Here is a 130,196-nt window from a genome sequence, read left to right on the forward strand (position 1 = left end):
CATTTTTTTCTTGGTCAAAAGAAAAATTATAAAGCCTATATAACGGGGCCTATATGATAGATGTGAGAGTGAAAATGCTTCATTTCTGATCCAAAAGAAGTATTATAAAACCTTACCGAATGAATTGAAAATGTTGGTTAGTCATGATTCATCAAAACTTTCTAAATCTCATGAAAAAGTTGATTGGGGGTGTGTCGGTTCTGCATGCATGGCATGCGCATGTGAGTAATGCACAGATCGAGGGATTTAAACTTTGCGCCCTTCCTCTTCTCAAATCTCTTCTCACGAGCATTGACCTCATTGGTCGAATGTCAAGTTACTTCCGGTATATCCCATGCAATTACATTTACGAAGCGATAATTTATCCAGATTTTTTCCTTAATTTTATCCATATCTAATGATTATTAGCTTCCATTCATTGATAAAGTCCTGTCTGTATTTTCCATTGATTATTTTATCGACTAATGAATTCAATCAATCAATTATCTGACCAATCAAAATTTGCGATCTGACTCGGTATTTGCGAAAATCTGCTCTTACGCATGCGCAAATGGTACTCCATGTTGTTATTTACTAGATCGAGAGAGAGCGAGAGAGAACGTGCAGGTTTTCGCGAGAGGAAAAAAAAAGGTTATCGGGTTCAAGCTAGTTCTCTCAGCTCATCCGAGTTCTTCGGCCAAAATGTCGGCACAAGTTTCACGATGTTTACAAGTAAATTCTCACGAAACCGATTTTTACACTAACTAACAATCATTCCTGAAAACAAGATCATGGTGAGTAACGTTGAATTTCAATGGAGAAGACGATTTTACGTCAACTTTGAATTTGTTTCAGAAAACTGAAAAAATCGTAAGCGAATCATCTTCTCCATTTCTTGTCAAGAGACGCCAAGCTGTCATCTGTTCATTAACTTTTTCGTTTTTGCCCAAATGTTTATGATGATTATTATGAATAACGTTAGAGTAACTGAGAATTAAAGTCTGATCACACATTTATTATGTTATTTCATTTTTAGATAATCTATTAAATTGAAATGTTAAAATCTGAAATGTAAGTTGTGCTTGTGAAAATGTCATTTTTATCAGATATAAAATTATAATCATGTTTATTGGTGAATGGAATTAAGGTTAACCAGCATCAGCATTGCCATTGGCTAGACAAAGTTAACATTTTATTTTTATTTTCATCATTATTTCTCCCCATTGTGACCACAATCAACATGATCAAGATAGATTGATGTACTCGAGTCTTTTTTAGAGTAAAGAGTTGATTTATCAATTGTGATCGTGAAATAAGTCAGCAGTCCAAATTCACTGCTGTCTGAAATTTGTCGTCGGCAATGCTAATGACGAGTGGTGACATCTTTCCGAGTTGTAACGTTAGATCTTGTGACCAAAATTAACATGATCAAAGATAGATTGATGTACTTGAGAGTTAAGAGTTGATTTATCGATTGTGATCGTGAAATAAGTCAGCAGTCCAAATTCACTGCTGTCTGAAATTTGTCGTCGGCAATGACTAGTGGTGACAATCTTTCCGAGTTGTTATTGTAACGTTAGATCTATAAAAATATAAATGTTACACAGTGAGCACACACATGGGAGTAACTTTACAATCCAATGCTATAATCGATTGTGACAATTTGTGAGAGCATGGTTACTAACCAGTAACTAGTGTTGGAACGAGGCATCACACACACGATACATTATAGGATGGGGGTCGGGTGTCCGGACGCTTTATATTTTGAAGCCTTCTTTTTTGTCTTTGGATTACACTAAAACTATGAATTAAATAGTTGTAATCATCTATTTTGTTCTCTATAATATTTTTGAACATTTTGTAATAAAAATTGATGAAACTTTGCTTGTAAATTTTTCCAAATGACTTTCTAAAATTGATCGTCTGGACATTGCATAGTAAAGGTAAGCCCGAGCGGCCCACACATGGGTTATTTCAAGTTCGGTGCTAGTGTTTAGAGCATGAAAGTGATTCACGTTTGATCGTGTTATTGATGACTGACGATGGCGTCAGTCATTTCAACTTTACAAAAGAGAAATCGTGACGACACACTCAGTCAATACTCATCATACAGAATGCAAGGCGTTACAGTAGAATAAATCACTTCAGGAATCTGAAAGAGTAGATTGTCTAACATTAATGTTCAGCTCTCTTAAAGTCTAATGATATATGTACTCATCTTCATGATCTCAACTGGCAAAAGCTAATTCCACTGGACCGTTTCATCCGGTTTGCTGCCTGTTCATGAGATTGAGAGCGCCAACAGAAGTTGAAGTCACAATTTTTACAATCCCTGGGGTTAGGGGTTTGTCATGCATTGATAAATGGGAAATTACATGTAGATTGTCTACACCAGCTGTAATGCCACTAGCGCTCAACACGATTTTGTTGGAAATTTCACTTGTAAACGCAATTGTTAATGTACTGACGGTTAGGAATTTCCACCAGGCTGCTACTACGTCCACCTTGCTTCGTGGTCATCAGCTTAGGTTGCACGTCCCACATGCTTGCACTGTTACTTATCAGAAAACTTTTATTCCTTATGCCATTAGACTGTGGAATATACTCCCTGCCATTACAGTTAACTGCACTTCAGTAGACAGCTTCAAGGCTGAGGTGCAGAAAATCCAACTGCACTAAGACTGCGCTGATTCTTTTTAACCACACATAGAATAGTTCTTCCACAGCACTGTACAATTCTACAATTACGATGATACACCAAGCCGGTGGACTGTCTCAGATGATGATGTTGAAATATTTTGAGTAGTTAATCCCAACACCATCCTCATTTTATATTCATGATGGCTGGGGCTGGGGCTGGTGTCAGCATACCAATACCAGATTTCAACACTACTTGAGATCACCCAGTGACAAGAAGAGCGGTGAAAAATTTCATAAGGCCATTATTATCATCATTAAAAGAACTGGCAGTGTGTTGATCTTCAACTATGAAGGATACACTAGAACACAGGAAGAAGAAGAATAGGGCATTAGGTTTATTTTCCACCAGTCCATTTTCTGCCATTTATGATGGGGTGCTCAAACTTTGCCAGACATTTAAAAAGTATTCAGGCTGAAATTCATTCATAAAATATTCAAATTTTATGTAAAACCGATTCAAATGATAGCTACATGTACCTTTCAAAATTGAAGGCAAGATCATAAACTATAAAGTTATTGACAAAAAATGTGAAGTAGGTCATCGGTGTCGAGATTTCAAAAATCTATTCTGATCGACGAATGTGCACAGTGCTTGAAAACCATTCTGAAAAAGTGTGATCTAAGTTTGCTGACCAAGATTTTTTTTTGCTTTTCCTTTTGATGATGTCAGGGACCTGTCTTACAAAGTATTACGATTGATCCAATCAATCTCAACTGTATGGAAATCAAACCATACCATAATTTTTTCAACTGGAAATTGTCACAATCTCCTTAGTAAACAAAGAGAATCACACTGAAACTTCAAGAAAACGATGAATGTATGAATATACGTACAGCATATCTAATAAAAAATAAATTTTGAACAAACATGCATTTTATATGTTGACGTAGCTGGCCTTCGATAGTTGTGGTTGATCGGATCAGTCGCAACTCTTTGTAAGACGGGCCCCAGATTTTAATATTGAATATTTTTTTAGATAATGGACGTCCGCGAAGTTTGGACTCACTGCCATACTTTATTGATTTTTGGCAGTGGTGATGATAAGACAAAACTATTCATTCCAGGACTCTGCACAAAGCGAGTGCACTTACGCGATAAGAGAGGCAATAATTTCACTAAAAGGAAAAGAATCCAAATTTAATCGGTTTGAACTTCAGGTTCAAGATTTGCTTCAGTCCCAAGTTGCTCTGCCTTGCGGGTCAATGCAATCATCTGAGAAACAATTTTCTGGAGCATTTTCAGTGCTGCCAAATCTCATGAATGCAGGTCTACTCTCATCTTTATGTAGCCTGAACCAGACTTATCCTCCTTGATGTCAAGTATCATTTCTCTGCATTTTACCTAGTTACCCTGCAGTCTGTTAAATACATTTTTCATTGAAATTGACTTGTTGATCAGGGCCCCGTCTTACAAAGACTTACGATTTATCCGATCAATATCAAGTATATGGAAATCCATCAATGTCATAATTTTTCTTCAGGAAATTTGCTCAATATCCTTTGAAAACAAAGAGAAGCATACTAAACTGTCAAGAAAACAGTTAGTGTATTGAATATACATCATTTCTAGAAAATATTTTGAACAAACATGTAATTTTAGATGTTGACGTTGGTGGCTTTCCATAGTTGCGATTGATCAGATCAATCACAACTCTTTGTTAGACGGGGCCCTGGTGTACCGTGCACACCATTGTAAAAGTCAGTTTATCATGTGAGTTCTCTCTGCAACTTGAGGCTTCCAGTTTTTATAATGAATGGACAAATTCAACAGAGAAGAAGATTCACTTTGTGATCAATGTCAACATAGCTCTGTCAACTTTGCTGTATTGGTCAACTCGGTTTAAAACATTCTCACTCCCACCTCTCTAAAAGGATGCAATTGCCACCAACACCCATACGAAATAAGGATGTAATTGATAAAAGTACAACATTGGCACAATAAGACGTATTTGATTGATACCTAAAAAAACAAAAAATAGTCATTGATATTTTAGGTGTTTGGCTTGAGAGAATGAAACATTTTTTTAGCAACTGTATTTTGCAGGAGCCTTTTGGCATGCTGATGTCAGGGTGCTGTGAGATATTGCCAAAATAGTAGGTTACAAGACTCAACTTCTGCCCTATATGCAGCATTTGCCTTGGCATTTCAGACTCTGGTTGAACCTCATTGTTGCTGACTTTTTTTCATAAACTGAAGCTTAAAGCTACATACTGTATGATCAACACTGACCATTTTGGGCCGATAAACATGGCTGCATTTAAGCGACCTCATAAGCTAGAATCACGAACATGATTCAAGACACAACATTAAATCACAACATGACGTTACATTCTCAGGTCTGTGCAAAGCACAAGAATGCCTATTGCCGAAACCAGTCAAAATGAGTTTATGTTAAGTAAAATACTCAGCTGTCAAGCAGTGAATATATCATTGTTGTTCTATAGCTTATGTATTTTCCATTTGTCTATTTCACTTTTAGCTATGTTCTGGGTCTTTAAAAAATGTGATTCTAAATCATGATTCTAAAGTAAAAAAGTGGCAAATGATCGCCACCACAATGACAATCACAACCTTTGACCGATGTAAGGGTAATGAAGCAATCAACATATAGAAATACAATTGTTAGTGGTAATCACTCGGATAGCAGTCCAAAGAAGTAATCAACCAAATATAGAAAAAATATTGACTTTTTTATTGTATTATTTTTTGTTCAGTTCATGTTAAAAGAAAAAAAAAAGGGGGGGGGGGAGGGAACTGGCATGTTAGGTTCTAAAAAACATTGTCATATGTACAAATACATACATTAATTCATTATAAATGGGGCAAATAATAATTCAAAAAATTGATTGCTATATTTTGTGTTCATTTGTGAAGATTTTAAATGCTGGAGCAAGTTTATTTTTGTTTAATACTTTTAAGTCAATTCCAAATGGACATACATGTAAAAGGTTCTTTTATACGCCCGTCCTAGACAGGACGTATTATGGTATCAAGCTCGGTGTCTGTCTGTCCGTCCGTTAACTTTTCCTTGTAAACGCAGTAACTTCAGTTTGACTTAACCTTGGCTCATACAATTTGGTGTGTATGATACTAGCATGGATCCCAGGAAGCCAATGGATTTTTAGGTCAAAGATCAAATGTCAAGATCACAGTGACATGTTTTCATCTTACCCTTCTGAAGTCCTTGTTAACGCGATAACTTTAGTTGAACTTAACCTAGGCTCATATAATTTGGTGTGTATGATACTAGTATAGATCCCAGCAATTTTATTGATTTTGAATTCAGAAGATCAAAGGTGAAGTCGCCACCTTCCACTTTTCTTGCTTGACCAATAACTCCATTTTCCGTGTTACAGGCAGGCTTATTACAAAATGTATGTGCTCGCCTTAGCGACACTCTTGTTTTTAAATAGAGAAGTGGGATTACAATGATTCTAATAACATTAGTAACCCGCAATATGGAGACTGTTTTTCTTATTTGACTTAGAAAATTAGACTACACTATGCATGAGTACCATCAATGAAGTGGATATTTGTGCAATTGTGTCAATTATCCCACATTCTACCCCATACCAGTAGATTATGTATCATATATCATCATAATGTATGTTTTGTTTTATTTTGCCTTGAGTGTTTTTTTTTTCTGAGATTTTCAAGCTTCTCCATTATAGCCTGAATCTACATGCTATCTTTAGGGCGTAATTGCCCTATATTTTCATTCATAGTAATATTTCAGGTCAGAAGTTATTGGACTGATTATGCCATTGTGCCGTGTCAGTCATTGGAGCAATAATTCATTCTTTGTAATTGAATGACCTTATAAATCAGCTTTGCAAAATGGAGCACACTGTTATTTGTAAAATATAAGTCCTTTAAGTTGTGCTTTATCTGTACAGGAATTTGTTTAGTTTTATGGTGTAATATGCTTTGATTTTATGATATTTTATTTTTCTCTCTACAAATATGTTGAAATAAAAGCTAATTTCACGTACTGTACTGTACAAGTACAAGCAATGTTTTTTTTTGCTTTTTTTTTTTTTTAGGGGGGTTAACTCTTTTAAAATCAAGAAGAGTATTCTCATATCATCATGGAAAGCTGGAACTATGATCTTGTTTATGAATTTCTGGACAAAAATGTATGTAACTGCTTTTGATGAACTTTCAACATGTACAGTGTACATGTATGAGGTAGGTGACACTCACAGACAATTTAGCGGTAGGCCTACTTATTTTATAAACTATTGTTTTCCATTGTTTACATGGGGTTGAATTGAAATTGAAAATTACGATGTCTACAATGATGAAATTATTACGAGGCAGTGAATGATATACATTATTTTTTTATCTTGTTTATTTACAGAATTCCCTGGATTCTGAACCACCATATAGTGGTAAGTTTAGTGTTATTTGATTTTCAAATGATTTTCCAAACACCATTTTCAGCTCAGTTAAGGGGAATTTGTAAACTTCTAAGCTCTTTTCATGTCATTTTTGTAATGAAGAATATCATAATTAATAGGTCCTGCAAAATATTGTTTTTCAGTACATGTCTCACTACCCTTTCCGATTTAGAACATCTACATACATGTAGATCTGTAGGTTTCTTGTGTTTAGTCCCACTAATGCATTTCTGTGTAAAGTGCAGGCGACTATCAGTAGACGTGAGACAACTTCTTGTCATTTTGGCATCTCCAAAAGCTTACAGCATACATTCTTTGGCGCATTGTTTAATCTTCCAATCATTTTGAAGCAGCTTCTTCTCTAATTCATGACCAGAACATAATTTTTTTGTTAATGTGAAATACAGGCACATGTGTGTAGGGAGTATCATTCTGACATTAAAATCTTACTAAAAGTGAATTGTCAGATCTCTACAAATTTTCATTGTTTTATTATTATTTATGAAAATGTGAATTTGGTTGTATATAGATTAAACGTACATGTATGTAGCACCCACTTTGGGGATTGTGACAATATTTCTTGAAGAAGACATTTGGTTCATTTCATTTTCAAAGTTTATCTTAAAATATTCGTCCAATTCCATGTTTAAAGAAAAGTAAAAAGAAAAAAAAGGAGAAAATCTTTGATCTTACGTGTAGGCCTATATGAAGGGGAAAATGAAAAATTATATTTAATTTTTCAAACTGATTATGTGAATAGGAATGAATTTCTCTATTTTATGATAATCATGTTATTTATTTACATCACAAATGATGCAGAAATTATTGGTGTTATATCGATACTTCCACCCATAAGTACATATGTAGGTAAATGTATAGAAAGTAACTCTAAAAGACACAAGTGTATAAAGAATTTGAGGATGATGGACGATGTTGCCCTAATCAACCCTAAAATCCTCCATATTGAAAAATGCTTATTATTATTAATATTGTATTCTTTGATTCTATCCTCGACAGGTTTTGGATCAGAAGGAGGGGGCTTCTTACCGATGGGGGACTGCATGATGGGGGGAGCCGACCCCCTTCTCAGTCAAGACCCTCACAGCGTTCACAACACTTATAACAGCTTTGCAGATGAGGAAGTAGTAAGTATTACAAAACCATCAGCTGCCAAAAAGTTCTGAGATATATGAGTTTGTTGATATTAGTTTGAAATAACACAAAATACTGTACTGCGAATATTACAGATATGTGTAGATGCAGCCCGTAATGTGGAAATCCCGGTGCATGGGCACTGCCGTTCATTTTCTCTGTTTAGTTAGCAGAATAATTGAAAGTCCCCAACAGATGAAACAAAATGGCTGCACCTGTGCATGGGGGTTATACATGTAATGTACGGGCTGATAAATACAAAAAAATTAAGAAATCCTACTTGCTACAAATATTTCTAAAATTATGGGAAGCCAAGCATGTCAAATTTGTTCACCTAGTAGGTTTCTTACATTTATTGTGCTCTTTCCTAATTCTTTAATGATGAAGACAATTATCTTATTTATCCTTCCTAGACAGTTAAGATTGATTTGAGAGTCTAATGAGCTAATACTATGAACCTCTACTGTTAGAGATTAATAATAATAATATAGGGTATTTTTATTGCGCACATATCCACCTTGTGGATTAATGTTACAATTGGTTATCCATAGTTAAAGGTCAAGTCCTCCCAGAAGAATGTTGATTTGAATAAATAGATACAAATCAAGGAAGCATTATGCTGAAAATTTCATCAAAATCGGATGTAAAATAAGAAAGTTATGACATTTTAAATTTTCGCTTATTTTTCACAAAACAGTGATATGCACAACTCAGTGACATGCAAATGAGACAGTCGATGATGTCCCTCGCTCACTATTTGTTTTGTTTTTTATTGTTTGAATTATACAATCTTTCATTTTTTACAGATTTGACAGTAAGGACCAACTTGATTGAACCATATAGTATTAAACAATGCTAATTGCACATGTTCAGGGAGGAATAAATCGTTGTTTCACACGACAATAGGGAAAAAATTGGAATATTTCATATTTCACGGAATAAAATGCAAAAGAAATAGTGAGTGATGTCATCAGTCTCCTCATTTGCATACCGACAAGGATGTGAATATAACTGTTTTGTGAAATTTAGCGAAACTTTAAAATATCATAACTTTCTTATTTTACATCTGATTTTGATAAAATTTTCAGTGTTATGCTTGTTGGATTTTTTATTCGAATCATCTTTTTGTTGGGGTGGACTTGTCCTTTAACTTTAGACCAGTCTAAATCAAACCCAAATTCAGAATACAGGACATAGAGGCCAGTCAAAAGGATGGCCATGACCATTGATGGGCTTGGATTAATTTACCATGATATTGACAAATTCAATCCTTTTTTGTGTCTCCCAGAGCAATGATTTTCCTGAAGAAGAATTGATGCCTTCTAGCAGTCTGTACAGTCTTTACCTGTTGCATCCCAACTCGGACTCGAAGACGTCGCCCAATCAGAACCATGATTTCAACCAGTGCGGAAGCAAGGAAAGTGAGCTCAGGTGCAGTACCAACGGCAGGGCCAGCGATTCTGAGGAGAACATCGATGTGCTGTCTGTTGACAGTCAGAGTCAACCGACGCCAAACAGCAACGGTCTTGACCACGATGCCCTGTTTGAAGGAATGCCCTTCTATGAGCTCAAGGGGAGAGAAGTCGGTGAGTTGTTGGGTCATGTTGAGAACCGATCGGGCTGTTTTATAAAGTTGCTGGAAAGTCAGAGACTTTAGGCATAAGGGTGGTATTATAAATCTGTCGGAAAGTCATGAGGGGCTTTACGCATGAGGGCAGTTTTATAAAGCTGTTGGAAAGTCAAGAGAGACTTTACGCACAAGTAATGACTTGCTTGTGTGCTAAATAATCTACCTCAGATTTCTCGTCTTAACCTAGACTGGGTAAGGAGGGGAGCATCCAGCCCCCCCTTGAAGCTTTGGGAAATAAGTCCTAATCATTAAAAAGAGTTTTACCCCCCAAGTTTCCTGACTTTCGTTTTTCTCAAGTCATACATAATCTTGTAGCTGATCGTCAGGCCCAAAATTGTCTTGAAAACATTATTTTGTGTAGAATTTCAATACTATTTTTTCAGCCTGAATTCATAAATGTAGTTTGGCTATTCTTGCTAATTCTTCTCAAAATTAATAATTTTTTTTTGATCGTAGATGTGTAAGTATAAAAAATGAAAGAGAAAAATCAGAGATCAAAGGAATGCATAGAAAAATTATAAAGCACTAGAATATTAATTTATAGAGTACAGATTCTGTGTTGCATTTTCCTTTTCTGGTCATTAGTGACAAGAAGTAACAAGTCACAAGCCAGAGCATCTGCTGTTTAAATGAAATTAACTGCAGTTTGCGAAGACAAGATATTAAACTTTTGATTCAAATGAATAGATTAAAAAGGAAAAATTAAGTAACATCATGTACTTTTTGGTGTCACAAACTTAACTTCGGCAAATTATATTTTTGTGATTGCCTTGAAAGTGAATCACTAGACCTTTTGTTTTAGATTTTTTTTTAAAGTTTTCAATGATGCCATTCAAGGTAAATCCCAAATAATTGAAATGATTAACCTATTTATTTTTTAATTTGTTGAGATTTTCTTTGAATAACAAATATTTTGTTATCTGTTGATCAGGACCATGTGCCTACTGCACGATGTGGCGGGCGATTCGATTCCTCTCCTACTGTGGCAACTACCCCTTCTGCAGTGTGGCTTGCACCAAGAAATTTGCTGTTTACAAAAGAGAGAAGGGAGAGCTCCTGGAGAAGACTACTGGAGACCTTGGGACAAACCAACACCTCAATAAGGTCAGTTTTCATTGGCAAGGTGTTAATGCTGGGAGCTGGGCCGGGCTGGAACTTGGAGCCTGGCGAGTTGGGGGGCCAAGCTGTTCCGGGTTGAGAGCGAAATGAGCAAAGATCAGAAGCTGTAAATGTCTTGGAAAAATTCCAAATAATGTGAACCATTTACCTCCATGTGTGAGCTGCAGCTGGGTACATGTGGTGGCTCCGAGTTCCGGGCCTATCCACAACCCGGAAATTAATTTTGCTAAACCTTCCGGTCCGGGTCCAAGCTGGGTTTTCTTTCCGGGCCCCAATGTTACCAAAGTCTTAATGAACTAGCAAAGTCTTAATTAACACTTTGCCACTCTCTACCCAGGTGTTACATAGGTATCTGGTGGGATGCAAAATACCCATGTAGTATGCCTAGAAAGTGACAGGGAATAATTTTCCTGGTATCGCATCGCAATTTGCTCCACATTTTTGAAAGACTGCTCTGCATAAACTCTTTTGTATAGCATATCTTTACATAGGACTGTACATTACTTAGTTAAGAGCTTTTCTCTTTGTACCCAATATGCTATTCAAATTTGTAAAGCAAAATTATTCCCTGAGTGAGTTTGGAAACTTGCCGAAATGCTCCCCAAGGAGTGGAGAGCATACATTGTCTGAGGACAAGATCTGATGACCGGTGATAATATACCTGTGAAGTACTAAGAGATGTCGTTCAATGTATTATGGGCTACATGAAAGCAGCTACAATAAATAATCAGTTGATAAAGAAGATAGTTTTATATGGTGTATTTTGCCAGAGGATACAAACGACAAGCATTAAAGCATTTCTTCTATGTAATTTTCCTCTACATACCATTTCCCGTCAATCTACATGTATATCTTATTTAGCCAAAATTATTTTCAATTTGTGTCTACTTTATAGAGGAAACTATCTGAAAGTATCTTGAACCTGAATACATTTTTATTTCGTTTCGGCCATGCTTCAGGTACCAACACTTTTTGAAGAACACAAACCGCAACCGTTGTTTCCTCCGCGCTTCAACAACCACAAGCATTCCAAGTCATCTAGTGTCACTAACAGCATTCCCAATGGTCAGATGACCAACGGTCATAGCTCCGAGGTCTTTGATTGGTCAGATTATCTCCAAGCCCACGACACGGAAGCCGCTCCAGTCAAGTGTTTCTGTCACGTAAGTTACCATTTTCTTTTGATTAATGGGCAAACGGGGAATATGATTGAACAAATAACAATCAGCCATACATCCTTGAAATTCATCCTTTTTTAATTGTTTGTATTTCCATGAGTGATTCCACTTGCTTCTTTTGCCTTATACTGTTTTGTTGGTTACTGATCTATTTTTGTTTTTTTAATATTCAATTGTTTTTTTATGATGTCTGAGTGTGCTTCAGAATTTAAATTTCGCTGGGAGTGTAATTGTCATCTTTGACATGGGGAGTTCTCGCACAGCGATGCAGGGTGGATTCAATTCAAGAACATTGAAAATGTATTGTCAAATGCCCTTTCATGACAAAGAGCCGCCAAGAAATGTTTGTCAAAAATTGGTGAATCAAAACAGCAGGTTTTCTTACGACAAAATTGCTGTTCCGGTTCAACAAAGACCTTCCAGTTGTTCTTTGTATTTTGATGGAAATTTTAAATAGATATACTGTGTTGTTAAATCCATTCTACATTTCAGTGTGAAAACTCCCTAATATCACCGTCATTAAAGATAAATACCACTTGTAGTAACGATAAAAAATTAGTTTGAGCAGAATCCAATGAAATGACCACCCAAGTGTTGGTATGTATAAAATTAATAAAATATGTGCCAAATAGCCTTGGAAGAAAATTTGTAAGTGCTGAGAAATGAGCAAAATAAGCGTGGAATTCCATCATATGTCGGGTATTTTTCCAATGTTACACTGTCCCACATATTCTTTTCTGTGTTAGTGATCGTCAGATTTTATCGGTTTTGGAGCTAAGATTTCATGATTAAACAAAGATAAGTTTACATTAATGTACCAGATCTAGATATATGATAATATGGTGACAATTAACCTTGATTTTAAAGACTTTCTCATGAAATAATTGATTGCTGCAACTACTTTCTTTTAAAACTTTTAATGCAACCTTCCTTTCTGTTTGGCTCAGGCACCCATGTCACAAGAATGGAAAGGTAACCTGACTGGAACGATGATAGAAGTGCACAATCGAGATCCTGAGGAATCGCCCAACAGCTTCTGGGTAGCTAGGGTTATACAGATGGCAGGTCAGTAATCAACCAATCCCAGCACACCTTACAATTGATCTGCGACCCGATTTTGGAATAAAATGTAACATTTGTGCCAAATGTCTGGATATGGGACATCGTACTCTGCAATGTTCTAAATCATATGCATACCTGCGTTCAAATCCATGACAATAGTACACTTTTTAGTGGAATAAAAGTAAATTCAATATCTAATTGCAATGATGTCAAAGCAATATTACAATATGCTATGATTTGAAGCAAATTTAGACTTTATTATTATTTCTAGGTTGAAAGGTGTGGTTAAGATTTGAATGTTACTTCATTACATACAGACAAATGGAAATATTTCTTGTTATCCTAGGTTACAAGGTGAGGTTAAGATTTGAAGGTAATGTCATTGAATGAAAATGAGTGGATTTATTTCTTGATATCCTAGGTTACAAGGTGAGGTTAAGATTTGAAGGTAATGGCATTGAATGAAAATGAGTGGATTTATTTCTTGATATCCTAGGTTACAAGGTGAGGTTAAGATTTGAAGGTAATGTCATTGAATGAAAATGAGTGGATTTATTTCTTGATATCCTAGGTTACAAGGTGAGGTTAAGATTTGAAGGTAATGGCGTTAACTAAAAATGAATGGAAATATTTCTTGTTATCCTAGGTTGAAGGTAATGGCATTAACTAAAAATGAATGGATTTATTTCTTGATATCCTAGGTTACAAGGTGAGGTTAAGATTTGAAGGTAATGGCATTGAATGAAAATGAGTGGATTTATTTCTTGTTATCCTAGGTTACAAGGTGAGGTTAAGATTTGAAGGTAATGGCATTAACTAAAAATGAATGGAAATATTTCTTGTTATCCTAGGTTACAAGGTGAGGTTAAGATTTGAAGGTAATGGCATTAACTAAAAATGAATGGATTTATTTCTTGATATCCTAGGTTACAAGGTGAGGTTAAGATTTGAAGGATACGGCATGGACAACAGTCACGACTTCACCCTTCATCTACTTATGGCTGAATGTTACTCTGTCAATGGTGCTGTCAAAGCAGGTCACATCATGAAACCACCAAAAGGTAAGTCCCATATATGCCTTATTCTGCGGTGTGTTGGCCACAATTTCTTCTCTTTTTCCTTGTACTCTTCAGCATAGGAAATACATAAGGATGACGCGCGATTTGCCCTCATGACAGCCAAAATTTCGCCAAATGTATTGTAATTGGCGACCATGTTAAGTTTCGCCAGATGTCTGCCACAAACAATTTTCAAGAACCTTAAGAAAATCAATATTCTACATACATCAGAATAATGATATATGCTTTTACAGCATAATTGCTCATTGGGAAATAAAGAAGCCCTTGAAATTAAAAGAATCGCCCCTATTTGGAAAAAGATATAGCCCGTAGAAAAAAAATTATTTCTTACCTTGGTACTCTTGTTCTCATAGTCCAGCTTGTTGTAAGATCTTCTCTAATAAGAGCTGCAAGTGGTATGCTGTTATTTACATGTAATCACATTTCCTTGATTTATAAGAGATTTAGGTGCTGATTGGAATATATTAATCATCAGGGGGGGGGGGGTGTACAGGAGTTCAACCCCCCCCTTAAAATTTTTTGATACCCTACCCCCCCTAAATTTTTTTGAAGGCCTTGTTTTTTTGTTTTTTTGGTTGTCAACATTTCATTCAGCTTGAACCCGCCCCTCTAAAAAAAATCTTGTGTACGCTACGTTAGTTATATACATATGAGAGTGATTAGAATAGTCAGAAATGGTTTCGAGGCAAAACATGATAAGAATAGGTCCCATGATACACAAAAATGTACTTTGGGGACTGCATTCCTTAATCGTTTAAAACTTTCTCTTTGTTGGGAGGACTGTAAATCAATCAATGGAGAATGAACCCCCCCCTGGAAGAATTGTGTAAAACACAAAAATCAGAGAAGAAGATCAATGGAAGTTTAAGAAAAACTTGTCAGGATTTGAGGCATAGTTTCACAATCTCATTAATGTATTTGTTTTTGTCTTCATCTTCTCAAAATTATTGACGTGGCTCTTCTTAGGTGTCCTAGCTCGATTAGGTAACGGTTGGCAGGAGCATCTAGCTAGAGTTGCCCATGCTGGAAGTCCTACCATTGTGCTCCCCCAAAACAAGGTATTTACTCTTGCTTGATTTATTTTTATCAACTTCATGAACACTTGTGAATGTTTTTTTTTTTGGCCGAGAGTTAATAAGTCAGAGAAAATCATTGACAAACCTTTTCATGAAATTCTCCCTTGACTAGTATTTATGCCTTTTAAAAAGTGATATTGATATAATTATGATTTGATGTATTTCCTTATCGCAACATTGTAGCCGGTGATGATGTTTATATCATATAGCCCTGAAAAACTGAGTAGTGCAATGCATGTTAGACTGAAGATATCTTACTTTGCATATTCATGCATTTCTTGGTCTTATAATATAAAAGCCTGTGTCGTACAAATGACAGTGTCATGTACTATATGTCCCATTTTGGAAAATTACATGCTACATAAAATCATGAAATCAAAGGGGAAAGGAGTAACTGAAGAAGACAGGGAAGAATCAAGATGGTGGAGGAGTGTTGGGTTGAATGAGGAGGGTGGGGGTGAGTGTGATTTCTGTGAGTGCGGGGTGAACCTGGTCATCCGCGTAGTCAGGGACTAAACCAGACCTAAAACCTGGGGGGTGTTTCACAAAGATTTAAGTATGACTTAAGTCGCACTTAAATGTCGACGCGTAAATGAAATGCAACGCACAAACTTATTGATCAATACGCAGTATTGCGCATCCTTTTGGCATGATCTGACCAATGTGGTCATGTCTTTTATACCGTGCGCAACTAGGCATTCAAGGGCGACTCTAAGTCGTACTTAACTTTTTGTTAAGTACAGGACTACTACTATTATTCAGCACCTTGGCTTCTTTTCTTCTTTGGAACAATCTTCCTCCTTCACTGCTGAAGATTCTTGCAGATGTGCTTGTATGTGTGTTTGCGTGCTGAAATGAGGATGTCCAAGTGTCCAGGTACACTGTATGTATTTACATGGTGCAATTAAAATAAACTTCACTCTTTGTATTACAGTAAAATATAATGTTGCCACACTTGTATCTTTACTCTGTTATTATCCCTGGTTTGTTTGTCTTTATTATCTAGGACTACCTGAAATGTAAATTCAAAACAGGCATGCATCTCGAGGCTGTTTACAAACAGCAGATCTCCCATACCATTGTTGCCACAGTGACGGAGACGGTGGCGAATCGCATCCATGTGCAATATGATGACTGTAAAGACCTTAGCAAGGATTTCTGGTTCCATGAGACCTCCCCGTGGATCCATCCCGTCGGGTGGTCGCAACGGGTCGGTCATCCGATCATCTCTACTGCTGGTAAGGGATGGTAGTTGTGATGATTCGGAGGAAGGTGGTGCTGATTGATGATGGTTGTGGTGGTGGTGACAGAGGTTGTGGTGAAAATGGTGGTGGTTTAAGTGGCAGTGATAGTGGTGAACTGGTGATGATGGTAGCTGTGGTGGCAGTGGTGATAATGATGACGATGTAGATGTAGATTGTGAGGATGATGATGATGTAGATTGTGATTGTGATGATGATGATGATGAAGTTAATTTCAAGGGCGATGATGATGTGGAGGTGGTAGTGATGATGTGGTGGTGGTAGTGATGATGATGATGATGATGATCGTGATGATGATGACCACGATGAGGATGAAGATATTGGTGGTGGCTTTGAGGTATGGCAGGTGTTTATGATAATATGATTATGATGGTGATGATGATGATGATGACAGGATAATTTATATTGTATTTTATTTTGTTCTTATAGCATATAAATCTGAGGCATTGGATAAAGGAAGGAACCAGAAGGCTGGGGTGGATGATGCACCGTGGGATTTATTTAACATGGTAAGTTTTTTTTATGCTCTTCACCATTAACTGTACAAGCTGCTATGTTGTAAATATGTAAGCATGCCATATTCTTGAAATTTTATACTAAGGAGATTTACAGGATGACCACTAGGCTACATTTGCACTCTACAGCGGGAACTATACTGGAAGGACCCCCCCCCCCTTAGTTGCAGGATTAACTTAATGAGTCAAACATCTTGAGGGGCCAGACATGGTGTATAGGGCATAATTTTAAGAAAGCTACTAGCGAGCCAAATTTTTTCATTTTTTTTTGTTCATACCAAAATCTTATTTTGTGATAGATTTTGACATAATACTATGATGATTACATCATACTTTTCTTTTCCCCCCCTCTTTTTCCAGGTCATGATTTTTGTCTCGCCTGCATAGCAGAGCGAGACTATATGCGCCGCTTTTCCGACGGCGGCGGCGTCAACATCAAATCTTAACCTAAGGTTAAGTTTTTGAAATGACATCATAACTTAGAAAGTATATGGACCTAGTTCATGAAACTTGGACATAAGGTTAATCAAGTATTACTGAACATCCTGCCTGAGTTTCAGGTCACATGACCAAGGTCAAAGGTCATTTAGGGTCAATGAACTTAGACCATGTTGGGAAAATTATTTTCAAAATTTTAACCGAAGGTTAAGTTTTTGAAATGACATCATAACTTAGAAAGTATATGGACCTAGTTCATGAAACTTGGGCATAAGGTTAATCAAGTATTAGTGAACATCCTGCTCGAGTTTCAGGTCACGTGACCAAGGTCAAAGGTCATTTAGGGTCAATGAACTTTGGTCAAGTTGGGGGTATTTGTTGAATTACTATCATAACTTTGAAAATTTATGGATCTAGTCCATGAAACTTGGACATAAGGTTAATCAAGTATTAGCAAACATCCTGCCTGAGTTTCAGGTCACATGACTAAGGTCAAAGGTCATTTAGGGTCAATGAACTTTGGCCAAGTTGGGGGTATTTGTTGAATTACCATCATAACTTTGAAAATTTATGGATTTAGTTCATGAAATTTAGACATTAGGTTAATCAAGTACCACTGAATATCCTGTGCGAGTTTCAGGTCACATGACCATGGTCAATGGTCATTTAAGGTCAACGAACTTTGGCCATGTTGGGGGTATATGTTAAATTACCATCCTAACTCTGAAAGTTTATGGATCTAGTTCATAAAACTTGGACATAAGAGTAATCAAGTATCACTGAACATCCTGTACGAGTTTCAGGTCACATGACCATGGTCAAAGGTCATTTAGGGTCAATGAACTTTGGCCAAGTTGGGGGTATTTGTTGAATTACCATCATAACTGAAAATTTATGATTTAGTTCATGAAACTTGGACATTAGGTTAATCAAGTACCACTGAATATCCTGTGCGAGTTTCAGGTCACATGACCATGGTCAATGGTCATTTAAGGTCAATGAACTTTGGCCGTGTTGGGGGTATTTGTTGAATTACCATCCTAACTCTGAAAGTTTATGGATCTAGTTCATAAAACTTAGGATATAAGAGTAATCAAGCATCACTGAACATCCCCTGTGAGTTTCAGGTCACAAAACCAAGTCAAAGGTAAGTTAAGGTTAATAAACTTAGGCCATGTTGGGGTAATTGTTGAAGTGCCATCATAACTTTGAAAGTTTATGGATAGAGTGAATGAAATGTGGACGTGGGTGTAGTTGACAGTCTCAAGTCTCCGTTCAAATGTCATTTATGGTCAATGAACGTGGTATTATGTCATTATATGAATGATGTTTTTGTTAATGATTATTTTATAGTAGTTTTCAAAGTTAGCACTGCTGCTATATTAAATTGCGTAATGCAGGCGAGACTGCCAGAGGCGTTCCACTTGTTAATTTTAATTTTTTGGGGGGAGGGGGGGTTCATGGCCCCCTAAGACCCCCCCAACCGTGCACCAGTGGTGCAGAAATTACACTTATTATAATTTTCTATATGAATAAAGAAATGATTTCAACAATCATACCTGTGTTTCTTCTAACCAATAGCCATCGTCCAGAGAGGAGACTCAATTCCGCATCGGGATGAAGCTGGAGGTGGTTGACCCGCTCCGTCTCGGCACGGTGTGTGTTGCCACAGTGATGCAAGTCCTGAGGGAGGGCTACCTGATGATAGGTGTGGACGGGTGTCTGGAGGATACCAACAGCTGGTTCTGTTGCCACAGTACCTCCCCTGCCCTTCTCCCCATCGGATTCTGTGAATATCATAACATTGACCTGCAGCCTCCAAGAGGTAGGTACAGGGTTCCCACAGTCCTGGAAAATCCTGGTCATGGAAAGTCAGGGATTTAGAAAATTTGTGAAAAGTCATGGAAAGGGGATTTTGGTCATGGAAAAGTCATGAAATTGCATTTACCTCTTGGCTATGGCAGCTTTCCAGTTTGTTGTGTCTTTCAACTCTCGTACTATGTGATCATACTCTGCTATTATAATTGGTGTTCATGAGGGGAGGAGGAGGGTGGAGGCCATCTTAAACGTGTCTGATTTTGGAAACCGTGCCAGAAAGGAAGTCATGGAAAGCAGCAATTTAGTCATGGAAAAGTCATGGAATTCTGTTTTCGAATTTCTGTGGGATTAGGGTTAGGGTTAGCATCCAAGGAACTTGCTATCAATTGCAAGTCAATTTTAGGTCCTGATATCAACTATAAGTTTTTATTATCATAATTTATTATTACAAATCACTGGGTCCCATCTTACAAAGAGTTACGATTGATCCAATCAATCGTAAGTTTGAAACTCAATGGAAATCCATCAGTGTCATAATTTTTTCTACAGGTAATTTACACAATGTTCTTCGTAATCAAAGAGAATCACAATGAATTTTCAAAACATTGAATGCGTGATTATACAGAATAGTTTTGAACAAACATGCGTAACAGATGTTGACATTGCTGGCCGTCTCTTTGTAAGATGGGGCCCTGGTCTGCTCCTTGCATCAAAAAGAATAAATGTGTTTGCCTTATTTAAATCGTCTTATCACTTGTTGATTTGTTACTGAAATTTTGAATTGATTGCAACACTTTCTTGCTACTGCCCCTAAGAGTTGCCTAAATTCCCAGTTAAGTATGGTATAGAAGGCATCAATGCATTTGTCAAATTATGCTATGAGGATGCGTGCTGCTGAATATTCATCAATGATATTGGGTGTTAGATATGCTCGCATCAGCATTTGAGTATGACTTCTAAGTCACACTTAAATCTTTGTGAAACACCCCCCAGGGTGGTTTTTGTCTCACCTGCATAGCAGAGTGAGACTATAGGCGCCGCTTTTCCGACGGCGGCGGCGACGGCGACGTCAACACCAAATCTTAACCTGAGGTTAAGTTTTTGAAATGACAGCATAACTTAGAAAGTATATGGACCTAGTTCATGAAACTTGGCCATAAGGTTAATCAAGTATTACTGAACATCCTGCCTGAGTTTCATGTCACATGACCAAGGTCAAAGGTCATTTAGGGTCAATGAACTTAGACCATGTTGGGGGAATCAACATCAAAATCTTAACCTAAGGTTAAGTTTTTGAAATGTCATCATAAATTAGAAAATATATGGACCTAGTTCATGAAACTTATACATAAGGTTAATCAAGTATCACTGAACATCCTGCATGAGTTTCACGACACATGACCAAGGTCAAAGGTCATTTAGGGTCAATGAACTTTGGCCGAATTGGGGGTATCTGTTGAATTACCATCATAACTTTGAAAGTTTATGGATCTGATTCATGAAACTTGGACATAATAGTAATCAAGTATTACTGAACATCCTGTGCAAGTTTCAGGTCACATGATCAAGGTCAAAGGTCATTTAGGGTCAATGAACTTTGGCCAAATTGGGGTATTTGTTGAATTACAGCCATAAATTTGAAAGTGTGTTGGTCTAGTTCATAAAACTTGGACATAAGAGTAATCAAGTATCACTGAACATCCTGTGCGAGTTTCAGGTCACATGATCAAGGTCAAAGGTCATGTAAGGTCAAAGAACTTTGGCCACGTTGGGGGTATTTGTTGAATTGCCATCATATCTCTATAAGTGTATTGGTCTAATTCATAAAACGTGGAAATACGAGTAACCAAGTATCACTGAACATCTTGTGCGAGTTATAGTAGTTTTCAAAATCAGCACTGCTGCTATATTGAATCGCGTGATGCAGGTGAGACGGCCAGAGGCATTCCACTTGTTAAAGTTAGCACTGCTGCTATATTAAATTGCGTAATGCAGGCGAGACTGCCAGAGGCGTTCCACTTGTTCACAAAGCTGTCCTTGAAGTTCTTTATGACTTTATGCCCGACTAGAACATGTTGTTAGGTGCTAAGTCAGCTACGTAGGAATATATGATTTAGCACAAGAAAGGGTCACCAGTCGTACTTAAAGTAATTTTAAACTCGCAAACAGCTGTATGAAACACCCACCGGGGTAGACTTTCCACACAGAATTTATAGTGGCATTCGGTCATGCTTTGGCACCAATGAGCACGTGTTTTATAATAAGCAATCTTATTGATAATTACAAGGTAGTGTGCATCTTCTGAAATGATTTTACTAATGCGATGATGCCTTATTTACCTTATATGGTCATGATGGTGATGATGGTGATGATGGTGGTGATGGTGATGATGATGATGATGATGATGGTGGTGGTGGTGGTGGTGGTGGTGGTGATGATGATGATGATGATGATGATGATGATGATGATGATGATAGTGATGATGGTGATGGTGATGATGATGGTGATGATGGTGATGATGGTGCTGATGCTGATGATGGTGATGATGGTGGTGGTGATGATGATGGTGGTGGTGGTGGTGGTGGTGATGATGATGATGATGATGACGATGATGTTGATGATGGTGGTGGTGGTGGTGGTGGTGATGATGATGATGATGATGATGATGGTGATGATGATGATGATGATGATGGTGGTGGTGGTGGTGGTGATGATGATGATGATGATGACGATGATGTTGATGATTAAATGATGGCTGTAGTGTTGATTATTGTAGCATTGATGATGATGATGATGGTGATGAGGATTTTGATAATGTTGGTGGTGATTTAATGGGTTCATCTTGTTGTTCCTCTTTGTGAGTCATGAATTATAAACCAGTTTTTTATTCTTGTCTTTGTAGGTTCTGATAGCAATTTTGACTGGGTAGATTACTTACGGATGACAGAATCTGTATCAGCACCCATTGAAATATTTCATCAGGTAAGCATAAGAACTCTTTCACAAGCCAAATGTTGTTTTCTAAATTATGCTAAGTTATGCAAGAAATCTGATTTTTTTTTTTGGGGGGGGCTTAGTTTTAGACAAAAAGTCAGGAAAAGTCATGGCAAAAGCTTCTCATGTTACAACTTTATCACAAAAATGTATTTTAGGGTTAAACTAATTTTCTGATTATTGAGTACTTTAAAAATCCTGTTTCTCATATGTGTACGTAAGTGTTTAATAATGATAGGCATTGACATAGTGCTGTCTATATAGAAATTTTGTATTCCGAGGTGCACTATTATTATATTTTCTTATCAACACCACTATTATCTCTATCATCACCATCGTCATCTTCATTGTCTGTATCATCATCATCAATATCATAATCATTGCCATCATGATCATCACCATCATCATCATCATCGCTATCATCACCACCATTGTCATCATCATTGCCATCAAAATTATTATCATCACCATCTTCATTATTGTCATCATCGTCATCATCATCGTTATCATTATCATCTGCATCACCATCATCATCATCCCCACCATTATCGTCATTGTCATGGTGATCATGGTGATCACCATCACCAGAAGCTTCATCTCTCTCTTTGTCCTCTTTCTGCAGAAAACTGTTGACCGAGGTTTCAAGGTCGGTCACAAGCTGGAAGCAGTAGACCTGATTGAGTCCGGCTTCATCTGCGTTGCCACAGTAACCAAGGTGGCCGGGCCGTTGCTAAGGATTCACTTTGATGGATGGGATAGATCGTTTGATCAGTGGATGGACTGTGACTCGCCAGATATCTGCCCAGTAGGCTGGTGTGAAATGGTCTCATATCCTCTTCAACCTCCAAGAATACATGGTGAGTAATCAGACTTCTTTCTTGAAGTAATAATCCCTTCGGCAGCTCATACAGGAAGCTATACTGGGATGATGAATGAAGTGAGCCACTTGAAGGAGTGTCATGAAGTGCAGAAATGGTGATGGATAGACATAGCGATATGTAAAATATATAAATATGTAAAATACAGTAAAATATGTATGGATTACGAAATACATCAAGGATTTTTCTCTTGTACCCATTATATCAATGCAAAATACTTGAAAAGTTCTTTATATCTCTCTTGATGAACGCATCACACCAAGGATTATTCTCTTGTACCCATTATATCAATGCAAAGTAATTGAAAAGTTCTTTATATCTATCTTGACGAACGCATCACACCAAGGATTATTATCCTGTACCCATGATATCAATGCAAAATACTTGAAAAGTTCTTTATATCTCTCTTGATGAACGCATGACACCAAGGATTATTATCCTGTACCCATGATATCAATGCAAAATACTTGAAAAGTTCTTTACATCTCTCTTGATGAACGCATCACACCAAGGATTATTCTTTTGTACCCATGATATCAAAGCAAAATACTTGAAAAGTTCTTTATATCTCTCTTGATGAACGCATCACACCAAGGATTATTCTCTTGTACCCATTATATCAATGCAAAGTAATTGAAAAGTTCTTTATATCTCTCTTGATGAACGCATCACACCAAGGATTATTCTCTTGTACCCATTATATCAATGCAAAATACTTGAAAAGTTCTTTATATCTCTCTTGATGAACGCATCACACCAAGGATTATTCTCTTGTACCCATGATATCAATGCAAAGTAATTGAAAAGTTCTTTATATCTCTCTTGATGAACGCATCACACCAAGGATTATTCTCTTGTACCCATTATATCAATGCAAAATACTTGAAAAGTTCTTTACATCTCTCTTGATGAATGCATCACACCAAGGATTATTCTTTTGTACCCATGATATCAAAGCAAAATACTTGAAAAGTTCTTTATATCTCTCTTGATGAACGCATCACACCAAGGATTATTCTCTTGTACCCATTATATCAATGCAAAGTAATTGAAAAGTTCTTTATATCTCTCTTGATGAACGCATCACACCAAGGATTATTCTCTTGTACCCATTATATCAATGCAAAGTAATTGAAAAGTTCTTTATATCTATCTTGATGAACGCATCACACCAAGGATTATTCTTTTGTACCCATTATATCAATGCAAAGTAATTGAAAAGTTCTTTATATCTCTCTTGATGAACGCATCACACCAAGGATTATTCTCTTGTACCCATTATATCAATGCAAAGTAATTGAAAAGTTCTTTATATCTATCTTGATGAACAGAGTCCCAGGACTACATCAGCATCACACCGGTATGCAAACCAATCTCAAGGAGAAAGCACTATCCTAGCGGAGAAAAACGAAGTAAGTATGCACATACTTTAGAGTTGGGTAAAATGTTAGCAAGTGAGAGTACAGTAAGAGAGTCAGATATGAATTTGGATGAGGGAGTGTTTCACAAAGATTTGTGTCATGCTTAAACTTATGGAATACATAATCTGATTCAAAGATATGTGGTAGTGCACGTCTCTCAAGCATGATCTGACCATTGAGGTGTTGCGTTATATACATGTACTGCTCACAACTGAAATTTAAAAGTTATGGATTATTGAGAAATTAGATCATTTAATAAAATGTTTGAGAATATCAAACACCTTGAGGAGATGATCTTGAAAGAGTTGTAGAAAACTCAGGTATTTTATTCTTTTCTATTCTTAATTTGTGCTTTCACTCAAGCAGTAGTAAACTTCTTAAATTCACTTATATTCATTATTAAGATGAAGTAGAAGCGCCCTAACTGCACATTAAATTTAGGGGACTTAGACTATGACTAGAACAGACAAATGTGCATAAGTCACACTTCTGGGAACACCAAAAGTCTGTTAGTAATAGATGGAATTAATTATGAAGATATATGCTCTGCATAATCTGGTCCGAGAATTTTCTTTGATTTTGGCAATTATTCAACATATTGGGGATTAAACTATGTGGACCTAACTGTAATTCTCTTGATAGATTTCTTGTATTTCCTGGAGATTCCTTCAACATGGAAGAAGAAGAGTTGATGGTCATAAATTTTTTTTGTTTTGTTTATTTTCCCAGGAATGTTTCTAACCCCAGCCTTGGAGAAGATGAGTAGACACACAAGCGATGAGGCTCAGAAGATGATGCCATCGGTCTATTCCTTCTCTGATGAAGAGAGTAACCACGAGAGGACGATCATCCCGCCTCCTCCAAAGAAACAGCTGATCAAGAAACCACAGAACCGCACCAACCTCAAGTTAAAGATGTCCAAGACAACTTTGAAGCACAATGGGAAAGGCAGGCCTTACGAGGCAGCATCTCATCACAATTATGCATTGCCGTCGTCCCGAGAAGGTAACAGCAATGCTCCGGGTCAGCAGCCGCAGGACAACGCGCCAGAACATGAAAAGAGCGTGCCACCAGAACAGACACTCGGTGTGAAGACAGGGAGTATGCTGAATGGATTCTTAAAGTCCGAGAACATGGAAAAGGGGGAGTTCATTGTGGAAGTTGAGAAAGGAATTGTGGGGAACCATTCCAAAGCAGATGCATCTATATCCAGTCTTGATTCGCCTCCGCTGTCGGCAGATTCTTCGTCAGGCTCTATTGGGGCTGGTGCGTCTCATCAGTCGGAGCAGGCGGAATCTAGAGGTGATCCAGAAGGTCCTGGCAAGTTCACCATGAGGAACTGGTCCCACGTAGAACACAAACAGTGCACAAAGATGCTCTCTTCAAGGCCATTCAAAGACTTTGGCAAAGAGAAAAACGACGAGTTTGGCATTGAGACGTATGACTTTGAAGATGCATCTATGGCCCCACCTGTTCTTATACCTAGTGTCAACAAACATGAAAAGAAGAAAAAGAAGAAGAAAAAGAAGAAAAACAAAAAGAAGAAAGATAAGGAGAAAAGCAAAGATGAGGAGGAACCGGAAAAAGAGAAGCACAAGAAGGAAGGGAAGAAAAAGAAGTCAAAGTTGGATAAAGAGCGTAAGAAGGAGAGGAGGAAAGAAAAAGAAAAGGCCAAAGCGAAGGCGAGTCAGCTATCAACTCTGTTGAATTTGCCTACGGAACTGCCTTCCGTCATGCAAACCGACATGGCAAGTAATGAGGAAAATGTGCTTAATCATATTCTGAATGACAAAAGCACGCCCCCTGGCGGACTGGACTTGAACAGAATGTCAAAGGTGAAATTTAGTATGAACACTGGAAGCAATCCTGAAACAAGTAAAGATATGTCAGTCAGTGAGGACAATAGAACTGCATCAGACAAAGTCTCTACATTAGACAGGCTTTTGGCTAAGTCTGTGGATGAAAGTGTGGCAGGACGAGTAGCTCCTTATACTGTGTATAGCCAAACTCTGAATTCGGAAAATTCAGCATTGACAAGCTTGCCAGTTGTTTCCAGCACAAAACCTCTTGAATCACAGGCAAAGGACAGTAGTACCAGTAGAGAATCAAAGCCAAGTGTGGGATTTTCATCTTTTGCGAATAAGGATATTGGAAAGCCGAATGTGCCAAAGACAAATTCTTTCATCGACAAGACCAAGTCTAGAGACCTTACCCTCAAAGAGCGGCTTTCTAAAGAACTGCAAAGTCCCAGTGACGATCCATACAACTTTGAAGCTGAGCTGAATGAAGAAGTGCCTGTCAGACCTGTCAAAGAGAAAAAGGCTTCAGCATCTAACTTGCGGAAAGATACTGTGAAAGGTAGCTCTGCGAAGAATGGGATGGTATTGAAGTCTGGGCCAGACACCGCAGCACTCTTGGCTTCACAAGCCCAGGTCCAGAAAATAATCAAGGATATGAATACGTCACTGGCATCCCAAGAACATTCAAAGCCAGTGACTGTATCTAAAGAGCAGGTAGGAAAGAAAGGCCCCGCTTCTGCGCCAACATCGCGCGGTGGGAGAACGCAGATTTCGGAGGAAGATGAACTGAAATTGAAGCAGTTGCGTTCTCTCTTCCTGCAGCAGGAGAAGATTAGCGACATTCTGACAAAGCAGCAAGCCAAGAGGAAGAGGCGGGTTAGCAGCGAGGAGCAGTCTGGGATAGCTTTGATGAATGCTCAGGGTATTGCCCAGGTAGGGTTTGTGAACTCGTTGGATGGTAGTACCACTCCTAATCTCCCATCTCCTCAGCAACAGGAGCTGATCAGGATGATGATGCAAGGTCAAGCCCAGAGGTCGCATATTCCTCCATCCAGTTTGCCTCTTGGCCCTGATCTAGCAAGTCCTTCTCAGCTTAGCCCTTCATCCAACCCTGGTGTATTCACTGGATTCAGACCAACTGGTAGAGATCTGTGCAATATGGTCGCTCTGTCAAGACCACCAAAAGAATTTTGTATGCCAGTGAACGTCCGTTCCCCCTCCCCCACTGCCATGATGCAAGGCCTCACCCATCCCCCTCGCATGTCCCCAACAAGTATACCTCTATCCAGTCCAACATCCATGTCTCCTACGATAAGCAGACCGCCGCCAACCTACAGGGCCCACTTATCTCAGGCATTGCGAAATATGCCAAGATCCCCTGTAGACCCAAGATCAGACTTCTTGCCGTTCCCTCCGCAGCACCGCATGCCCATAGACTCCAGCTTTCCTATGCCTCACCCTCATGCCAACGCCCCTCAACGTCTACCCCCACTGCAATCGCTGCTGATGCAGCCACGGTACCCGCCCCCACCTCACCCTAAGAAGCCCCCCTACCCAGCCCAAGCCAATCATTCCCTGGGTTCGCCACAGATGTCCGGATTGCCCCCACCGACACATATCCTGGCACCTCCACCTCCGTCGGTTCCACCGCCGCCGTACAACCTTCACCAGGCCATGGTCAACCAGCAGTCGCCACTGCCGAGCCCTCTGGGTCTCCAGGCTCCGTCCTCCAGTACCAGCAGCCCACAGATGAGCCCTGCTACACCTGGTGAACCTGCCCTCACCACAGAACAGCCAACCACGCCGAACATCAAGTCACCCGGTGAGAAGATGCCGAATCCTTGGACGTGGGGGATTCCGGAGGTGGTTCAGTTCCTAGCTGAGACCGGGGAAGGCTCATGTGCAGAATGCTTTTGCAGACAGGTTAGCTATTAATTGTATAGGATAGAAACTACAGTTTGGGAAATAATTATGGTTGACATTTGCCCTGGCGACAATTAGTCCAATGAAAAATTTGCACGTTAAGCCAAACATAAAACTTAACCGCCAAAACTAAATAACCCTATTCCTTTTCTTTACATTCTTTACATTGTCTTGTCACCATAATTATAGGACCTTTTTCCTATTAAGCTCCCATACGGTATGACCAAATATTTGTTCCCAAGCTGTATATTGGACTAAATGAATTATTTAACTCTGTTGGTGAAGGAAATGGCGATTCAACATCATGAATTAACTTTCGGGCGAGGAAGAAAACAAGTTTATATTTATTTTGTAAATGAACAACTGCTTATAATTGCTGATGGCATCAATTTTAGGGTGAACAATACTTAGGTTACCTGCTTGAATGATGAATCAATGCCATTGCCTCCCAGTGGATTAAACCTTTGCTGAGATTAACATCTAACGGCTTATGCCCTGTATTTTTGGTTTATATACTTTTGGTCTACAAACAGCTGGTCTACTCAACTGGTCTAATACCACATGGGCTAAACCCATTTGGTCTAAATTGCTATTTGACCTACACCTCACTTGGTATAAGTCTCATTTAGTCTATTGCTCAGTAGGTTTAATTTCTACTTTGCTTACTTATTATATTGTACTCTATCAAATGAAAATTTGGTTCATAGTACAGCTAACTATAAAGACTAAGTGGAATTAGACCAAATAGCTGTAGCCTAACTGGAAATTAGACAATTTTGTAAATGGGCTTAATGGCAGTTAGACCAAATGACTAGTAGATGAACTGGTGCTTGATGAACTAGGATTAGACTATACAGAGTGAGACCAGGGGCCCGTCTTACAAAGAGTTGCGATTGATCTGATCAATCGCAAATATGGAAAGCCAGCAAAGTCCACATATAAAATGCATGGTTGTTCAAAATATTTTCTAGATATGAATGTATATCCATGAATTCATTGATTTGACAATTTCGTGTGTTCTCATTTGTTTACAAAGGACATTTTGCAAATTTCCTGTAGAAAAAATTATGGCACTGATGGATTTCCAGAGAGTTACGACTTTGTAAGACGGGCCTAGGGCCCCGTCTTACAAAGAGTTGCGACTGATCCAATCAACCACAACTATGGAAAGCCAGCAATGTCAACATCTTATATGCATGTTTGTTCAAAATATTTTCTAACTGATGTATATTCATGCATTCATTGTTTTCTTGAAAATTCAGTGTGTTTCTCTTTGTTTTCAAAGGACATTGTTCAAATTTCTTGTAGAAAATATTATGACAACGATGGATTTCCATAGAATCATGGTTGATCGGATTAATTGTAACTCTTTGTAAGACGGGACCCAGATGGAGAGTAGATGGCCGATATAGACCAACAATTTATCAATGATGATGTTGAAAATGTTTCTCTTTCCTCTCTCTCTGACTGCAGAATATCAACGGTCAAAAACTGATGTCTCTTACCAAGGAACAACTGGTCAAACTGACCGGAATGAAGGTGGCACCCTCGCTCAAGATCTACGAGCAAATTGTCAAGCTAAGGTCCAGATTTCCCATCGGTCCTTCCCCGCAGTCAGACTCCATGTCCAGATGATAGTAAAGTACTAGAGATCCTCGTATTGTCATACATGTACTCTCAGTTTTGATTTTAGGAAGTTTTCTGGAGTGTTTCATGAAGTATCTTGCTTTTGATTCACACTCACTAATTTGTCCTGAGCCAATCAGATGCAAGGATTTCAGTAGCTTATAACAGTTGTTAGTGAAAATCACTGAGAGTTTGTTTCATGAAATGCTCTTCAATAAGGTATTTCATGAAGCATCTTGCTATTGATTCACGCTTGATAATTTGTGCTTAGCCAATCAGATGCAAGGATTTCAGGAGCTAATAACAAAATCACTTAGAGTTTGTTTCATGAAATGCTCTTCAAGAAGATATTTCATGAAACAGCTTGTCAGTGGTTTTCACTGACTTAATTGTTTTGAGCCAATCAGATCCGAGGGTTTGGTAGCTTTTAACAGTTGGGTGGTTAAAATCACTGACTATCTGTTTCATGAAATGTTCCCTGGGCTGATGAACTATAATTGGTTATTATCATCACACGATCAACAATGGTCATTTCTCGACAGCGCATCTCAGATACTTGATTTTCTTTATGCTCTCTACATGTAGTTGCTTTTCATCTGTATGCTGATTGGAACCTTGCAGTGATGGCACAATAAAGAATGTTTAAATCTGAAACAAAAAAACAGGTTTTAACAACAAAAACAATTTCAGTACAGTGTGTCTCAACATCTCCTTACCTATGTCTATGCTTATTATCACTATGTTGATGAGCTCTTTGCAGATTTGGGACAAGAACACACATTTTAAAGCTGAAAAACTCTTTAATGAACAGCTTCTTTATATTCCACAACCCTGGTTGGTAGGGTGGGGCAATTTAGCTGTAATAGTTTGACCCTGCTATATGCCTCCTACTCCGGGGCTGCGTCTTACAAAGAGTTGCGCTTGATCCGATCAATCGCAACTATGGAAAGCCAGCAAAGTCAACATATAAAATGCATGTTTGTTCGAAATTTGTTCTAGATATGAATGTATAACCATAAATTCATTGATTTCTTGACAATTTGGTGTGTTCTCCTGAGGACATTTTACAAATTTCCTGTAGAAAAAATTATGACACTGATGGATTTCCATAGAGTAACGATTGATTGGATCAATCGTAACTCTTTGTAAGATGGGGCTCAGCTCAATATTGGTGCTGAAAATGAGTATGATGATGGGGCAGCTTGACAATCCACAGGCATAGCCAGCGTAACCTCTGATGTAGCTGTGGAGTCTGGTGCATGTTTGTTTATTCAAACTACACATTGTCTGACTAAGGGAGTGTCGCAAGAAAATATTGGCAATCGCGAATTTCTTATGCAAACTTGCAATTGATATACCCGTTGTTAATAAGATTGATTTTTACTTCTTATTGCAAGAAGCAGACCATCAATCAAATGCAAATTTGCTATTACATGTAAGTCCCAGAGTTATGATTGATTCTTTTGACCCCCAAATTCACCCGCAATTGATTGCAAGTTTATTGCAAGGCCTCATAATCAATCTCTCTTCTTCTTGCATACGTCTACACTCTATAAAATCATTGTTTAAAAACAAAAACTGGACATAAAGGCCAGGCTATTTTGCTGACCACCTCTCCTCGTCTTAATGGAAACTGTCGGATACACTTTTCCAATCATAAAAATGAAATTAGTTGATTTCACTTTAAAGGAAAATAATGATGAATCTAAGAATTTTTGCTTGAAACAGAATTAGCATTGGATTTGTACATGAAATTACAATTTCGAGCGATTTTGGGTCTGGTATGATCTTGAAAAATGCTACGTATCTCTGGAAACGTACCTGGGCTGGGGTATTGCAAATTTGGTTTCAAATGTTGCTGAGACTTGAAAAAAAAATCATGAAATCTTATTGCAATTTTAACTTATTGGGCGAAACATAAAGGGGGAGGGAGGGGGCTCTCAGTCTAGTCCCCCCAACCTCCTTGGCCTACTTCGGATTAACTTACACTCTGGCATGAACAAATCTTGTGCACAGAGCTAGACCGTTTCTTATCAAGGTTTCATAGGTGATGCTTATACCCCGTGGATCAAATAAACATGTATTTGTCTCATGAGATGATATATATGTCAAATGCGATGCCTTCAAGATATGAACTAAAGAGCTTACTTGGACAAAGAATATTTTGTTTGATCATATTGTTATTCAGATTTAGAGAGTGATTTGTAACCGTACTCATGAATTTGCCAGTTACTCTCTTGGACAAGTTTGTTTTCTTGCAATTTAAAGATGTTGAAAGCTAGATCAGTTTGATAGTTTATTTAAAAAAAAATGATTATGTGTTTTAACATATCAAAAACATTTCAATGCTGCGACTTTGAAGGTCTTCACAAGTTGCCAAAGTTGGTGTATATATTCTCATTTGCAAAGTTCTAGAGTGGAGTAGTTTGTGTCCTGGTGCATACTTGTATTCCAGCTGGTTATATTTGCAGTGTGGTTTTTATGCCCCTGCCCGCTGTAGGGACATTCTTGGTCACATGTGTGACTGAAATTATGACAAACCTCGACTTTACTTAGTTATAAATCTAAAAATATTGAGAGATTTATAACTAATTATGATGATTTTGAAAGTCTAATTTAATTTTGAAATTCACAGGAATTTCAAAATGAAAGTAAACTTTCAAAATCATGCTTCTCTGTGAAGTCTCACACGTGACCCACCTCTTTTGCCCTCTGACCTTGAACCTGCATATTGGAGATAGCAAATAAATTTCCAAATGATAGCTCATTAAACATGTTTAATAATGTTATATAACCTTTAAATAACTAAATCTCAAAATTCTTAGATTTATAACTAATTAAAGTCGAGATTTGTTATAATTTCCGTCACACATGTATGTGGTTGATGGCTGCATTTGTTTTTGGGTCGTCTGCCCGTCCGTGCATCACGCTTTGTTCTCTTGATAACAAAAGATATGTTCATCGGATCAGCTTCAAACTTGGTCCAACAGTGCCTATGGGAGTGACAATGATCTAGTGAAATATTGGGGTCACGAGGTCAAAAGTCACAGAGGTCGTCATATAATATCTCGTTCTCACAAAATCTGAAGTATCGTTTGAGAAATCAACTTTGGAATATGCTCATCTTTGTTCAGAGAGAAAATTTGATTTGGGGTCAAAAGTCAGTGGTCACGAAGGTCATTTTGAAATATTAGAGATTGAGTGTGTAACATATTCCTGATACGATAATGCTGGAGGCATACGTCTCTACATGTATATCTGCATTCGAGAATCCATCTAGCATAAACTGGTGGACACTTTCGACCTTGGGTTGGTCAGCGGTTCTAAATATACTTGATTATCAGTCGGATTGCAGTGGCTCTTTTATACAATGTTATACTTAATAGTATGTAGATCATTTTATATCCTACATAAATGAAATCTTCTATAGTGATTGGTTCAAACAGCATCATGTGACCAAACATATTCTAGCTATGCCATTGGAACAATATGCCCACTTAAGAAAATTTGCTATTCCGTGACATCAATGATTGAATAGTGCACTATTCCATCATGATGTCACAGATCATGCAATCTCTCGGATGCACCGGTCGGCGACCTTTCTCTTCCAATCAAGTTCTGTGAAATGACAGCGCAGACACTAATCCGCGTGGCTTCAGTAAAAATTAGGTCAGTCGGCGCAGCACGTTATCTATATTTTGATCAGATTAAAAAAAGGACGAATACAAGAACTAGATTACCAACATATATTGTTCTAACTTATTATAAGTAGGATATAAAACAAATATACCAGGCCTTTATTTCAAAAGTATCGAGGGAAGTATTCATCCTCGGTTGTAATGGCAAAATTACTTTTTTTTTTCCTCAGGGGCTTTGCCCCTCGGGGAAAAATAGAATGGCAGTCCAACCTCAGACAAACAATTCCCACTGTCCTTAATCAAAGCCTGGTATATTTGTATAATGTACACGTCTTAAGTCAGAATATGTGATTGGTAGAACATTTGGTCATGGTTTTACTATTTTACCAAAGTTAGTATACCATTTTTAGTTCAGGCCTTTTTAACTAAAATATCCCTTTTGTTGCAGAGATCATATTTATTTTATCCTTTCTTTCTTTTCTTATACCTGCACATTATTCAGGGCATTTGTACATTTTATTTTCTTTTGTATGTTGTTCCCATGTTCTTATTTAACTAGGTATGAAGTATTTTTAAACTTATTAATGTGCCACATGATTTTATCCGTTAATAAGTTAACCAAACGCCTAACCTATACACCAAATATTCATTCTTGTTGGCATACTATGCGTGCTAAGTATCCGACTTGAACTCATTTTCCCCGTACCTCTCATTTGAAAGTCCAAATTCTTGGCCACAGGTCAGCTAAACCAATCTTGCCAAAAACAATACCCTTGCATGTACATTGTTTTTTTTTATATCATTTTTTTGTCTATGCATATAATTTAAAAAAAACCTTTGATAAAAGTCCTGATTATGCACACCGTAGGAAAGCTTTAATTTCCCTTGCGTACAAACTATTGCGAAACACATTGTTTAGTTATGCTTAATACCCCATTGGTTGTATTGTACAGCAAAACTAATTTTATATTTGTTTTCCCAAAAGGTGATTGCTCTGGACATGTTTTGCATTTTGTGTTTAATTCAATGATAAGGTTGTCCTGACACAGTATTTTTAAAAGGATAAACACTTGAAATTTAAACCACTTTTAAAAATAGCATTTTGACCTGTTAGTGTTTGAAGCTTGTAACTGTCCACCCTTCAATTCAAGTGATCTTTTTGCCCTGAAAACATGTTCATTATATGAATCTCATACCTGTAGTATAAATGATATGTGGTATAAGTATTTTATAGAATATCCATACATTTCATGCTTGCATGTATTATTTCTAAAATATTGAGTGGATGTATAATTGAGGTGTCCAAGCTTTAGCTGTCTGACGAAGCTCTGGATATTGTAGTCTGAAAAGTTCCACCATAGCATCACTCTGAATGAGCTCATGAGGTACCGATTATCATTCTGCATTAGTTCCAAATACAAAGATCATTTAGTAAAGTCCTTAAAAACATCCACTAAATCATGTTTTTAATGTTCTATTTCCACATCATTACAGGTTATTAGAATGTACATGTTCATATAATATTATAAAGGATTGGAACAATGACAGACAATTATGACAGATTAACAAAAACTTGAATAGAGACATGCACATTTGACCTTCATTGGCCACACATTTGGCTTGACAAAGTCCACACATGTTAGCTTGTCATAGTCCTAGAGGTAATATTATAGCCCATTCACCTGAGCTGTTCAGATGTCTATAACTTAACTAGATTTACTAACACCCCCACGCCATGGGCACTAAAAGGTGGACCTGTGCGCTCAATAAATGGCCACTTTTATTGTTATTGATATTATTATTAATATGGGGATCTCTAGGGGAGTCAAAATTAAAATAATAAAATTGATCATGGACTTTAACACTATCATTCAATATGAGCACCGATTGGATACTCCTATTGTCTCTTTAGTGAGGCTTTGGCTATGCTTTGGTCATTGATCAGCATGCATTCACACACAAAAAAATACCATGTTATTCCTTTCTTTGGAACAATGTCTTTGAATGAGTCTACAGTGAATGTTGTTGATGGAATCATTTGCAGATTAGTATACTAGCACATTAACCTGATTTATGCATTGTAATTTCACTGCTTTATATTTTACATATACAGGTATATTGTATTTAAAATGGGTATTTTGCCAGCTGAAATGCAGAAACTGTATTATAATAAACTTGTAAAAAAAATCTATGCTGCCTGCATACTTTTCTATATGTGGGGCAGTTGTGTATCATATGCATATAATTAGTGTGGATCGAGGATAATGAAAAATCATGTACTTCTATATTTGAGTAGCACTACCTCATTAAATATATTACATAATTGTTTTCCTCATCCTTAAATATGAATTAATATAATTATAATGCATGAGGGAGAATGAGAGTGTAAACGTGTAGAATGGAAATGCTAAATTTCTTATGTATATTTTCAAATAATTCTCACATCTATATCTACAAAATTCTGCTATGCGCAGATAGGATTTAGCAATTACTTTGTTATCCTCAATTCGTACTTAAATTCAGAATCATTAAACTGGTTTTCCTGCCTAAAACATTAATTTGGGAAGATATCTGTATGGCATGTGTATGTGTAGGTAAAAATCACTTTTATTACCCAGTTTGGCATTTGATAATAGAAGTGTATAATGCCAACTTTGTATTGTTTGTTGGTTTTTTTTTTCTTTCAAATTCACATTTCAATAATATAACTTCAGTCAAACTGAATTCCCATTAATAAACTATTTAAATTTTTTTTTTTTGTTGTTAAGATTCATGTTTGTAATATTAATTTTATTTACCTTTATTTATAAAGCTGGGTCATTGTTTTTTTTATATAAATTGTTTTATTTACTAATTATTTTTTTTCAAATTCAAATCCACATTTTAGTATTACGAGGAGGATTGTCTATTGATAAACTATCTAAGGCTGCATGGTAAAATTTTCTCCCTGAAATTTCCCTCCATTTTTAGGTTGGTGGCTTGGTCTAGACATTCTATCACTTGCATTAAGTTGACCTCTGTAATACACATTTTTTAAATACATGTATGTTTTAATCAAGTGGTCCTTTAATGAAATGCCTCCCAGAATCTCTAGCCTGCAAACCTTTCAATTTTTTTAATGCTTTATTATTTGTCTATTTTTACATGTACTTGTACTGTATGATTTATTTGCCAATGGATGTATTTTACTGAACTTTAATCCAACATTTATTTTCTTTCAGAATTTCACCATATAAATCAGTTTAGATAATTTTTTTTTGGGGGGGGGGGATTTCAATGAAAATAAAAAAAAGGTTGTGAGAGAAAATATATTGTTTTGATTTCCGAATAGATATACATTGTGCATATGCATATTCGATAACTAGAGCCCCAAGATTTGCAGTTTCTTAAGAAAACCAATTATCCACAAGACAACTTTAATGAACTTTAATGAAATGGTATTTTAAAGATTTATCAAAATAAGAAGACAAAGTAATTTATCGGAACTTGGTTAATGAACAAATGAAGCTATTTTTATATCCCTTATTTCGCATAGGAAATTTATGATACATAGCATTTTTCATGTTTCTTGTATATTCAGCATTTCTGAAATAATTTCTCTCTCATGTGTACTAATAACATGGGTCTCTTTCGTATTGAAAATTTACAGAGTGTGTGTGTGTGTAAAGTGTTACATAAAAGATTTGAAATTGAACAATTTAGCTTGGATCAATATTCCTTCATATCTAGAACTGAATATATTATGTTTACTTAATATTCTTTCATTATCGTGAATCTTGCTTTATACTGTGTTAATAATAAATATTGATTTTATTTATTGTAAATTTGAATTTCTGTTGTACCAGTATTCTTTTTACGTTCGGAACGAAGCATATGCAATGTGTTATACTCTTCCAGTGTATTGTATTTCTATTATACGTGTATATAAAAAAAAGGTAAATAATATGTAGCAAATACAGTGTAAGTGGAAATATAATCTCATGTGTTTTCAATTGAAATGTATGCCTTTATTGGCCCCAACAGGATTTTTCTGTTTGTACATAATGAAGTAGATTTGTACAGTTTTGTGGATACTGTATCTAATTCTCTAGTGTCAAGTCGTGATATTTTTTTTCTTTGAATGCAACCACTATATAATATAGTGCAGGGCATATATGATTTCTGGTTGAATAAAATGAGAAATCATGTTGTGGAAAACAAAATAAGTTCTGAAGTAGGAGTCATTGATGGTGATGGTAATACTTTTGAGGGTCTGATGACGATGATGATGGTGGTGATGAAGATTATGATAATGGCAATGATGTAGATTGAAGGTGATGACAATGATGGAGATGATGATGGTGATGGTTGTAGTATTGAAGATTTTCATATTGGTGATTACGATGGTCATGGTGGTGGTGATGATGACACTGGTGATTAAATATTTGTAGTGTTGATTATTGTAGTATTGGTGATAATGGTGAAGATTTGATAATTTTTTTTCGTGACAGATGGTTTCATTGAAAATTAATGTAGTGGAGGTGGAGATGATGATGATGAGGCTGACAATCATTGTTATTAACATGATTACTTTTTTTAACAAAGTAGTTACATCTCATTCGGGCTCTGTAATACAAAGGTTTGCAATCAATCGCTAAATACCAATGACCAATCAAGATCATCGTTGCATGCGCACTTTGTTTAAAATACTGACCGGGAGCCAATCAGTGCGGCTCTTTCATATTTGCAATTCATCGCAAACCTTTGTGCTACGTAGCCCAGGCCTAAATAAGGAATGCGAGCACATAGCGAGAACTTATAGAAATTATATTCTGACCCGAAAATGGAACATTATAAGCCTGATCGTTTGTGTTCATGAAAAAGATGAGCAGCTTACATCAGAGATGAATGAGAGTGCAAAGCACGGTGTGAATATTTTGTATATTGAAAACATCACCGTTATCCCCGTTTCTTCTTCCCCCTCCTTTTATTTCTAAAAGTAATTCCTTGGGGGCATCGTGGTCACGACTTTCGTCTTTCAATCTTAGGGACGTGGGTTCGATTCCTAACCATGGCATGTTTTCCTTCAGCAAGAAATTTACCCACATTGTGCTACACTCGACCCAGGTGAGGTGAATAGTTACCCGCTAAGAAAAAATTATTTGAGTGCTTGAGCACCTATATGGCGGCTCAGCTATAGCCGTGGTAATAATATGAAACCACATGTTAAGCGCAGTACAGTATATTAATATAGTAGCTGCGCAATACAAATGGTCCATATTATTATATATTTACTATTCCTGATTTTTCATCATGTAACAAGATTTTACCTTTTATCATCATTATTATACATGTCATGGACCCCACTGAAAATAAGGTTTCAAGATTTTGTGGGTTATCCTGTTCAAGCTTACCGCTTTTACTGCTACTAAATATGTCCCTTTGTGAATAAAATAAATCAGGAACGCGTGTCACTTGAATAGTCGTCATGGATAAAGAATCTCATTTAGCGGTTTCAGTCTTCTTCTGGTGTATGTGTGTATACGCACCAAATTGCAGACTTGAGGCCAGCGTCGAAGGCGGCTTCAAAACCGACACATGTGTATCTCTGGCCTATGATTTTTGCCTTCACATACAACACACTCAGATAATATCCAATTAAAAAATATGAATCTTTATATATGAACATGTAATTTTATTTACATAATCTTCAAGTTTGAAACCCAATACAAATGTGTTACACAATAATGTTATTGATAGGTACTTGTAGAATCTTAGGTATCAACATTTGACATTATATTGTTCTGTTAACTGAAATTAATGAGAGTTTGAGAGCCCTTCTATTTGGATAATATATACTGTACCCCTACATGTATGTTTATACTGTAATTATAACAAATATTTGACATAATTCTATTTTTATAAATTTTGTATTTTGCAAAAAAAATGCATAAATGTGATGAAAGACCATCTATCTTTAAAAAAAAAAATAATGTCACTATCTTTAAAAAAAAAAAAATAATTTCACTGAATTAATCTAAAAGTTTATATAGCCAACATATCTATTTTCCATTACAAAGGGATACCAGTTGGTTTCACTTACTGTGTCTGAAGAGAAGACTGGACAGAGTAAAACCCTAATATCTGCTGTGCAAAATAAAGTATGAAATGGGAACTTGTCAGAGTCTGAATTCAGGCTAAAGCCTAGCATGACTGATCATATCAGCATAAGAAAAGTCCTGCTTCTATATAAAATTATTTGGAATGTGATAAACCTTTAAATAAAGAAAAATCCCCCTGACTCCGTTATTTAAAAAAGGTCTGGAAATACATTACATAACCATAATTCATTTTATTTTCTTTATTTTGAGTCCCTTTACATCATGCAAACCGATCGGGAAACATGTGGTTCTCAGAAGCACAATACATGCTATAGTTTGCGTTTCCTCCAACGAATAACATACACGTAACATCAACAAAAAAGAAAAACTAACACAAAGTACGGACACATCACCAATATTTGTGCAGAACAACATTACAATATTTCTTAAAGGAATATAGTTGGAATTTTCCTTCCAAAACATTCTTGATAACATATTCACAAAACAATATACATCTGTACATGCACCAAATACTCTGTGTATATACATTTCATTTACAAACAATTTAAGCATATTTCACTTTGCTGTAATTTGACAAATTGAATTTAATTCAAGATTTACTGTTATGTCGATAATCCATCTATTTGTATCATGCTTTCATAACAAGATACAAAGTCTAGTTTCTCTTTATAGAGGGCATATAAAGACATGGAAAAAGCTAGTTATCTGCTCATTTTAACAATAGACTTTCTGATCCAAACACATTTTTATGAAAGTATACAAGAGGTGTACTTATAAATAGAACACTTAATTTTGACAGAAAATAAAGGAGGTTTTATACCTGTACATTATTAGGGTGGAGAGGTATAACCTCTAAAATCATTATCTCAACAATTTTAATCTCTGTTTCGAAGGAGATAAAAATAGATTGTTTCATCTAAGAGTGGTCTTATACAAAGCATTGACTTTATAAACAATTGGGGATTTGGTGTTGAAAAAGAGATCTTTGGCATTCAGGGAAAACAAAATTATATCTAATGACATTACAATCATGTAATATTAAGGCATGGAAGGAATAGCTGGCTTGAATCAGAGGTTTAGTAAAATTCATTTTTGGATCCTGGATCAGCCAGGAACTCGGAGCCACCGTACAACACTGCTGCTGAAGCAGCACCTGGCTCTTACCTTCCCGCTTATTATTCCATTGTAAAATAGTTATGACAAGTACGTGTTCACAGTTGCTGTGCCATCGCAGGGGGGAGGGGGACGCACCCTTCAAAACTGAATGATTTTTTTTCTTGAGAACTAATGCCCATCATTCTTTAGTGATTAAATTTGGGGGGGGGGGGGGGTGTTATAATTATGCAAAGCCAGTGTAATAATGCTTCATTTAATGGTGAGTGCTTGGAGACTTTTAAAGTAAACTATAAGTATTATAATATTTTTTATGAATACAAGGGAATGCTTCTAGTTTCTTTGACTGAGGGGCTGGGCCTGGTTCTCCTTGCCATGCCGGAAAGCGGTGCTGACGTCAAATTTCTTCTTTCCCTCCATCTTCTCCACCTTATCCTTCATCTGCTTCAAGTTTCGGCTCTGTCTGGTGTTCTCATCTCGTAGTTTGGAAACCTCCTGAAAAGGGGAAAAATATACAAACAATACTTTAATAATCTTAAGAACAGTAATAGGTTGGACATACATATCTTTGCATCCCCCCCACCACAAAATAATATCAATAATTATAACAATGGTCCATTTATATAGCACCTGATATTTGGTTTTATATTATTACTCTAGCTGTAGCTCAGCAGCCATATAGGCGCTTAAGCATTCAAGGAATAAATCCCACCGGGTTCCCATTCACCTCACCTGGGCTGAGTGCAGCACAATGTGGGTAAATTGTTTGCTGAAGGAACACACGCCATGGCTGGGATTCAAACCCATGTCCATCTGATTGAAAGGCACGAGTCGTAACCACTAGACCGAGATGCCCCCAAACACAAAATTTTATAACAAGAATGAAACATTGATCGTGTAGTCTAATAATGTATCCTCTGGAAATACTGATTTTTGTTGATTGATTGATCAATCATATATTTATTCAATAGCCTGAATCAACATACCTTCTTGAGCTGAGCGTTTTCATCTTTGATCTTCATGATATGATGGATCTTCTGTTTCTGGTTCTGATGGCCGAGAAGTTTCGCATAATCGGTACTGAGCTTATTGACCTCACTCTGTGCTGCGTCGTTCTGACTTAGCAGCATTCGCCTCTCCATTTCAAATTGGTTTAGCTGATCCTAACAAAAAACAAACAAACAAAGGTAAACAAAACAGTCATGCCAAAAATTATTGTTAGTTTTCAAATTCTGTAACGATATTTAGAAAGTGACAAATAGACTGCTGCTAAAGGATTGCTATTCAAACGCCATCACATTGAAAAAAATGAAAATAACTAAAATTTTCATTAAGAGTTACTGTATGGATACACCTTTCTGAGAAGTCTAACGGGCTCTTGTGTTGTATGGAAAATACTTGAGATTCTTCAATGTTCTCTGCATCCAGATTTCATTGCAAGTCTTTGAATTATGAATAAAGGATTCAGTAAATAAAAAAAACAAGCATTATTTTATTTCTTTTCAATACCGTAACAGACTTATTTCAATTAGGGTGATATGCCAATGTTTGAAGAAGTTTTGAGATTCATATCAACAGACAGTTTCTTTTTTTCGATATACTAGTAGTTGTCGATTTTTTCTCTCCTTCTATTACATCTCCTTTTCTATAAATACTGATTGAATAAAGTTTGGCAAAAAGAAGCTGCTGAAAACTGCTTATCTAATAAAAGAGAGCCAATGGAGTAAATTAGAAAGTCAAAAAGGGGCCTAAGCTTTCGATCCTAGCAGAATCTTCGTCATAAAGTTTGTGTAATTGTATTTTTCTTGAACTGCTTAAAGTCTGTTATATCATCATTCCCCTGCTTACCTCAAAAGGAGCAACCTTTTCCATAAGTTCCTCAAACTTGAGCTTCCAACTGTAAATAAAACAAATAAAGAATCAGTTTATTAAAAGGTCATTCATGATAAACGGCATTACAAACTGTCATTAAATCGGAAACTGATGAAATCTATTCTTGCTGGTTAAATGAGATGGAATGTGTCTCAATTACTTTGCTTTTAATGATTGTATTTCTATTTATACCATATCTTTCTTTCATAGAATTTGAATACCACTGGATGCTATGTCTGGAAAGCTTATGCAATATCTTCATTTTGAAGTGCTAGTGCTTATCCTAATGAAAATGGAAAAGGTCATTTGGGAATAGTTGATCAGAAGCTTACTGTGACTTGGCTTATTGAAAGAACACAGAGATATTCTTACCTCTGACATTCAGTTTGAAGAATTTCCACTGCCTCCTCATCCATGCACTGATGATTTCTGATAAAATGAAATATAAATTGAAAAGATATTAATTTCTATTATGTATAATATAAAGATGATCTTTTTCATGATCTTTAGAGAGTTCAGGATATTCATAAAGAAGATATCAATTTGGTGTCTAAACAATCACTAGAATGTGAAACTTTTTGCTAAATGTTGATGCACTATATATTTTTTATTCCTGTATTGCATGAATTGTGGGATTTTTGACTGAACATATCACAGGTAAGACATGAAAATTCATGCATTTATCAACAAAATGCTTACCAAATTATGAAATTTACCGCCCTTCTCCCCATCATGGTAAATGACATCTTCATCCTGACATGTACATACAGCCTTTCATGTTTTCTTCCCTAAATGAGCTGAAGGGAAATTTAGCTTGTCCATAAATTGAGGTCCGCTGCTTTGCCGAATATTCCAGAAAGCTTCCCTATCAAAATAAGAATCTAGGGGACATTCACACGTGTGAATAATTGTACATGACCAAGCATTTGTTTAACATGAAATTTTACTTTTTTTCTGCCCGATTTTAAACAGCAAGTTTTAACATGTGCTAGTCTTTGCGAAGACCCACTTGTTGATCAAAGTTTCAATCAGGGTCTGTGCCTGCAGACTGCCTCATGAATATCATTCTCACTACTGCCCTCACTGATCAACTATCAACTTTTGGCAGGTTCCATTATATACTTACTCTCTCTCAGTCTGAAGCTGGATTAGTCTTTGTTCCAGACCCTCAATCCTCTCCTCAAGCCTTTCTCTCATCTGAGAATTCTTGGCTTCGTATTCCTCTCCAGCTTTCCGCCTCTCGGCCTCGCTCTGCGACAGCTTGGTTTGGGTGTCTACCAGTCGACGCCCAAACTCCGCCCGCTGGTGGCTGCAGGCTTCTTCAAGGTCTAGAACCCTAGACCTCCAGGTGGTCTCCATGCTGGTGACCTGTTCACGTAAGGTGGAGCTCTCCTGTTTGGCAGAGGTTGCTTCACATTCAAGCCTAAAAGGGAAATAAAATATTAGAACTCCTTGAGAGGTGTTTTACAAAGAGTGACTTAGGGTCTTGCTTAAATTCTTAAGAGCACATAATATATAACGCACGATTTTATTGATAAATACCCAGTAGCACCAATGTGGTGAAGCCTTTTATACCGCATATAAGTAGAATTTAAGTGCAACTCGAAGTCACACTTAAATCTTTGTGAAACACCCCCAGGTCAGGGAAACAAGCAACTTCTTTTTTACTCTGATTCTTTCTGACTTACTAGATATTCATGTTAAAATGGACATGACAGATTTCACATTACTTCAAGTCTGGTACGGTGAATCTTAAAAATATAAACACCATCATATAAAGGGAAAGGAGAAAAGCGGTCTTCATGAGTAGATAGTCACGTAATTGTTCTTTCAAAATAGGGATTAATTGCTAGCCTTTGTCTTACGAAGCCCTGATCCTACTTTACCTGTGGACATTCTGTTGGCCTGCCAGCAAGTCTGCACTGAGCTTTTTCCTGGCTGCCTGCAGTAGCTCTACCTGTGTCATTAGACTCTCTTTAGCTTTTTGAGTGATCTTCAGGCTGGATTCAAGACTAGCACTCAGTTGTTGTTGCTCCTCTAGACTCCTCTGTACAGTCTTTTGCTCGGACCGTGCCTGGTCCAGAGCCTGCTCTGCACTTGCCTGTCTGTCCTGAGCCGACTTCAGCATGGAACAAAGTCTATCCTTGTCCATTTTGATGTTTTCAGCCTGTTTAAATGATGAAATGAATGTGGTTTCTTATTACATGTATTCACTATTTTACTGATATCAGGATGGTCACTCATGCAATAACATTGTATATACATATTTAATGCTTAGGAAGCTTATAATTCATATTCAAAACCTTTAAACAACAATTTTCTTGGCTCTTATCCACAAACTGTTATTTCATGATCACTGTGCATATTTTTGGCAATTGATGATTATTTTATAACTTAAAATGATGTTTGTAAATTGCTGATATTCTAATTGAAAAAAGATTATTCTTACAAGATCCAAAATCCCAATTCAATGGCAAAAATCCTATTTAGTGTTGCATTCCCTCTTAAAAATCCTACTAAATAAGATAAGATTCTACTCTCTGCTTACTGTTCCTTCTTGTTTGGCAAGTCTATGTTCAATATTACTCAGCTCTTCAAAATCATTACTGAGCTCAGTCAGCTGAACTTCCAATGCATCAACTCTCTCCTGTAAACAAACAAATCAACATAAGTGATATTGTACGCTCTTGATCGTTCCAACAAGCAGATATGTTAAAGGACACACATTAAAAGCATGTGCATCAAATCCTGATAAATCATTGCTTTTGTGGTCAGTGATATGCTGTAAAAATGAAGCCCTGAAAAAAATTGCACCAAAAAAATCACAATCCCAATTTTATTACTGAATGAATTTGATATATTTATGTTTTATATACAGTTGAGGCCAAAAGTTTAGACATGGAATTCAGTAAAATTCCTGGGTGTATGTTAACTTCTGGCCTCAACTGTATGTTTTCTATATACTCCAGCCTGTATATATGCGGGTTCAGTCTCTAATGGATGAACATGTGTTATATTAATCCCCCCAAGGAGATTAATAGAATGATGAATTTTCAGTCACAGATATCTTGAAAGTGTCTGCACGAATTTGATTTGATGTTTTTTTTCTTCCTTGCCGTTTTATTTTATCCAGCTGAACAAAACCAAATACAACACACATCAAAGTTCACATTTTTTTGTAATGTTAATTACTGTACAAATTTTTTCAACTAGACTGTAAAAAGGAAAAATTTGGGTATAAATGGCCTTTATCTGCACATATTCAGCTGGTATCCACAAACAAATTTTCACTGTCTTGCTTCTTTCATATTTTCTCTTCATTCAAATCAACTTGATCTTATGGTAGAGTAGTAACTTCTTCAGGATATACCTTTTCAACGTTAAGTTCCTGACATAGTCGCTCCTTTTCGATCGCATGGTTTTGTTTAACCTCCTCCCTTTCCTCCTCCATAGTCTTCACTGATGCCATCAGTTGGAGTTTCTCCTGCATTAGTTCGTCTAACTTGGCCTGGAGTTGGTCCTTGATTGCTCTCATTGCACAAATCTGGTGGAAATGACGAAAATGATGAAAATAGGCACATTGATGTTCACTGGCAACTGTTCGCTACTGGAATCCTGGCATCTGATTGGCTCAGAGCAAATCAGTCAGTGAAAAATCACTGACTGCTTCATGTAAGACTCCCCAGGAGAGAGAGAGTGAGAGAACAGAGGAGAAGGCAAGCTAGTCAGTGAAAAATCACTGAAAAGTTACTCCATGAAACATTCCCCTCCGGAGAGAGAACATGGGAGCTTTTTCATGAAAGAAATAGCTAGGGATTTTCATTAACTATTGTAATAAGCTACTGACCTTATAACCTTCAAATATTTGTGTCTTCCAAAATCCAGAACTAATTATTGCAAACACACATTTTTCTATAACGGGGGCTAAGCTGCTAAACAGTATCCCACATAATATCCGTACTTGCATACTAGTAACCTTGAAGTCCTTCAAATTAGCGCTGTCACAATCAAGACCTTGATTAATCCTGGGTGGGGGGATGGGCTGGGGGGGGGGGGGTGGCAAACTGAATTTTTGAATGTCTATTGAGCTTTTTTTTATTCTTTCTTTTCTTTTCTTTTCTTCTTCTTCCTCTCTTTCATTTTAAACCCCCTACACACCTCGTTTTCTTGGAGTTGTAGTCTCTCATCCAGCCCTGTCACTTCCTTTAACTCTTCTTCCATCTCAGTGCCCAGTTTCTCCAGTTTATTCTGGAGTAAACCAACTTGTTCCTAAGAAAATAAATGAAACAGAGTGCATGAAGTAAAAAGTTTATATATTTGTGAGGAAACAGCTGCAAAATGGAATTCTCAAAAGGCAGCACAACAGAAACTTGCCATGCATTCCTGATATCAAGGATTGTCATGCTTTCAGTCACAGATTGCATTACCTGCATTTAAAATGGCTTTCATTTGACCTGCTGCCATATACCAAACCCTGAATGAACACTTTGTTTATGTACTTTAAATGGAATAGCAAGCATACTTTAAATCAGCGTGCGACACTGGCACTGGTCCGAGACCAGTAAAAATTGCTGTTGGGCTAGTAACTTTTCAGTAATAGCCTGATTTACTGGTCCGACATGACCAGGAAAACATGTATCAAACTGATACGAATGATATTTTCTCCTCTTTTGTAAATTACAGAAATATCTCTCGCATCTTAAAAAATGTCTCTCCAATATTGAGTAATGACTCTCATGAATTTTATGTTGTGTGTACTATTTGTTAGTATGTTAAATTTTTTTAATGTTTTTCTTTATTTTGGCGAACCAGTCAATTTTAGGTCTGGACCAGTAAAAAATTGAAAAACTGGTCCGACATGATCAGGTCGGACCAGAAGTAAAAAAGGGATAGTGTGGAGCCCTGCTTTAAAATAACATATGAATAAGCACGCTCATCTCAGTGATTTAAAAAGTATTCTTTTTAGAATTTCGGTTTCATGACCTTCATCTGCTCATGTGCAAATGGTATTTACGAAATGGCTTATTATTTACGGCACCAACCTTTTCAGTTTGTAAGGCGGTTGAAAGCTTGTTATTCTCCTCTTCAAGCATCTGCTGTTCTTTCTGGGCCGTGAGTTCCAGGGTCAGGACCTGGTCTTTGGCCTTGGTCTTCTCCTGCTCCATACCCTTGAGATGTTTGCTAAGGTCTCCACATAGCTCCTTCATGTCTTCACTCTGTTAGGGGTTGAGAAGGATAACTACTTAGTATTTTCTTCAAGCAAAAAGGCTCAATTACCAAGCACTTCTCACTTTGGCAACACCTTTTCCTGTATTGAATCTATTGCACTGAGTTTTGCTTAATTTTGCTGAGAGTAGAAACATAACGGCTAATAATGCAAGTCCATATATAAGACAAAGGGTTAAAAAGAAATGAAAAGTAGTGACGTTGCTAACTTTTCCACAGAACCCTTCGGACTAAGTTACACAAAGAAAGAGGGACACAAGGTCATTATGGGAGAAAATTCATTAATCTCTTTCCCAAAATAGGGACCGTCCCTATTAAACAGGGATAGTTGGCAAGTATTTATAAGTTAACTCTTTAAGAGCCATTGGCAGCTATAGCTGCCCATAGCCCTCTAGTGCCATTGGCAGCTATAGTTGCCCAAGTAACTTTTTTTTGTTTAACCAATTTTACAGCCAGAAAATCAACACCATATTCTGTGTTTTTTATGTTGTTATATTGGCAAGGAATTCACAATTGTTTTTGTCATATAAAAAATAGTGGTTTACATAGACATTTTTTGAGTAAAATGGGATTTTTGCATCATTATTTTGAAGAGTTGATTTAGGATATTGCCGCGATCTGAATCAAGATTTCCCTATAGACACGTGTGATATAAAGGTTGTGTGTAGCAATACACGTACTTATATGGGGAGAGCAAAGGCGAGTGTGCGAAGGCATTCAGCTCGGAATTGACCAATGACAGAGCGGTACGATGTCTCTCACCCAACGCTACTCGCCCATTCGCTATTGTTTTATGAATATTCATGAGCTATTTATCAGGTCTTTTGCATGTGTGTGTGTGTGTGTGTATTTGAGTTTTGTCAGACGTGTATCAGTCAGATATGATTATTAACGTCTGGGACCGACCTTTAACGTCACCATCCGAAAGACGTGCAGGCCGGTATGGTAGTATTCTTGTGTCAAGGCTTTTTTCTGCCTGCAAATGTGCAAGGTTTGGGGGAGATTTTTGGGGGGCGGGGGAAAGGTATTTTACTTTTTTTTTTTTAGCATTCTCACAAAATTGTTCTCGTTATAAATATATGAGTAAAGAAGGCTGTCATTTCCAACTCTCGTCGCACTGCAATCATCACACTCATTATTTATTTATTCATTTATTATTGTTATTATTATTATCATTATTAGTATTACTATTATCGTAATCATTATTATTGTTGTTATAATTTATTTATTATCATTATTCTTCTCCTTCACCTTCTTCTTATTATTATTAATGTTATTGCCATCAGAATCAGAATCATCATCATTATGATTATTATTCAAAAATAATTGTTGTAATCATATCAATTGCATTCCTTCTGCAGCCAAACTCTCTCTTCATAAACTTAAGATAAGGTAAATAACGGTTCATATTTGTTTGTGTTTTTATAGCCCGAACTATTACAAAAAAAGAATGACTGACATTGTTATGCTTACCAATATCATATTCAAACTTCTCACAAAAATATGAATCGTTCAATATTCTCCTCTAATAAAATAGGAATAAGCAACAAAAAAAAACAAATGTGATAATTAAAACGGCCGATAATACCGCTTCATTCTTCTCAAGATTTTTTTTTTTTCAAGGTGGATGTTTTTCCTTTGCTAAATCAAACCATTGGTCAGAGAAAAAGTAAACGGAGTATATACAGTAATATCAGATGTTTTGAGGAAAAGAAAGAAAGGGATACATTAACAAAACCGATCAAACCGACCTGTTATTTGCTGCATCATTGACGTCACTATCAAGGGGATTTTAAAACGACTTTAGAGAGTAGAAATGAAAATGATAACGATGATAACGGGTTGAATATTACATTTCTTTATACCACGCATATTATTGTACACTATGTTATCTGAACAAATTATTTATTTTACCACGGATAGTGCTACGAGCTGGGGAGGCCCTGGGCGGATGCAGGATTTTTCTGTAGGGGGGCAAATTGTTTTTTCTTTACCTGGGTCACCCATAATAAATCAATACCGGAACCTTTGAAAGTATTCAAAAGTCAAATCAAAAGACGCGCGTGAGCCCCGATTTCTATGAACATCCTGTGGTAAATTACGTCTGGGCATCTATTGTTCATGACTTGGTGGCATTAAACAAGAGTATGTAGTCGCGTAGAATGTTAACAGGTGGCTACTTTGGTCAGGCCAGTAATACAGAACAAATAGGCCTATTTTCTTTTTTGAAAATTTGTATTGATTTTTTTGTTTGTAACTGATCTGCATTCCCTCTTCTTTGATTCACGAAAACTAAACGTTATTTTTTTTTTACTTTTGTGCACTTTGCCATGAACGCCCATATCATTTTGTGGGATTTTATACCCCAAACTTGTAATTATTGAATCTGTCCGACCCCTCTTTATCTATATTTCAATATATCATCTTTAGTTCTTTTATAGTTTGTCTCCTTCTGACTGGCAATTACTTTGTTTGTTACACTACGAATAAAAAAATTACAGAGTCTTATTTTGAAGACTACATGAATGAAAGGGTACGGTTGGCCGCACTTTGAAGATACATGGCTCTAATATATTATTGTGTGTGTTTGCGTGGGGATCGCACAGCTGTGCTGTAATTGGTCACTTGATCGACGACAATGCCCTTTTTTGGAACAGGTTGCTTTAAATTGCGTGTGTTTATACATACTCTATCGTAGTTCAGAGGAAATAACTTGAATAGCAAAATAGTATTTCATTCAAAAGAGCATTATTTTTCGTTATTTCTGTTTGTTCAATTTCATCAATACATACGTCATTTGAAAGGGTAAACATTGAACTTTCATTTTATCTTCTTAATTTCTTGGTATCTCTACAATTCCTCAGGTTATTTACTCTTTGAAATGTTCATGAAATCATAATTTTCTAGGTTTTACTTATTGAAAAAAATCTCCATTTCTCCATTTTTCCAAACGCAAATATGAAAGATAATAACACGACCATAAAGCCCATGAACCATGCATCATTTCATGTGTAGAAGGTTTTATTATACAACGTACGGGTAAAGAATTATGACCGTTTTGAAATCAGTTGCTTCTCAATTTAGGATTCCCTCGAATATCCCTGGCAGTAGAGGGATATTGGGCCTGGCAGAGTAAGAGTTAAAGCACATTTCAATTACATCCTTTCCTAGTGCTGAACCTTCACTTTAAACAATTTTACTATACTTTTCCTATATATGAGAAAACTAGAACGAGAAAGCCCAATGCAATTATAATCTTTCCCATTACTGAACCTGCACTTTACCCAAAGGGAATAGATAATGAAGATGACTTACATTCTTTTCCTGCTGGTTCAACCTGTTATCAATCCCTTCTAAATCTTTCTTATCTTCAACTGTGAGCTCTTCTAACTGCTCTCTCAGAAGATCACATTCTTCCTACAAACAATAAAAAAAAAACATTTAATTACATGGATGCAGTTTATCTGGAATTATACATCAATCAGCCGCAATGTCACACTTTTTTCTTTGTTCTCTCTCTTTTAATAATAACAATTTTCTGCTTTCATGAAGTACTTATTACATCATCAATGCGTCTAACCACTTTCTAGATCCCTGCTCATTGGATTCCGGCTTGCCACATACAGTGTATGCACAATCTCCACTCCCTGGGGAGTATTCCAAAAATGAGCTGCCATGATGCTCTAAATACTTATTCAATAGACATCAGCGTTCGCATCCTACCTGTTACTCGCAAATATCAATCGTATTTCTTGTTCATTCAGTATCCAAACTACATACAGGTATGAGCTAAACTATGCTTGCTAAAGTTGTAATCCATGCATAATTTGATTGTAATCATAATACTTATTTTAAGTCGCCGCACGACCTCCCAAGATTTTGGCAAGAGGACAAGGACCCGAGGGGGCTGTTTGTAAATCATGAGCAACTAGCGACCCTTATTCATACTAAATGAATGAGATTAAGGAGTTTATACAGCTGAAGTTTTAATCCGATCATTGTAGGTTAAAATCAACAAGTATTTGATGACACAATTATGTGTCAAGAATTGATTAGAATTATAAATGCAGTTCTTTCCTATTATCAAAATGGAACATAAAATAAAAATAGGGTGGCATTTAGGGCCATCGGAACAAACCCACCTTCTCTACATTACACGCATGTATGAGATCCCTGTTCTGAATCTGTAAAGCTTCGCACTCCGCTGCCCTCTGTTGGCTGATGGCCTCGGCCGCAGCAAGCTGAGCCTTGTGGGTATCAGCCTCCCAGGTTAGGTCTGCCTCTGCTTGGGCTAGCAGGGTCTCCAGTGCCTGGTACTTGTCACTCATCTGTCTCAGACTCTCCGTAGTAGTGGCCTCAGTCCTGGGAGAGGTTTCACAAACAAACTAAGCCTGATATCTATTGTAGAGTGTTTACTAAACATTAAATTGTGTTTAATTCAACAATCAATTTCATTTTTTCATACTGCAGGGCACTAAGAAAATCAATCAAATGTTAATTGCTGAACAGACAGGCCTAAGAACAATTGCAATGCAAATAGAAATTAGAACAATGCATGTTGCTTTGAATTTGCTCTTTATTCTGTTCTACAGCACATTCCTTGACCAAAAAATCAACATGTGCATGTAATGTAAACAGGAAGAAAATAATTAGCTAAAAGTATTCTATAGATCATCAAGTCATGAAGAAAAGTGAGCTATAGGCCTTCTGCATTGATGTTATCGCACAGCCATCTTAGAGACTAAAGCCATTGCCTTGCACGCATTGGCGATCTGCAGCTGGCGCATTTCTGACAACTCCATTCACACGTCTTCCTATATCCTCTGAGGGAGGGCGCTATGAGATTATGTCATATGCATAAGGTCTATAGAACCCCCCCCCCCAATAAAAAAAATATATACTGATTTACCTCTCTAATTCTTGTTCCAGATTGGTAACTTTTTCTTCGGCATCTTTCCTTTCCTTTGTTTCCTCTTCAAACTGAGTTTGTAATGCTGATAGCTGAGATTGAAGGTTTACGATCTCTTCTTTGAGATGAACTTCCCACTCTTGAAGAGAAGAGATCGTTGATTGGGCTTGATTCAAATTCTCTCCCAACTCAGACCTTTAAAAACACACACACACACAAAAAGAGATTAGTAATCAAGATTTATAATAATTACATGAAATACAAAGTTTGGCGGCTTAAAAAATATCATGTTATTATTATTTGTTTGGTGTCACCTGTACCGGGGAGGAGAAAAGCAAACTGAATCACGATGACCCGCAGGTTTCTCCTCCCGATATAACTAATAGGGGGGTGCAGGTGGACCACTACACAGGGGTTTCCCCTACTCTTATACGAATAGTGCAGTGGGTTCTTAACCCTCAATCTCCCGGGGTATTTTGATTCTTGTCAATCCCGGGGGGGGCCATTATGGCCCCCCCTTAAGATCTCGGCCGCCGATTGCGCGAGCGACGCAAAAATTTGCACACTGGTAGTGTGCGATGTAATCTACAAGGCTGTATGGTAAAATTTTCCAAAATAATGAGATTTTATTTTATATGAATTAATTATGCTAATTTATGCATAAATCATACTTTTTGCTATAATTCACTAAATAAAGCTCATAGAATGCTAATTTTTGGTAAAAAAAATCTTTGTAGCAAACTTAACAATCGCAATTAAAAAAACTTCGGTTCGGAAATCAATTTCTTATGTATTTTATTGTTTTATGAATTTCTTATGTATTTCTTTGTTTTTTTACTTTTTGTTTTTTATTGTTTTTTCAATGGAAATCATTCCAGACTTAGTTCTGATCATAAACAAGGCAAAATTAATTCAGTTTAATCAGTAAAAGTAGAAATAATGATACATTTATGAATTTTGGCTAAATACACAATTTGCATTGGATTTGTACATGAAATCACGTTTATGAGCAATTTTGGGTCTGACATGCACTTACATAATGTTGCGTAATGTCGTAACCGTGTACCCGGGCGTCACAAATTTGGTCTCAAAATTTGCGCGAGACTTGAAAGTAAAAAGTCAGTGAGCGGCGAGGTCAAAAAAATTTGCGCAGCAGATATATCGCGAAAATTGTCAAGGGGGGGGGCCATTATGGCCCCCCCCCGGGAGAATTAGGGTTAACATGCAAAGGTGGTGACTCTCATCTACCGGGGGCCTCTGTTTTAAAAAAAAAAAGGGGGGAACTTACTTGGATTGTTTGAGGAATGCCTCACTAGCAACAGATTCATCCAGTCTTGACTCAGTCTCCAGAAGGGTTCTCTTGACTCTTTCTATCATGTTTTCTGTTGATTCCTGCTGAACTATGGCCGAGCTCAGGTTGTCCTGGAGACGGATGTTCTCTTCCCGAAGGCAATCGGTTACAGCTGAAAGAGGTCAGGTAAGGTCAAAGGTCACAATATGTCGGCTCTAGGTCAAGTACAGAAATCTGTTCACATATTTCATGCAAAAAGTCACAAATCGATTGGATCTTCAAGGTTGATGACATTCACAGGAAATTAAAAATCTTCTTTAACAACTGCATATATGAATATAAGAATGGCCAAATAAAAGCCTGAATACTGAGGGTCTATCAAGTACCTTAGTATTGCCCTTATGTCCAAGTATCATGAAATAAGTTTATATATTAACGGGGGAGGGGGAAGGTGCCTGTTTTGTACTAATTTTTAAATAGCCTGGGACTTTTAAAGGTCAAGTCCACCCCAGAAAATTGTTGATTTGAATCTACAGAGAAAATTCAAACAAGCACAACGCTGAAAAATTCATAGAAATTGGATGTAAATCGGATGTTATATGCACAACTCAGTGATATGCAAATGAAAGTGTCAATGACGTCCCTCGTTCACTATTTCTTTTGTTTTTTATTGTTTGAATTATACAATTATTCAATTTTTACAGATTTGATCATAAGGACCAATTTGACTTAACCATAAACTGATAAAATAATGGTAATTCCACATGTTCAGGGAGGAATAAAATTATGTTTCACGTGACAATGGGGATAAAATTAGAGATTTTCATATTTCATACATATTATAAAATACAAAAGAAATGGGTGACGTCATCAGTCTGCACATTTGCATATCGACCAGGATGTGCATATAACTGTTTTGTGAAATTAAGCAAAACTATAAAATGTCATAACTTTCTTATTTTACATCCGATTTTGATAAAATTTTTAGTGCTATGCTTCTTGGATTTTTCTCCTTCTATTTATATCAACTTTTTGTTGGGATGGACTTGTCCTTTAAGGTTTACATTTATCATAATATATTACCTTGAAGTTGCCTAATCTCGTCCTCAATCACTTCTCCATGGTCTCTCATTTCTTGATTGGTTAGTTCTGAAATGAAAAAAAATATACATCGGTATTTTAGTGGTTATAAAATTAATCAAAACACAGACAAACTTAGCTGAGAGTCAGATTAGAAATAATGTTAATACCCATTTCATGGCAAAATGGATCATTAACAGGTGCATGCATGAATATGAGTGAAACAAATTACATGTTGTTAAAAAGTTTCACGTTTAAATATTTTATGTTATGTAGGGCCCCCTAGTATAACAGTATTCTAATTACTGATGGGGCTACCTTGTTCAATAAAGACAAAATAAATAGATAAAATTAAATAAAAAGATGGATTAACAGTGAAAATTCCAACTTATTGTCAGTGAAAAATTACAATGAATACATATTATACACATGAAAATATTGAGTATCCACTGTACACACATACATTTATAATATTGTGGAATATATGAAAGAGAAAAGAAAGAGAAAAGACAGAACTACATATTAAACATATGTTTTGCATGTTTGACATTGTTTTATATCTTTTTTTTTTAACAGAATACTGGAAGATACCAATGATGTTCCAATAACTTAAATTCAATTCAAAAGAAGGTGCAACTTTTAATGATGTTTATGATTCAATAGTTAAACAGTTTGAATATAATCATATCCTTTATCTTTCTAATAATTTTAGACTATTATGCTCTTTGCAGTATATACTCACCCATTGATCCTAAAGATGTCCAGTCCTATCCCCTCAAGTCAATCCCCAACTAGCTTGCCTTTAATACAATTTTTTCTCCTGCAATTTCTCATATAATGTTGAACTCTTTCATTTGCCAAATACTTAAAATAGATATATTTCACACCTTTCCAAACCAAAGTACTTGACTATGAAATCATAGCAATTTTCAACCCAAAATATCTATATTGAATAATCTCAAAATTTTATCAGATGAATGTTTCTTTTTTAATTTAAATGACACATCCAAATCACCAGTTAGGTCATTAAAATCGCATTGCTGTCAATGGCTTCACTTTCCCCCACTCAACATTAACAGTTGCACATTGTAATTAATAAAGCGATGCTTTGTTTGGGAACAGAATTTTAACCCTAGTTTAATAAACAGAAATGTGAGGTAATGCCTCTTTCTATACATTTTTTCTACAGTACACTTTGGTAAAAACAATGTCTCTACATGAAGTACTTTCACTTATTTGATGTAAGATAAAAATAGCCATGGATTTCCTTGCTAAAGTGCACACTTACAAAAAAACACACACTTTAACAGGAGACAGTAACAAGAAAGACAGTTGCCATTTCATTGAATGTTTAATACTCTGAATAGAAGCCAACACTATTTTACAATATGGTTGCATCACAAGGGTCCAAAAGCCAAGATGAAAAACAAATAAGTGCTTTAGAAATTAAAGCACAATATAATGTGCATGCTTCTTGAATGGGTTTCAGTCAATAAAATGAAGCTTTATGATTAGTGTCAGTGTGACATAATTAACAACTCTACAATGAAATGGACAGAAGTTAACAATGTGCCTACAAAAGTATAAAAAAGCACGAGTCTGCTGCATTTTTTTTTGCATACATTCCATTTACATTTAAAAGCTTCTCAAATTTGAAGAAATGAATGATTCTCACTGTCATATTTCCAATTCTCCATGAAGTGTTGAATAATCCTTTATCATTATCGAGATGTCGACCCTGTTTCAAGTTTTATAAATACTAAAGATTATTTAACAAGACTATTGTCTTTGTATTTGCTATGGTATCCTTCAGACTGTCATTAATTTACATATTAGTGCAGGGATCTTGGTTACATATATTTGGGGATTCTTTTTGTGCTGTCTGGATGAAGAGAAATAGAAAAAAATAAGAAAAAGCAGGAAAAGGAAGGGACAAAAAAGCAGGAAAAAGAAGGGTGAAAAGAAAAGAAAAGGAAAATAAATGAGATTAAGATACATATCATAACAGAAGCAGAGAAAGAAGTAATCTATGATTCAAGAAAATCATGAAAACTGAAGACATGGATAAGATGACCGAGGGCCCGAAACACAAAGTTTAGCAATGATCGTCTAACATTTTTCTACGATTGCTTCTATTTACTATAATGTACAATTAATCGTGAAAATCAAGCGTACGATTAATCGCTAATCTTTGTGTTACGAGACCCGGATTCATAGAGAATATGAGTATCAATGTATTTAGAACAAAATTTAAAGAATAAAAGTATGTTAGTTAACTGTACTTAAGGCCTTTCATGGTAATGAACATAAAGTGTTGGCGGCGCATGTAATATGAAATGCACAAATTGAATGTAAGTTTCTTGCAATGCCCGTAGGAAAGATAAGAATGTGGCATATTTACCTAAAGCGTGCCTGGCTTCCTGGAGTGCCTTGATGTTGGTGTGAGCTGCACAAAGGTCAGCTTGCAGGGAATTCACCTTGTTGTTCAGTTCTGTTGTGATTTGTTCAAGCTCCTAAAGCAATTGAATTAAGAAAGATAGTCGAAGTATAATGAGAAGTAGATGAATATTCATGGCAACTACTACATGTACAAACTGTTGTAGAGGTGTTGTGGTTTGGTGGATATGTCCCCAAACTGTAGCTCACAGGGTTCAGTTTCCACCTCAGCATTAACATCCTTGATCTTCATTTGCCACGCTCGACTCAGGTAAGGGGAATGGGAAACCACATAACCCCTAAAACATGTGTTTCACTCCACAAACATACTCCTTTTTCTTAATTTTAGCCTCTATGACACCCCAAACTGCATCACGCTGTGACACGTCATGATCGAGTACCCTTCAAAGAAATTGTATTATTCTTTTTTTTTTTTTTTTAAATCTAATTTTATTCTATTTTCATTCTTATTCTTATTTATTTATTTTTATTATTTTTTTTTTTTTGGGGGGGGGATCACGCATGTGTAAAGCGATATAGTTGATTGCCCCGCCTGGGAAGCTAAGATATAAAAATGTCAAAAAGGTATATGTTGCATTTTATTATCAAATAACCTAAGATTTAATAATCTCACCTTCTCTTTCTTCTTGAGTTGAAGTTTAGCTGCATCAAGTTCTTCTGATGTACTATTATGCCTTGAATGTGTACTCTCCAGATTATCAACCTGTATGAATAATAGGAAACAGAATCATATGTATTCTAACATATTACTTTAATACTTTTTCCAAGAATAACCATTCATTACCATATATCTACCATTCATTGGATGCAGCACTATGTATTTTGGATGCATAATTGTGCATCCTAGAGCCATTGTAAGTTAGCAATGGCTTATCTTCCTGACTCTGTCTGATTAGGGGCCCATTTCATTAGGGGACTCTGTCATTATGGCAACTATCATGGAAACCTTGATTGTGCTTGGCTGCTGAGCCCTGTTTCCATTGGTAGATATCAAATGTCAAAGTTATAGCATTTGTAAGTCATTTATAAAACAGGCCCCTGTAACAAAAAAAAAAGGTTTGCAGTGGATAGCAAATATGAAAGAACACTAATTGGTTCTTTGCCAGTGTTTTGAACAAGAGAAGTATGCAACGATGAATATGATTGGCCTCTCAAACTCACCTTATTCATAAGGACATCCTTGGCTCTTGATAGCTCTATGATCTGCTTCTCTGACTTGGCTAACTGGGCTTGAAGCTGGGCCTTTTCTTTGTAAGCGGCCTGTAGCTTCCCGTCGAGCTTCTCCGTTTTTTCCTGCGCCTGTTGGAGCCTTCGACCCATCTCGGTCTCCTGAAGCAGAAGGTGTTTGATCTGTAGAACCAAAACAAAACAAAACATTCGAGGGGGCAATGAACTTTCATTTTGAATGAAGTTTTTCTGCTACTGCGTATGTAGAGTGCACACACGCATCTAGATCTTGCGCGATTGTCACTGCATGTGATGGAGAAAAATGGAACAAAAAAAATTGAGGGGCAATGTCATCTTATTTCGCACGCACACAAAATAATTCATAACGCATTATGACCCGATGAACTGAAGTGATCAGCAAAACACAAAAGTTCCATCATTGCGAGATGATTGATGGCTAAACTATCCTTTATCACAAGACTGACTTTTGACCAAATCCTCTAGCCTCTCAGTATGCGGAATATAATCATATCTATAACCATTATAAACATGTTATCTTGCGCACATAAACCCATCAACCCACTATAAACTCTGGGTCAGGCAAGTAGGTGCATGAAGTTTGTAGCAAAATATAGTGATAATACAAACACAACAAACAATTACAGGTCAGATGCTCTGAATGATGCATTTCGAAGACGAATCTTTCACAGTGTTTTTGTCTCACCTGCATAGCAGAGCTAGACTATAGGCGCTGCTTTTCCGACGACGTCGTCAACATTTAAATCTTAACCAAGGGTAAGTTTTTGAAATGTCATCATAACTTAGTAAGTATATGGACCTAGTTCATGAAACTTGGACATAAGGGTAATCAAGTATCACTTAAGATCCTGCCTGAGTTTCAGGTCACATGATTAAGGTCAAAGGTCAACAAACTTTGGCCATGTTGGGGATATTTGAGGAATTGTCATCATAACTTTGAAATTTTATGGATCTAGTTCATTAAAATTTGGACATAAGAGCAACCATATATCCCTGAATATCATGTGCAAGTTTCAGGTCACATGATGGAGGTCAAAGGTCACTTAGGGTCAACAAACTTTGGCCATATTGGGGGTATTTGAGGAGTTGTCATCATAACTTTGAAAGTTTATTGGTCTAGTTCATAAAACTTGGACATAATAGTAATCAAGTATCTTTGAACATCCTGTGCTAGTTTCAGGTCACATGACCAAGGTCAAAGGTCATTTAGGGTCCACAAACGTTGGTAATGTTGGGGGTATTTGTGGAATTGTCATCATAACTTTAAAAGTCTATGGATCTAGTTCATGAAACTTGGACATAAGAGCAGCAATGTCTCCCTGAATACCCTGTGTGCATTTCAGGAACATGGCCAAGATCAAAGGTCATTTAAAGGTCAATGAACTCTGGTCGTGTTGGGAGTATGTGTTGAATTGGCATCATAACTTAGGAAGTCTATTTTATATTGATCTAGCTCATGAAACATCGACATAAGGGTAATCAAGTATGAATGATTGTTTTGCACATGTCTTAGGTCACATGATCATGGTCAAAGGTAATTTTGGGTCAATGGACATAATATTTTATTATCATATTAGTGTTTTCTTCTGTGAATAATTATTCATTAGCTGTTTTCAAAGGAAGCACTGCTGCTATATCAGATTGCGTAATGCAGGCGAGACTGCCAGAGGCGTTCCACTTGCTTTTGTTTTTGACACTTGACATTAAATCTTTTATGTTAATGAAAAAATGAGTACGCACTCACCTTTGCTTCTAACTGTTTTATTTTGCCATTCTCTGCTTGATGACGTGGTGTACTCACAGTAGAGGCATTCCTTCTTCTCTCGACTCCTTTAACCTGTAAAAGTAAAAACAATTTTAAAAAAATATGTACATGCAATGCTTAGCAAAATCCTATGTAATAGGGACTTCACTCAAAGTTATGACGTTTCAAATATGTTGATATCTGCAACACCACTGCGGTTACTGCCACTGGAAAAGTCTTCTTTGTGCTCTGGACACATGTATGAATCTGTTTGAATACAGTATCTTCTCTTGATTCAGAGATAGATTACATCACTACTCTATCCTGGCATGCTATTACAGTTTTTATTTCTTTTTTTAAAGACAAAATCAATCAGAAACAAATTCACATGTCGTAGAAAGAACCCTGAAATGGATTGCCAGAAGTTTCATACAGGACTAAATCCTCAGCTATCCTATATTGTACTACGCCAACTTTGCTTGATGTAAGCAAGCAAATGGGAAGCTGAATGCGCAAAATTCATCCCATCGCAAACGTACCATAGAACGTTTTGGTGATGTCACAATACAAAATCATTGCGCTTTAATAGTAAAGAGGTAGGCACAACACACATTGACATAGGCCCAATGGGCTTTGCACCTGCAGATGTTGTGTGTTACCACTGAGCATGCTGAGGGATCATGCCTCTTGCTTTCAATAATTCTTTCTTCATTTTTAAAAATGGATTAATGTGATTATTCTTCAGAGGCAATGTACAACACAATTAGTAAATAAATATGCCTCATCGAATAAAGCATCTTTGTTTCACATCATGTGAAAAAAACTTATAACACACAATGTCAAAAGTCAGAGCTATACAGTGCATCCCACAAAAAAGAAAACCCATTGTTAGAGATAGATTTCACAATTATTAAAGGACAAGTCCACCCCAACAAAAAATTTATTTGAATAAAAAGAGACAAATCCAACAAGCATAACACTGAAAATTTCATCAAAATCAGATGTAAAATAAGAAAGTTATGACATTTTTAAGTTTCGCTTAATTTCACAAAACAGTTATATGCACATCCTGGTCATTATGCAAATGAGGGGACTAATGACATCATCCACTCACTATTTCTATTGTATTTTATTATATGAAATATAAAATATTCGAATTTTCTCCTTATTGTCCGGTAAAACAACGATTAATTCCTCCATGAACATGTGGACTTAGCATTGTTTAATATCATATGGTTCAGTCAAGTTGGTCCTTATTGTCAAATCTGTAAAAAATGAAATTTTTCATAATTCAAACAATAGTAAACAAAAGAAATAGTGAGTGAGGGATATCATCGACCATCTCATTTGCATGTCACCCAGTTGTGCATATTACTGTTTTGTGAAAAATAAGTGAAACTTTAAAATGTCATAACTTTCTTATTTTACATCCGATTTTGATGAAATTTTCAGCATTATTCTAGTTTGATTTTTCTCTATGTGTTCAAATCAACATTTTCTGGGGTGGACTTGACCTTTAAACATATTGATACTATGTATTTGATACTAATGGTAAAAGTGGAATCTTCATCTATAATTTGAGACCAACAGCTTAGCAAATCATTTATGCATGGCAGGTTACAAACAATAAACAAGGCAAACGCCAAGCGTTGTCTCGCCTGCATATTGCAGTCATGAAGAGACTGCATGTCAAAACTACATGTATGCTATATGACTTAGATGGACCTCTGTTATGAGTTTGGCGATCCCACCTCGAAGCTATAGAAAGTTATTGTGTGTACAACAAAGCACAGTGCCAGTCATGGAAAGTTCATTGACCTTTGACCTTAATCAAATTCAACTCACATTTGAACTTGACCTGCACCTTCAAAAGATGGACCTCTTGTATGAATTTGGCAATCCTAACTCGAAGCTATAGAAAGTTATTGTGTGTACAACACAGCACAGTGCCAGTCATGGAAAGTTCATTGACCTTTGACCTTATTCAAATTCAACTCATATTCAAACTTGACCTGTGCCTTCAGGAGATGGACCTCTGGTATGAATTTGGTGATCCCACCTCGAAGATATAGAAAGTTATTAATTATGTGTACAACACAGCTCAGTGCCAGTCATGGAAAGTTCATTGACCTTTGACCTTATTCAAATTCGACTCATATTCGAACTTGACCTGTGCCTTCAGGAGATGGACCTCTGGTATGAATTTGGTGATCCCACCTCGAAGATATAGAAAGTTATTGGGTGTACAAAGTTATTATGTGTACAACACAGCACAGTGCCAGTCATGGAAAGTTCATTGACCTTTGACCTTATTGCAATTTGACTCATATTCGAACTTGACCTGTGCCTTCAGGAGATGGACCTCTGGTATGAATTTGGTGATCCCACCTCGAAGCTATAGAAAGTTATTGGGTGTACAACACAATTGTTGATGACGACAACGCCGACGCCGGAAATAGTGATACCTATGTCTCCCTCCGCTACGCAGGCGAGACAAAAATGAAGTGTATCAGAAACGATTTGCGCAGAAACGCAAGTGTTACTCTGAATTCACTGTCATTTCAGGGATCAGTGAGAGAAATTTAACAAAGAATACAAAAGAAATGCTAATGAGTCAAACGTTGAATAAGCACGTTGTCGTATCACGAACCAATCTTGTCCAGTTTTATGAGCAAACTGATTTTTACATTAAAATTTCAAACTCGTCTTGCGCCAGTAAATAAAGGGAAAACTACAGACGATTTAAGTAGGTGTTGAGACATTTATTGGCCGTGGCAGAGTCATCGCATACATGTATGGTAAGCCACTTGTGGTGGCACAATTAAACAGTAAATCATACTGGCGTGATTATGTTTCTTTCATTTCTCTCTTTTTCTTTAACAGATCCAAAACCAAGCATATTCAATTTGACTGTATGAAATAATATTCAAAACGCATGAACACCAACAAAAATATTTAAGTAACAGGGTAACATACGTAAGGTAACAACTAAACAATTGGTACACCAAAACTGGCCATAATTATTTCAATCTAAATATGAATGTGCAAATGATAAGGATCAAATCCACACCTCCAATAATAGGCAATATATAAGTAAAGCATGTATGAAGGACATAAAGCATTCCACTATACAAGTCATTAATAACAGACCTCAAATAATAGCCATATACGTATAGCGTGGATGAAGAACATGTAACAATTCCACTATACGAGTCGTTGATAGCAAACCTCAAAATATATTACAACAATGCACTAATCCCAATTACCCTTGCTTACTTTACAAGTAAAATGCAACATGCTTAGAACGATTAAAAAAAATTCACTGTCCGGTAAAATTATGTACATAATGTACAACAGCATGCCTACATGCCACTTATATCCAACAAAGCAAAGGTATAAATAATACCACAAGAGCACTCTTTAATCACTACCATATAAACAATTTTTTAAAAAATGTGAACAAATGAGATAAGTCATGTGTAGTTACTACTGAACATAAAAATCTCAGAAAATAAGGCATGTTTCCAAATTTGGTCAGTACACTACTAACAATCTGAAACGGCCGAAATGTATGCACACATGACATCAAAAATATTACTCAAAAACTATAGCATGCATTAATACAAAACGTAACCAATGTTCCGCACCCAATCTGTGTAGTAACACATTTATATTTGTGTTCTGGTAAAACCATAAAAATTTAAATCCAACTGCAACCCAATACTTGTATAAATCTGTAGATAAAAAAGGGGCGTATATTAAAGAAGTACAAAAATAGCCAAATCATACCTGTATCACAAAGCAAAACATGAGTAACAATATAGGAAATGAATAATAAAAAAAACGTGATACAACAACAGTGGTAAAATGTATACACTCTTTAAACATAAATGTCACTACTGCAGATATGACCATTGGGGGGGGGGGGGTGTGGGCCACCGTGAATGCCGAAGCGCGCAGAAACTTTAAGCACACAGGGCAGTTATCAGAAAGCAGCAGAAACTGTTGTAGCGTGTGATGACATCACTGTATGAGCCTGAAAGAGTCCAGAAGGCCAAGGTCGCATGACAACCACACTGGGACCAGAAAAGTGAGTTCCATCAGGGGGGTAGGGAATCATGCGAGGTCCATCATGGAAATTGAGGATCATGCGAGTTCGATCAGAAAAGGGCGATGGTGGGCGAGGTCCACAAGTCCAGAGAAGCCAATCCAGGTGTTCAATTGTCTCGACGCATCTAGGCCAAGATCCAACGGGGGGTTGGATCCTCAAGGGCTGATCAACAACAGCAGGGGTACGGACTGGGTCGGCCACCGGAAAGACGGCGCGTGACGAACTTCCATGAACATGGAGTAAGGGTGTGCTACTGTGGGCCGCTTTTCTGTCCTCAAAGAGCCGTGAGGGGGGAAGACTAGTCATGACATAATATGCAGAGGACTGGTTACCAGAACTGATGTAGCCACACAGGTAAGATAGCAGCAAAATCACATCAGAATCAGTAGCATGATGGACAACAGGCAATATCAATCGATCAGGAGGATTCCGAAGGAGGGTAGACATCACGGGACTAAGGTAGGGTGCCAAATCCTTGTCTTTTGCACTATAAGCTATACAGACCATGTAGGGTGACCAGATGGTAATAGCTACGGAAGGCATGTGAGCTGTGCATACATAGAATACCTCACAAGGTAAGATACTTGTAAAGAAATGGTAACTGTAGGTGAGAGAGAAACACAGCACAATATCAAGGTAAGCGTCATGCCTGGGCATATCACGTGTACAACGAACAAAGCCGAAATGACGAAAACGATCTGTTTTGCGGACACCACAAACATGCCTGGGCATATCACGATCACGTGTACAACGAACGAAGCCGAAATGCCGAAAACGATCTGTGTTGCGGACACTACAAACATGCCTGGGCATATCATGATCACGTGTATAACGAACAAAGCCGAAATGCCGAAAACGATCTGTGTTGCGGACACCACGTACATGCCTGGGCATATCATGATCACGTGTACAAAGAACGAAACCGAAATGACAACAATCTGTACTACGGGTACTCTCATCGATATCATGATCACGTGTACAAAGAACGAAACCGAAATAACAACGATCTGTACTACGGGTACTCTCATCGATGTACTCTACGTCCGACAGGTAGTCAGCGGTTCGGTTTTCAAGAAGATCGTGGATTTCGCGAATACGGTTCTCCACTGTAGCGAAAGGAGAATAAAGGTCATGCGAAAGCGATCGAATGCCGGCGCAATGCTTTATTGAAGTGAAGTCAGCATTGTGTACATAACCTGCAACAGCAAGGCTAGGTTCAGCTTCCAAAACATGAGTAGCAATGAAAGGAGAGCATACTACCACTAGAGCTATGTTCATTACAAGACACAAGAGAGCTAACGTAAGGCTCATTACCAAGACACTATGGGAAGGCTTAGTATTAGAGCTAGGCTCAGTATCAGGAATGCCAAAGCTAGGCTCAGTACCGGGAATGCCAGAGCTATGCTCAGTACCGGGAACACCAGAGCTAGGCTCAGTATCAAGAACACCAGAGCTAGGCTCAGTGTCGGGAACAACAGAGCTAAGCTCAGTATCAGGAACACTATCAAATTGTGTATATTCGTACTTTACCTGATTGTTGTTATGTAGCCTAATTTCACCTACAACCTTTACAAACGATAGGTCACTGTCGCAACTAATTTCATGTTCATGTTTTACTTGACAATTGTAATGTGTCCCAACTTCACCTACTGTGCTTATGCATGGCTTAGCACGGTCACAGCTATTATCAGTACTCACAGCAGGCTTACAGCTTTCGGATTGTGTGACATTCTCAACACTTTCACTCAAGGTCTCATGAATCTCACCATCCATCTTCAACCCACGTAGTGGCAACGCAAATCCCAAGTCTGTGTTACCAACATTATACTCAGTCATAATACGTGTACTTTCAGTCTCCACACTGGTCATCAATCCGATCTCACTGTGCATGTTATTATTGTCAATGGACTTGTGAATGTGTGGATGGTCAGCTTCAGTCTCATTCACCTCTACAGTACACTTAATATCAATGACCTCACTGTGTATGTTATTAATGTCATTGGACTTGTGAATGTGTGGATGCTCAGCTTCAGTCTCATTCAACCAAACATTACACCCAACATCCATGATCTCTCTGTATACTTGAGAACATTCATTTAGTGGGAGTGTGTGTTTACACTCACTGTCAAATCCAGGATTAGTGTGTTTGCACTCATTCTCAGATCCTTGCATTATCATACCCACTGCACAATCCAGCTCATTCATACTAGTGGGACTAGATTGGGGGAATTGATCAGATGGTGACATGTAAGAAAAAGTATGGTAGTCCCCAAACATGATTTGGTGTTTAGAAGGTCGAATGGAAACATCATTCTTCTCCATAAAGGGAGCCCCAGCCATCACGTCAAAGTTCACCACACCATCTTCAACCACGAAACCATCATAATACAACTCACATCCATCATGGAAAAGAGAAAAAGATGTAATGCCAACAATGCCAGATGGTAAGGCAAACGACACTTCGGGGTCAACATAGTCACTGTAACCAAACGAATCGATTACAACTTCAAGGCCAAAGAAATCAGCAGTAGACTCACTTATCAAATTCAAAGGAGAACCACTATGCAATTCCACTGTCAACTGTTCGGAGGTTCCCCGAACACTGGCAGGGAAAAATGGGGTGTCATTCTTAGATTTATTACGAGTCACGATAGACTCATGCTCTACAGCAGGAGGACACCTACGCTGAGGTGCCTCAGCGACGGCTACACATCTCTGTATAGATGCGAGCCCGACGCGGGTGGGCCCCGCCACGACCGTGCATCGCTTCGTCGATGCGGCGCGCATTGCAGTACAGTACATACCATATATGGGACTACGTACGCTTTATAAATACTCAACTCTGTAATGCCTACCCAAACTATCACACCAAATTTAGTCCTGGTGAGCGCCTGTCCCCAAGTTTTCGAGCAAGATTCCCCGCAATCCGGATTCTTTGGTCCTGGTAGCGAAAGTTAGCCGCGGAATTCTGATCACACCGTAAGCCACCACGCCAGTAAATAAAGGGAAAACTACAGACGATTTAAGTAGGTGTTGAGACATTTATTGGCCGTGGCAGAGTCATCGCATACATGTATGGTAAGCCACTTGTGGTGGCACAATTAAACAGTAAATCATACTGGCGTTGCTCATTAATGCGTGAAGTGTTCGTCACATATTAGGTATCAAAATGTAGAGAAATAATTGAATTGTATGATGATGAAAATGAAATATCATAATTAATTTGCCTTTGAAGAAAAAAAGATGTGGGAATCCCGGTTTCCTTTTTTCTGGGATGCACTGTATAGAAAACACGATGGGGACTCTGCAGGAAAGCTGCAATGTGTAGCATCCTTATTTTTGTTATAAGGGGATTCCTGCTTAAATATACAGCACAGATTATCTGTTGCCTAAGATCTGATACAATATTTTTACTATCTCACCATAGATGCATTGGACTTGTTTGGGGTTCTTAGTTCACTCATCGAGGAGCTTTTGAACATTACGCTGTCCTCCAAACTACTGGTTGAATCTGCATATAATGAAGGAATTAGGATAGAGATAGCAAGGAAAGCAGAGAGAGAAAGAGAGAGTGGGGTAGGGGAGACAAAGAGAGGGAGAAATTCAATTTCAATTTATTCAACCATAAGACTAAAAAAATAAATGAATCACACAGGATATGGACCGTAAAAAGAACAGGTAGCTTGTACGGCATGGCCCAAAAGTAATGACAAATTTAGCAACAAATACTAGTACATAAAACAGGAAGAAAGTAAGAGGAGAGAGAATAGAAAGACAATACAGAAGTCATGATCTAGTAATCATGTCCTCTGACCTTAAACATAGATTGTCATACCACTCATGTTTGAAAAGGACCAGGGCCCCGTCTTACAAAGAGTTGCGATTGATCTGATCAATCAAAACTATGGACGGCCAGCAACGTTAACATCTAAAATGCATGTTTGTTCAAAATATTTTCTAGATATGACGTACATTACATAAAGTCATTGTTTTCTGGACAACTTGGTGAGTTGGCCTTTGTTTTCAAAGGACAATTTGAAAATTTTATGTAGAATAAATTATGAAAATGATGGATTTCCATAGAGATACGATTGATTGGATCAATCATAACTCTTTGTAAGACGGGGCCCAGATATATTTATTAATCATGGGCCTTTACTAGTCATTTGATGTATACACAATTCATCTGGTACTTTGAATCCTATGAAAAGATAGTTTATGAAATGTTAATGTTGCAATATTATCGCGATCATTACCTTTGTTTTCTCTGAAGCGTTGTGATTTGTCACTCATGGCCACTGCTGCAGCTCCTTTAACTTTCCTCGTATCTTTGACATCATAGCTTCCTACACCTGGCGCACAGCCTGAAAGCAATAAAGACAACGAGGCAGATAATTAGATAAAAGTTTATCCCTCTTGGTTGGTAAAAAGAGATCTTAATCGGCTTATGAATTGCTCTGGAAGTCTGGCACTTGGTTAAATGATAATCAATCATGCAATGCAATAAGTCCACACTCACTTGTTTCCCTTGTAAAAATTCCACCACTGAGATGAGCAAGAAATGTGTACAGAAAATATTTAAAAAAAATTAGTAAAACTAAAATCCTGCTACATTTTCTGAACACATCTTGATTTTGATGACGAATTCAAAACTTAGAGTTCAAAGAGGAAATTCAATTTCCTGTGCCTATTTTGTAAAATAAAGATATGGAGTCTATCAAGATTATTTTTGTAGACACTCGCCACTAACAGTCAGGAAAAAAAATGAAAGAGATTCTAAAAGAATACATGTACTAGTACGAGGAACTCCAGCTGGAAATAATATATGTTCGCTCGAATTTTGATGACAAACAGATCAGGACAGCCAGGTTCTTCTTTGATTGCTTGATCGCTGGCAGCACAGCTACAGACAGCTGAGCGTACGAACATGCCAGCCAATCCGAGGGCACATATACATGTACGCTCAGCTGTAGCTGATGGTGATCAAATTAGAACCTAGGGATATAAAAATTCGCTATTTTCCAGCATATTTTTAAGAAAGGTAGTAAGCTGATTGCATTTGAAATTTATCTTGATAATTTCTTTCTTTTCCCCATGTCAAATCGCAAAATTTAGGAGTAATCTAGGAGGGTGCAAAAGCACACCCTTTCTCAATAGACGCTGTAGTTAAGCGGCAGTTGTTTGCTCCACCATTACGAACCCAGTGGCTGTCATCCATCTGTGTACGAGGAGGACAAATAAAATCAGAAAATGTTGAAAAATTCCTTGGAAACAGCAGATTTATCAGTCTAGCTTTACAGCCTTTCCTTGTCATTAAAGTTAGAGACATTGATTTCAGTTCAAATTAAAAATTGATTTTTGTGTTCACTTTTTAAGTTTTCTTCATCATTCATGACATGTGAAAATTCATTCTTCTAGTTCTAATTTACCTTTGGCTTTGCCTAATGCATTTTTGGAAAGACTTCCTTATGTCCTCTTGACTAGTTAAAAAAAAAAACTTCTCCTATACCCCCTTCTAGCGTTCTCTTCGTTTTTCGCCAAAGCGACATGACGCATATCTCGATATGCGTCATATACCTTTTTTTTTATACCGCTTTGGCGAAAAACAAAGAAAACAAGATCGTGACGTAAACATTGCGGCAATTTCCCCCCATCTTTTCATAATATTTTTCTAGGTTTTTAATGAATTCTTATTTAAAAATGAAATCAATATTGTAGAAATGTCGGAAATGAAGTTGTATCCCATTTACTAGACAGGATTAACCGTCGTTTCTGGGGATTTATTTAACAATTTCTGACATTCATCATCCCCATTCATTATTGGTGAGTGGAGCCAACGCAGTTCAGCGGAACAACCAAATACAGATTATTACAGAGACTGAAGCTTAGTTTTGGTCTACCCATTTACCAGTCTTGGAGGTCTCGAGGCCGGCTTTGCCAGGCCTCGGCCTCGTAATGCCGTGACTCGGACTCGTCCTCGGCCTCGATGACTCGGCTCGAGGCTGGGTTCGAGGCCGGAAGATTTAATACTAATCTGGTGAATTTAATAGTCAGTATTATTCACTATTTTAAAGTATTTTCCAATAATATTTCATGGAAAATGTATATCCTACGATTGATAATAAAGTTGATTTGCCCATGATTTGCCTCAACGCTAAAAGCTGCGCACATCAGTTTTGTGCTATAGCAGGCCGTACGGGCAGCGGACTACACAGCGCATTGCACTGTGCAGCTGCATGTATTGTGTATACGATTGCATGGGTAACTCGGCCGTATCGTAGGGCGAACTTGGCAGTCTATAAATCACACTTCAGTTGAACTGTTTGTTTCTCTCTTATTTTCTTTTTAAGATATAAAATCCTTGTTTCGGAGATTCTTACATCTTGAAGTTTTCACATTTTTTCATTGATATTTAACACAGTAATATCAAATAATATTGAATTAAAGTGTTTATAAATTTGTGTTTTTAACATGAGCATATTGCAATTACGGTAACTGAATTATCCTCAGGCGCAGGCCGAATTCGCCCACCACGTGAATAAATGAACGAGCGTACCCGCGTAGCCTGCATGCCGTGCCTATATATATAGCCATAGTAAAATCTCTCGAACGAAAAAGCTTTAATTCAACATATTGTTTCGATTTGGCTTTCTGTTTATTCAATGTGATTTTACTCTGATGAGTGCATGTCGAAAAGCTTCAGTGTGTCCGTGTTCAAAGCTATTTTCCGATATCAAAGTAAATTATAGGATGAATCCAGTATTTGAAATATCTTTCACCCTTTCTGTATGCCAGCATAGGATTTTTTTTTTAAAGGAAACTGCATATTTTGGAAAGGATCCATTCACACTTGAGCATAAAACAATAGTAAACAAAGGAGACACAAAAACGTAAAGGTCCATAGGGAATTTTAGTTCTGTTTTACAATAATGTTCATACATGAAATTGAATAAAGTAGGAACATTTGGTATCATTTGTTTAGAGTAATACATTTTCTACAAATTTTGTACACAACACATTTGTAAAGATGGTACTATTGATGTAATGATGTTTGAAAGAAAAGCAACAAATTGTTCATGCTTTTGTAAAATCTTGAAACAGGTAAGACCCTGTGGCATCAAAGACACATTATGTTGTATTTCTTGCAGGCACTGATATTTGCAAACGAGTCCTGGATGTTCTGATTATTCGACTTATGCGACTTTGACTTACGCAGAGTTAACTGTACATAAATATTGTTTACCTCAAAGTCAACAGCTTTGCCTTTACTTTGTCATTTTTTCTCTTTATTTTGTAATTAATTTTTTTTTTATTACAATGTACTGGAAAAATGCAGAAAGCTGCAGCCAAGTTTCCAGGTCTAGCTATCGTCCAAGCTTAATCTTCTTCCACAAGTATATGTGTGACAGTGTCCAGTGTACATAACATAAAGTATAAAGATAAAGTATTTGTTGATTTGAATCAATTGTTGATTGGGTGAGTGATTGTTTTTGATTGATTGTATGATGTCAAAGTAATTTTAAAAGGTTTAAAGTAAACCAACTAAAATATGACATTATTTTAATTTGTTGTTTATTTATATGACATTTTAATTTGTTTACTTAAACCTTTTAAAGTAAACAACAAATTAAAATAATGTCATATTTCAATTTGTTGTTTACGTATTAAAATATGACATTATTTTGATTTGTATGTCGTATTTTAATTTGTTTACTTTAAAGCTTTTAGAGTAAACAAATTGAAATGTGACATTTTCATTTGGTGATTCGGACTCGGACCATGGTGACTCGACTACAAGACTGCCATTTACATGATTTTTAGGGCTAGAACTAGAATCCTAGATCTTTTACAATTAAGGAAAGTAGAATTCTTTGTCAGTTTTTTTTTGCGGTACACGCACATGAATGGGACGCAATCCCTGGCTCCATGGAGGGTCAGTACATGTTAGTGAATGATTTTATAAGTTAGAATTTAGATCTAACATATTGTAATGTTACTTGTTAGATAATTCTTGATAAACATCAATATTTTTTTTTTCAATTTTACTTTTACTTTAGTGGAGGGGAAATGTAATTGGAATTTGGAACTCTTGTCTTGTCGCATTTTTGCTTTGCCTTTGCTTTGGCTGCTGGCTGTGTACATTTTGCTGTGATTATGTGAACATTTTCTCTGACAAACAGAATTTCCATTTAACTTTTGCCTTTGGAACAAGTTTGAAACAGAATTCACGTCACAGGCAGTCACACTCACAGCCAAGAATTTCATGTTCATTGCCATTGGCATTATCGAGAACAGAATGAGAAAATAAATTAAAAAGAGTAGTAGGATAGGGGGTCGGGTGTCCGTAGCCAGGCGGCTTCTTGAGAGTAAAAATCATTTACTAACGTAGGCTTACTCTAAACGAAGCCAGGGAGTCCTTCCTATTCATCTGCGTGTACCGCAAAAAACCCTGAAACTTTCGCCCCCGAGATTTCTACTTTCCTTCCAAAAAAACCAAGCTCTAAATCATGTAGGCTACATGGGATAAAACTTCATTTCCGACATTTCTACGCTCTCGTTGTTATTTTTAAACAAGAATTCATCAAAAAAAATGAAAAAATATTGTGAAAAGATGGAAGAGACTTGCCCGATGTTTACGCCGCCATCTTGTTTCTTATTGTACTTCCCCAACGTTACGGACGCGAGCGTCTTTTTTTTGGATGAATTCTTGTTTAAAAATAACAACGAGAGCGTAGAAATGTCGGAAATGAAGTTTTATCCCAGGCCATAGCCTAGGCCTACATGATTTAGAGCTAGGCCCCTAGATCTTTTTTTTAGAAGGAAAGTAGAAATCTCGGGGGCGAAAGTTTCAGGAATTTTTGCGGTACACGCAGATGAATAGGATTAGGAAGGACTCCCTGGCTTCGTTTAGAGTAAGCCTACGTTAGTAAATGATTTTTACTCTCAAGAAGCCGCCTGGCTAGGTGTCCGGACACTATTTTTGAAGCCTTCTTTTTTGTCTTTGGATTACACTAAAAATGTGAATTCAATAGTTGTAATCATCTACTATTTTGTTCTCTATAATATTTCCTAACATTTTGTACTAAAAATTGATGAAACTTCGCTTGTAATTTTTTCCGAATGACTTTCTAAAAAGTAAAATTGATCGTCCGGACACACAACCTGTCCGGACACACAACAACTGAACTGGGTAACGGGTAATAGACCAACTCTCCCTGAATTCTACTCTACCATGTTTACTTACCAGTGATTTCATTGAAACGAGTGACTTTAAGTTTTGAAAACATGGTGTGTGAGATTTGATTTAGGCCTGGATGAAGATCTACTTTCAATCCAATTTCTCCTGTCTCTCAGCTCAGTCCGATATAGGCCTACCGCAGATCTCAGAAGGTTCACTAAATACACAGTCGTTTGGGTACCCAGAACTCACGGCGCGGCGTCTGTGCATGCAGCAGCTGATCACTGGTTGTTTTTTAAATTCTGCCGCGAGAGATTGTAGTTTTGTACACAAACCAATACAAAGACGTTGTTTGACGTAACAATAGGAGCTTGCAGACCGTTTAGCTCAAGCTAGCCAATCAGAGCCTGCGATTGAAAAGTAACATGAAAAATGAGGGCGACAAACCGAGGGAAGTTAGCGTGATTTGTTGAATTTTTTAATATTATCATATCATATTATTATTATTGAAAATTCATAAAGGTATCTTCTTTTAAGTTCTTTATCCCTTTTTCAGTAAGTAAGTTATGAGCACCAGGCCCGGTTGTGGGGGGGGGGGGGGCTTAAGCCCCACATTACCCCATTCCCCCCCCCCAAAAAAAAAAATCAAACACGAAGAAGAAAAAAAATAATTAGGCTCTATTTGCGTATGTCTTCAAGTGCACTAAAAATACAGCTTTTAATATTCATATTCGAACATTTTCTCGATCATATACGCTCCGTCGCAAAATTTCATCTGAATGCACATACATTTATGCTCTCTGTGCACTAGCGTACCTACGGGGGGGGGCAGGGGGGCACTCTGCCCCCCCTGACGAGATTTTGAAGACCTTTTTTTTTTTTTTTTTTTTTTTTTTTTTTTTTTTTTTGCTTGTCAAATTTTTTCTGGTACGAAAATCTTTATTTTGTATTGATGACCCCTTTTTTTTTTTTTTTTTTTATTATTTTTTATTATTATTTTTTTTTTATTATTATTTTTTTTTTGCTTGTCAAATTTTTGGGCGGCCAATTTTGCCCCCCCTGTGAAAAATCCTAGGTACGCCACTGTCTCTGTGAGTTTAGTAAGTCATAGACTGCATTGGATTTTTTATTTGTTCGAATTACCACACCCATGCCGTAAAATGTAAGTTTTAATTCTAAATTATTTTATTTTTGTCAAAAGCACCGCTCTGAAATTTTGTCATCATACGGATATAATTCTCTTTGTTGAGAAAATGGCTCGGCTGCTCTATTCTCCCTGACCTAGTCTAAACTTTTTAAAACACATAAACCTAGTAAAGAGTCAGGGATGTCAATGTCATCCGTGATCAGGGGGGCGTTTCATGAAAGGACTTGTCGGACGTTTGTTAGGAGCTAGCGGTTTGCGCGCCAAAATGTCATAATACAAAATTTTGCGCGTGAAGAGCGCTGGAAAATTGTCAATTTTGTATGTACATAGTATTTTAATGTCAAGTTTAATTGTTTTATTGTGGTTTCCGATGCTTTTTCAACCACAATGTTTTGCATTGCATATTATAATATTTTGAAGTTTTCAAATTATTATTAATATATTTTTTTTTTTGGGGGGGGGGGGGGGCGGGGGGCAAAGCGATATGTTTCCCCCTATATTTTCATAGTGGAGATCGCCCCTGCCCCGAGGATCGACACCTCTGTTTGGAGTGATTTGACTCTATTATTTACAATACAATATATTGCATAGACTAATGTTTTGCATTTATCGGAATGAATTTAGAGATGTTGTAGATGAACATTTAATAGGAAGTTCATGATAAAGTGCTCTAAATGCCAGGGATTTACTTCGAAAATTTTCTCCCGGCAACTGCATTCCCAGGTGATATTTTTAAGGGGGTGCATGTGCAGTGCCATTAAAGTCCCATCCCTTGCCATATTCCATTATATTATAGCTCTTTCACTTGGCTCACTCCTGTATAGTTAAATGAAACGTCTGGAGAAATTAAGTAACAACACATACCCCTTCTTAATTATTCTTGCCTCCCCTCCCCATCGTAAAGCGTAATCACATGCCCTCATCTACAGTATCATCCCCTGTTGAGTGTTGTACATGGAAATGAAAAGGTTATATGAAAAACATTCTCAAGCACTTTGAATATGTGATTTTTCGCATGTTCGCCGCGCCCCTCGCATAACATTAGAAATATTTTAGGGGCGGGGGCTAGCTGCTCGGTCAGATCAGTATAAAGTATCCCACGTACACTTGGGGGATATAAGGAGAAAATATTTACGAAGTAAAGGACCTATTCTGACTCTGACATTTTCCTCGAAATGAAATATAAAAAGTTACATCGCATATTTAACCTGTTATAAGACAACTATACCAGTACAAAACGTTGACCTACTGCTGACTGCGACTAACGTTTAATTCAGTACCAGCGTTGGTAAAATATGCGCCCCTATAATATAGGCCCCTTGTGTATACATTATTATTTGACATAATTTTGCCCCCTTCCCTCCCTTCCCCCCTCCTCCATTACCCCCTCTCTCTCTTCTCTTGTTTTCTATCATCTCGTCTCTTCCTTTCTCTCTCTCTTTCTCTTTCCCTTTCTTTTCTTGTTTCCTCTAATCCTCACTTCATTTGCTCCTCCTCGGATCAGTTTACACGACACTAAGTGACACAATATTCATGATAAGATCAGGGGCGGAAATCTCTCCCAAAAGGTAGGGGGGACACAGGGGCGGATCCAGCCTTCGCCAATAGGGGGGGGGGGGCGGAAATTTGTTTCAGCCATATTTTCCCCGATCGGCAGCTCGAAGATGATTTGTGTTTGTTTCTTTGAAGGGGTAGTCCTCATTAGTCACTTCTTAGCTTTATTTTTATAAATTCATATATAATATCATAATCCTCATTAATATGATGCGAGTGCGAAACGCGAGCTAATTTTTTGGAAATGTTATGTATTTTTCCTAAAATTTGAACATTCTGGGCAATGTTTGTTATCCTGAAAAGATGTGTATGCAACTTAATAATTACTACAAACGCAAAGCGCGAGCAGAAATGAACTGATGGAAAAGATACCTGTTAAAGACTGCGTGCAGTTAGCATTTAACAATCAAATAATGCGAGCGCGAAGCGCGAGCTTATTTGTTTTTGGTGACATTTTCACCTAAAGAATGGAAATTCTAAGCACTTTTTGTAACTCAAGCAGAATAGGTATATAAGTAGACAATTGATGTGAGCGCGAAGCGCGAGCGGAAAATTTCGAGATTTAGTCCTATAATATTTACTGAACGAGACACTCTATTCATGTTTTGTAAATCATGAAAAGGATGAGTATTAATAATGCGAGCGCAAAGCGCGAGCAGAAAATTTTTATATACGTTTTGAACTGGTACCTGTTAAGGACTGCTTGCACTTAGCCATGAAGGTGTTACATATTTCAACAATAAAAAAATGCGAGTGCGAAGCGCGAGCTGAAAACTTTTGAAAATTTCTAAAGAAAGAATGGAAAATTTTAATCAATTTTTGTAATCGTGAACAGGATAGCTATATAATTCAACAATTGATGCGAGCGCAAAGCGTGAGCAGAGAAAAAAATCGAGATTTAGACCTAAAAATGGGCCACTCTGTTCATGTTTTGTAAACAGCCATAGGCTGATCGAGGGCTTTTTACCGTGTTTAAATAAAATAAATCAATCAAAATCGATGTTTTGTAAATCATGAAAAGGATGAGTAATAGGGGGTCTTCCTACCCCGGGCTTCCTACATTAATAATGCGAGCACAAAGCGCGAGCAGAAAAATTTAGATTTTGTGATCTGAAACTGGATAATGATTTAAATAGAGAACAAGTTGAGTATTTGAATAAACATGCGCGCGCGTGTTTCATATTTAGACCTAGAATCTAGGCATTCTAAATACATCTTTAATCATGAAACTTTGATATTCCGATCTGAAAAAAGAGTCAATTACAGCTTTATATTTCAAGCACTTTGTAGGAAAATTGTAAGGTAGATATGGATCGCACTTAAAAAAAAGAGCTAAAATTTTCATTATTATTACTTTGAGTTTTGACATAGGACCGGTACATCCTTACGACATGTAAGGGTCGTGTGGTCCAGTGGTTAGAATTGGACTCAGGGGCGTCGATCCATTTTTCAGATTGGGGGGGGGGGGCAAAATCATGAATCAACTTTCCAAAGGCGCTCGATCACACAAAACAAACAGACTCAAACACACACACACACACACATATGCCTATATGTATATATATATAGATTATATATATGTATATATATATATAATCTATATATGTGTGTGTATATATATATATATATACACACACACACACACATCTCACCAACAAATTAAATTTAACAAAATTAAAAAATAATAGATGCGAGCGCGAAGCGCGAGCTGAAAATTTTGATATTTTGATCTTAAAAAAAAAAAGTTTAATTGACGTTTTTAATAAAGAACAAGAAATATATCCAACAAAAGATTATTGCAAATCGAAGTGGGAGTTCTTTTGAGGTGTATAGAACTGAAAACGGGACATTCTATTCACCTATTCAATCATGAAAAGTATGGGTTTTTGCTACAGAAATGATGCGAGCGCAAAGCGCGAGCTGAAATTTTTGTATATTCTAATCTGAAAACCGGACATTTTGAGCACGATTTTAGATGAAGAACAATTTGTGTATCTCAATCTCGCTTGCTGATTTCTGTGTAACATTACAATCTTATTTTATTTTTTGCACATGCGGAATTATTGGGGGGGCAAAACGATATGTTTGCCCCCCCCCCAATATTTTCATTGGTGGGGCGGTTGCCCCCCTGCCCCCCCATGATCGACACCTCTGATTGGACTCATAATCGCAAGGTTGTGAGTTTGAATCCCAACTCTGCCATTGTCTCCACTTTGATAAAAAGGCCCAAGAGTGATATCTGTCGTCTATTACGTCAGCCACTATGACTGATTAACCTAGACGTAAAATGTTTCCAAGGTAATTGGTTATATACCAGCTTGGCGTTTACAAGCAAAAAATGCTGTCCTGCCGAGTTCCTACGGAAGTTTACCACAAACAGAAACAGAAACATGTCATGAAAATTCCTCTTGCTAAGCGCGAGATAAAACAAAAGGGACAATTTAATTATTAAATTAATATCATATTTATTAATGCCTAATGAGGGCGCGAAATCTGATGATATTATGGCATAAAAACAAGACATTTCACCTTTGTAATTATGAATAGGATGCATCAGTTAATATATTTTTAACCATTAATGCGAGCGCAAATCGCGAGCTAAAATTTTTGATAAACTGTCATGAAAAGGGGATTTTAAGTAGTTTGTTGTATAATCAATATTGAAACATACATAACTCGCCAATCAAAATGCCAGCGTGCAGCGCTAGCTGATACGTCTTGACAATCAGACCTGAAAAGGGATATTTTTGAAAACTTTATGGAATACCCGAAAATAATAGGTACCTGATAAATCAAAATTTGCGAGCAAGCAGCAAATGTTGATAAAATTATTCAGACCATAAAAGTGACATTTTTACAGAGCACTTTTTAAAATCAATTTGTAAATCACACAAAATAATGAAAGTTCGATTTCCGAGGTGAAATATGTTTTGTATATTGACTTCCAAACTTGATATTTGAGCTCCATATTTAACAAGATATGTAAATCACCTAACAGGCAATACGAGCGCGAAGCGCGAGCGAAAATTTTATATAGTGGCACGAAAGATTCTTTTTATTTTCCAAGTCTTCCCCTCATTTTATTTTATGCACGCGTCGTCCTTTTATTCTTTTCTCCTCTCTTTTCCCTCCTTTTTCCCTTTTTCCTTCTTTCTTTCCCTTTTTTTCTTTTTTTTGCTCCGCCAATAGGGGGGGGGGGGGCCCTTGGCCCCCCTGGATCCGCCTATGGGGACAACGGGCGGGAAAATTTGACAAGGAAAAAAAAGGTCATCATCCCAAAAGTTCGGTCATCTCGTCCCAACTCGTCTCAAAATAGATGTTTTATTTCGATTTAGAATGATGTATTTCGTACCATCATAAAAGACAAAAAATAGTAGGGGGGACATTTGATATTGTGTCCCCCCTACTATTTTGAGTAGGGGGGACACGTCCCCCCTGTCCCCCCTGGGATTTCCGCCCATGGATAAGATTATATTCAACAACTGACGAAAGAAACGGCCAAAAGTTTCGTTTTGACTCTTTAAAAACCAATTTATTAATATTTACATGTAGACCTATAATTAATAACCATAAGTCATGAGCATCAATGCAATAAGTACTGTTTAACTTTTATCTTAAATATTTATTTACGTTTCAGTGTGAAAATGTATAAAGTAAATTAAAATGAGAGTGTCAATGTAAAACAGGAAGGGGGGGGTGACGGGGGAGGGGGTTACCGTCTCTATGATTTTTAAAGTATAGTGAGTGAAAAGGGAGGAAGAGAATACAAAGAAAGGAAAGGGACTACCAATAAGAGAGTTCTGCATGGGTCTTGCAACATCTTTATACTATTTTTTTTAACAAGAAGTAGAAAAAAATCACTCCATCCCTCATCAGAATTACCTTGAAACCGCCCGTGATAAAGAAAAATAAAGAAATAGAATATAAGACATTATATGAATAACACTGTTGTTTACATGCAGAGAATTAAATGTACATAATTATTATGAGAGTGTAATTACTTTACATACATAATTATGCCAATGATATAGGTCGTGGGGGTCTGGGTCTTATAATACAGAAGAAAATAAAAATGTAACGGTTTATTTTTCCTAACAATATCTCGACTTTTGGGAGTTGGGCCGGGCTGCATGAATTCCTATAATATTTGAGGAATCTTCTCTTATCACTATGTTTTCTTCAAGAAAGCCGTGAAAAATCATTACTTAAAATATTCTCTGATAAGTTCCTATTGCATAATAAAACCCCCATTCCACAGAGAGCAAGACCTCTTGAAGACTGCTGTAAGGCCATGAAACTTGCTTGATCTTTCAAAGGTCTTTCAACGATCACGGAGGTCTTTCACGATTTCTGATGGATCTTTCAGTGATCTTCGTGGTCCTCATGATTCCCAAAACTTTTTGAAACGGTCTTCCAAGAAAAAGATCTTTTGGTGGTCTTTCAGCAGTCTTTCAGCGGTCTGTCGATGAACTTTCAAAGTTCTTATCAGATCTTTCCATGATCTTTCGACAGTCTCTCAATATTTTTGTGGAGATCATTGATAAATTTTTGAAAGATCATTGAAAGATATCTAGAGGACTAGTCTTAGTCCAGTAAGACAAGAAGTATCGATCAGTCTTTTAGAATCCTTTGAGGGGTCTTTCTGAGCCTTTCCACAGAGATGACAAATTTCAGTGATCTTAGATACTGCTGTATGACTTTGCCCATATTTGGTCTTTCAATGTCCTTCAAATGTCTCCCCTCTGTGGAATGGGGGCCTATAAAGAGATGTACAAAACACTGTTGAAAATGCAAAGTTCATATTATCATTATAAAGTCCATAATTCAGTATTAAATGTTAAATTTATTACTGGGATCATAATATTAAATGTGTTCATGATTTTTTTTACACTGCAATTGTAATATTTATATCATTTAAATGATATTCCAGAGAACTATATAGCTATTATACTAAGTACTGCAAGTTTCATTTTGTGCAGTTTTATCTCAAGTTTTTTTGTATAGCGCTTTATAACTTTTGAATTAGCGCTTAATAAGCAATTATTATTATTAATCAAGGTGAGATAGAAAACCAATTGTTACGATTGTTGATTATAATTGCACCAATGTGCAAAGTTGCCATTTTTAGCATGAAAAAGGAAAACCTTCCTAACTACATTGATTGGAATGCAATGTCTCGTCAAAATCAACAACGTATTACCAGATCACAAAGGATAGTTCTAGTTCAAGTTTATTTTCCATTTCCATTATCAACGTTATAAGCAAATACAAATCAAACATACATTACAAATAAAAACAAATACAAATGAAATATGATAACAATGATTACAAATCAATTACGAGTTCCAAAATATTTGTAAAATAGTTTTAACAAAATCTGATATGGAAATGAGGGGATCCACTAAAAAGCATTGCTTGTAGAGCGTGGATCCCCTAAGATATAACCATCTACTAAAAAAATAGTAGAACGAGTGAGTTTATTTTCTCTTTGTCATACTCTGGAGTACTTCTTTGTTAATACAGGGGCGCGGTGCCAGGATTTGTTTTTAATGAGGGGGGGGGGACCCCTAAAGGGAGATCACCCCTCCCCATCCCCCTGTGGTACCTCCCTTGGGGAACATTTATTTTATCATGCTCAATTTGTAATTGACATCAATTGACGTTTTGCGTCTCTAAGTGCATCATTTTGATCTGCAGCCGGGAATTCGTGAAGCAGCATGTACCCACTGCTCGGAATTTCAGTCACAACCTCTCACGACGCACCCGATCACCGTGCCTCCGAAACAGAAGCATACACCGGCAGCGAGCAGTGAGTACACTCCTATAGTCAACCAGCACACATACGAATAGAGAACTGGGTGGCAAAACTTGAGACTGTGCGGGTCGTTCATCACGGGGTTCACACTCAGAATCCAGATGTTACCTAGAATAACAATTATAAAACAAATAATCAAAGCCATTATCGTTTGTGTGATCAATCAGGTTTGAAAATTTTAAACTAAAAATTAATGCGAAGTATAATTATATATAGGTGGGGGGTAGGCGGAGAGGAATATTTGAAACTTGTTTAGTTGAAAAATAATATATAATAATAATAATAGCTGTATTTATAAAGCGCCTTTTGCCTGAGGATACAAAGCGCTGCTATTATTACCCCGGCTGTAGCTCGAGCTACCATCACCGGCGCTCAGTGCATGCAAGGAATTAATCCTGCCGGGTACCCATTCACCTCACCTGGGTCGAGTGCAGCACAGTGCGGATAAATTTCTTGCTGAAGGAAAACACGCCATGGTTAGGATTCGAACCCACGACCCTCTGTTTGAAAGGCGAGAGTCAGAACCACTATAGACCACGACGCGCCCGCTATAAAATGCTTAATTGGAAATCTCTCTCGAACTGTTCTAGCACTGGGAGGCACAATCAAAATTTGTAATGTAAAAATGACGTTGAAACAGAAGTGTGCCCCCTTTTGAAAGTGAAGACCTTTTTTTTTCCTTGTCAATTTTTTCCTCGGGAAAATGAGCCCCCACCCTATGGAAAATCCTGGATCCGCCCCTGTGTCTAGGCATACACTTTTATTGCTAAAAACACCACCAATCGATGTTTCGAAAGGATTACACTCTTCACTTTGTTTTAAGAATACAAGGAACAAAATCAAATCACACAAATTTATTAGTCAGAGTGGCGAAAGATAAACATACTTATTTTACAATAAACTATGAAATTAATGCTGGCGTGAAGTGCTTCGTGCAATCCTTCGCGACAATGGCGGTGTCATTTATGGTGTCATTTAACACCATCTGAAAACATTTTTAGAGTGACACACTAATGTTGTATGTAATGGATTATACTTAAGGAAACTTAAGGAAATAACTTAAGGAAATATGTATAGGCCTTATGCTTGAAAAATGTGCAAGAGAACGAAGGAAGAAAGCCAAATTAGATCATTCATATTGGTCTATACATCATACACTAATGTCTAGTTAGCATTGTGATATATTGTTTTTTTTTTTTAATTAAAGGGGTCAGATTTTAAAGGAAAATCGATGGAGAATTATGTTTGAAAATTCAATAAAACGATTTAACCCCTAAATTGCAACTTTTGTGGGCGGCAAAACACCAGCACGACAGTGAAGTTACTGTCCAAATTCTTACTTGCAAGGAAGAATGAAATTGCGAGAAAGGTCAGAAACTGGTTGCAGCAAACTCCGCACGTCATTTGTTGTGGAAGATGTCGTTTGGATGGGGGTAACAATCTTCGTTGGATCCTTAGTTTCAGGTCAAGCACTTGTCTTATCGTCAGGATAAAACCATTCACGAGAAGGTAGAAAATTATCAGGAACTCAGCTGGACATTTGTCGTAGTACTTGAAACCTGAAAGTAAAGATGATAAAATGAAATCCAGAATTGTTTCTGTTTCTGTTTATGGTCACTCCCGTAGGAACTCGGCAGGACAGCGCTCTGCTGGTAAGCGCCAAGCTGGTATATAACCAATTACCTAGGAAACATTTTACGTCTAGGTTAATCGGTCATTGTGGCTGACCTTATAGACGACAGAAATTACTCTCGGGCCTTTTTTTTTATATCAAAGTGGAGACAATGGAAGAGTAGGGATTCGAACTCCCAACCTTGCGATTATGAGTCCAATGCTCTAACCACTGGACCACACGACCCACTGCACTGCACCAATTGTTACTTCATTGGTTCATCATAATTATCTGCAATGCAAAAGAAACCCTATGCATACTTTGTTTTGATTAATAATTATTGTGGGAATGACATCTCAATAAATCTAACATTTCGGATATATTTTAGTTCACTTTTTTTATTAGTTCACGTTTATTTTTACGTGTATTTTGGATGATATCAATGTCTCAAAAGTTTAGAAAAACTAGATAGAATATTATGCCATTATAATCATTAAAAAAAAAATCATTTTTTCTTAAAATTTCACTATTATTGAATTAGAAAACAATAGGACGCACAAGAATATAAGCCCATGTTACCTATTTGTCTAGGTCAAAGCTCTGGGCTTATGTGAATTACAGATACCCAATAATGACAAGAAAGTATACATAAAACGATTTCCCCATATTTTCTTTGCAAAAAAATCAAGATGAAAAATCAAGATGACATGAAACGAACGTGCAGTTCCTCTATATCATATTTGTCGCACTGGTAATTTAAAGGATGTCTGCGAGAAAAGAATCGTAATATAAAGTATTTTTTTTTCAAATTCTGTTTTTGGTAAACCAGATTACAAGTATTCTTACCCATGTAAAGCATCGATATAGGAATCCCTATTGACAATCCCATCAACAAAGTCATGTACACTGTCGACGAGAGAGAGTGAGAGAGAGAGAGGGGGAGAGGGGGAGAGGGGGAGAGAGAGAGAGAAGATCAGAGAAAATAATATATATACACACTTAAAATGTTGGGCAACATACTGTCCACTATGTTGATTGATGCATGTTGGTAAAACATATATATTCTGGGCAATTATTATCCAACTGAGCAAATTTATTACCCAATTACTAGTTTTTAATACCCAATTTGGACAGATTTTAACCAATAGTTGTGTGAACAGTATGTTGCCAACGGTAGGTTAAAAGTTGGGTATTAAGGGTGTACTCTTTGATAATTAGCCTATATAAATGAAATAGAAGCTAAGTCGAATAATGAATTGTTCTGCTTTGGAGGACTTTCACATTTTTTTTTTCCAGAGAGATTATTCGCAATTAGCTTCAAAAGACAATTGCTTACACTGTAAAAAAATATTGGGTAAACTTTTAGCCAGCACGAGGGTAATTAAGTGTCCAACCAATTTGGGACAATATTTTACCCAATGCAGGAAGCATTTTGTCCAGTAAGGTTAAAAAAAATAAGAAGCAAATTACTTTAGAATGGGCAAAATTTCCATCACACTGGATAAATAAAAATGCCCAAAAGAAATGCCCAATGTTGGTTGGACACATAATTACCCTCATGGAGCATTTTTACCCAATATTTTTTAGAGTGTATATCATTATAAATACACCCCACACAAAAAAAATACAAATAAAACAATCAATATTGTAGTTTTGGATTAACATACTTTACATCATAAATCATGTCGGATTCCAGCATGTTTGAAGTCCTAAATCTTGGGCCCAGTATTAGATTCTGTAATTTTTCATCAGTTTTAAAGCAATTTATAGCTTTGAACTAGAACTATATATGCTTGCTTTCCTGGTCGTGTCATATTAATACGGAGCCGCGGAACGGTTTTAAAAGTGCATGGAGGCGGGGTGCCAAAAGTGTGTGTGTGTGTGGAGGGGGGAAGGGGGTAACCATCATAGAAAATCACGATCAGATGGTCATTCTTAAGTTTTTGTACACATTTTATATTGAAAGGGGGAGGAGGCTGAAGCCCCTGGTTCCGCGGCCCCTGTTAATAATCCGATTTGCATTGAAAACGGAAAGTTGTCTCTAAGGAAAATTCCATGGTGCAGCAACATTTCTTACTCGAATTTATCACCAGTTCTCCCAGGAGGGCTGCAAAGTCAACTGGATTGAGAGCCGTTTTCTTGATCTGGTTCAAATGATACAACAAGGAGTGGGTCGGTGGCTTAAAGACAGAATCTGGAAGAAAAAAAATAATAAAATGAAAAAGAGATGATATAATAAATTAAATGTAACGTCACGTTTTCTCAATGTAATAGAATAACACGTCCAAGAGTTCCATTTTGAGTGTATATTATCAATGCATATTTTTTAAATAAAAAAAGTATATTTTTCTTAACATCCTCCTCTATATTTTTTCTCTTCACAGCTCGTGGCGCCGCCCATGGTCGTCATGGTTACACAATTTATCAGCATACATAATTATCAGCGGTAGGCCTATGAAGTTGTATTATAAAGATCCTGAGTTTCTCGTCCCATGACTCCCATTCAGATGAATCTGGGCTAGAGAAGTAAATTTCTACCAATTTGAAATAAATAAATAAAAAAAAAAATATATGATCGGTGTCATTTTCATTGTAAACTTTACCCGCATATGTAAATAGACTTTTCCTCTCAACGTGACTGTGTTTTATCTTATATTTATATTTATCTGACAATAAGTTCATCTCCAAGAAAGAACTTTAGATTTGCTAAAAATTTATAATTGCTTACTTGAGATAACCACATATATCATAGAGAAATAAAAAATCGGAAAATGTTCTCAAATGTAAAAGAGCTATTATAATCTGGTCCAAAATAATGTAAAACTCCAATAGCAGCGAGACGATTTCAGATTTATATGCACATCTTTTGAGATTGGATTTTACATCTTTTTGGAGTGAAAATGTCAAAATGCACAGTTCAATCCAGAAGAAGCTATAATATTCATTCTAGAACTTAATTGGTCCCTAAGGTATCACTCCAAGAGGGATAGGGACTAGATTAGCTCTTTTGTATTCAGATAATGGTACTTCGGCTAATATATAGGTAAAGGTATTGATCTTGTGGCTCAGTGGATAAGTTTCGCAATTTGGACCATAAGGTCCGGGCGGGTCTTGGGTTCGAATCTCACCATTGCACTCGCGTCTTTTGGCAAGGCGCTTGTATACAAAATTTGCCACTTTGGTGCAGTATATGAATATACCCACAAGGAAGTAATTCCTTGAATGCTCGAGCACCCTTTCAGTGAAGCCTTCTTTGGATTATTGAGCGCTATATAATTTCAATGTTGCATATTATTATTATATACTTACCACCTTTATTCGGGAACTGAAGTGAATCTAAGGGCATTTCGTTTTCGAACTGTAAAGAAATGTCGCCATTCGGTATATCCTCGTAGGAAACGTGTTTTTCTCCTTCCTGCAAGGGTCAAAAGTAGCAACAAAGGGGGAACTTACCATTTATTAATTGGCTATTCATTCTATTTATCATTGCGACTGATACAGCAAAGATTGCAAGTGTGTGAAATTTGTATTTTTTCTTTATCATAATCATTATTATTATTGTTATTATCATTATTATTATTATTATTATTATTATTATTATTATTATTATTATTGTTGTTGTAGGGCTGACTGCTCCTTTAAAATTGAGGGAAAGGGGCCGGGGGAGAGGGGGAGGGGTGAGGGCGAGTGGGAGAGAGACAGATGGACAAACAGCTGATGGAAACAGCGACATTTAAATAGACCAAGAAAGAGAAAGAGATTACAGCTAAAACAATCTTCAAATAATAATGCATCATACTTCGTTGGGGGTAGAAATGGTTGATGGGAAGGGGTCTTTAAATCTTCCGAAAAGAATCACAAGAGAATATGAATATATATTCGTCAAATATTATATCATAATACATCAGCAGCATCATTAATTGATTGAAATTTCTTTGAATGTTTCACTGACCTGATTACTGTTGTACATTTCGTTTATAAGCCAACTTTTGCTTCGCTCATCCTAGCAATTACAGAAATTTTGAAACCTATACCCAAATCCCAACCCCCGAAAATATTTTCTGTCACTGGTGTTTTCCTATACGGGATACCAGACTGGTTTTGAATTAACACCGAAGTTTATACACTCCCAGAGTGTTGGTAAACCAACCCAAATATGAATCCCTATTCACCTTGCATGCAGTTATGATTTAAACAACAGTTGGTAAATCCATATTTGAACCACACTTTGGGTTTGGTTAAATAATATGAGAATGTACAGTGTGTATAGAGTGAGTTAAGGAAAAAAAACGACATATAGTAAAGACCTTATAAAATACACTTACCACATTGAAACACGACATCCTAAAGTCAATGACAGACAACGTCCCGCAAATAAAAACCAAATAGAAAATCAAATCTTAAGTTTGTAGTGCTTTGTCCGCTGGCATATCAAATTCCTTTTCTATTTAAAGTGTCCTCGATTTTGAAATTCCATATATTTTTACGCTGTGGTATATAACGCCTTGGTATATTTTTCATACCTATAGCCACCAATCGATGATATTGATCAGGGACTAGAAAGTTTATTGATTGTTATTTTTTGCCGCGACTGTTGATTGGATAATCATGTTGTGGGCGAGGCTTGCACAAGGGATGCTTTTATTTCTTTCTGCTATTACTTCATCGCTTCTTCCACCAAAGCTATAGGTCTGTAACAGGCGCGTAGCCAGGGGGGCGGTGGGGCGGTCGCCCCCCCCAAACGCTCCCCCCCCCAAAAAAAAAAAAAAAAAAAAAAAGGGGGAAAAGGAAAAAAAAAAGAAAAAGCGAAAGGAGAAAAGGGAAGAAAGGTAAAGCTTCGTTGTTTTTCCATCTTTTTTTGTCAAGAGAATAAAAACCTGAACGAGACGTTCTTTTCTCTTTATACAAAATTTTTCTTCCGCGCTCCGCGCGGGAAAAATATGAAAATTGCTATTCTCTTTTGTTTTCCACACCTTTTTTTTCTACACCGTTTTCCCCTCCCCGGCTGGGGGAATTGTATACTCTTGCCAGAAATTATAAAGTATACATAGGCGGGTGTAAAGAGAACTTTTCCGTCACTACCCGAATACCCAAATGCTATTTCTACGCTTTTCAGCAAGTAAAAATCAAAGTATCTGCTCAAAGGGGAGGCATTAAATTCATGCCGTGGTATATGCAAAAATAATTATGTACGATATTAAACTTTATTCTGTATCGCTGTACATCCATTTCCTGTCTTGTTTTGCGCCATTGATTTGAAATTTTGAATATCACTGAAGTTTCTTGATCAAACAAAAGGAAGCGCTTAATATGAGCGAAATTACACAATGTTTTTTTCTTCCAAAATAAATCACAGAGGTTTCCGTGATTCGCGAGCATGGGAAAGGAAAAGTCCCTCTTCTAGCTTGCATCATCCCTTTCAAATTTTGAGCTCGTTATTATTCTTAATCGAGTTGTATATAATCTAAGAAATATCAAAATTAGAACAGGTTAAAGTTTCAGAGAAATTTCTATAATTCAGAGCTTCAACGCCATTCGCGGAAGGAATAGGGCCTATTTCCTTCCTGCATATACCCGTTTTCTGTTTTGACTTGAGTTAACGAAATTTGATGTGGATAAAGTTTTCACAATCAAATCTGATGTGACCAAGGTAGGCATAATTATAACATTTCTGTTCTCTATTTTTATAAAACGTTTTAAGCTTCCGCGCTTTGCGCGGTAAGAGGAATTATTTCAAATTCTTCAATCTTTTCCCATTTTGGGCGCTCATAATTTCTCTTTCGAAAACAATTTTTTTAAATCACAGCAGGTCAATTGAATTCGAGTTGATAGGTTACTAGAGACGCAAGAGACGCCTTCTTTTGATTTGAATTTGATGAGATATCAAAAACTTCGCGCTCCGCGCGGGAGGGGGAAAATCCCCCCTCCCCCTATTTTATATGGCAATATGATTTTACATTAATATTTAATACTATAAATAAGGCGAAAGCTGTATTTATCCGACTTAAATGATGACGTCAGCAATATATCATTTCTTCATAAAGGACGGGATATATTGTTCAACAAAAATATCAAATCTATAGTAAATCGTGCCACTAACATAGAAAATCATTGATTTGATTTGATTTGATTTATTTCTGCATTCACATCAGTATCAGAATTACAAAATACATATATACAATATACAAAGGTAATACACATAACAAAATAATAATAGTCGTAAAGTGTAAATAAATATCAGCAAGATGTAATCTACATTTTTCAAAACAAGATTATTTAAAGGAATGCAGGAGACCGCCATCGTGAGCGATTAGGCTTGATGATGATGGAGGCCTCTGATGATGATGGAGGCCTCCATGTACATGATGTACAATATTAGACATGTTTATAGGCCCATATTCAGCATGCGATCAGGGTAAGTATTTACATTTTCAAAACAAGATTATTTAAAGGAATGCAGGAGACCGCCATCGTGAGCGATTAGGCTTGATGATGATGGAGGCCTCCATGTACATGATGTACAATATTAGACATGTTTATAGGCCAATATTCAGCATGCGATCAGGGTAAATATTTGCTAAAGCACTTTCGACTGTATTATTAATCTTATATGGCATATAATATAACCCAGTGCCAATACTCATATCATTATGTTAATGAACGTCGAACTCGTGCGGCGTGTGTTGACGTAGCATTATATCTCTGCCCATTTTATTATGTTTGCCGTTTCCACGGCGATTCTAATTATCGATATGTTCCATCTGCATTTTGGACTCCACAACTCTACACCTGCAGTGTTGTGATACTGCTCGGTAATATATCAGACTAATAACCTGGTTTGACAAGCATTCGGCGGTAGCTAGCACACATCTGTTGTATTCTCAAATCATGCTTCTTAGGAATTGAATCTCTGTAAAACCTGAATGTCTCCATTCATCTATTTTGAGGAAGAGCATCCCTATTTCTTTGTCATCAATTTGTGCAGATGATAAAAAACGATGCGGCCGATCATAGGTGAGCCCAAACGATTTATTTTCATTTCTTAATATTTTGTTGCGTTCGAGTATGAATTACTCGTTGGAAAAATTATAAATTTGAAAATGAAATATGAAAGCTCATTGTTTCGAATATGTTTAATTCTTAATGTCTTATGGGATCGAAATTCGAGATACAGGTATGTAATATATAGAAACTAATCCTCTTCGATCGTTTTATAGTTATAGAGGTATTACTAATGACAATATGACATCCATTTTATTGTTATTGCTGCATGCATTTTTTTTACAGTTTCATGTAACTTGTCTTTAACCAAGAAGTATAAGTTAAGACTGGAGTTCCAACCGGCAACAAATTTATGCAGCCAGCTGTTCGTTAATTTTGTAAAGAATAGAAAGAGGAACTATAGCTCTTCTATCTTTCGCATTTGATGTCCGATGTTTAAAGCCGCCAATATGAGTTTCATGAGGCGGGGGGAGGGGGGGGGGGGAGGGGAGCTACTTTACTGCTACTATTATTTTTCTACTACCAGTACTACTACCATGACTGCTATTACTACTACTGCTGATGCTGCTGCTGCTACTTCTACTACTACCACTACTACTGTCCTGAAGTTTAGACCACTTTGCCTAATAACATCAAACAAGCTCCATCTCTGTTTTCCTTTAAAGCTTTGTTAAAGAGGTTTCTTGTATCAAAGTATTTGTAAAACTCTCACCCGCACGTGTACCCATACTCACTCACTTCACTTGACCCTTTACCCTTCCCCTTTTTTTTCTTAACATTTCAAATAATTATGTGATATCATTTTTATAGACCCGTGAAGTTTTCTCTCCAATGGTATTCATGTAGCTCCCTTCCCTTCCCCTGGCTGCTATTCTCTCAAGCATTTTGCTTACGATACTACTACTACTACTACTACTACTACTACTACTCAATTAAATTCTGTTCCCATGACTTGCAATATTCCATCTTTATTATGATTAACATACTACAGACCTAATAGCATTACAAGTAATCAAAAAAATAATAGTAGTTCCAAAAATAAGCCAAATTGAGAGGTAGAGCTAAATAAAATGTAAAAGGTTCTCTGGTGTAATCCCCTCTGTAAAAGGTAATTAGGAACGGTTTGAGTGTGTGTGTGTGCGTGTGTGTAATTGAGTTTTGTCAGACGTGTATCAATCAGATATGATTATTTACCCCTGTGAAAGTGAGGACCCTTTTTTTGCTTGTCAAATTATTTCGTGGACGAAATGTACCAAATTTTTGGTTGAAAACTTTTTGTTTTGGTATGTCAAGTTCTTTGGGGAAATTGCCCCCCCCTTTTCGGAAAATTCTGGATCCGCATACCACTGACGTGATGAAGCAATGATAAAAAGAAAAACGGCCAAATTGCACATAGGCGAATCAGAGTATTCCAATGAGGTATACTACAATTATATTTCATTGGTGAAAGAATCAGCTATTTATCATTCAGAAGAATTGTTTCGATCTTCCGTTGCAAATGTGGATTGATCATTACATTCAGTGGCGTACCATGGGTGTGGGTCACAACATTGGGGGAAGGGGGAGGCACCAGCACAATTTTTAATCAATTAGTGGGCGCTAGAAGCCAGACTGACCTAAAGGATACATTTTTAAGGACTGTGCCATTAAAGGTCAAGTCCACCCCAGAAAAAATGTTGATTTGAATAAATAGAAAAAATTCAAACTAGCCTAACGCTGAAAATTTCATCAAAATCAAAAGCAAAATAAGAAAGTTATGCCATTTTAAAGTTTCACTTATATTTTTCACAAAACAGTGATACGCACAATCTAGTGACATGCAAATGAGACAGTCGACGATATCCTTCACTCACTATTTATTTTGTTTTTTATTATATGAATTATACAATATCTCATTTTTTGAAAAACATATTTGACAATAAGGACCAGCTTGACTGAACCATAAACAGTGCTAATTCCACAGGTTCAGGGAATTAATCGTTGTTTCACTTGACAATGAGGAGAAAATTCGAATATTTAATATTTCATGTAAGAAAATACAAAAGAAATAGTGAGTGGATGACGTCATCAGTCTCCTCATTTGCATACCGACCTGCATATAACTGTTTTGTTAAATTGAGATTTAACAACAGATTATGATGAAATTTTCAGTGTTATGCTTCTTGGACTTATCTCTTTTTATTCAAATCAACTTTCTATTTGGGTGGACTTGTCCTTAAAAATAATATGTATCTCACTTACCAAATAACGCGAGCGCGAAGTGCGGACTGAAAATGTTTTGATATTCAGACCTAAAAATGGAACATTATAAGCAATTTTTTAGCCATGATACGTGCATGTCTCACTAAACAAACAATGCGAACACGAAGCGCGAGCTGAAACTTTGTATATATTTAGTTGACCCCATATGGGGACATTTTAAGGACTTTGTTTTAGGAATTCATGAAGATACATATATCACCATTGTCATCTAATGCGAGCGCCAAATGCGTACTGATTTTTTTTTAATTTATTTTATTTTGGATAGAATTACACCTAGCGCATGAAGCAATGTTTGTAGTCATTGTAATCATGAACATGATATATAGGCCTACGTATCTCACTAATCAAATATTGCGAGGGCGAAGCGCGAGCTGAAAATTTTGGATATCAGACCTGAAGAGGGGCATTCTAAGGCTTGTTTGCAGTAATGAAGACCATACGTATTTTACAAACGAAAATGATGCGAGAGCGAAGCGCGGGCTGATATTTTTTATATTCAGACCAGAAAAAATAGACCTATTCAGGACTGTTTTTAGGAATTCATGAAGAGCAGGCACTTATCTCACCAAATCCACTAATGCGAGCGTAAGCAAAGACTGGAATGTTGTATATTCAGACCTTAAAAGGGGGCAATTACTTTAAGTCGTCATGAAAAAGAAATGTACTACATAACATAATAAAAGCTCGAAGTGCGAGGGCATATTTGGTGTATTGATGTTTTAGTACTATTCTCACATCCTTTTATGCTTTTGGGGCTGGTTCCCATAAGTCCCTCTCTAATCCACCTATCTAAATTTGATCAGGCCCTCTCTGCTATTGCAATGTAAATTCATCTTTATTTTGTTATGAGAAATGGGAATTGAGAAATGAATCCCATTATCGATCAAAATGAATATTTTTTTAAATAAAATAATAGGCCTACTAATTTTGTGACTGTTCCAGAACATTTGATATTAGGTATGTGTGCAAAATGTAATTTGAAATCATTATAGCATCTTCAGAACCCATTTGACAACCATCTCATTACAAGCCCGGATTACAGGATATAATTTTACCGGTGAAATCCGCCAGGGGGGGATTGCCCCCCCTGCCCCCCCCCGCCTGTTACGCCACTGATGAATATATATTTGATATGATCTTAATCTTCAAAATAAATTACTCATAGAAATGAATAGAATGTTCTATTTGAATTATTTATTAAGTCGATTTGTCAGGTTCCATTCACTCTCTCCAATCAGATCCAACGCTATATAGGGATCGAGCTAACCGGGATCGGCCGGGCCAATAAAAAAATAATAACCCGCGTTGATCAGGGCATGGACTCGATAATGGAGTTGACCGGTAGTTTATGAATTGACACATTGATGTAATCAACTTGAGCGCAGTGGCGTAACAGGCGGGGGGGGGCAGGGGGGCAATCTGCCCCCCTGGCGGATTTCACCGGGAAAATTTAAAAAAAAAGGGAAAAAGAAAAAAAAGGGAGGGAGAAAGAAAGGGAAAGGGGGAGGAAAGGGGAAAAGGAAAGGAGGAAAGGGAAAGGGAAAAAGAAAACGAAGATTTTTTTTTTTGAAATGGAAAAGGAAAAAAAGCGGGAAAATGTACGAAAGAAGAACATTTGACAAAGAACAAATCATTCCGTAATAGGCTTATGTAATGCAGTAGCTTGATGGAAAATAAATTAAAATATGACAAAATGACAAACATTAGCGGGAAACGAAGGAAGAATGGAATTAGTCAAAAGCTAAATTAGAAAACAAACAAAAGGGACAAGAAAAAAAAATAACACGACCGGGCTGCCGAGGATTGAAAATAAAGAGCGGGAAGAAAGATGAACTGCACGCAACATTGTGCTATAAGCTTGCTAAATTTTATGCAAAGCAGTAGGGGCTCTTCATCTATAACCATCAAATGGCTCTATAACGCCCCTGTTCAATCACTGGCGTACAGGCGCGGGGAGGGGGGGGGGGTCTTGGTTCCACACCCAAGAGGAAATAAAATAAATTATACAGGAGACAACGTATAATAAAATGAATGGAAACAATGAAATGTGTTATTTGCTGTCAGCATTGCTGAATAGAATGGAAAAATCTATCACATAATTAGAATTCAATTTCAATAGGCAATTTTCCAGCTCGCTTTGCACGCTGGCGACTTTTAACAAATTCAATTCAATTCAATTTACTCACATCCATTAATATACAATATTATATGAACAATAACAAACAATACATAAAAAATCAATATAATGACAAATAGAAAGAGTAGAACCAACATGCAGTGGATGTAGGATGTAAATTTTCCCACAATGCTATGTTTTACCACCTCAAATATTTGGTTCATTACGCAACTGGGTTGAATAAATGTGTTGTGTAAAAGCTATATTCTGTATATACTCGCGATTTGATTAAAATAGCGGCAATCTGTGAGGTTTAAGTGGCTTTGATATCAAGAAGTTCCGGGGGGCTCCGCGCCCCGGACCCCAACCACACAGCACTGCCATATATGAGTATGGAAGGGTTAAGCCATTGGCCCCCAAAAGTTCTACAAACAAGAACAAAAAAGAAGGAGGAAAGAAAAGCAAAGGAAAAGTGTAGGATATCATTTTATTTACTGAATATAATTTCAAAAATATCTCAAAGGTAGATTCTCATGAAAAAGGTGATTTTTTCTCGCTCGCTTCGCTCGCTCGGGACTTATATTAAGCAGCTTTTTAGCACATGTGTCATACTGCGCCCCTCGTTTTTTTACTCTTCACGCTACTGCCGCAAAGAATCCTGTTCACAGTGGCGTTCAGACCTTAAAAAAGGAATGGAAGAAAGAAGAGTGAAATATATTATTTTCTGGATATCGATCATTTCAAAATCTATCACAAAAATTGGATTTTTTATGTATCAAAAAGGTAAAATTTTTTGCTCGCTCGCAACTTTAAAAAAAAAATAAATTCTGCCCTATACGTAATATCTGGCCCTCTCAAAATAGTCGCCTCATTACACCATTACGCCTGTTCATACCATGATATGACCGGGAAATTTTTGGCTCTTGCCCCCCCCCCCCCCCCTGGCCACCGACCCCTGTTACGCCGCTGCTTGAGCGGGTCGAAGAGGGGACATTTTATTTATTTTATTTATTTAGATCGTTTTTTTAAACCCATATTGAATGTGACTTGATACATACCCGGGATACATATTTTATTGGTTTATTTCCAATTCATATTTTGAGTTTCATATGAATCTATATCTTGGGTGAAAACGAGTTTTTCTTTTTTAATAACTTTAGGTGGTATGGCCTACGCAAACATCAAATCAAGTTATTAAATTATGTTTTTCAAAACCATAGAGGTAGATAAAAGCAGGGGATAAAATCATAAAAGGCTTATTTTAACTAACTCTTCGGCTAGGGGCAATGGCGTAGACAGGTTCGTACACCTGGGGGGGATGACTGGGCTGCCAACGCTAGTGAGGGCGCGAAGCGGCCGAGCGAGGGAGCGAAGCGACCGAGCGGGGGGAGGGTGTGGGAGGGGGTTGTCCCCCCTCCCACGGTAGGGAGCTTTTGCAATTTTGAACTTGAAATCGTGCAATCTGATGCATACTTAATGAGGTAAAATAACACACACAAGCGCGCACGCACACACACACATACTCACACACACACACACACGGGTGCGCGCACCACACACATACTACGCCTTGAATGGACAGACATACATCGACAAGATCTACACACCGTGGCATACGAATACAGAATGGACTGACACATAGTATTGCATATTGAACCACACTACGTATTTATTTATCTCTGTGAATTTTGCTGTTACACCTCTTCAGAAAAAAACCAATGTCAACTGTGTACACGCAGGTATAGTCTTTGTTGTCTTGATATGGGTATGTGGTTATGAATGAAAACAGCCTCTGTGGCCATTTGTGAATAGAACACATAAACAACAAACAAATAACAATATGTCTGTTCATTATAAAGCATAATGAATACGTACATACTATGCTTTTTTTTACCTCAAAGAAACAGGCATAGTATCCATAGATGGATATTGGCTGGCGGCTCATTAACATACAGATACAAAAAACATAAACAGTATCACTATGATCCATGGAGTAACAATACTGCTCTGTAAGTTTGTGAAGAAATCGGAACCATAACGGCATTGCATCGTTTCAAATTAGGGCATTATTTACTTCTATTTGATCTCAGTCTTATAATAGTAATAATAATAATAATAATAATACTACTACTAATAATAATAATAATAATAATAATAATACAAATAAAAAATAATACTAATACAAATAATAATGCTAATACTAATAGGTTCCTTTTATCTCGCATTTCAAGACAGGGTAAATTCACACTGCGCTTTACATGAAACAAACTTCTTTAAACATTTCAAACTTATGTCTTCATGCATCAATCAACATACTTTAAATGAATACAAAACAAAGTGCATCTTAAATAAAACAAAAATAAATAAATAGTTAACAATACAGAAAAGATGTAGCTGCTGCAAGCTTAACAACAAACTAATGTATACCAGTCAGTCCTGATATCAGTATTAGTGTAACAATAGTCATATAGTGGGAGCATGAAGTTGAACAATTCATGATTATACATAATTATATATGTTTGTTTGAATAATACTTGTTATAAAGATAGTAGTATGGTACTCTCTGTCACGAATTATTATGTATACTGTTGTATCACATTCATTTTCTATTCTGTTTTAGATTGCGCTGATGCATTTTGCACACAATGTATAATGCCTATAACACGAGTGGGCCAGACCACACATGTATTTCAATAAAAACCGACTTGAGAAAATAACGTGTATATATTAAATATATAAATAAATAAATAAATAAATGCATATAATGTATATATATATGTATAAATATCATATACCTGTAATATAATCTGATATAAACTAATAAATAAATAAATAAATATAATACATATCATATATGAGAAGGTATTGCTAGTACTCGGTTCGTGCCTGAAAAGTAGTCTCGATGAAAAGAAAAAAGTTGTTGCTTCATTCCCATACCAAAAACAGCTTGATTACCAGTTGCTAATCAGATAATAGAGACATGCGGTAAGTTGGTAAACTTACTTAAGGAGCATTCATGGCTCAACAAACAAACATATCGGTCTCTTAGTCAGTTTTACTTTTGTAGTCTTGCAAATTTGTGTCTTAGAAACCAAATATCTTGCGCCTCTTTTCGTTCCTGCCCAGTAAATACTTGTAAGATTTTCTTTTTTTTACCGTCTGAATAGGCTTTCACCGTGTGAATGCGGCTAATAACAATAAACACAATTACAATAATGATGAGGATTATTATTATCATCATCATAATTATTATTATTATTAATATTATAATTGTTATCATTATTATTATTATTACTATTATCATCATTATGACTTATTGAGTAACCAAATATCATTCCCCAAAACCTGGGGGGGATGATTGTACATGCCATCCCCCCCACCTTGTGAGGTGGGGGGGATGCATCCCCCTCATCCCCCCCGTTGTCTACGCCCCTGGCTAGGGGTAATAAATGACGACCATACCATTTTTTTTTCTCAGGGAACAGGTGTAATTCCATATGCTTCGGAGAAAACAACGTCAGATTTATAATGAATATATATTTATATTTAAGATCAACCTAAAAAAAAAAAAAATGTACTAAAAATATATTTTTTTATGAAAAAATAGTTGCATTATATTTTTTTAATGAAATATGATGCTTTATGATAATAATCTAAGTGAACGAGGGTCTAAAAAAATCGCTGATTGATTGGTAGTTGTGTGTGTGTACAGATATCAGCTAGCCCAGCAACTGGTAGCGGCACCTGACAACGACGAAATCGCGGAGCTCGCGGAACTGAGACAGGATACATAATTTTCAGCTTTTCATTTCATTTTGGAGAACTTTGGATTGTAACATTTTAGCCGTCATGGCAGTCGATCATTTTCTATTCCGATAGAGAGCTATGTAATATCCAAACTCGATTTATTTCATTGTTGTTTTGTGATCAAATGTTATATTTCTTCTGTGACTGTTTGAGTGTTTATGCGGAGTCGCTTCCAAGTTCCAGCTTGTGCTCCGTGTGATCATCGCACAGCTTGCCGGATCCCACGGCGTGCATTCTTTACCACACAGGTCTTATGCAGTAATGTTCTGTGCAGTAAATGTTGTTGGTTATATGTTATTTGGACACCTCAATCAATGAATGGCAGATGCTCATGATTTCTCCTGTCTAGTTGAATTTAAACTCCAACATGTATGAAATAGATCCAGCAAATGTTCGATCTCCGAGGGAGTTTGATAGTAAGTTTTTTTCCCTGCTTTGCCTTTGGAACTTCTTTTTTAAATTCAGATCTAGGCTACATGTAGATCTAGTGTCATTTTTTGTAGTGAAGAATTAAGTGTAATGTCATGAATGTCTATGTTCACTTTTTGGGGTGGAGAGTTTTTACTGCTGCAGTGGAGCCAGGTGTACATCTCATTTTGTGTACTTATAGGAATATAGCACCAATGACATGTCGAGACTGAAAAGAAGGTTTTTATCTTTAAGTGTTGAATCATACATTTTTGTTAATATTATTCTTTTTCATAATCTTTACTTGAATGCAGACATTTATTTTGTTTAAAAAAATTTCAATCCAACAATCGGGTAACCAGTGTGGGAGGCAATCTCTCATATTTAATAGAGACTTGCTTTGCAAAGAGATAAAAGAAACAACCACAACAAGGCAATTTTCCTGGACCAAAATTTTGTCTCACTTGAGGTTAGAACTTAGAAGCCTTTTGTTTTGTGTCTACATGTAAATGTCATGATTTTGTTAAGAAACAAAGTTTTATAAAAATAAAAGTACTTGTAGATATTGGAATTATTATTTGAAGTAGACAGTGGAAAGAGAAAGAGTGGACAGTGTATTGCACCTGCCGGTCCCCGGTACTACAATACTGCAAGAATCTTCAGGATTGAAGGAGGCAGTCAGTGTAGCTTGAAACCAGATATTTTTTTAATGATGTATCTGCTGATATTTTCATTTAATTTGCTGTGCTGTTAAGGTAATTCATGAGAATGTGTTAAAATATTGGAGGAGAGTTCCTTTTGCAACAGCCACACAAAGTGGAGTGTCTCTGAAAATGGATACCAAAACTCGTTACAAAGTCTCTGATATTGGAGATGATCTCCATCTCTGAAATGGGATTTTTGCAGGTTTTATTTTAGTGTGGTATTAATTAAAAACAAGAAAACATTTTATATATTGCACTTTTTGTCTAGCCTGAATAGAAGAGCGAAACTATAGTTGCCATTTTTCTGTCATACACAGACAAAATTTACGCCTCCTCAATTGCCAGATCTAGAATACATGTACACCCAACTCCTAATATTTTGAAATAATATGTCAGGTTGTTTTGTTTGTTTTAACAAAGCTTTTGGGAGACAACATTTTGGATTAAAGATTAATCATGATTTTAGCCATGTTTTGCACTAATAATAAATCAGTGATATGTATGTGTAGGCCTGTATTCATAGAAAAGCTTACAAAGTATTTTGTACATATATTATTTCTATAATATTTCAATATTGCTCTGTTCTAGATCCCAAATTTGATTTGGGCCCTCGGAGAAGTCCTTCCTCAACTTCCAGCAAAGCCCAGCTGACGTTTGAGGAGATGTCGTCTGTGATAAAGTTAAAACCTCCTCCCAAGACAACATGGGAGCCAGATGTCAGAGCCATGATCTCTGCCAAGAAGTGGCTTAGTACTTACGGTCTAAAGAGGAACAGACTGAAACTGGACCAGATCCTGGGAACCATTGGATTCAGGCATAGTGATGGTGAGGTCCTGGGCCAGACATAAAGGGGTGGGGAGGGGGAGGGGGTGGTGATATTGGTACAGGGCTATCCAATGATGAGGTTAAATTTGTTCGGTTGGAGTGGTTCAAAGTTTTATCAAATCAGAATTTTTAAAGTGAATCAAGAAAGTGTCCTGGGGGGGGGTGTTTCACAAAGAGTTAAGTATAACTTAGTGTCACACTTAAATGAAATGAAACATTTGGAACAAGATAGCTTGTGCAAAAGCAAAAATAAAAGAAACAGATCAACAAAAGTTTGAGAAAAATTAAATAAATAATAAGAAAGTTATGAGCATTTGGAGTTTAGATCATTATTGTTAATTGTAGATCCTCCCATTGGCAATGTGACAAAGATGTGTGATGTCACATGTGAACAATTTCCCTATTACTTTGGTACATATTTATCTTAAACTGCCTCTTTTATCAGGCTTATAAAACATATTTTTTAAAGAATACAATATAGATGAAGAGTTTGTATCTCCAGAAGAATGAGCAAAAAGAGACATTTCAGGGGTATTTATTTTATAGTCCATCAAAGGGAAAGTTGTTCACATTTGACATCACATATCTTTGTCGCATTGCCAATGGCAGGATCTCCATAGCATTAGTGATCGCAATATTCAAATGCTCATATTAAACTTTCTCGTCATTTGTCCGACTTTTCTCAAACTTTATTTCTGTTTCCACACAAACCCACTTGTTCCAAATGTTTCATTCCCCTTTAAATGTCCTCTGGCATGCCGTATTAAAAAGCATCAGCACATTTGTCAAATCATGCTAAGAGGATGCGCGCTGCTGCATTTTCATCAATAAGATTGTGCGTCGCATAATCATGCGCGTCAGGACTAGGCGTGACTTTAAGTCTCACTTATTACTCTTTGTAAACCCCCCCTGTATGAGTTTGATGCCGTTTGACAGGGCCAAACTCATACGGGTCATCTGTCAATAACAAAGTACACAAAAGATACCAGAGAAAAATAAATATTGGACTGTATAGACCAAGTCCACACCAAAACAAATTGATTTATAAAATAGTATAAAAAAAATCAAACAAACACAATGCTGAAAATTCTTTAAAATCAAATATAACATTTAGTAATTGATATAGGAATAGGTAAAGGTAAAACTTTCTGACATGTTTTCTTATTGTGAACTAGCTAGGCGAAACTTTATTAATGTCAGAAGTTTTGCTTTAAAAAAAAAACAGCATTCAATTCAATTCAAGATAGGCCAAGTTCACCCACCCCCCCCCCCAAAAAAAAAAAAGAAGTTGATTTTATTAAAAAAAAAAAAAAAAATCAACTTTAGAATGCTTACAATATCATTGAAATAGAATGAAAAGTAAGAAAGTTATGATAGTTTAGAATTTTATTTTGATAATTTCACAAAATTGTATACTTTCTAGTAGGTGTGCAAATATATCAATGACACCGCCCACTCACTATTTTTGCATTTCATTACAAGAAATGTTATCTTATGTATAATCTTATAAATTTTTATGTGAAATAAACTTCTGATTTCTCCTTAAACAAGTGGAATAGCCATTACAGTTAATTGTGACTTGATGAAAAGTCTCTTTATTGTGGAATCTGCAAAAAAAGAAAGAAAATGAAATAATGTATTTTTATAATTCAATATAAAAGAAATATTGATTGAGTGACATCATCAAATCTCTCATTGGCATATCACTGTCAGGGGCCGCGGAAGTGGGGGGGGGGGGGCAGGGGGGGCTTCAGCCCCCCACTTTTTTCCAAAACCATGTACAAAAACATAAAAATGACCATATGATTGTGATTTTCTGCATGGTCAGCCCCCCCCCCCCCACTTTGAAAACCGTTCTGTGGCCCCTGACTGTGCTGTGCTATTTTGTGATAAATAAAATAAATTCTTAAATGTCAAAACATTTTAATTTTACATTTGATTGAAATTTCAGTATTACGCCAGTTTGATTTCTCGTAATATTCAAATAGCTTTGTTCGTTGGGGTGGACTTGTCCTTTAAAGTATAGCATGTCTATGTAGTTCAAAAGACTTAATGTGCATGATGATAATACTTTGAACCACTTATTCATCAGAAAGGAGACATCTGTATACACAAGAGATTAGCCTAATATCAATAATACAAGTAGTAGTTCTCTATCAGCCTCAGCTTGCTCAATTTTGAGATTCTAGCCTGGTCAGCGGTCTTAGGAATTGGTCTCAAGATTTGTGAAACCCCTATCCCCATTATTCCAAGTAGGGAATTATGGCAGTGTTAATTGTAATGATAAAATTATGATGATGATATAATATTAATAATAACAAAGATCAGAGTGTTAGTGATTATGAATTAATAAAATTAATAATTATGATGATGATAATAATATGTAATTATCATTATTACTATTATTTATTATTATTATTATAAAGAGATTGTTTTGAGTGGGATAATTATGTGCTGGAGCATAAAAGGCAAGATAATTTGAAAAATTTGCTGATGGAGATGGGCCTATGTTAATAAGAGGACCAAGTGAAAACCCTTATAAAACACAGCTTTACTTAGCAAATATACTCTCCTCAAGTGGTATTACCTCGTGTTTTCACTTTGTCATTTCTACATGTATTTACTTAATATCTATTGTTAGTCTCTGCATTAATGCTTTTATTCTACTCCTTTACTTTTATTTCGTTGTTTTTTCCCCCCAAATAGATTTTGATCGTTCCTTGAAGAAGCCTGTCTGTTCGCGGTACGGCGAGGGCTTGTTTACACGGTTTCCTAGGAGAGATGGCAAGATATACAATGTGAATGTGAGTACTTAGTCTTGGCTCCTGGTTGACAAGGTGCTTCATATATGCATTAAAGAATGAGTTATGTTTGTTTTCATGCTATTAGTTATTTCAACATTGAGCATTAAGATTACAGGGACATTTAGTGCAGTTTATGATCAATTAGTTCATCATCAAGCTTGTTAATTGTTGTTATAGATTGCCCCCCCCCCAGAAAAAAAAACTTGTTCGCTGTTACAGAGGAAAACAAAACCAGATTTGGTCTGTCACTTTTATGAAAGTATGATGTGAAAGCTTGTAGTAATTATATACAGGTAAACTTGATAAACTTGAGATTCTGGGGTGGTTGGAAACAGACCGTCCTAAATAGCCAAAATGAGAATTTGAATACAAAAAACACATATGTTTGTAGAATAGATAGAATAGATGATAATAAAAAATAGGTACATGGGGGGGGGGGGGGGTAAGAGAAAGGGAACAGGTACAAGTTGGATAGATTGTACTATAATTATTTTTAATGACTGATTTTACGTGCAGGTAAAAATAAGCAAGGAGAAGATCAAACAGATAGAGAATAGTCTCCTTCAAGCCATCAATCTTTACAAGCGTCGTATCGATTGGCTGACCAGCGAGAGCCGACGCCTGTTTGGTGTTATAGAAGAACATTGTATCTGTATTGTGGTCGACATTAAGACTAATTCGCCAAGTCACTTTGATCACTGTCGGAATGCCCTCATCCGTGTCCTCGAGGACCAAGTTTCACAAATTGCCAAGTTTAATCTCATCAGGTAGGTTGAAGTAGAGTTTGAATCAGTTATGCTCTGTAATTCAGGAGGAGGGGGGTGATCTTTTTCAAAATTCCCTTATCCAAGTGCTTGAGGACCATGTATCACAAATTGCTAAGTTTGATATCATCAGGCAGGTTCAAGTAGAGTTTGAATGACTTAGCAATGGTCTCTAATTCGGGGGGGGGGGGGTGGTTTCATCAAGCTGTTATGAACGACTTGATGCATTTGTTCCCAACTGTTTAACCGAATGGGACAGAACCCAAATATTGCCTGTCTTTAAAGATTTATTGCAGTATGAGTGAACTTTAGTGATTTTACTCACATGTTGACAAATACAGCCAAGCTTTGCATCCAAATGCTTGTTAGAAGAACAAACACAAAAAGATAGGATTTCAACAGAATACATCAATTGAATATTGATAATTGGATTTTATAATGCAAAAAAGGTCAAAGGCCATGTGTTACTTTAACTACACAGATTTAAGGACGTTCCACAGTTATGTTTGTGCGCATTATGATCTGCGCATAGTTTACACTCTGCGCGCTGACGTCACAATGGATGAACAGGTGATTAACTAGCTGCGGGTACGAGCTGATTTTTCTCATCTTCTGCACTTTAAATGCAGATCCGCTGCGTTATTTCATGAAGCTAAAAAATGGAATTATTCCATGGACCATTCAAAAAAAAATCTATACAATTTCAAAATACTTTACTCTGTAGTGCTGCCAAGAATCACGAATATTACCCCGAGTTTGAATAAATGGTAGAGTGGTTTTGATTTTTTCTTCACATAGATACAAAGCATTCGGCGCATTTTTGGTGTTTTAAAAAGCACATTTGCTCTAATAAAAATGCTGATAGTTTAAAAACAAGCACATGAACCCCCATTTTTGTCTCACCTGCATAGCAGAGTGAGACTATAGGCGCCGCTTTTCCGACGGCGACGGCGGCGGCGTCAACACCAAATCTTAACCTGAGGTTAAGTTTTTGAAATGACAGCATAACTTAGAAAGTATATGGACCTAGTTCATGAAACTTGGCCATAAGGTTAATCAAGTATTACTGAACATCCTGCCTGAGTTGCATGTCACATGACCAAGGTCAAAGGTCATTTAGGGTCAATGAACTTAGACCATGTTGGGGGAATCAACATCAAAATCTTAACCTAAGGTTAAGTTTTTGAATTACCATCATAACTTTGAAAGTTTATGGATCTGATTCATGAAACTTGGACATAATAGTAATCAAGTATTACTGAACATCCTGTGCAAGTTTCAGGTCACATGATCAAGGTCAAAGGTCATTTAGGGTCAATGAACTTTGGCCAAATTGGGGTATTTGTTGAATTACAGCCATAAATTTGAAAGTGTGTTGGTCTAGTTCATAAAACTTGGACATAAGAGTAATCAAGTATCACTGAACATCCTGTGCGAGTTTCAGGTCACATGATCAAGGTCATGTAAGGTCAAAGAACTTTGGCCACGTTGGGGGTATTTGTTAAATTGCCATCATATCTCTATAAGTGTATTGGTCTAGTTCATAAAACGTGTAAATAAGAGTAACCAAGTATCACTGAACATCTTGTGCGAGTTATAGTAGTTTTCAAAATCAGCACTGCTGCTATATTGAATCGCGTGATGCAGGTGAGACGGCCAGAGGCATTCCACTTGTTTAATGTTTGTACCTCTTAGGTATACCTTCCTCTACAACTCTGCAAATTTTGGTGAAAATGACATGGATTTTGAATAAAGTGCAGCATTTATTGTACTTTTGTAGTTTGTTATTGAAATCTCACATTTTTTAGATTGGGATTTTGTTATCTTTTACGCCATTTTTGTCTCACCTGCATAGCAGAGTGAGACTATAGGCGCCGCTTTTCCGACGGCGGCGGCGACGGCGGCGGCGGCGTCAACACCAAATCTTAACCTTAGGTTAAGTTTTTGAAATGACAGCATAACTTAGAAAGTATATGGACCTAGTTCATGAAACTTGGCCATAAGGTTAATCAAGTATTACTGAACATCCTGCCTGAGTTTCATGTCACATGACCAAGGTCAAAGGTCATTTAGGGTCAATGAACTTAGACCATGTTGGGGGAATCAACATCAAAATCTTAACCTAAGGTTAAGTTTTTGAAATGTCATCATAACTTAGAAAATATATGGACCTAGTTCATGAAACTTATACATAAGGTTAATCAAGTATCACTGAACATCCTGCATGAGTTTCACGTCACATGACCAAGGTCAAAGGTCATTTAGGGTCAATGAACTTTGGCCGAATTGGGGGTATCTGTTGAATTACCATCATAACTTTGAAAGTTTATGGATATGATTCATGAAACTTGGACATAATAGTAATCAAGTATTACTGAACATCCTGTGCAAGTTTCAGGTCACATGATCAAGGTCAAAGGTCATTTAGGGTCAATGAACTTTGCCCAAATTGGGGTATTTGTTGAATTACAGCCATAAATTTGAAAGTGTGTTGGTCTAGTTCATAAAACTTGGACATAATAGTAATCAAGTATCACTGAACATCCTGTGCGAGTTTCAGGTCACATGATCAAGGTCAAAGGTCATGTAAGGTCAAAGAACTTTGGCCACGTTGGGGGTATTTGTTGAATTGCCATCATATCTCTATAAGTGTATTGGTCTAGTTCATAAAACGTGGAAATAAGAGTAACCAAGTATCACTGAACATCTTGTGCGAGTTATAGTAGTTTTCAAAATCAGCACTGCTGCTATATTGAATCGTGTGATGCAGGTGAGACGGCCAGAGGCATTCCACTTGTTAAGAACTGGCAGTGCTGTTAAACTTAAAATTGCAAACAAATAGCACTATAAATAGATTCTCCATTCTAACGATACAATTATTAACTCTCCTGTGAAATTTGATGACTTTTTCATGTATTTTGACTGAGTTATAGAGGTTTAAACTCATTGTAGTAATCTTGGGCGGTCTAAAAATACAAAATTCTTTTGAATGCGCAATTCTTAAGAACATCAATTTGGGTGAATTTTGAAGCTCTATAGCAAAAAATCAAGCACATGGACATATGTTAATTATTTTTTGCATATTTCGAATATTAAGGTTCTAAAGTATCTATGTGCAAAGTTTGGTGAAAATGACATGGATTTCACTTTAACTGTGGAACGTCCTTAATAGTAATATAGTTAAGTGCAAATGGTCTTAAACCAATTGTGCGTAGAAATTAAACCTAGAAGTACTTTATTTACAAAAATAGAACAAAAACAGAAGAATAAGCATTCAGCAGACAAAAATGTATATTTGTATATTCAAACATTAAGATTTAGATTCTCAGAATGTGGTAAAATATGCTTCAAACTAATTTCTAAGACAGTCCGACCTCTCTTATCCGGACACGTTGGGACCAGCACCAATCCGGATAAGGGATTTATCCTGATCTGGGAGACCCAATATTAAATACACGCAGCTGCTGCCTCCCCAGGCTTACGGCGGTAGCAACACGTTATCTATAACTAGTTTGTAGTTTCTTTCTGCGCATGATCAAAAGATTCTATGCATGATCAGAGGAAGGTCATTTGTACTATAAAAGTGACATGGTGGTCTAAAATCTATTGAGATAAGCACCAACTTTGATGTCTTGATTATTCATATATTCTTTTGAATTGTGGTTTTCATTTACATCCACAAAAAACAACAATGCGTCCACGAACGACTGGTATTTTACAGTTTGCCAAGTACATTGTGCAACATGCTATGATATGCATTCAAAGTAGGAATGCAACAAATACCTTCATAAAGTGTTCATTGGTGTGCTATTCTAGTCACCTGGTCTATTCAATTTCTTCATCCTGCTATGTAAGGCAAGCTTACGTAATATCTTGCTTTGAGAAAGAAATGAAAGGTCATTTGACCAAATTGTCCATGAAGTAACTACGAACTGGTCTCTTGTAGTGGGCGTACAGACAGTATTCACTGCAGTGTCAGTGCAAATTATAGGCGGTATTTTTACGGAAATGAAATCGATCGATGGCCAAAACTGATGGATAATTTACCTGCTATTAATGATTGAGGTATACATCGAGCATACCTCGAAACAAAGAGAATGACTCGATGAAACTAAGTTTTAATTAGATCATCGCGGAGGGTATCGCAGCTTCGCAATGTCAGCCATTGTTACACTGACTGTAGGCTCAAACATGATAGATGGCGCTGTCCATATTGAGGCCTAGCGTGAGATAGCGAGACATGTGTTGTTTTTCTCGGGAAACAAAAACAGAAACGTGATGAAATGTTTGAGCTGCGCCCTGATTTACTGGAAAATTATCTTTCGGTGATTTTGGTGAGATATTTTCATGAAAAATAATGTTGTTGTAGGTAGACTATATTGGAAAATGTATTTTAAATCAAAGTGAGTTTGCGTATAGGATTGAGTTTAAATTGAAATCTCATTTCCTCACGTACCGGTACTAGATTGAATTAAAAACAAAAACAAAAAATCTCGGCAAGTGTGTGTCCGGATAATGGAGAGATCCGGATAAGGGGAGGCCGGATAAGAGAGGTCGGACTGTATCTGTGTTATGCCAGCTTAGCATTGAAAATATTTGAAATTTTTCTTGTTTTTGTTGGTGATTTTCAGGGCCGCGCAAGACATGGTGATGTTTCAGCCTCATGCAGTACCTGTCACAAAGGATTCCTTGAATGAAGCCACAGAGTGGATCAGAACTCTCGATAGCGTCGCAGCAACTACCGAGACAAGTGCATGTGAAGGGATTCTCAAGGGTCTCACAGATAGAAATGTAAGTGTTATTACGCTTCCCCTGAAATACTTGAACCTTGCAGCCTGCTAATTCTTTATGTCATTTTACTTTTTGGGCATCCATTCCAGTCAAGCAAATAGAGATTTTTCTTTTCTACCCTGACAGCATCAGCTCTTGCCGTTAATTCTCATTGGCGCCTTTCTTTGGGACATACACGTCCAGATTATTCTGTGCTAGTTGAGCATAATGGGTAGATACATCTTCCTATAGATCTTGTAAGTGAGAGAAGTATTACCTGATTTTATTTTTCATGAGATAATTGGATGTACATGCATACATGTCCCCCTCCCCTTTAAACACTCTCCATGCGAAAGACATCCTAACCTGTCTACCGCACCCCGCAAGAGTAAGTTTGGCAGTTTATGTGTTGCTCATATGGGCTGGAAGGTAGCACATGAGGGAGTTATGCGTGAAAGTTTGAGTATTATATCCAGGCGGTGTGTTTTATCAATGACCTACCAAAACAGGTATACATCCAATGTCTCGAAAATAGTAAAATAGGGTATGGTTTTTCTGATCTGCATTGATCGTATGTTATTCTTGGTGCACTATGTACAGCTATACGGTAAAATGAGAACCAAAGCAATAAAAAAATGCACCTGTAGCTTAACACATTAAACTTACATGTATGTTGGAGACCAACTTGTACTTGTTAAAGAAACTTCTCCAGGGGTACAAATTTGTTGTAACATGAATGTAATCAGCTAAATGAAAAAAAAAGTACTTGTAGCCTAACATAATGAAACTTTAAACTTATAGGCTGGAGACAATATGTAAAAATAACTTCTCGAGGTGTATACATGTTAGTTATTGTGACGTGAATATAAAAGGCCAAACAAAAGGTGTTGTGGCCTTTATAATAAATAAATAAACATTAGGCTTAATTATGCTTATTTGAATATTACCTGCATTAGCCTAAACATCTTCTCTTTGACAAGACCCAAGTAGTTCTCCATAGAGTTTGAGGTAATATTCAAATATTCAAAAGTAACTTCTATAAGGGAATTGGTTACTGACATGGATATAAAAGGCCAAACAAAAGTGAACTTCTGGCTTATTAACACAATTAAACATTTAAATATTTATTTGATTTGGAGACAGTATTTAAAAGTAATTTCTCTGGGGCTATGGCATGAATATAAAAGGCAAAATAGGGAAAAAACTATACTTAGCTTAAAAACAATTAAAAACTTTATATTTGTTTGAGATCATTCTCCAAGTGCATTAAAACATCATGACATGGAAATACAATCGCTGATGTGGTTTACGGTACACCATGTGGAGTGTTATAGAAACAGTGGATAGAAGAAGAACAGAAATGGATAGGCGAGAAGTGGAAATTTGAGAGTAGAGTAATCTTTCTTGAATGTAGTCCTGAAAAGGACTGTAAACCAGAAGAGATTGATGAGTTGAAAACAGCTTGAGTAGTAGGATGGATTAGGAGATGCTGGCTTGAGTCGGCGAGTAGAGGTGATGAGTAGAAGCAGAAGAGAGACTCGACGTTTCCAGCAGGTTGACTGTCCGTCTTCAGCAACAAAATACGAATATTAAATGGCCACAAAACACGAACTCACTTCACTACAATCACGACAATCCACACATTGTGGAAATACAATTTAAAAGGCCATCTGAAAAATGCACTTAATTGTAGCTTATTAGCACAATTAAACATCAAATGTTCTAGGGACAGTGATTTTCCGTTTAAAAAAATTGCCTTTTCCGTTTCAGAAAGGAGGGCAGCTACACACGACCTGCATGTGAATGTTTTCGATACGGCCGATTGACCGTACCCTGCCGGCGCGGCCGGTATAAAGGACCGGGGCAAGGGGTATGATCGAGTGTGATGGAGTGAAGAGCAGTCACGATGGGTGGATTGTCGTGATTGTAGTGAAGTGAGATCGTGTTTTGTGAGGTTTTGTGGCCATTTAATATTTGTATTTTGTTGAGATTTTGGAGTAATTTATGTTGCTGTTCTGTGTATTCTGAGGAAAAATATGTTTTCCGTGAATTCCGTCCGTTTTTCGCGATCGCGGAAAATCACTGTCCCTAATGTTCATTTGATGTTGGAGGCAATACAATGTATTTGAAAGTAAATTCTCAAGGGTACCAAGTTATTATGATATGAAAAGTAAAGACCAAATGAATATGCACTTGTATCAATTAAACTTAAAACATACATGTATATGCTGGAGAATAAAAGCAACTTCTCCAGGGGTAAAGCTATTGTTCATTAAGCCCCCAGTGGTCCTTTTGTATACCCCTCTATTCTTCACCCATCCTCCTAAATCATAATGCACCTCACAGAGCTCGTATTGAACTGTTTCAGGTAACCTATTGATTTTTTACAGTCACGCATCGGCACCTTTGAATAGCAGACATTATCCTTGCTAAGAAGTAACAAGCTCTCTATTGTGTTTTTCCTCATATAATTGCTATGCACTCTCAAATGAACCATGCAACCAGGTTGGGTTTTCTTACATGGATGCATGTATGGGCTCCTGATTTGAATATTGATTAACGATTGATTTGACGATTGTCTGGCTTTGTATATATATATGTACATCAGCAATATACTATGCTGGTAATGAATGACTGTAATAATTCTTCATTTGAAAATAGGCATTCAACCGTAAAGATAAGTTATGATTTGGAAACTGCATGAAGATACAAATACAAGCAATTGTTTGCTCTTGTTGCCATGGTGATGTTGTTTGGCATTCTTACACTACATGTATAGTAATACATTGCTTTATAGTGATGTGCATGTATACTGTATCTACTGTGTGTACAGACATTTTGCAATCTGTTGACAATAGAACCAACTGTAAAGTTTGCTTGAATTCAATTAAGTAGAGGAGATTAATGAGATGAATGCTACAGAGACAGCAGATCATGATGAAAAATAGAAAGAGTATAAAAAGAGTTTAAAGAATGAGTAGAAAAAAAAGAAGAGAAATGAGGGGGGGGGGAGAAGATAGAAGGAGGAGTAGGAAAATATTTAGTAGTACTGTACAATGTGAACTGCTCAGGTGGGTTTACAAAAAATTAACCCTTGTAAAAAAAACAAAAAACATGAGAATGAACAGCATTATTACTGCTGTGGTGACTAATCCAATTTACCGAATTTTGTTGTGTCAATTGGGGAGATAAATACAGTACATGTACTTAACATTGTAGTTTTTTGTAGTATTTGCTTGTATTTAAGGGAAAACAACATTGAACTAGTAGGGAGTATACATGTACAATTAAATACATGTGGGTCATCTGTATTTTTCATCAATTATAATTGATCAGTTGTGTCCAAAGCTGAAATACATGTACATTCAATATTAGTAAACCCTCTTGCCGCAGCAACTGAAGTTCACTTTTACAATGCTGTAATTCTTGTGTATGACCATTAGGCACCGCTGTGAAAACATATAGATACATGTATTCTTGAAAAACCTGTATCTCATTATGTACATATCTGTTACCTAGTGCCAGATGTTGCACGAATGTGACAGTCTTGTTGATTAATTTGAGAAATTGTACACGTTCTCAGCACTTATTAATTACATGTTATTTTTATTCCATTCATACTGCCAACTTGGTTTAATAAAGTACATACATGTACACTGCCACTTTCTCGAGCACAAAATATCTAATTCACTCATTAATTAAAGAAAATAACAATGGTTTCCAATTCATATTAACCTGAATACACAAAGTTACTTGTGTTTTGCTTAAATTTTCTATTCTGGTAGTATCATTTAATGTAATTATAAATTGGTATTTGTATTAATTCATGTTTCCACATTCTCATTTTTCTTCCAACCCATTTGAAAGCATTATACCTTTTCTCAGAGGGAAGTAATTTTGTATTTCAGTATTGAGAGTTTTAGTTAGATTTAGCAGTTGGAACTAAAGACAGGTTAGTACCAGGTGCGGATCCAGGATTTTCCAAAAGGGGGGCTTATTTTCCCGCTGACAATTTGACAAGCAAAAAAAAAAAGTTTTCACCTGAAATTGGTGGTCTTTTCGTCCGCGGAAGATTTGACAAACAAAAAAATAAATGTCCTTGCATTCAAAAGGGGGGGGGGGGACTTGGGTAATAACGGCATATTTACATACAAAATTTTTATTATGGCTATCTAAGGGGGGGGGGGGGGACACAGGCCGGATGTGCTCCCCCCTGGATCCGCCACTGGTTAGTACTGTTATAGTGTGCCATTGAATAGGCATGTAGAAAATCTGTGCCTCATACATATAAATGCTATTATTGACATCATGATATTGATTCATATTTGTATCAATTCAAATTTTCATCTTTCCATTTTTCTTTCAATCCAGATTGAAGCTGTATTCCTTTTCTCTGAAGGATCTTCGGCCAACACCGCCATGGAGCTTACATTCCAGAAAGTGAGAGGGTGCCCTCTACCTGTCAACACGGTTGCATTTAACAGCGCAGACTCGACGACCGTTCACTTTATGAAGGACCTAGCACAGCTCACAGGAGGAAGGTGAGTAAGGTTAACACGTACATCAAAATGGTTTTTCGGATTTGTGTTCAGCAGCCAAAATGGCCATAGAATCCACCCGTTTCAATTTTTTTTTTGTCATTTGCCCACCCCTAGTCATAGTTTTGAACTGAGGACTGCAATAAGAAGGATCCACAGCACTATCTCTTAAAACAAATCACATTGATTTGCTCAGGAATTAGAATAATTCTACACATTTGTTACGTTTGAATCAGTAATTGGCTATCCCTCAGGTATATTAGAACGGCTTCTAAGGTACCCAGTGCATGTAATTTTTACTATTGCCTTAGTTGATGTGTATTATTTTTATACTATTTACCTTCATGATTCATTCTTGCAGGTTTCATGCCTTTGCGTTCAACAAGCTGGACTCTGACGTGAATGGGAACAGTTCCTACAACCACGACACCAAGGCCCCCCTGAGTGGGGTTCCCCCTGGGGCGGGGACCAGGGAGGATGTAGTGAGCATGTGGCAAGAGCTGGAGGAAGCTAGGGCTATCTTGGGGGAGGTCCAGACCATCTTGGAACACGTGCCAGACACCAGACAAGATGGTAAGTTCTACTAAAACATCCAATAAAATTGAGTAATAAGTCATCTTGGAACACTTACCAGACACCAGACAGGATGGTAAGTTCTACTAAAACATTATCCAATAGAATTTAGAAACAAGTGCCCGATGGGTGTTTATAAGCTATTTATAAGTTACGAGCAAGTTTATGAACGTCTGGTGATCCTTTCTTAGAAGTTACATTCACACTAATGAAAATCTGGGGGATGTTTCACAAAGATTTAAGTATGACTTGGGGTCGCACTTAAAAGACAAGTCCACCCTAACAAGAAGTTGATTTGAATAAAGAGAGAAAAATCCAACAAGCATAACACTGAAAATTTCATTAAAATCGTATGTAAAATAAGAAAGTTATGACATTTTAAAGTTTCGCGTAATTTCACAAAACAGTTATATGCACATCCTGGTTGGTATGCAAATGAGGAGACTGATGACGTCATCCACTCACTATTTCTTTTGTATTATATTGTATATATTTGTATAATATGAAATATTCTAATTTTCTCCTCATTATTAAGTGAAACAAAGATTAATTTCTCCCTGAACATGTGGAATAAGCATTGTTTTAACATTTTGTGGTTCAGTCAAGTAGGTCCTTATTGTCAAATCTGTAAAAAATGAAATATTGTATAATTCAAACAATAAAAAACAAAAGAAATAGGGAGTGAGGGACATCTTTGACTGTCTCATTTGCATGTCACTGAGTTGTAAATATAACTGTTTGTGAAAAGTAAGCGAAACTTTAAAATGTCATAACTTTCTTATTTTACATCCGATTTTGATGAAACTCAGCGTTATGCTTGTTGGATTTTTCGCCATTTATTCAAATCAACATTTTTCTGGGGTGGACTTGACCTTTAAATACTGACGCTCACAAGATATGCAACGCACAATCTTATCGATCAATACGCAGTAGTGCGTGTCCTCTTCGCATGATCTGACCAATGCAGTCATGCCTTTTTATAACGCATGCAACAAGGCATTTAAGTGCGACTCTAAGTCATACTTAAATCTTTGTAAAACACCCCCCTGGTGCGTGTAACTTACCTCAAGAAGGGATCACCAGTCATATGTATAGTCGCTTGTAACTTAAGAACAGCATTGTGAAACACCCACCCGGTCAGGACAACTGTTCCAGAGTCTGGGTAATAATGAGCAGCACTCAGGAACATTATACAGTTATATGATTATGTATGTAAATGTTGCATAGTATTATTACTATCATTAATCATAATCTTTTGTTATAAACATCTTTTTCTTACTTTCAGTTCCCGATGAAGCACCAGAGGAGACGAAGGGACCGCAGAAGGAGCGAAGCGAACAGTACATGAGCTCCAAGGAATGGCTTTCCAAACGAGGCATCAAAGCTCGTAAACTAGACCTCTATGATGTCCTGGCAACGTGTTCTTTCAGACATTGCGACGGTGTGGTGGATATTAAACAGGCACCTCATACTGATTACACAGATGCTGTAAGTTGTCTCTGAGTTTTAAGCCAATCGTTAGTTTTGGTGAATTCCCCCAAAAGAGCTTTTTTTTTTGGGGGGGGGGCTAGTTTCTACAACCTACTGCCTAAATTTGCAACATTAGATAAGCTTTAACATGGCAGTGGATAGGGATTTTCAAAGGCACTCATTTTAATTTATAGGTAGTTCTTCTCAGCATTTCCCGAGCCCCCATGCAATAATTTCCCTGATATTATGTGAAGGATGTAAAATAAAAAATCTTTTTTTTGGGATAAATTTTGTGATTTTTTTTTCATTTATTTTGTTCAGTGAAGAATCTCAGAATCTAATTTTCCAACACTTGTATTTTTCACCAAACTTTGTTCCCATCTTCAGGAGACAAGAAACAAGTTGGTGAATGCCAAGTATTGTGACAAGTTCTGTCACTTCCAGTGGAAAGATGGCTCCATCAAGCACGTCCATGTCACAGCCGAGGTACATAGGGTCTACGAGAGAAAGATGAACGCTGCCCTTGGAGATTTACAGAGGAGGTTGGTTTCATTTTCTAATTTCAGTTGCAAAACTTTTTTTCTGTAACTTCAGTTGCAATTTTTTTTTTGCCTGGAAAATCTTTGCAGTTTTTCTTACTACAATCAAATTATTACTATTAACTGTTGATTACTGCAAGCAATGCTATGAATGTTTTTTCTTTGATGAAATCATGGTTCAAATCACATTTGAATTAAAAGTTTGTACTCATTCATTTGTTGCTGATAAGAAGCTTAATTTCAGTAACTCCTCAGGAAAATCAAATCCTCATAATCAAAACATACGCAACACATTTTTTGACCATTGTTTTTAGTAGTATATCCAAATCATTTTATAAAGCCATAAAATATTACTAGACTGTTTGAATCTTGTATCCCAAAATGAAAAATTTGGAAAACAGCTAGAAGAAAAAAGGATTTTAGAATTATAGCTATGATGGCAACTTCATACTGTCTGAAAACAGTTTCATCTTTCCGGTAGAGAACTCTTTCTAGGCAAATGAAGTTTGATTCTTATGTCAGAACTCTGAGGCCCGTATTTTGAAGTCGGGTTTAACTTAGGTTTAAAGTTGTGGTTTAAGTATGGATAGCCAATTGTTACATAAATCACTAACGGTAGAGATATCATATTTCAGCTCATTTGGCTCTCAAATCATTTATACATGTAATTGTCTAGGAAGTATAAATAGATGGTTGCCTTCACCATCAATGAATCAGGAAAGAGCACAGTAAACATAAGAAACATACAACTTATACAAGTTTTCAACAGCCCAGCAATGATATGAGAATGTTATGTTGATGGTGAGTCACATGTATTATTAATAATTCATTTGTATTTAGGTTGGACTGGCTGCAACAGGGAAGCAGGGAACTGTTTGGGACTATAGTCGAGGACCAGGTCTACATTCTAATAGATATCTCGAACTCTATGGAGAACCACTTAGGTCTTGTCAAAGAGAAGATGTTTAGGCTAATGCAGGTTAGTAAGCCAACTTATTTTACACAGGTACACAGCTTTCATCTGGCCAAGATTAATCTGTTTTGTGCTTCTCAAGTTAATAACAATTGCTAATTCTCTATTAATTTTGTACTTTGGGGAAAAAGGAATATGTATGAATGATGAACATAGTAAAGTTTTAATGAAAAACTGCCAATTAAATCTAAAGTGCCTGTAGTTGCTGCAAGCCACGATTTCATGAGAAAGTCTTTAAAATCATTGTTAATCATCACCTTATCATCCTAGCTCTAGGTCTGCTTTAAGTACATACACTTTTGGAAATTCATGAATTCTAAGCTGAGAAATTACCACATTGAACATCACCAACACAGAGAAGGTCATGTGGGACAGTGTATTATTATTGCTTGGAAAAGACGAAACACCTGGCTGAAATATCTTGCTTGTATTGTCAATTTCTCAGCAATTACACATATTCTACCAGAGTCATTTGGCACATCTTTTTTTAATTCGTACATTTAAACATTTTGGTGGCCATTTGATTGGATTCTCTAATGTTTGGCATTTTGTTATTGAATATAGGAACAACTGAGGCACAAGGCCAAATTCAACCTGATCAAGTTTGGCAGTAAAGCATCGGGATGGAAGGACCGCGCTGTAGAGGTCAACGAGAGTAGCATGCAGAGCGCATGGCAGTGGGTTAGGGGTCTGGACGTTGCAGGGTCAACCAATACCTTGATGGCTCTTAAAATGGCCTTAGCTGACCCCTCTACTCAGGCCATTTACTTGCTGACCGATGGTAGACCGGATCATGTGAGTATTCTCAAAATAAGTTGCTCTTGGACTTTTGAGAAAAAAAGAGAGAAAAATTCTAAGTTTACAAGCATGGTTTTAGCTATAATATCCACAAACCTAACTTCAGAGTGTTTGCGGTAATATATATTTCTATGAATTCAATGTTTAATGATAAAGAACATCTGATGATTATATGAAAAGCCTAATGCTCGCAAATTGAAATTGAAATTTTCATTATGGATGTTTTCCATCATTCTCTAATTAAATGCAATTGTTTTGGTGACATCACTTTGTTACACTATGAATGATCACTTGAATGCACAATTATTATTTTTTTTTTTTGTCTCTGCTAGCCCCCGCCAACTATCCTAGCCCAAGTCCAGCTTCAGAAGAGCATTCCAATCCACTGCATCTCCTTCAACTGCAACGACCGCGAAGCCAACGACTTCATGGCCTTGCTCTCGTCAGACACCGGAGGGCGCTATCACTACTACGCAGACGATCTCGAGGCAGAGCCCGAAGGTCCGTTGCCCTTCGAGAGCGAGGACAGGTTGCTGATCAGGGAAGAGATCAAGAAAGGCCGAGACGATCTAAAGAAACTTGCGGACCTACGAGGGCAGTGTGCGCTCCTGGATTGGAGCAATAAGAGCAGCAAGGAGATGGGATGCGGCAAAGACCATGCAATACCGTGAGTGTTCTAATGTTATACCCAGATCCTTTGCTTTCTGATTAGGCCCCCCAAAAAATTGTTGACTTGGCGTTAACAGGCCAATGAAAGTTTGGGTAGGTAAGGCAGATTTTTTTTGGGGGGTCGTTGTTATCGCTTATATTTGCATACATGTACATAAAAGTAGCAGTTAATACACATACATACATACAGTGGTGTAGATAGGTCCTCAGACCTTGGGGATGATCTGATGAGAGGGGTAGACCACAATATGTTCAAATAACTCTCCCCACATACACACGCACACTAATATATATGGACACAGAATGAGCCAGAAATTGTTGAAATCTTGAAAGCGAAGAACATTCTGGGTTTTTTTCTGCATAGCAATATCAGTATTTACGCAATCGATATCGGATAAATAAAAATAAAAAAGCATAGGGTCAGCGATATATTTAGGGTCAGAGGGGTTACACCAAGAATTTTTTTTCCCCTTAGCATGTATATCGGGTAGTTTAATTTTCATGAAATAAAGAGTGGTTTCATTGACTATTGCTCTGAGCCAATCAGATACAGGGATTTCAGTAGCTTATAACTAACAGTCGGTAATAAATCACCATTTGTTGTCCCCCCTGGTCTTTGAAAAGTTTATTAAGTTTTATTAAAAGCCACTTGATTGTATCCGTCAATTACACCAATGTTGATGCAATACCTTGGTGTTTTGCATAAAGAATGAATCAATGTGCAGGCTTCATGGTTCACCTTTAGAATGTGGGCTTACTGTATGGTTGGTCTTGGGTTCCTGAAGATAGCAAGCGCCAACAGTACAGTGTACTTGCCGAAATGTTTGGGTGATCCTTTTCAGGGTCAAATAGTCACCCACAAAAGAATACATTATAAAGCATGAAGCTTCTACATTGATCGGGACATAACAGAGTTAGATACTAGTAGTTAACTCCTACCTGTTGTTGCTATGAATTCGAATTCCTTGTGAAACCTCATTGCAGGAAGCGTCCCATGTCGGCTTCGGGTGCCCGGTCAGCCTCCCAGATCCTTAGCCGGGATTCCATGAGTGCCTCGTTGCCCAAGACCAACAGACCGCAGAGTGCCAAGACCTACGCCCCTCGTCGTCCCATGTCGGCCCTGAGTATGACCTCCAACACCTCTCACGAGCACTGCCATCCCAAGGGACACAGCAGGACCACCACGTTCCCTCCTCGCCCAAGGCCGTCCACCGCCAAGGAGTCCAGGTCCAAGACTCCAAATATCGCATGTAAGTTTAGTGTGTTACTACACTCTGGGGGGGGGGAGGTGTTTCACAAAGATTTAAGTGCGACTTAGAGGGTGCTGCAAGAAAATATTTGCAATCAATTGCAAATTTCAGATGCAAATTTACAAGAGGAAGATCAATTTTAACTAAATCAAATAAATTCATACTTATTGATGTGAGAAGCACACCATCAATCGATTGTGAATTCGCAATGAAATTAATGACTTTCAATTGAATTTGTGACCTAAAATTGACTTGCGATCAATTGCAAGTTTCTTGCAACACAACCTTAGAGTCAAAATTCCAAGTTGTGTGCAGTATAGAAAGCGCATTACACATCGGTCAAATCGTGCCAAGAGGACGTATGCTACTGCGTATTTATCAATCAGATTGAACGGGATGTACATTGTATTATGTGCGTGCCAGCATTTTAAGCAAGGCTCTAAGTCACACTCAACTCAGGGGTGGCACTGAGAGGGGGGGTAGGGCATGGGGCAACTGCCACCTCTAATTTTTAAGTAGTGAAAAAAAAGAGGGGGGAAGAGCAAAAGATGGAGAGTTGGGATAAAACTAGGAAGGAGCATTACAAGAAGAGACGTGGGATTCCTACATCTATAATACCATATAAATTCACTGGAGGAAAAAATTACGTCCCCTTTATATGGAGGTCGCTTTGGGCCCCCCCCCCCATTAAATTATCCTATAACAATCTGTCATAGAGGCAGTCATTAGGCTAGTTTCGACAGAGAATCGTTAAAAATGGTTTATCTTTTCCAGAATTGAAAACCGTATCGCCCTTAAACCAACCTGTTTCTATAGTGCGAAATAATCTGATGAACTCACATTCCGCGTCACAAATGAACGGATTAACCCGGCAATGACCACCTGCCAGAGGTGGTTATGAGAAATCGTATTTTGCGTGATGCGGTTTATGATTATCAATAAACCACATCCCGTCTGTTTCTACAGGGAAGTTTTCCTGAATTCTGGATACTTATGCGGGTAATACCGTTTAATGGTTCTCTGTAGAAACACACAAATTCAGTCGGTAGTTAAAAAAAAAATTATTATCCCTCTGTTTTCACCTTAGTGTATGCAACCTCATATTGTCTGAAAAATGAAGCACCAGATCAAAATAAATCTTGATGTAAAATCACACCTGTGAAAGACATACATGTTTTAGGGCACCTGCATTCATGGGGAATCTGCCAAAACTAAAATTAAGCTTTAATCATTACCTGTATTTTTTTGTGTAGACCATAATAAGACCAGTTGGTTGAGACTAAGAGGTAGTTTAGATGGCTGGGCTGTGCCGGAGACTCAAGTCCTTCTCAACAAGCAACAAGAGAGATACATCACCGCATTACAAGGTAAGGTAGTGTTAAAACACTTTTTGAATGAAACAAGTATATATTGATAATATTTCAGAGGGATAAAGTTAATTCCTTATTATGATTATGGATGCATTCACCTTTTAACTTCCTTGCAGTGGGCAGTGATAACTTGGGATGTGTTCAATAGATATGCAAATTGAAAAAGCAAAGTAAATCGTGATTGAAAACGCAATTACAAACGCAGATATAATGAGAAGTAAAGGGTGTGTTCCCCATTGAAAGGTTGCAATGATCTCCATTTGTCATTGCTTTGGCAGTTATTTAAGAATGTAGAAAATATAGGTATTGGACATGCAAAAGTTTGATTATCTTATGAAATTGGCCTGAAGTCAGTTTTAAAGGAGATATCATAATGTTGCCTCTCTTATCCGCAGATCTGGCGAAACAGCAAGAAAAGGGAAAGAAAAAGAAATTAAAGAAGAAAGCTGAGTAAGTATACATGATTAAACTCTGCCATTTTTTAATGTATTTTTAATGTTTACTTGAAAGTTTTTATTTTGTGAAATGCATTATGTTAGTTAACAGAAGAAAAGCTTTTTATTGTTCATGAAACTTATTCGTAAGAATTTACATCTTTGAGTTTAGCAAGGAATCCTGTATCAACATGGACATCTGTCTTATATGTATGTGTCAACAATTAATTATGATACAATGAAAGAGTCGTCTTTCTAGTGATTATATGGTGCATGTGTTTTAATACAGATTATTTACCTATCAATGCCATTCATCTGAGTGAAATCAAACTGTTCTTTATGATATTAGAGTATCTTATGTTGTGATAAAAACAATGATGCAGAGATGAGCTGACTGATTGAAATTTTTTTATAATTAATTATTAAAATCATTGAAATTATTAAAATGCACTTCACACAGCAATTCTAAATAAAGACAGTCCTTGCAAATACCCTTTCATGCGGCCAGCCCCAATGAACTATTAATCCAAATGGTTTGATAACACTTACTGTGATCACTATAAAGGAATGAAGAATAAACCATGATAAAGGTGAAATATTTGTATTAAATCTGATCTACAGTGTATAGCTTTTCTCTATTTGAACATATTCTTCAAGCTCTAAAAGCTTATGATGATTCTTCCATAAATTAATACATTTTTTGAATGATTATCCAAATGTAACAATGATTTGTAATGTTATGAGGTTCCATGATATTTGCTCCAGCAACAATTGCTCCGCTATAAATTTCAAACACTAATCATATAAATAATTTCAACCATGGATTAAACACCATACCCTACACTAGACCTTACCCTAAACCCAACATAAAACCCTATTGCAGACCTGCCAACCAGTACGTTTATTACGTTTTTGCAACCAAAATACGGCAGTACGTTTTTTCTTTAAAAAATGTGTTTTTGTAAAAAAAGTTGTAATTTATTGAGAAAAATCATCTCTATTTGTCTCTATTTCATATAAACTTACACAAATATGGTTATTAGATCAATGTAATTTCAGGTAACTTGTTTTTTTTCAATCATTTTGTTAAAACCAGGGTGAGATATACACATGTTTCAATGTTTTTTTTTTTCATCTGCAAGAGCAGTGCGCATTTTAGCTTGCATGCAGCTTGAGCGCCGCAATGAGCAAGTGCGCCACGCATTTTATTATGAAATACATTTTTTGGGGGGAAAAATACAGTTTTTTTCATCACAGAATACAGTTTTTCATTCCCAGAGGTTGGCAGGTCTGCATTATGCATGCATATTTATCTCACACGGTAAAAATACTGATTTTTTGTCAAAATACTGATTTTTTGTCAAAATACTGATTTTTTGTCAAAATACTGATTTTTTGTCAAAATACTGATTTTTTGTCAAAATACTGATTTTTGGGGATACGAATACTGAAAATGCAAAATACAACTTGGCAGCTCTGCTATTGTAACCCTAACCCTATACCTCAGGCAAAATAAAGCCCAGAGCAGTTGTAGGAGCCAATGTCGTGTCACCGTTAATGATGACATATATTTACATGTATGAATAAAATGAAATCAAATGATGTCTCTACGTCTTCTTTACAGTCCGCTTCAAGTGTCGTCCAAACGATGGTTAAAGAAGAACGGTTTGATAGCCAAGAAGCTGACCATCTATGACGCTTTAGGGGGTACCATGGTCAAACAAAAAGCAAAATACGTGCCTATACTTGATAAATATGTCATCTCTCAAGTCTTCAATGAGGTAAGAAGTAGCCCCGTATCCTCTTTTACTTTCTAGAGTGGTGCACACATGCTTTGTCTACCGCTGTTTTGTCTCCTTCCATGTGGTTAATCCTGTTCGTCTTTAATCAGTTTGTCTACCAAGCATTTGGACGAATTGTCATTTTGTATAGATTACTGTTAGGCTACACCCTTTTCATCAACACGTATTATCCATGTTGTCTAACACCAGAGAGCCTTAATGGAAATACATGTATGAACTCTTGATGAACAAAATTTTGATTTAGCGAAATAAAAAATATGACATAGACGAAGTGTGACGTAGACTAACTTAGAACTAGTCTTGGTTGGCATTGGAGACTAAGTGTAGTATATATACCAAATTGCAAGTAGACCAACTGGTTAATGACTAAGTGAATGTACACCCCCTCATTCCTACAGGTACCTCATCCTTTCTCATTTCCTTTTCATCTCCACTACCCCAAACCCCCTTCTTTTTTCTTGTCTTCTTGATCCATAAGTGTTCATCTAGTCTGTGGGGGGGGGGGGGGGGGGGGCGTGGGTCATGAAAGTACTTGTTAGTGTATATCTGACAAAGTTTGTTTCATTTGACTGTGACCATAGCAACTGTGCTGTTCAGCTCAATCATTCAATGAAAGTTATCAGGTATGGGGCCTGTTGCAGAAAGAAGTGTATTTTAAATGCAACTAAAAAAAGGATTAAAGCAACAATTTTGGATGCATGTGATTGATTGGTTGAAAATCTGGTTGTCTATGATTTTTCAATTTGCCTTTGATCGAAACACTGTCTGCAGTGGGCCCCTGATATCTTGTCAGATGAAAAATGTTGATGAAATGCTTTCCTGAAAATCTGAATTTGATCATACAAGTAGCAATGAAAAATCCCTGTAAAATATGTACTTTTTATAATTGTCTATTGTAATATGTTAATCTTCATATATACTTCAAATGTGATTATATGCTACTATGTCAACTGTATAATAATTGTAAATATGAAAAATTGAAAGTGGAAAATAAAAATAATTGAATTGAATTGAATTGAAAGATATGTCTCAAAGTAAGCTGAACAGTGCATATTTGTAAACTTAAATTTTTCTTTGAAGCCCTATTTGTATCCAAGGATTGTTTGGACTTCAAAAAAGATATGTCTTGTGTTTAATTCTTAGGTTCTTCCTCTTGCCCATGTGACTGGCAACAAACAAGAGATTAACTTGATCAACCCGGGAGCAGTCGATCTGAAGGTTTACGAAGACAAGGTGAACAGTGCCCTCAACCTATACAGACGTAGACTTGACACCATCGTCTGGAATGCTCTTTCAGAAGAAGAGAGGGATCAGTAAGTCTTGAATTTATTTCTTTTACTTTATTTTGTTATATGTCGTTGCTCAATACTATTGATAATCTACCGTACACAGCCAGTTTGTTTGTTTGATAATACATAAATCGCCAAGGTTCATAATCATTTGAGCCCTTCCTGGGTCAAAAACTTTTTATAAAGACATGCTAGATAGCACCGGCAATGAATGAGAAATGAAAATTAAAAGAAATATTCAACTGAACCATGAATTCCAAGTGCCAGGATGAATGAAGTTTAATCAGCAGAATTATAAGTGCGATCCCAGGAAAAGTGGAGTGTTTAAATGAGGTTTGTAATCACTTTGAAAAGAGAAACACTGATTAATGTATGGTGTAAATATACCAAATGGGTTTTGCCCATATCGAAGAAGACTGTCTGAGAAGCAGACCTACTGCTTGTAATCCAATTGAAATCAACCTAAATTTGACGTTGTCTCTCTAATTCTTTGTTGTTTTAGCCTGGAGCCTGATTCATTCCTGGACAATCGGCATGACTACATGGACGCCCTGGAACGTCTCGGCTGGCCCATCCCGGAGAAAGACATCATCCTCCTGGAAGAGGAGATCGAGAAGGGCGAGCGGTACCTGAGGAAGAGTGAGTCCCTCCGGAAGCACATCAGAGAACAGAAGCTAGGTCCAACCACAGGAAGTCGCAGGTCAAAGGTCAAAGACTCTAAGGCAACCCTGGAAACCACGCGGAGTAGCTCACGGGTTGGTGGGTTCGATGAGATTGATAGAGACAGTGATGAGGAAGATGATGATGATGACGAGGATAAGGACTCTGATCTGGACTTGGTTGACGAGACGGGCAAGTTGGAAAGGACACCTCGTAGCTTTAGCAACCGGAGCGCATCCGACAAGGATTCTCTGGAGTCCTCTTCATCGGCGGAGGAGGAAGACGAGTACCTGTCTTCGGAGAAAGATAGTCATGAAGAGGTAGACAAACGACTTCAGTTCATGTCGATCTAGTCAGGATTAAATCAGGGGGGGGGGCATATCTCAAAATAGTCATGAAAAGGTAAATCCAAAAGGAAAACTTTTTGTGTCAATCTTGTCAGAATTAAATCCAGGGCGTAGTATTTATGAAGTTAGTTACAAAGGGGTAGACAATCGTCTTCAGTTAAAGTTGATCTAGTCTGAAATTAAATCGGGGAGGGGGAGGAGGTTATTTCTCAAACCTCTATAAAGGCTTGACTTCAGCTTGTGCCAGAAATATAGCCTCTCAAAGCTCAATAACAATGGGAAAATCAGTAGATGGGATATGAGGCATTAAAGACACTGCACAGACTTTTACTGAAGTGCATAATTAGAAAATATGATTATGGGTTTTATCTTAAATCTTAGTGTAGCACACTAAATTTCTGAATATATCTAATCAGGAAAGTAAATATTAAAGTTTTCAAAACCTTTTTAGAACCAGTAAATTGAGATTAATTTGATTAAAGACACTGCACAGACCTTTACTTAAGTGCATGATTAGAAAGTTAGATTTTCATCTGTTTCATCGTAAATCTTTAGTGTATCATACTAAATTTCTGAATGTATCTAATCAGGAAAATAAAAAAATGTACACAAATATTGCAAGTTTCCATAGCTTTTTTGGAACTTCTAGTATTGAGATAAATTATGTGTAATACAGTAGGTTAGACTGGTTGCTTTATAGTGTACTCTATAAAAACAATGATACTTGATAAAATGAGATGTGTAATTTGTTAAGCTATGCATTGTCAAACTTCCATTAATTGTCTTTCAATGGATATTAATCTTGTGTGCTAATTCTTGTGAAAATGAACAAATTATTCTTGATCCGTCCAGAAATAATCAGGTCAGAAATTTGAATATAACTAGGTGGAGCTTTAGCCTTTTGTATTAATAATCAAATCAAAATGATTATATTTGATAATGATGGATGTGTTTATGTATTTGTATATTTTTATTCTTTGAACAATGATTGGGCATATAGTATTTCATAATTGCTTGCAAATTGGCTTGTGCAATGTGTTCTTTTCTTGAGGGATGAATAGTAAATTATCATCTATTGTGTGTGTGTGAAGAATATTTTTATGAACTTGTAAATAGCAGACTTAGATTTTCTGTTTGAATTACAAAATTGTGCTAGAGGTATTTGTTGTAAATTACTTGATAAGTATTACTTTTGATGCTTCAGTGTATAAATTTTTAATTGAATATGTGAAGCCCAGCGCACACTATATGATCCGACAGAATGCAATTTTTGAAATAAATCTCATTTTGCATTGAATATGAAAGTTCCAAGAAGTAAAATTATTTGATTTGAAGTTCGGCATAATGCTAGGAGTAATGAAATCATTATTTTGCTTTGCGGCAAGCCCAGTGGTCGGAGTAAAGTCATCAAGTCACAGCCGATGATTACATCATGACGATTTGGAATTTAATTTGCTTTTGTTCCTACAGGGAGGCTCGAACTAGACTGAATTTTGATTTCCGTAGTCCTACCGCTATTCTGAACTCTTATTGCTGAGATTTTAAGGGTTGGAATGCTTATATTAAATGTTATTGCAATTTCTTTGAAATTCAGATCGCAACAAATTGTATAATGTGTGCAGGGCTTTAGATTACCCAAACAAATCATTCCAATAGAAATAAGCGTTCATGCTACCTTGATTAATATATATAAGTAACAAGATATTTTTGAAAGATATCCCAGTCATCTATAATCAATGAATGAAATGCAATGCTTAGAATCCTATCAGTGCAGACTGAATGTTGTAATTATGCCTGGTGGGTGTGTCACAAAGCTGTTTGTAAGTTGGGATCAACTTTACGAACAACTGGTAACCTTTTCTTACGATTTATATCAAGATCAATGAAAACCTGATGTGTATCATTCATTACAAGAAAGGGTCTTTAGTCGTTCGTAAAGTCGCTTGTAACTTACAGATTTCTGAAACACCCTCCAGGTAAGCTTTCAGGAAGTCTTGAGATTGGTAAGAAGGACCTCTGTTAACTGGGCCCCGTCTTACAAAGCGTTACGATTGATCTGATCAACCTCAACTCTATGGAAATCAATCATTGATATAATTTTTTCTAGAGGAAATTTGTACAATGTCCTCTGTAAACAAAGAGAAGCAGACTGAATTCTCAAGAAAATGATGAATGCATGAATACATGTATTATAGTTAGAAAACATCTTGAACAAACACGTATTTCAGATGTTGATGTTGCTGGCTTTCCATTGTGGTTGATTGGATCAATCGCAACTCATTTTGAGACTGGGCCCAGGTCTTTAGTTATAGGGAGCTTTGCTGACATGTACAATGTATGTATAAAACTTCAATAATTTAGCAAGGAAGTATTTGTTCATTCCAACCTATGACATTGTACATGTACATCTGTTGTAGTTTGTCTGTATGGACCAATTAGGTCGAGTTCTGTTTTGATGGCTATTTCTAACTAGGGGGCTTCGAGTACGCCTGACAAAAAAAAAATCTATGCGTTTACGGTACATACTGTAGCAACATACCTGGCACGTTGCATATTCCATTGAAAGTGCTTTTGTTGTTAATTGAAAGCCCCCCCCCCCAGATATGGCTGCCTGATATCACAGTGCTAGTCAAATTCATCAACCCTATCATCGGAATGTCAAATTAATGATTCTAAGTGTCTTTCATGAGTATTACATGTAGAACTTGTTGAGAGTGTGTGTTGGGGGCATAAATGTAGCAGTTTTATCAAAATTTCTTCAAAATTTCTGCTCTCTTTTCTCTCAATCGGTGGAGAAAAGAGAGGAAGCAATAATTGTTAATTACAGTCTTTCTATATCAAATTCAATAGTCCACTAGTCTATGCATTTTTTAGAACATTTCTGTGTTCCTTTACTCCTACTTTTTGAGCTTCATTAAATGGTAATCATCATAGTAATACTGTCCTTTGAGGCAATCCTTGTGTTCGTCTTTATGCATTATTAGGACTTATGCACATGGCCTGCTACATTGAGGGTTTGCCCCCAACACCACTCGACCAACTAAGATCAACTTGCAAAGTCCTGTTGGGCTTGTCTCTGGTTAAGCCTGACATTGACGGCTGTTTTGCTCTCTCTTTTGCTTATCAGGCTGGTTTGAGGCGGAGAAGCGGTGGGTCAAAGACCTCTCCTCAGGGCCAGAGTCATGTGCAAAAGTCCAAGAAGGCTGTAGCGAAGGGGAAGGGCGTGAAGACAATGAATCCGTTCAGCCAGGGTGCAAGGATTGTTGGGAGGAGCAGGCAGGATGGACTTTATTACCCAGGTGAGGAGGAGGGGGGGAGAGGGAGAAAGCAGGATATAAACATGATGAGAGGGATATGCAGATGGAGATAGAGTGAGTGACTGGGAGGGAAAGTAAGGAGTTTCCGCAATCGCGATGGGGACGGATTCTACAACAAATAAAATCTATTGTCAAAAGCACTTGACAAAGGAGTCTTTGTCGAAAATCGGCGAATCATAACAGCAGATTCATCGTGGACTCTGGACAAACGACTTATTTGCAATTTTTCGTCAGCTCAGAATCTTGTGATAATAAGCTGACCTGGGGCCCGTAACACAAAGCTTTGCAATGATCGTATAACATTTTTCTATGATAGATTCCATTGACTACACTGTACAATCAATCATGAAAATTGAGCGTACGATTAATCGCTAACCTTTGTGTTACGGCCCCCTGGTGTGCCAGTTTTTTACAAAGACCTCTAAGCTGGTGGGATTTGACGGGGATTTTCAATAGATTTTATATGTTGTAGAAACTGTCCCTGTTGTAACTGCGAAAGCTCGTCACTGAGAGGCAGGAGGGGAGAGAAACCAAAGAAATGGAGAGAAAGAGAAGAAATAGGTAAGGGAGAGAAAAAGGGAAGATGGGAAAGAAGAGCGAG

The 130,196-nt window shown here is 36.8% G+C and overlaps 4 protein-coding genes across 8 annotated transcripts in view; 2 read left to right on the forward strand and 2 right to left on the reverse strand.

Moving 5' to 3' along the window:
• The first annotated feature begins 555 nt into the window (after window positions 1–555).
• On the forward strand, window positions 556–34,036 carry LOC129260709 (uncharacterized). The gene is made up of 17 exons (XM_064114389.1): window positions 556–773; window positions 7,041–7,071; window positions 8,098–8,225; window positions 9,521–9,818; window positions 10,794–10,966; window positions 11,941–12,144; window positions 13,107–13,224; window positions 14,148–14,282; window positions 15,267–15,358; window positions 16,383–16,614; window positions 17,068–17,147; window positions 19,173–19,416; window positions 22,312–22,391; window positions 23,026–23,260; window positions 24,613–24,693; window positions 25,432–28,424; window positions 29,898–34,036. The coding sequence occupies exons 1-17, from the start codon at window positions 771–773 to the stop codon at window positions 30,057–30,059; spliced, it is 5,289 nt and encodes a 1,762-aa protein (XP_063970459.1). The 5' UTR covers window positions 556–770; the 3' UTR covers window positions 30,060–34,036.
• Window positions 34,037–39,339: 5,303 nt separating this feature from the next.
• Window positions 39,340–74,307, reverse strand: LOC129260949 (hyaluronan mediated motility receptor-like). The gene is made up of 22 exons (XM_054898959.2): window positions 74,043–74,307; window positions 69,055–69,162; window positions 68,221–68,309; window positions 60,688–60,780; window positions 58,899–59,087; window positions 58,351–58,440; window positions 57,682–57,793; window positions 55,284–55,349; window positions 54,198–54,372; window positions 52,910–53,104; window positions 52,143–52,362; window positions 51,316–51,417; window positions 47,817–47,990; window positions 46,933–47,043; window positions 46,145–46,318; window positions 45,323–45,421; window positions 44,661–44,941; window positions 43,901–44,197; window positions 43,147–43,203; window positions 42,751–42,799; window positions 41,889–42,065; window positions 39,340–41,397 (listed from the first exon to the last, which is right to left on the reverse strand). The coding sequence occupies exons 1-22, from the start codon at window positions 74,083–74,085 to the stop codon at window positions 41,236–41,238; spliced, it is 3,063 nt and encodes a 1,020-aa protein (XP_054754934.2). The 5' UTR covers window positions 74,086–74,307; the 3' UTR covers window positions 39,340–41,235.
• A 5,884-nt stretch (window positions 74,308–80,191) lies between these two features.
• LOC129260948 (transmembrane protein 272-like) lies at window positions 80,192–88,625 on the reverse strand. 2 transcript variants are annotated; one of them, XM_064114443.1, is made up of 7 exons: window positions 88,430–88,625; window positions 87,414–87,519; window positions 86,182–86,298; window positions 84,951–85,010; window positions 83,833–84,051; window positions 82,401–82,600; window positions 80,192–81,434 (listed from the first exon to the last, which is right to left on the reverse strand). In XM_064114443.1, exons 1-6 carry the CDS (start codon window positions 88,445–88,447, stop codon window positions 82,416–82,418), a joined length of 705 nt encoding a protein of 234 aa, XP_063970513.1. In that variant the 5' UTR covers window positions 88,448–88,625; the 3' UTR covers window positions 80,192–81,434; window positions 82,401–82,415. The 2 variants fall into 2 exon arrangements, with proteins under 2 accessions (XP_063970513.1, XP_063970514.1); XM_064114444.1 differs by lacking the exon at window positions 84,951–85,010 and having other exon boundaries at window positions 80,192–82,600.
• A 2,031-nt stretch (window positions 88,626–90,656) lies between these two features.
• LOC129260707 (von Willebrand factor A domain-containing protein 3B-like) overlaps window positions 90,657–130,196 on the forward strand; it is a 60,481-nt gene continuing 20,941 nt past the window's right edge. For 2 of the 4 annotated variants that reach the window (XM_064114460.1, XM_064114462.1), the window contains exons 1-19: window positions 98,939–99,707; window positions 100,992–101,228; window positions 103,935–104,032; window positions 104,549–104,799; window positions 109,428–109,587; window positions 113,938–114,107; window positions 114,466–114,677; window positions 115,963–116,165; window positions 116,535–116,689; window positions 117,527–117,665; window positions 118,224–118,454; window positions 118,790–119,124; window positions 120,111–120,376; window positions 121,630–121,743; window positions 122,142–122,196; window positions 123,805–123,961; window positions 125,126–125,295; window positions 125,774–126,251; window positions 129,406–129,577. In XM_064114460.1, coding sequence (XP_063970530.1) covers window positions 99,659–99,707; window positions 100,992–101,228; window positions 103,935–104,032; window positions 104,549–104,799; window positions 109,428–109,587; window positions 113,938–114,107; window positions 114,466–114,677; window positions 115,963–116,165; window positions 116,535–116,689; window positions 117,527–117,665; window positions 118,224–118,454; window positions 118,790–119,124; window positions 120,111–120,376; window positions 121,630–121,743; window positions 122,142–122,196; window positions 123,805–123,961; window positions 125,126–125,295; window positions 125,774–126,251; window positions 129,406–129,577 — 3,652 coding nt within the window. In that variant the 5' untranslated portion in view covers window positions 98,939–99,658. Of the gene's footprint in view, window positions 91,119–98,938; window positions 99,708–100,991; window positions 101,229–103,934; window positions 104,033–104,548; window positions 104,800–109,427; window positions 109,588–113,937; window positions 114,108–114,465; window positions 114,678–115,962; window positions 116,166–116,534; window positions 116,690–117,526; window positions 117,666–118,223; window positions 118,455–118,789; window positions 119,125–120,110; window positions 120,377–121,629; window positions 121,744–122,141; window positions 122,197–123,804; window positions 123,962–125,125; window positions 125,296–125,773; window positions 126,252–129,405; window positions 129,578–130,196 lie in introns of those variants that run through there. The other 2 variants (XM_064114461.1, XM_064114463.1) reach the window with 2 other exon arrangements.

The sequence above is a fragment of the Lytechinus pictus genome, unplaced genomic scaffold (assembly GCF_037042905.1).
Source record: "Lytechinus pictus isolate F3 Inbred unplaced genomic scaffold, Lp3.0 scaffold_19, whole genome shotgun sequence".
Taxonomy (NCBI): domain Eukaryota; kingdom Metazoa; phylum Echinodermata; class Echinoidea; order Temnopleuroida; family Toxopneustidae; genus Lytechinus; species Lytechinus pictus.

Coding starts and splice junctions, on each gene's coding strand:
- LOC129260709 (XM_064114389.1), top strand. Junction 9,819..10,793: donor GCTCAAGGGGAGAGAAGTCG/GTGAGTTGTTGG, acceptor TCTGTTGATCAG/GACCATGTGCCTACTGCACG. Junction 22,392..23,025: donor CCATTGAAATATTTCATCAG/GTAAGCATAAGA, acceptor CTCTTTCTGCAG/AAAACTGTTGACCGAGGTTT.
- LOC129260949 (XM_054898959.2), bottom strand. CDS start 74,085: ATGTTTTCAAAACTTAAAGTCACTCGTTTCAATGAAATCACTG. Junction 68,310..69,054: donor ACGCTTCAGAGAAAACAAAG/GTAATGATCGCG, acceptor CATTATATGCAG/ATTCAACCAGTAGTTTGGAG. Junction 44,942..45,322: donor TTGCCAAACAAGAAGGAACA/GTAAGCAGAGAG, acceptor TCATTTAAACAG/GCTGAAAACATCAAAATGGA.
- LOC129260948 (XM_064114443.1), bottom strand. Junction 86,299..87,413: donor TCAGTTCCCGAATAAAGGTG/GTAAGTATATAA, acceptor TTTTTCTTCCAG/ATTCTGTCTTTAAGCCACCG. Junction 82,601..83,832: donor AATTTCATTCTTCCTTGCAA/GTAAGAATTTGG, acceptor TTGTTATTCTAG/GTAACATCTGGATTCTGAGT.